The sequence below is a fragment of the Aricia agestis genome, chromosome 10 (assembly GCF_905147365.1).
Source record: "Aricia agestis chromosome 10, ilAriAges1.1, whole genome shotgun sequence".
NCBI classification, from domain to species: Eukaryota; Metazoa; Arthropoda; class Insecta; order Lepidoptera; family Lycaenidae; genus Aricia; species Aricia agestis.
The window spans coordinates 6,741,407-6,845,318 of NC_056415.1; the positions used below are offsets into that span (position 1 = coordinate 6,741,407).

Here is a 103,912-nt window from a genome sequence, read left to right on the forward strand (position 1 = left end):
TTTCATGAAAATCGTTGGAGCCGATGCCGAGATCCCAATTATATATATACAAGAATTGCTCGTTTAAAGATATAAGATAAGATATATAAGATAATACAATTCTAATACAATATGTTTTCTAAAGTTGTTCCAATTTTGGAGTCCCAAATGACTAGACTGCAATTTGCAAATAATCTCAGTGATTCAATGAAGTCGTAAAATTGGACACCAAGTCCATTTATCAGAGGACTCAATAGCTTTTCAGCGCTCTCTCTGTGTTCAAGTCCTTACTCTGAGGTTCATACTTTATGGCAGGGTTTCCCAACCTATTCCGTGAAGTGCCCTCCGGTTGACAAGTACTGCTTTTTATGGTCTGAATTACGATTCGCATAACAAGAAGCGGTGTAGACTTGTACTTCACTTACCGCTTTAGCTGTCTGTAGTTTTATGCGCCTAAGCGTGACTCTGGTTAACACGATAATTACAGCTGTAGCCTGTACCTCAATTCTACTAAATTATGCAATATTAATGGAACGTCTTGGCTTGTTTGGGCCAGTGAAATTCAGACAAGTATTAAGTATATATTTTTAATTTTTGTTAGTCTCGTTAAAACTCGAGAATGGCTGACTTTAATTAGCTAAATCGGTTCACGATTTGGCTTACTACAGTCTTGAAATATTCGTGGAAGTCACAGGAAGGTTTATATTAGGAGTAGGGTGACCAGCTAATGTCAGGAATTTTCCTGACATATCAGGTATTTTAGACCTATGTCAGGAATGCGGCCGGAAAAGAGAAATGTCAGGAATTTTCGACAAATAATTGAAACAATAAATTTTTATACACTAAACTTTTATTTTTAATCACAATAACAAAACAGGTTAAGCTACAATTACTTTGAAGTTTCATAAATGTAACTTATAAATAATTGTAATTATCTTTTTACGATATAAACATAAATCAATCAACATTGACAAATTAAAATTTTTAAAAATCAAGAAATAAATAGCTCGTGTCAGGAATTTTGGCCGAAAATCAGGAATTCTGTCAGGACTTTTGAAATTTGTATCTGGTAACCCTAATTAGGAGGGAAGTGATACGAAGTTTACTGGGTCATCTAGTCACTAATATTTTTGTCCACTCCATAAACATGACCTTTAAAACATATTTTGTCTGCTGTTTAATTTCATTTCAGCTTGAATCAAACTATCGATACGTTGTTGTTATTGTAATATAATTTATGGATAAACAACAATCGCTTTGTTATTTTATTGCGTAAACAATATCTATTTGAATATTTACTTTAAACAGCATACGAAAATGGCACCTGTGTATCATCTGCCTGTTTATTACTTGGCTAGTTTCAAAGAAATATGAATCATGTATGGAAAATGTTACACGCATCGATTGTGATTCTTAATAATATTATTTGACTCGTAATCCAGGATCACGATATTTTTTGTGTGTGACTTGTGTAGTATATTGAGTCGCGTATCGTGTAGTTTACATATCGAGTGTATAGCATTCACCTATGTCGATATTGATGACAGATGTTATTAAAATCCTTTTGAAAATCCAACGTAAAAGCTGATGATAATTAAGGTACCAATAGTAAGTCATTAGTCAGCTTATCGGACTCATAAGCCTTTTGGCCTATGGTAAAAATCAGAATTAGCCATGTTGTAAAATATTCCCATAAGTCCATGAGTGTTGGGAGACATCTTTTTCACAATCTGGCTGACTTTTGTAGTTTTAACTATTATAATTTATAAGGACTTGACGCAGATCTGGCATAATATATCTGTACCCTTTTGTAGTTCCATAGTAAACTGAATTAAACAAGATCAAACTGCATTAAAAAGGACTGTTATCCGGTACTTCAAGGATATGTTCCGAAATATTACCGAGTGTAGTAGGTCAGTGCTCATGACGTCTCGAATCAACGCCGCGCCGCGCCGTACTGTTGATTTGTTCCGAATATACGGTAGTGCGTTGACGTATATGACTTTGTAAGTATGTCATTATAATGACTTTGTTTGCATGTTATTATAATACGTCACACTTGTCTCACCAGTGGCCCACTTGCAATGTAGCGTCGGATACATGACATCACTCTCTGGTCAGTACACTGGGCTTTATTTCGGAACCTACACCAAGTAACGTCCACAAGCTCTCCCATTAAACAAAGCGGTTACATAACGTGACGTCGTTAGGATCGAATAGAAAAGGAAGTATCCCCTTACCGCTTTGTGCGGTGGCTGGATGCAACATGTGATTGTCCGGGAGCCCCGGGCCGGAACACCCACACTTATATAACTCAGCCCCTAGGGCTCCACTTAGTAGTAAGTGGTCACGTCGTGCTTGGACTTAGTGCTAATTAAGCGTCGAATTTTCTTCATTGAAACTCAAGTCTCATAAGGTCTGTTTTTTGATTATTTACTTTCGCATTTTCTTAATTAAAACTCGAGGTGTTTATAATATTAGCTGATTCAGCAAACGTTGTCTTGCCATAAACCTTATACTATAACATTTTCTATGCGCCAAAATGCGTTATAAGCGTAAATTTTAACCTATTTAGAATTACCGATTACATATTTTCATTACAAGTAATTCTTTCAGCGCTTTCATTGTGAACTTTATAAACTAGAGATCGCCCAATGGTCGAAATTCGACCTTGACATTAGGATTACTACCTATATTTTGTAAAAAAAATTGTCTTTATCATATTTTTTTCAAATCTTGTCTCTGGGACTCATCTGATCTCAGACTGGCCGTGTAAGCATTGTCTTATAGCACCTTATAGTATCTAAGATTCAATAAAAAAAACTATATCCATTTTCAATTTGTCACCTTATTGTCAACAGACTTCAACCATAAATAAAAGAGTATAATTCGTTCGTATAGGCTTGTCACTCAAAAATCTGTCATTTTTCCTTGTGTGTGTGTCGTAGTGTGTGTAATGTTTTATTTGTTAAAAAAAATGTAATTTCAAAATAATATTAGCTCGATGCACTCCTTCACCATATAAACTATAACTGTGCAAAATTTCATTCACCTACGTTTCCACATTTCTGGTCAAAAAAGATACAAAGTTTTTGGCTCACGTATTAATATATAGATTAGCGACATACAAATCCTAAATTATCATCACTTTGTTTTGTTCAACTATGTAATGAAGTTTTGGTTAGTTCTAGTGACTGTTGTTCTTAAGATACCTAAAGGCCGTCTTCGGCATAATTAACCGCGGTATATGGTTTTGGCCTCGGGGCTTGTTTTACTTCAGGCCTTTGGAAACAATATTGTTGGATCCATCCACTCATGCCGATAATTCTCGCTTTACATAATTTGGACACTAATCACTATGTTGCCTTCTCTTTCACGCTCGGTTCTTTTTTAGCCAGTAAAAATATATCGCAATATGATTTGCTGTAGAGCTGGATATGGATACAAGCACAACAGCGGGGCTAAAATGGTCGCTTTGAAGAATCACGATATGAATCATAATATGAATCATTTTTCTAAAATCGCAAAATGCAACTCTGCTTGCAATTCATTTCTGTATTTTTGTACTGATTTGACATTTGTCAGTTTGACAGTTTTGACAATTCATTTGCTGAATTGATTGAGAGGAATTGCTCAATGTGACCATTTTAGCCCCGCAGATCTTTGACCAAACTGAATGAATCGACTTAACAATTATTACTAGTTAATAAGTAACTCGAATTATTCAAGAATCGCATATTTTCCGTGATTAAGATGTTTTATCCTCATCCAGGTCGAACCAAATTACATCTTAATCGATTTAGCAGACGTTAACCCATCAATCCCCAAGCGGCACCCAGCTGTCGCATAACAATTGAAAATCTGTTGTGTCTGCGATTCCCACGATGGAGGTATTAAACACACTTACGCAAAATATAATATCAGTTAAATATTTTTCAGTAGTAACTCTGAAATGAGTTTCTTTATTATGCCTGCAAAGTTTTCTTGATTTTTGCACTGTTCAGTTCAGTACAGAACAGCTGTATTTACTGAGCTCAATTATTGTTACAGTCAAACTTTCCCAAACGTGACTTTTGGCGTTTCAAAAGAAGTTATCAAAGGTCATTTTATAAGCCCGGGCACGTGGCAAAACTAATAGGGTGGACTTGGAGAGGTTTCTTTGATTCGAGAAAATTGTACAAAGTTTAATAAAACAAAGCAATTTAATTCTTTTTTGTTATACTTTGTATATTAGGGCGTGTATTACCCCTTATAAAGAGTTCACTTTGAAAGTAGCAGCGTAGAAAGAGTATTCTTTTGTGATTTCTATGGGCTAGCGCCCCAGTCATATATTTTCCCATACAAAAGTAAAAAAAGTTACTTTTTCAGCGCTGTTACTTTCACATCGAACTCTATAGGGAACTGTACACACCCTAAAGCACCACTCAGTTTTGTTACACTTTGTATAATTTTCTCGAAAACTCCGTGTTCTTCAAAGGTCTGCGCGAGTTTCTTATGCCGATTCTTCTAGCTGGTTCCAGAATGGGCAGGAAGGGCTTTATGTAAGACATTTTCCAATAAGGCAAGTGTCTCAAATTTTTGAAAAACATTTCTTATTTAATTCCCAAATTGCAATTTCCCGAGATGAATCTATGAGTTTATATTAGGAGGTAAGCTTTGTTCGCACGTTTGCGTTGCATGCGCTTCAAAACGCAGTAGTAATTAATAACTAGACGTTTGTCATCCAGATATTCTTGAACATTACAGGTAGGGCGTCAAACGACATCTGAGGTCTTGTTTTTGCGACAAGAAGTACTATTCCCACGAGATCTCTGAATGAAAAACAACTAGCCAAGTCCAGCATAAAAAATATGTACAGCCAAACACAGAACCTTCTTGTTAAAAGTCGGTTAACAAAGGACTACTGAAAGTTATACGTCGCATGATGACGCCGTTGGAATACAAAATAACCAAAACAAACTTGCCATAAATACAACTAAAAAACTACCACTTAAAACGTCCCATTTATCTTCGGAACACACCACGTAATTTCCCCAGCAATAATAAAAAACAAATTTACATATTCCAGTAAGTGGAATATAACATGAAGCGGTACAGTCGCAGCAATGTGCTTTTGATAGCGTTTAGCAGAACTATATCGCACATGCAAACTAAATACTGCTTAAAATATTCTGCATATTCTGACATAATCAAAATGGTTCTTCCGTTTTATTTACCCACGCTGTGGTAATACAATAGATAGGCAAACTCAATAAGGGATGTGAATAGCGAGCTTAAGATACACCAGGGGCTAGAGAAATGAAAAAAAAGTACGTGTAATATCTATAGCTGTCTCCTTTACCTCAAGCCTATACCGCAGAACGCGATAGAGACAACTGCAGAAAATCAACGATTCGTTGTCGCCTGATTCCTTCTCCAAAACTTAACCGATTTAAGTACTTTTTTCATTAAATAATAAAAAAAGGCTTGATCTGTGTTCCTATGTTTTTTTTTTTGTATAATCTAGCCAAATCTGTTTTCTGGATGTTTGAACACAGCGGAAAATCTGGCCATTTTTTGGGTTTTTGAACGTTCATATCTTATTTAATAATTAAATTATGAAAAAAAAGAAAACATAGGGACATCGTATTAATGGCCGTAGATATTCAGAAAAAAATTATAACTACCGGCAATATCCAGGGAGGAAACAGGGGACAACGTTTGTATGGAAAAAAGGGCGGTGTGGACTCTTAAGTAAAGCGTCTTAGATACTAAATATTATCAAAATCTGTACAGTTTTTCACTTGACAGTTGGAGGGATGAATGTTATACAATATTATTATATTGTGTTAATATACTGAGTTTACCCACGCTCTATTAATACAATAGATAGGCAAACTCAGTAAGGATGTGAATAACAGGCTTAAAGCAAAGCGTCTATAAGTACTAAATATTATCGAATTATGTAAGTACTTATAGTTTTTTCACTTGACAATTGGAGGAATGAATGTAAATATACAATATAATAATATTATTGTATTAATATTCATCCCTCCAACCATCCATCCATTCTCATAATTCTGAAACTTATACACTGAAACAACACACACGCACTGAAGTAACAAGCTAGCTTTCCCACGAAAAGTGTGTGGGAGGGATTAAACAGACAACAATGTCCTGTATATCTTAACTTTGTATCTTCTTTTTTTCTGTGATTACAGTACGTTTTGTTTTTTTATCTGCTAGATAAGAGTAGTAGGTATAACGATAAAAATTGTTTATAAGTTATTACTTATTAGTGTTATTACAAATACACTATGACCATGATATTTAATATTTTTTTATATGAAATAAGGGGGCAAACGAACAAACTGGTCACCTGATGGAAAGCAACTTCCGTCGCCCATGGACACTGCAGCATCAGAAGAGCTGCAGGTGCGTTGCCGGCCTTTTAAGAGGGAATAGGGTAATAGGGGAGGGTAGGGAAGGGAATAGGGGAGGATAGGGAAGGAAATAGGAGAGGGTAGGGAAGGAAAAAGGGTAGGGGATTGGGCCTCCGGTAAACTCACTCACTCGGCGAAACACAGCGCAACCGCTGTTTCACGCCGGTTTTTTGTGAGCCCGTGGTATTCCTCCGGTCGAGCCGGCCCATTCGTGCTCTCCCACTTCAAGAGATGTATTTTAAATCAATGCAAATTGATATAATTAAAAAAATGCGAAAGTGTGTCTGTCTGACACTTCCGTTCTTCTTCTCTACTATTTATTCAAGCCTAAACTATGGAATGACTTTGATAAAAAAAACTTTGAGTATCGGGGAAAGGCGTAAGCATACTTTTTATCTGGAAATGGTACATTTTCTTGAAAAAAAAAATTCGGTGTAATAAAGTTGCTAGCTCCAAGTTTGGCATTAAAAATGTAACGAGCTACATTTATTAGATAAATAGACGATGCCCGCAACTCCGTTGCGTCGAAATTCGTTTATCGCGCGGAAACCGTACATTTTTCCGGGATATAAACTATCCTATGTCCTTTCCCGGGACTCAAAGTATCTCCATGCCAAATTTCAGCAAAATCGGTTCAGTGGTTCGAGCGTGAAGAGGTAACAGAAAGACAGACACACTTTCGCATTTATAATATTAGTATGGATGACTTAAAAATGTGGTTTTGTACACCACGTATCGCGAAGTAAGGGTAACAGCTTACACAAACTTTGTGTAATTAAAATTAAGTACCTTCGTGTATTTTGTAAAGTTACACGTGAATGTTTTCAACGGCTTCGTATAATGAGCTATACTTTGAGAGTTCTCGAATCGAAATTGCCGTTCATCATTCTAGGTTACTTTGAATCTTGTTGATTTTGAATTATACAGAATTCAGGGCTTCATACTTGAAGCTTATTCCGTTGTAGGTAATTTACGTTAAGTTTATTTTGAATATTGTTATTTATATAAAGTTTAAAATATTTAATTTTGCGTACATAATTTATTGAATTATTTTATTTAATCTTTTTGTTTTTGATAGAGATCTTTACTAAATACTTACGAAAGTCTTTAATGGGCGTTCTTATCAGGGGCGGATCTACTATATGGCTTTTCGGGCTGCAGCCCAGGGCCCCGCGAATACAGAGGGCCCCCAACCGAACCGAAATCAATAGACGATATTGTCAATAATAAAAATTATCTAGAATAAAAAAAAAATCCGATCATAAGGTTGGCGCATTATCCAAATGCCGTAGACGAACATTTAGTGAATGAGTGCATTCAGTTAAAATTTTATTTACTGCAGTCAAAAATAGAGTCTTACACCTGTTGCAGTGAAATTTTTTGGCTAATTTATGAAAAGAAACTTGTTGATGTTTTCCCAAACTGCTATACCATCTTAAAGATTTTTTAACGATGCCGATCACTAGCTGTGAAGCAGAGCCATAGAGAAATATAATACACGGGGAGCAGAGCGTTCTTTCTCCAGGATGTCGTTTAAAGAAAACAAATACAGGACAACAATGTCATCATCAATTATCAGTTATTTCGATTTTCTATTTAACAAAGGACCTACAGTGCGATGACCAAATAAAAGAATTTGCAGTTTGTTTGTTAGTTTGAACGCGCTAATCTCAGGAACTACTGGTCAGATTTGAAAAATTCTTTCAGTCTTAGATAGCCCATTTATCGAGAAAGGCTATATTTTATCACGCTAAGACTAATAAAAGCGAAGAAATAGAGGAAAATGTAGAAAAAACGGGGAGAAATTATTTGACAGGGCTTATTTGAACGCTCTTATCTCAGGAACTACTGGTCCGATTTGAAAAATCCTTCCAGTGTTGGATATGCCATTTATTGAGGAAGGCTATAAGCTATATTTTATTAATCTAAGACTAATAGGAGCTAAGAAATAGAGAAAATTATGGAAAAACGGGGGAAATTATTTGAATGGCCTTATCTCACGAACTATTGGAGCAGCAATTTTTCTGTTATTTGGCACAGATAAGAAGTAGACCACGTGAAGGATCATAGGCTATTTTTTGTGGACTAATTTGTCTGTGAAATATCAAATTTACGTGGGCCGAATAACAAAAAAAATCCTTCAGTAGTTTGTGAGATGAGCCCTTTCAAATAATTTCCCCCGTTTTTTCCACATTTCCCTCTATTTCTTCGCTCCTCCTTCGTAGCGGGACAAAATATAGCTTATAGGCTTTTGCAATAAATGGACTATCTAACACTGAAAGAATATTTCAAATCGGACCAGTACTTCCTGAGATTAGCGCGTTCAAATAAGCCCTTTCAAATAATTTCCTCCCGTTTTTTCAACATTTTCCTATCTTTCTTCGCTTTTATTAGTCGTAGCGTGATAAAATATAGCCTGTAGCCTTTCTCGATAAATGGACTATCTAACACTGAAATAATTTTTCAAATCGGATCAGTAGTTCCTGAGATTAGCACGTTCAAATAAGCCCGTTCAAATATATCTCCTCCCATTTTTTCCACAACTTCCTCTATTTCTTAGCTCCTATTAGTCTCAGCGTAATAAAATATAGCCTTTCTCGATAAATGAGCTATCAAACACTAAAATAATTTTTTAAATCGGACCAGTAGTTCCGGAGATTAGCGCGTTCAAATAAGCCCTGTCAAATAATTTATTCCCATTTTTTCTACATTTTCCTCAATTTCTTCGCTCCTATTAGTCTTAGCGTGATAAAATATAGCCTATAGCCTTCCTCGATAAATGGGCTATCTAAGACTGAAAGAATTTTTCAAATCGGACCAGTAGTTCCTCAGTTTAGCGCGTTCAAACAAACTAACACACTCTTTCGCTTTATAATATTAAGTATAGAATATAGATATACCTACATCACTACAGAAAACAGTTTCTTATCAAAATGGCAATTAGTTGAGTAATTAGGTAAGCAGTACTAGCCCAAGGCCCCACAAATTCAAGATCCGCCCCTGGTTCTTATGTAAATCATATAATATAACGACATAGTTTATTTTAGCTAGGTTTGCAGCGCGGCAATCGTACATTTTGCTATACTAATTTAAGCGTGAAGAGATAACAGACATACAGTCATATTATGTTGTATGTGTTTGTTACAGTTTTATCGTATATCACCAAATAATTTAAGAGGATTCCACACCGCCCTTTTTTCCATACAAACGTTGTCCCCTGTTTCCTCCCTGGATAATGCTAGTAGAGTTATAATTTTTTTCCTGAATATCTACGGCCACTAATACAATGTCCCTATGTTTTCTTTTTTTTCATAATTTAATTATTAAATAAGATATGAACGTTCAAAAACCCAAAAAAATGGCCAGATTTTCCGCTGTGTTCAAACGTCCAGAAAACAGATTTGGCTAGATTATACAAAAAAAGCAAAACATAGGAACACAGCTCAAGCCATTTTTTAATCTTTAATGAAAAAAGTACTTAAATCGGTTAAGTTTTGGAGAAGGAATCAGGGGACAACGAATCGTTGATTTTCTGGATTTTCTGCAGTTGTCTCTATCGCGTTCTGCGGTATCGGCTTGAGGTAAAGGAGACAGCTATAGATATTACACGTACTTTTTTTTCATTTCTCTAGCCCCTGTTGTATCCTCTTAAGAAACGTGTAGACAGGCTTTGATTTATGTTTTGGCAAAATACTACAGAACGTTGCCACATAGTAGTATGTACGGAATGTGCTACGTTTTGGCAATTGGCGTAGTATGGGTGTGAACTGTGTTGTACTATCAAAGAAGTTGATTTCTAGGCAAAGGGGGGGGGGGAGGGATCTATGTAGTTTGGTTGCGATACGTCAAACCCAGCTGACAGATCACAATTAACTAGAGATGTGCCGACTAGTGGCCGACTAGTCGGTAAAGCCGACTATCCGGCCACTTTTGTAGTCGGCGAATAGTCGGCAAAAAGCGCCGACTAATCGGCTTTTTACTTTTTTGCTATTATTGAAATCACATAAAAAAAAATTATTTATAATGTGTTCATATCACACTCAATCAGCGTTATATAATTAAAAAAATATATGAAGAGTTTCTGAAATAACTTGCTAGTAAGGAAATTATTTTTGTAAATATTATAATTTTAACAACAAATTAAGTAAGTATGTATTATTAAATCGAGATTTCATGTGCATGAAATATTTAATAAAAACCATCAACTAGACCTATCATAGAAACAAAATAAAGTAACGTACGCGTAGTAAACATAACACGATTCGACACGTTTGCAGGCGGCGCGGCGTGTGCGACTTATTCGCGAAACAGCAGTAAAAAAGCGTTACGGAAACTTCTGAAACCATGATCGGTTGGCCGACTAGTCGGCCGATTAGTCGGCTTCTTTGCAGCCGACTAATCGGCTAGTCGGTTAGTCGGCCAAAGTCATGATCGGCACATCTCTACAATTAACATTGAATTGACATATTCGACCAAATAACGTTGGTCTGTCAACTGCCTAGGAAACAATTTTCTCGATGGCACAAATTATGCAACCGATATCTAGTATCTAAAACTAGATGACCCGGTGAACTTTGTATCACTTCCTAAACCTTCTTTGGACTACCACGAATATTTGGCTAACGGCTGAACCGATTTGGCTAATTTTAGTATAATTTACTAAAATTAGCAAAGCCAGTTCAGCCGTTTTCGAGACTTAGCGAGACTATTTTCCTTAGTCTATGGCGAGACAAACAAAATTTAAATTCATTTTTATTTATAATGATTGAGGTTTATTAAGTTTTTTAACATGTACCCTATGCAATGTAATGGTTAGGTCACTACGATATTTCCAATCATTTCTTATACCTTCGATATAGTATAACAGAGCACCTGTGTAATATTATATCATGTACGTCAGCCTTGTAATCTTCTTTGTAAATTAACCCTCTTATTAATAAACGCCCTATAAGCTTTGAATAGTTATATAGTGTTTTGTTCCTGTCACACAAGTGAAATTTTTAATTGGATTGAAGAAGACAAAACACTGTATAACTATTCAAAGCTTATAGGGCGTTTATTAATAAGAGGGTAAGTCTTTAATATGTTTTTATGGTTTCATCAACTAATTGACATAAATCCAACTAAATAATTCTGCTTCCCTTACTTCTGCGCTTCCGTTTTTTGGTGGGGTGTTCGAAAACGGCACCGGCCAAGGCTTGAACCATTGATTCCAATCACCAATGCACGTACGTGGAAGAGCCATGCTTCGGCACGAATCGACCGGAGAAATACCACGTTCTCACAGAAAACCGTCCTGAAACAACGCTTGCGCTGTGTTTCGCCGAGTGAGTGAGTTTACCGGAGGCCCAATCCCCTACCCTATTCCCTTCCCTTCCCATCCCTACCCTCCCCCTTTACGCTATTCCCTCTTAAAAGGCCGGCAACGCACCTGCAGCTCTTCTGATGCTGCGAGTGTCCATGGGCGACGGAAGTTGCTTTCCATCAGGTGACCCGTTTGCTCGTTTGCATTTTTTTTTTTCATTAAAAAAAATCTTTGCCAGATTTGAAATAGGCTAGATGACGCCTGCAACTCCGTTGCGCCAAAATTCGTTTATCGCGCGGTGACCGTACATTTTTCCAGGATATAAAGTTAAAAGTATCCTATGTCCTTTCCTAGGACTCAAAGTATCTCCATACCAAGACAGACAGACGGACGGACAGACAAAGTCTTTCGAATTTATAATATTAATATGGATTCAAGCTCATTGAAATCACTTCAAAACTGCGCCAACTCATATTCAAAACTCAGTATGCTAGACTCTACCCTATAAATTATAACGCAATTGAGCGATTTTGGCAGACCTATATTCGCAGACATCCGGGTTTTTGGTCATCAACCCTAGTGTGAAATCTGTTCTGGTTTATTCCACCTGCAAAATAAACCCTATCTCATTGCAGTAAAGGTCATAAAAGAGGTAAAATAAGTGTGAACGTTATGTACGAGCGTGCCAACTCCTATCGATTACTCTACATCAATAAGTCCTTGACCGCGGCGTGCGGTTACCGAATTTTACTATTACTTGTATGTTAATTGGGCCAATTAAAAGTTATTTGCTTATGAAAATTAATTACGAGCTGCCGGAAAATACCTCGTAAAGATTTATAGCCGGAAAAACGTACGAAAATGTAGAGAAAATGTTTTGGTGTAGTGAATTACAAATCATCGTTTGGATGCTGAATGGTTACCAAACGAATTCAAATTAAAAATTAGCTCGAATTTTTTAAGCCAAAAGTGAAGTCAGTTCTAAAGGATGTTGTGTCGTTGAGGCATTCATGGGAGCCAAATAATAAACGCGACTCAAGCAGGCTAGTATACTGGGCTAAATATCGGAACGCACGCTTGGACAAGTGCGGCTGTAGGTGTAGATTGTATGCAAGTTGCACATTTTCCAGTCGAGTGGCCTCACAAAGGAAATCTGTGAGCTAGAGATCATGTAGAGCGTCTCCTTGCCTAGCCACCCGACACTCACAATATATCTGTCGCGGTCGGATAGTATAATCCGCCGTATTACATTACACCTAGCTGTTAAAACAGGGCCGTTTTGAAATGCGGCAGTTCAACGATTAGCCAGATTGTCATTGCGACACATTCTACAATATGGCGGCCAGGGTCCACGTTTAAGGTACAAATTGGAAGCCGGCTACATGAAGTTGCAGCAGACGACGCGACGTGTCGTCGCGACACTACTAGTTTCTATGTATTTCTATGAATAAGTGTCGCTAGCTTCATGTCGCTAGCTGCGGAGGGTATTTCATAGAAATACATACAAACCAGTAGTGTCGCGACGACACGTCGTCTTCGGTTGCTTCATCTCGCCCGCTGCCAACCGGCATCTTTAGCCACCGCCGGATTTCAAAACACCCCTGTTTTTGATAACAGCTAGCCGTAATGTAATACGGCAGATTATACAATCTAACTGCGACATATCCAAATCCGACTCCGGGAAAGAAAACACTTAAATTGACGTTTAATTTGATTTGGATAAGGATAACTAGCTATTTGACCGAGCTTTGCTCGGTATTTTATAAAACACGAATAAAATGACATTTTCTAATAATGGTTTATCGCCCCAGAAACCCCCTATATACTAAATTTCATGAAAATCGTTGGAGCCGATTCCGAGATTCCAATTATATATTTATATATACAAGAATTGCTCGTTTAAAGATATAAGATATAAAATTTGAAATACAGCTTTTATGATTGTTACTTGTGAATTCTCGCGTTATTTAAAATTATACTGATCTTATATCATATTATGTATCGGTCCAGTATTAAAGAATTACAATAATTATACTAAAGTATAGGAGTTTAATTACTGAGCTCTATATAAATTCGTGTCCCCTTTTAATAATTTTATAATAATTAAAATTTTCAATTAATAGCCTACCTAGAACGGCCGCAGTGGTCAATGACCGCTTGAATAACATTTTAAAAGAAAATACGTTTTCCTTGTTATTACTTTGTCAAATATTCTATTATTTATTGTGTTTTGTTTGTTCATTTTATTTCAAAATTTATAAAAAACGTAATTACTTAGATAGACTTTTTTTATGAAATAAGGGGGCAAACGAGCAAACGGGTCACCTGATGAAAAGCAACTTCCGTCGCCCATGGACACACGCAACATCAGAAGAGCTGCAGGTGCGTTGCCGGCCTTTTAAGTTGGAATAGGATTACAGGGTAGGGGAGGTAAGGAAGGGAATAGGGAAGGGAAGGGTAGGGAATTGGGCCTCCGGTAAACTCACTCACTCGGCGAAACACAGCGTAAGCGCTGTTTCACGTCGGTTTTCTGTGAGCCCGTGGTATTTCTCCGGTCGAGCCAGCCCATTCTTGCCGAAGCACTTCAAGAAGAACACACACATGAAGTCTTTTACGTGGTAGAGCACCACGTAAAAGACTTGCAAATAAGGTATTTCAAGACTCCGGTCTTTCTATTATTAAAGTTATTGTTGTTTCGCAATTAATCTAGTTCCCGATGTAATACATTTACGAGCTACGGGAAACATATTAAAGTATATTTTTCTCGGCGAAAGTAAATATAATAAAAAAGCTTTGTTCCCCCAGGAGGAGGTATAACCCCTGTTGGAGCGATAAGGGGAAATAACGGGAGTTGGGACTTCGGCCGTTAAACCTTAGTGCTCTGTGATTCACTGTAAATACCTGCGTGCTGTTATAATATGAGAAGTTTCTTTAATAAAGGTATAACAGCTATTCATATTTAAGAAGGCGACTAATCCAAAATTGTCGATTTTATAAATCATTTTTGTACTAGATAATAAGCCCCGAATTGTTTAATTTTCTAAACATAGATACTACATTATATTTCCGACAATTCGATCTGAGCGAAAACACGATATCGTAAAATTTTCTCGTTAGAAAAAAAATCACAATAATGCATCTAACTTTGACGATTTTTTTCATATATTGCCAAAACCATGCATTAAACTGAGTTAATATTTTTACACATCTAATAAAAGTCTATCGCCGAGGGTTCGACTTAGCGGATTTTTAATATTCTTTATATTTTTAAAGATATTGAAAAAGCACATTGGAGCTTCACCGCTAAATTTGTCTCACCTCTCAGTCGCCAACAGTCGCGTTCGCGCGCGCCTGAGGAGAGGATGTACTTCTTTTTCCTTTACTCCGGATTGAGAAATATTTAATCGAAACCATGGGAAACAAACAAAAATTAAATAAACACACTAAAAGCAACCATTACAGGAGAAAACGGGAACCGATGAACAATTGTAGAAGGCTTTTTAATTTAATATAAAATATGTTTATTTGTTTACGAATATGATAATATTATCATGACAAATAATTTGTCAAACCCATATGTAGCGGCCGCGCATGCGTGGTGCTTCGTGCTTGAGATGATACCATTGGACGATCTGCGTGTATCGTCCAATGGTATCGTCTCATAGCACGAAGCTTTGTGACGATAGGCGAATCAGCAGCCGCGGCAATAGAGATTGAAAAAATAAATCAGCTTTAAATCGAATATCGATATTGCTTTGACAAAAACTAGTGTATGACAGCGATTTGAAAATCGATTTGGTTTCAATGAATGTCGTACTCGATACTATGGAAATATCGAATAAATTTCTTCGGAACAACGCTACGGTCTTGAAATGATAAGATTAAATTGTCAAACAGTGATAATATTACTTATAATATTATATGCAAAATTCACTACTTCAACCATTCGCTTGATAATAAATAATAATAAGAGTATGAACAAAGTTGACGGTACATTTATGTAAGGATTTAGAAGAGTACATAATATACTTACTACATGATATATTATAAGGTCTTTTATACCTATGATATTGCCGTTTTGTTTGAAAAATGTTCTTTTGAGGGTTCCGTACCCAAAGGGTAAAAACGGGACCCTATTACTAAGACTTCAATGTCTGTCTGTCCGTCTGTCTGTCTCCAGGCTGTATCTCAAGAAGGGCTATAGCTAGACTTCTGAAATTTTCACAGAATGTATACATCTGTTGCCGCTATAACAAAAAATACTAAAAACAAAATAAAATAAATATTTAACGTACAACAAATCTGATTTTTTGCTTGATATCAATAATTGCTATAGCTATAGGCACTAGAATTTTTTACAAAATCCTTAATTTTATTTGTACTTTAATAATGGATAGTAAAATTAATATTTAGGGGGGCTCGGCTCCCATACAAAAATTAAAATTTTTGGGCTATTTTTAGCTCTATAACGGTACGGAACCCTTCGTATGCGAGTCTGACTCACACTTGGCTGATTATTTCGAACTTACTTATTTCTATTATTCAAAGTAATCACTCGTGCAATCAATGCACCTTTGCCAACGCAGTGGCAGTGTATGGACGCCCTTCTTCTAAAATATCAGCTGGACGGCAGACTACACAAAATCTTTGACATTCCCGAACACGTGATTTTACTAGTATATTGACGGATTTGCAAAATTCTTCTGTTATTGTATAAGATGTAGTCCGAATTTCGTAACATGTTAACAAAAGTGGTGATCTGATGGTGCAATTCATGAGAAATCGAGGGGAGCTAAAAGGAGGAAACTAGCTGACCCGGAAAACATTGTTTTGCCAATTATTATTTTTTATTGTATCAATATAAAAAGTAAATAAAAACCTATTGTCAGGCCTAACGAATTATAATCGGTTGAATCGTTTTGGATGAGTTCGCGCACAAACACTGTGACCCGAGAATTTTCTATACATATTTGACTAGATGATCCGGCAAACGTCAGTTTGCCACATAAATTATTTCTATAGTTTGTGCGTTTTAAGATGATATGGGTGACACATTATAATTGAAAATAGTAGGGAAGTTACCTAAGAAAATTAATCGATAATTTAAAAATATCGAATCACTTCGTAAAGGAATTGCAATCGAAATTATCGATTTCGTACTGACGTTTCAGAGTGGCGCCGGCGATTTAAAATGGCCGCCCTTTTTATCGATTTGATTTCGATTCAACAGTGTCAATCTCTATTGGCATAAGTTTCATTTCATGCATCTGGCATTTTTCAAATATTTTCGTAACAATCATTTTCACAGTTAAAATTTATAATTTTATATTAATAAGTTAGCATTTAGCAACTTTTCATTTTTATTTATTTACAATTATAGATATAAACATTTGTTTTTGTAGATGGAATGTAATTTATTACATTATGTTTTTTTTTGTTTTCTTGTAAAAAAACCCGTAGCAAGGAATATGAGAAGTGTCACCACAGTGTATGCAAAATTTCATTGAATCGGTTGAGCAGTTCGCTTACAAACATTGTGACAGAGAATTTTGTATATTCTAATCTGACAAATGTTAATATATTTTACGCAAATACACACAAAAACTAACCAAATTCGGACGTGGACGAAGACGTGGCTAGTAGATTGTATTAAATAAATTTATAATATTTTTGTAACAACTACAGCAGAATCGATCTAGTAGTGTCAGAGCCTCTTCGATTTCGATAAATATACGTATCATAAAGTATTACTAGTGTTTATGGCAAAAAGTATTAATTTGATTCTCAAAGTACAAATAGCAAATGTGACTCGAACTTCTCAAAATTTTATCTGATATATTTAGTTATACTACGTTCGTACAAAAAGTGATTACGAGAATAATTACACAAAATAGCCGCGGTGACATTTTGAATGCGTTGGGCGAGTGCGGGGGTATGAAGTGCGCGGGTGAAAACCGATTTTTTTCTGTCATAGGTCGCCCCCTTAATATTATAAATGCTGAAAGTGTTACTGTCTGTTGTCTTCACGCCCCGCTGAACTGATTTGGAATGGAGATACTTTGAGGCCCGGGAAAGGACATAGTACCTATACTATTCATCCCGGAAAAATGCACGGTTCCCGCGCGATAATCAAATTTTTTTTTTATGAAATAAGGGGGCAAACGAGCAAACGGGTCACCTGATGGAAAGCAACTTCTGTCGCCCATGGACACTCGCAGCATCAGAAGAGCTGCAAGTGCGTTGCCGGCCTTTTTAAAGAGGGAACAGGGTAATAGGGGAGGGTAAGGATGGGAAGGGAAGGGAATAGGGGAGGGTAGGGAAGGGAACAAGGTAGGGGATTGGGCCTCCGGTAAACTCACTCACTCGGCGAAACACAGCGCAAGCGCTGTTTCACACCGGTTTTCTGTGAGAACGTGGTATTTCTCCGGTCGAGCCGGCCCATTCGTGCCGAAGCATGGCTCTCCCACGTAAATTTTGCCGCAATGGAGTTGCGGGCGTCATTATACAGGTTTTGTACAAAAAAAAGGTATTCGTAATAATGTTACTATTCAAAAATCAAATCATCACAAAAGCCTTACGTACATTTTGTAACATTTAGGGAGATCGCAGACGGCACACTTTTTGTGTGATCGAGTCTTCGGCGCACATACAGTCGTCCACTCCCCTAAAATAACAGTACGTATATGAATATTCAGAAAACATTCTGACAATAATTTCGTGTTTAAGTTATGCGTACACAAAGAAGCCAATTTTATTGTATCCGAATTCCAATGTTGGTATTTTTTCGACTGCGAAAAAATAACGTTTTTGGAGCGAGTGTATGTTGGTCACAGTTTTGAAATTTATAAGTAAGCTTCTTTAAAGTTCAATGGATTTTAGCGTTGTTGTTTTTTAGCGTTCCGTACCCAAAGGGTAAAATCGGAACCCTATTAGTAAGACTTTGTAGGTCAGACAATATAGTAGGGGGTCTGTCTGTCTCCAAGCTGTATCTCAAGATCTGCTATAGATAGAGCCTAGGCCCTAAAGGGACATGTTGTGTATTTTTGTTGCCGCTTTAACAAGAAATAGTAAAAACAAAATAAAAATAATATTTAAGGGGGACTCTCATACAACACACTTGATTTTTTTGGCCTATTTTTATAGTAGTTTTTTTGGGTTCCGTATTTCTCTAGTAGTATGCTTTATATCAATTCTCATTCCCCCATATCCATTCGATAAAATTTAAAAACATTCGAGGTTGCGTGCAAGTTGCGTGCCACACAACTATTAGATAATTTTATGTCATGTCGGCTTCATTTTATTTTCGACAAATTACCAACTGAATAGACTTACATCTAAAGAAGTTATTTTCCTTTTCGAAGAAGTTTCCGGAACTTAAAGGTTACTACAGCTCCTACGCTCTATCCTCATACTTAGTTTCAACTTTCAAGGGAATAAAATGTTCGAAATGTACGAATATTGTTATTAAGATTCGTTCTTAGTAGAATATAATGTAAATATATTATACAATGTGAAACCAGTGTCGGAGCTTATGATGTTATAACACATGGCATAATATTTTATCGACAAATTGGCTCTTAATTTTCTAACGGTTGTAAAAGCCATTTTATTTTTTCTCTGGCTCCTATACTCTATATAGAATACTAGCTACTTGACCGAGCTTGCTCGGTATTCGATAAAACACGAATAAAATGACATTTTATAAAAATGATTCCTAGCTAGATCGATTTATCGCCCCCGAAACCCCCTATATACTAAATTTCATGAAAATCGTTGGAGCCGATTCCGAGATTCCAATTATATATATACAAGAATTGCTCGTTTAAAGATATAAGATAAGATATTACGTATGCTATTGTTATCGGGACACATTCTATACTCAAATAATTATAATTAATGAAGAAAATTATTGGTTTCCTCAATAATATTATTATTTATTATGATTTGTATTCACAATAACATATTATTTATTTACTATAGCAACCTGCAGGTAAATTTATACTAACAGGTACCTCGTGCTGAGGCATTTCAATTGAAGCTTCATAAATGTAAATTCAAGAGGCTGTTCTCTTGAATTTCAAGTAATGAATTGTTATGAGCGTTTCAATTTTCCTGTTGATTTTCAGTGAAAAGACGTTAGCGAAAGAGCATCACAATATTTTGAAATATTTTCTTTTATCGAGTTGTTACTCAATGTAAGTTAATTATTGCTTTCCAGCGCTCGCGAATTAAAATGCAGAAAATGATTTACGTTCATCCAGTAACAGTTTATTTTTTATTTTTAAACAAATTTATTCCAGAAAACAGCCAATTTTCCATTCATATAACAGTTATGAATATTTATTACATGTTAATTGAAGACTTTTTTATAATTTATGTTAGGTTCTATTTTAGTTCAATGTCAATTGTCATGGTGTTGTTTTATCTCTAATCTCTAAATAGTATAAAACAAAGTCGCTTTCCGCTGTCTGTATGTATGTGTGTATGTATGCTTAGATCTTTAAAACTACTCAACGGATTTTGATGCGGTTTTTTTTAATAGATTGAATGTTTCAAGAGGAAGGTTTATATGTATAATATATGCATAATATGGTAGAGAAACACTGATAATTTTAGAGGTTTCTAATGTTATGTCGTAAATAAATTCATTTTTTTGCGTTTATATTGCAAACGCTGGCTAAACCCTACGAGATAGATCAAAATAATGTACTACAGTATTGTACACCTTAATAAGGTAAACAAAAAAGTCCGCGATGGTATATGTCTATTTCTTAGGGATAACTCACAATAGCCATTTTTGTTCTTTACTTTTTACGAAAAATAATGGCTTATTTACGAAGCGATTTTAACAATTTACAACATTAACCCTTATCCAAATAAACATGTTTGGAAGCTAAGACATTAAATGTAGATTATAATTGTCTTTTACACTATACAATTTCGATCAATACTTTAGAAGTTTTCAAACGTATAAACTTACGCGGAATCAAAAAATATGTCGCGCGGCGGCGGCCGAGGGACATAGCGGTAACGGCGGAACCGGCCGGGGGCTCTCATAAGCTTCGGGCTTATGTTATTGTAGTAGATAGTGTATTTCGTCATTGTGTGGTTGTGCAGACGGTAACGCAGAGGAGCAACCACAGCGCTTTCTTTCAGATATTCATTGTTTCTGGTTCTTTGGTTTCTGAATTGTCGATAAAAATATATTTGACTTGGTTAGAAAAACGGACTTTTGTTTTTGCTTTGCGATTGGGTTATTTGTTGCTTTGTGGGTATTACTATACGATCATGCCTGGAAGACGTCGTCGTTCGAACATAGGTCGTAGTACAGTGAATGCCAAAAGAGCACGTTCAGCAAGAGATGAAGAATCGTCAACGGAACGTGAGACTCGCCTCAGCCAGAATAGTGATAGAAATCGGATACAGAGAGAAAGAGAATCGTCTGTAGAGCGTGAGGCTCGCCTCAGTCGGAAAAATGATAGAATTCGGATACAGAGAGAAAGAGAATCGTCTGTAGAGCGTGAGGCTCGCCTCAGTCGGAAAAATTATAGAATTCGGATATAGAGAGAAAGAGAATCGTCTGTAGTACGTGAGGCTCGCCTCAGCCAGAATAGTGATAGAAATCGAATACAGAGAGAAAGAGAATCGTCTGTAGAGCGTGAGGCTCGCCTCAGCCAGAATAGTGATAGAAATCGAATACAGAGAGAAAGAGAATCATCTGTAGAGCGTGAGGCTCGCCTCAGCCAGGATAGGGATAGGCATCGAATACAGAGAGCAAGAAAATCATCCGCACAGACACATACGAGTAGCAACACCGAACAAAACGAACAACCAAACAGCCACAGACCCGAGAGAGTAACTAATTCATGGGTAAATAAAGAAAATTCTGCCAATTTTTGCGAAACTTTTATCGTTTACGCAGCACAATAGGAAAAATCACCCGATTTTGAAACATTCTTCATTGGTGCTCCGCTTCTATTGGTCTTAGCGTGATAATATATTATAGGCTACATCCTACTAATATTATAAAGGCGAAAGTTTGTTTGGATGTATGGATGTGTGGATGTATGGATGTTTGTTACTCTTTCACGCAAAAACTACTGAACGGATTTTAATGAAACTTTACAATAATATAGCTTATACATCAGAATAACACATAGGCTACAATTTTAACCGACTTTCAAAATGGGGGAGGTGTTATGTTCGTTTTCTTATATTCAACGATTACTCCGCCGTATGTTACCCGATTTTTATATTCACAAAAGTGGTGATCTGATGAAGGATCCATAAGTAATCGAGGGAACTCCTCAAAACTTATAGGGAAACGTGTGGTGACTTCGGTTTCGTGAGAAGTATTCTAAGCATATGCTACCAACAAGTAAGATTTTGCACCGAGATATACCTGGTATACCGTGGTTCGGAAGGTGCTGAGAGAACTCCTGATTCTTTATAGATACAAGTTTGGGAGTTTCGGCGTTGTTTTAAGAACAGGAACCATATGCTACTATGCAAATTACATTCATCATCATCATCATCATCATCACTACCATATTATACCATTTCATAGTCTTTTAGATCGAGACTCGAGTTTGTCAAGCGATAATTAAAAAAAAATCTTTATTTTATTTCTAAAAATAGTTTGACTAAGTAAAGGCTATATTATATAATATATTATCACGCTAAGACTAATACGACCGAAGAAACTCAGGAAAATGCGGGAAAAACGGGGAAAATATTTTTTATGGGAAAATGTACGGTTTCTGTAAAATTCCTAATTTACGCGGGCGAAGCCGCGCGGGACATCTAGTATTTTATAAAATGAGCGTAAAGGAGTGAGCACACTGAGACGGGCCGCCTCCATACAAATTGTATGGAGGCGGATTTTTGCGATGAGCCCCGGCACGGTCCGTCTCAGTGTGCTCACTCCTTAAATATCTACTAGATACGTGTATTCGCAAGAGAAAAAAAATGTAGGTGTTATTATAAGTACTTAACTATAATTTTTTTAGCTTACGCTTAGGAATCCTGGATGTCTTTTTTTGAATAAAAGTTATCCTTAAGGGTAATCATCAGCGTACCACTGTGCTAAATGAAAAGCGTAATTTTGCGTAAAAAGACACAACTATCACAATTCGCATGGTTTATCACGAGTTCGTTTATTATAAATGTAAAAAAAATGTTTACATAACTTAAGTCCTTCTTGTGGCCTAAGTAGTCTAGTTTTGAAGGTGTTCCTTCCCCTGTGTTTCATGAGAGCGCCATAACATGAGATACTACTTAAACATTTTTTTATCGTTTTTGACTAAAGTCAGATAAAAATCTCCACAGTAGGTACAGAAACTCCAATTAATAGCAGGTACGTTTAAAATTATTTTGTTCCTAAAGTTATTTATGTATTACTAGCTGTTGCCCGCGACTTCGTCCGCGTTAGTATAGTAGATCATGTCCCAAGTATTATTTATTGTACAAAAATATTCAATGTACAGCATTGACTTTCCTACGATTTTATTATATATAGATGTTCCGCGCGGCTTCGCTTGCGTAATTTAGGAATTTCTCGTGATCGTACATTTTTCCGCAAAAAAATAGCCTATGTCCCTTAACGTGGTGTATTCTTCATGTTTGCCAAATAACATAAAAATTGCTCCAGTAGTTCTTAAGAATCTTAATCATATAATTTCCCCAGTTTTTTCCACACTTTCCTCTATTTCTTCGCTCCTATTAGTCGTAGAATAATAAAATATAGCATATGGCCTTCTCAATAAATAGGCTATCTAACACTGAAAGAATTTTTCAAATCAGATCAGTATTTCCTGAGATTAGCGCGTTCAAATAAGCCCTTTCAAATAATTTCCCCCCGTTTTTTCCACTCTTTCCTCTATTTCTTCGCTCTTATTAGTCTTAGCGTGATAAAATATAGCCTATAACCTTCCTCGATAAATGGGCTATCTAACACTGAAAAAAATTTTCAAATCGGACCAGTAGTTCCTGAGATTAGCGCGTTCAAACAAACAAACAAACCAACAAACTCTGCAGAATTATAATATTAGTATAGATTTATGTAGAGACACAAAGATCTGACTGCATCTTTGTGTCTCTACATAAATAATACTCACGAAAGTTACATAAACTACAAACGGACTTCCAACATTTAGAGCGAAGTCACACTTCCCCGCTGCTTTGCGGTGCGTTAAGTCGTCGGGATAACTATATATATATATATCTTATATACAAACTTTCATCTCCTATTTTAACCCCTTGAGGGTAGAATTGAGCAAAATCCTTTCTTAGCGGATGCCTACGTCATAACAGCTACCTGCATGCCAAATTTCAGCCCGATCCGTCCAGTGGTTTGGACTGTGCGTTGATAGATCACCATGTTAGTCAGTCACCTTTGAGTTTTATGTATTTAAGATACGATATAATGGTGCAAGTTGCAAGATCGCTGAGCGACGTATCATTTACTCTTCATTTCATTCATTCATTCAGAGGAGTGAAGGAAAATTTGTGAAAGTATTTGTATAGTGTAAAACTGTAGAGAGTCATGGGTATACAATTATACATGCCTCAGCACCTACAATTTTAGTTTTTGAAAAAAATATCTGTAATGACTAATGACAGACAATGCTTGATCCTCACATCTAAAACGAAACTACAGGATGGAATCAAATATAATTTCACAAGTTTAGGGTTCAGACCCTTTTACTTAGATGTTCTACATTTAGCGAATTTGCCATCATATACCTATTTGAAGTCATCTGTAATCTAGCTAGTCATCGAATATTATGTTAAATATCAACGCGTTGCGTCGTCGCGGTTTCGCGTATCGCAACGGAGCAATATGGCTTGGCCCTTAGGTAACAGTGTTTCGCTGAAACAAGAGTTCTCATAAATTGAATGTTGTTTGAGTGTAAATTAATTTTCAGTAAAGGTTATCGGGCAGTCCCTGGCGTTCGAATTTCGAACGTTCATTAAAAACTTGGTGTTGAGCCACCGCGACTAACCAACTTTACATTTTGACGTTTTATATTGTTCTGATATTTTCTTTTGTTTTGATTGCATTAAATATTATCTTATCATAATATTATGATGCTATTGTATTAAAAAAATACAAAAAAAGAAGCGCTACTGTTAAGTTTAGGAAAAAAATATGAGAGATACCTAACTTTTAAGTAAATACCGCGACCTTGTCTAGGTAGATAATAACTGACATTACAAGACAAAGATACATAGTCTATAAGCAGATCAAAAAGTCTATAGACTATTTTTCCATCTAAGTATTATTATTTTTTGCTTGTAAAAAATAGAATTGCTTATAATATTTAAATTGTTATTCTAAAAGCTCGAAATAAGGTAAATCTTAAGATTTTTTTTTGCTTGTAATCAATAGTGACAACAGGTAGGCGCTTGAAATTTTTACAAAGCATTTAGTTATAATAATGTGTCTACGGTCTACTATGACAATTAAAAATAACATTATAATGAAATAAAGATTTAAGGGGGACTTCCATACTAAAAACACAAATTTTGGCCTGTTTTTACTCTATAACTGTCCGGAACCCTTCGTGCACGAGTCCGACTCACACTTGGCCGATTTTTATTCAACATATTATACCGTGCCATTAACATAAATCCTAACATTTACTTACCAACTATATGGTGGTAAAAGTTCGTATCGCAAACCTTTTGGGACATCTATTTACCATTAGGAATTGGTACATCTTTGGTTTTAATTGAAAATCTTAGGATTTACTGCAGTTCGAGCTTTGATAGTAACATATCTAACTAATAATTAATTAAAATTCTCGTGTCATAACTCACCTAATGTTTGTGTCCGAACTCCTCCAAAACGGCTCAACCGATTTTATATGTACTTACATACATTCGTCAGGAGTCAGGACTAAGACTAGGTTTTTATCTACTTTTTATATTGATACTAGAAATAATTTATATGGCAAAAGAACCATTAGGTAATGTTTTAACTAGATTAGAACTATGTGTTTCTATTATGGTTTTTAGATAAATAACTGCACTGATTTAGTTGTCCAATACTTCCTAGTACCTAATTGTTGCTAGAGGCCAGAACGTAAATAAAATAAAGATTTTATTAAACTTCGGTACTTTGAAAGAAATATTCTATGTAACATAGTAGGTATTACAGATTAAATTAAAATTAATTTCTTATCTCTCATCTCGAAATTCCAACAACTACAAAAGATTTTCCCATCTTTCAATGGATTCTAATTATGTAATGTGTTTTACTTTTATAACGATGTATTAAGGCCCCTCTGCACGTAACACAATGGACGATCATGGGCCGTGATTGGCGGTACGATCGCGCAGCTGTCATAGAGTAAAAATTTCGACAGTCAGAAATAAAAATGTGTCGATATGAGGAATCGCAAGCGCCACCATGTCACCAAGCTATGCGTTATATCAAATCCCATAAGACCACTTACAGACGAACGGCACTTGTCGACGGCAGTCAATGGCAGCCGTCGACTGCCGTCGACAAGTGTAAAAAAATCAATGAACAAATCCAACTGTGTGCCGCCGACTGTCGTCCACAAGTGCCGTTTGTATGAAGTCTGTATGAAGCCTAAACTGTTTTCTAACTTGTCGATTAATTGTATAGTCTCATTTCACTCAAAAGCGTAATAACTATATGTATTTTAGTAATCTGTGACAAAAGGTCAAGGTAACAAATCGAGGCTAATCATCAGCAATCATATTATTATGGCCCAAAACACGTTCGTATTTGTCTGTCAATCATAATCCAAACGCGTAGAGGCACTATCAGGCATTGTGAGCGCCGGTCGATACCCTTATCTCATAGCCTTACGCCGATGTAATAAGGCTTAATTTCCTAAAAATTCAGAGGCAATATAACTCTAAATGTTCTGTAAATAATAAAAACGTTCCCGGCCAGAGACGGGCTCGTATCGATCATTGCCTGTCATTGTCATGCCCGCGCCACCTGAAATGTCTCTATGGGCCGATTATAATACTTATTATAAACTTATAAGTCTTATAACCTTCCAATGCCACTTGGTAACTGGTAACTGCCTAGCGTGTAGACCCTAGAGTCTATAGAGTATATATAAAAACACTATCACGACACTTGTAAATGGATATAATATTATACTATCTTGCTAAAAAAACATAGGTAGGTACTATATATCACACATTATATTTTTTATTATAATTATTCTTGTTTGTCAAGCTACTGCTTATTAGCTGTTAACATGTCAGACAAGAAATATAAAACTGTAACGTCTGTATACTGAATTGTATCCTTTTTGGAAGTCGGCTAAAAATATGATGACTTTCGTAGACCCGTAGTTCGACGCGTCGTAGGCCGTAGCCGCTAGTCTACGAGCGACCAACAAAGTCTAAATTCTAAGAACTAGCCTAGTGCACAATCATGACCCCGTATTGTTTGGTGAGAGAAACTGGAATACTCATGCTGCGGATCGCAAAACAACTTAGTATGTCCCTCAACCACCTGTAACCTGTAAGACCATACCAGAGTTTTCGTGGTTGCTTACTGTATAGTACGGGAGCCCTAAAACATTTTTTTTTATTACTATCAAGCTAACTTTTTGTGAGTAGCTTCATTTTGATAAGACGAACAACATTTTTATTTGCGAAAAATCTCGAAAGTGGTAGCTAACAGAGATAGAAAGGATTTCATACTTTGAATTGATGGTCCTAAAATATGGAATGTTCTATTTGTAGGAGAATGTTACTCTTAAATTATATTATGACTATTAATCTATCAATATAGACAAAAATCTGCTCGTTGGGGTTCCGTTATACGGTTCTGTAATCAACAACTCTTGGTTGACTACTGACCCTAAAACGGAACCCTAACAAGCTGATTTTTTGTAAGGTTTGTTAGGAATGTGCGGCGTAAAATACCCGTTAAAAATACTGTCATGAAAAATATTCTGAGAGCGGATTCTGTGAAATAACTTTACGTTTTTTTTTCAAAAACAAAACGGTAGATTTCCAAATTTATATAACGGTTTTATATGAAGCTGTACAAACTTTTCAGCTCGATGAGTTTTAATTGGCTGGAGGCTCTTAAGCGTGTCCAATCACGGGGTGTCGTCCGTGACGGACATAATCAACATGCCGTGATGGGACGCCATTTTCAATCATCGTAAAGTTAATGCAGTGAAATCCTGGAAAATACAAGGGATAAACTATTTATCGCACTATAAGCAAAATATAATATTAAGTATCAAAATCGGTTTGGCAGCTTAACTGTAAACACACACAAAATGAACATAACTTTCCACTTTTCAGTTCCCATTGTAAACACCAAAATTACAACCGCCAACGTCTTTTAGAAGATTAATTCCTAGATAATATTATATAATAATAATTAACATTATCTCGAAGAAAACAGAATGTTAACAAATCAAACCAAAAGTGAAGGAAGTAGGTACACCATCGAAATAGTCAATACCTCGTGCAATCCATATTCAAATGAAAACATCAAATTGAATCCCGGGGACGTCCCGAGCTTAACTTTTTTTCAAATCGCATTATAAAGACGTAGAGTTTTCTATCTCTAGCTGCTCTACACAAGTTCTTGGATGTTTAAGTGGTAAGATCGTGGCCGTTACAACTTCAAAAGACAATGTTCTCAAGTTTTTTTTTTATTTTATTTACAGACTTCGTGGGGGTGAGAGTTTGATCTAGAAGACTAGAACTTAGGTGCTATCCATCCAGCTTCACGCGCTGCCAAAATTTGAGTCTGAGTTTTCGACAATCATTCTAACCGTATCCATACTATAATCCATTCTTTAATATTATAAACGCGAAAGTGTGTTTGTCTGTCTGTCTGTCTGTTACCTCTTCACGCCCCAACCGCTGAACCGATTTTGATTAAATTTGGTATGGAGACCCTTTGAATCCCGGGAAAGGACATACGAGTAGGAAAAGTATTTCATGCTGGAAAAATGTGAGATTCCGGCGCGCGAATAACGAATTTTGGCGCAACGGAGTTGCGGGCGTCATTTAGTTACACTATAAAAGATATTGTTCTAAAACTCTTTGTATTTACTGATCTAGATATGAACTCGAGTCTAGACTCTAGAGTCTAGAGTCAGGAGAACTTGGCGATACAAGGCGAGATACCTTGTCTACAGTCTACATCATGTCTACCAGAGTAAATACTAAAATATAGCTATGTCTGCATTGTGCACTTTCATCTCCAATTTTCGTCACCAACTTTCATATTGGCGCATTCAATAATTAAAATATGCGTCAAGGAACGCAACGCCAATATTGTCCTTTTTGAAGTTTTGGATACGGTCAGAGGGCATGCGTCGCGGGCATGCCTCACGTTCGCTGTTGACTGCGCTATAACGCGGCATGCTTGATGAACAGAAAAAGACATAGTGTGGACAAAGCTAATAGTTATCTTTTGCTACGACAGAAAAATCTGCTGTTTCATACTGAAGAGCCTCAGGCCTCAGCACCTAGCACCTAGATGTAATAAATATTTTTTTACAAGTAACCGTACCTACTACACAGGAGTAAATATTGCTTACAAAAGTAGCTGGCTCATAGTGATGATGATAAGGGCAGGGAGATTGTAATTGTGTTTTGTTTTTGATGTTGTTTGTCCTTTGGAAATTGTATTACGTTTACAAAAGCTGTTTATCCTGGGGCATGCGAACTTTTTCGTATAATACACATCACATAAACACCGTGTTATGTCAAAGGTGTGTGGAATGATTCAATTATGCTGACCGTTTTAGCAGTGGCGTAACTATAGGGCGGCAGGCTGGCAAAATGCCACGGGCCCCCGACTCAAAAGGGGGGCCCAAGAGCCCGTGAGGTCAGAAAATTTTAATACATTAATTAACGTGACGATTTTTACTGATGAGGGAACCATCAATTTGCCACGGGCCCCAGATGTTATAGTTACGCCACTGCGTTTTAGGTAATTTTACCTGTAACGTGATCCTTATGCACAAAGAAATAAGGTTCATGCTTTTAACTATGAATGTAGGTAACTCTCACGTAGAAATCGAACGTCGATTTCTGGCAAAAGCCGAAGCCCATTAATCGGTTTTTGGTTATCACCGTAAGCTTCGGCCTAAACAGCTAAACCTTGAAATAAATTATATTAAAAAAAATTATAAGTATGAATACTAAAATATAATATTCATTAAGAAGTCTCCTAGGTATTATTGATCTACCAGCAGCTCGAGAACCAAACCGGTGAGAAGGACCGGTGTAAGAAACTAGCACCACTTTTTAGTAAAAAAAGTTTAAATTTGTTAATTAAAAATGAAAATTAATCAGTATTTATTCCAGAATGGCTCCAAGTTTAGTTAATCCATTTTGATAATAGTGATATTATGGCTACTATTTGTTCAACTTCACTGTTTTTTTTACAGGAAAAAAATCCCAGTGATGCCTCGGCAGAGGTTTGGCCGATTGATATTGTGGCTGGAGCCGAAGCCTAGCCGAAGCCGCATCGGTCAAACACTATCTCACGTAGTTCGGACCCGCAAATTCCTGAAGAAATTGGATCGCGGATGGCTCATGAAAATTGATGGCCAAGTCCATTGTTTGTTTACTGCATTCGAGTGTGTGGGTAGATTATTAGCTCTAGCACCATTCGAATTCAGTGCTCGAACGTGGCTGTTCGTCGAAGAAAGTTCGCCTGAAGAATTACGAAGATTAGAATTAAGACCAAACTTAGATGAATTTTATTCGAGCAATTCTAAGAATTCGAATACCTGAAAAATTTAAAATAGTTGTTATAAGTATTGTCGTATTGTATATTCCCTGAACGTTTTTATTATGAAATATAAAAACCGTCCAAGTGTATGTCGGGCCAGAGTGTTCCGTAGTATAGCTAGTTTTTGATAATAATTTTTGTATAGTCAATGAATAGGTACGAGTATAACAATTATAACGTGTTTTAACACTACTAACAACATCATCTCAGTTACGTTCAAAGGAATTATTGAACGAAAAGTTCCTTTATACTTCGCCGAATACATTTTTTTAGTTGACCGACTATTACTCAATAATTTATAAAGTCTTTAGCCCTGATAATTTTCCTTTTAAATTCAGCATATTTCCTCCTCCCGTTTTTTCACATTTCCAGAAGCAACCGTTTAACGGGTAGAAGGGACTGGACTCTAACGATTTTTTTCACCTTAAAACTGCATATTTCATAAATGGATCCCTAAATCGGTAAATTATCTAAGAATACTCGTATTATTTTTTTTAAAAACCTATCCAACGATACCCGACACAATGGGGTGGACGCAAAACAACACAACCGCTTCATGTGTAGGGTAGGTACCATAAAAAATATTTTTTTAAGATTTTATGTAAGTACCATTTTGTTGGCATTATTAAAGCAACATAATCGTGAAGAATCAACACTTCAAACAATCAGAAAATAACTAGACTCATGACTATTCATGACTTCCTCTAAAATTCAGTAATCAGAAAACAACCAGACTCATGACTTCCTCCGACATATTGATTTATATCTACTTCATGTTTTAGTAAAGTAGTTTTATGTTTAATTAAATAGTTTATTAAGTAAATTAAAAGATTAAATTATTGTTACTAAGTTTTTCCTAGCAAATAAAGATTATGATGAGGATTAGCTGTAGTGCTTGCAATGTTCTTTAAGAAATAAAGATGGCTGTTTAAGTCTAGACGTAGATAAAACAGGGGTTAAAAAATATATCCAATATCTGCTAACTGTGACACTGAAGTAAACTTAACCCTGGGTTTTAAATATCATGTCACTATTTGTTCTTCGTGTCAATGAAAGAGAAAAAACATGACCTAACCCAGGGTTAACTTTAACCTAGATCTTTGACAGGTCCATTTATTATGAAAATATATACGGTCTAGTATTCAAATGACATGTAAGAAACGATTATTACTTATGTGCCAGTTCAGAAACGTAATACGACATTAGTTTTTGATTTTTAAGTTTATTTCATTATGATATTATGTATAGATACAGTATGGGTCTGCCAGGATCTGATAGCGGATGGCAGATTTTCAAAAAATTTCCTTGATCATTGGATACATTTTTACATTTGCATGTTTCACACACAGAATAAGGCGCTTTATAGAAAAAAAAGGATCAAAATGGTTTATTTCAATTACCCCGGTGTTGCTAGATCTATTATTTATTTTCTCACTTTTTGCCATCAGATCAAATAAAATTGTGTTTCGTGGTCACGGTTTTTTTTGTTTAATATTCCTGCAGAGCAGAGTGAAGCAAACACAAAAGAATTTACCGTTTCCGTGCAATTTAAACATGTTATGTTAGCTCAACGTCCAACGAAGATGAAAATATAGTCAAAACAAAATGAAAATATAAGGTGTCCGCAGCGGTCATTGACCTTTTTAGCCTAGGAGCTTTACGTAAAATGCTCGCACTATAATATTCAGTTGATTTAACAAAAAAGTTGAACTCTCAATTAAAGAGTAAAGACACAGATTTTTATAGATTATTGAAAAAAATATTTTTTATTGCAAGAAAAATATGCAATTCCCACCTTGGCCCACTTATGATCATATTGCTATCGATTCGATCAGACAGCGCATGACGTCACAACTCACAGCCTGCTGAGTGCTGAATGCATGAATGCAAAATAATGAATCTTCTTCTTCTATCTTCCGAAAAAGTGATTATTTTTAGGGTTCTGTAGCCAAATGAAAAAAAAACGGAAACCTTAGGTATAGATTCGTCATGTCTGTCTGTCTGTCCGTCCGTATGTCACAGCCACTTTTCTCCGAAACTATAAGAGCTATTTAAACTTGGTAGTTTGCGAGAGAGACTCTTCTAAAGTGGTAAAATGTGTCCGCCCCCGCCCTGCCTCTAACTTCTAAAGTAAGAGTAACTTCTTCATGATAAGTCTAATAAAATATATGATGTACAGTACCTACCATAAAAACTAGCATTACGAAAATTGGTTTGAACGAGATCTAGCATGTAGTTTTTATATTATATGTCGTAGGATATTTGATAAATCGAATTATCAAGAAAATTCCAGGGACTTCGCGAAAACACGGATAATTAGACAATGGTGATTACATTTTTCAACCTTACTGACAAGAGGTCGTGTTTTCGCGAAAACGCGAGTCGCCTTAGTAAGATTGCGAAATAAATCGTTAGTAATAATCGAATAAAATCACAGATTGGTCGGTTTAAGCGCCACAACAACATCTTCTCTGATTGGTTGAAGACTTGACGTTTTAAATGTCAATTCATTGTCAACGCGTTTTTTTTGTGATCGTTTTTGCTAGCTGTTTTTGATATTTTTTATGTATTTAAAATTGCAGTTGGACTTGAAAAATAGTGCGAAAAGGTATCTAAAAGTGTGTCTGTAAATACAAAATGACTGATACAAGACGTGAAATTAGTGCTGAAAGTTCAACAGATCCAATAACTAATACTGAGGTTATGGTTGAGATAAAAAGGTGAAATAAAAAGTAAAGTTCCTATGAAGAGGCATTGTCATTTCTTACCCTTTATAATTCTATGGTGTAATACCTCAAAGATATATATAGAAAAAGATAGTAACCAATCAGAATAAGAGTTAGCCAGTAAGCAAAAATCAAGCCAATCAGCGTTAAGAATGTGCAATGAATGCAACTAAGGCAACTCGCGTTTTCGCAAAAAACCCAACTTTTTTTAGAAAAATTGAAAAATATAAACAGCATTATCTTATTATCCGTGTTTTCGCGAAGTCCCTAGAATTTTCGCGATAATCCGATTTATCAAATCATCCTACGACATATATACGTCATATTGTCATAAAATGGTAAACCTTAATTTACCTAACTTTAAAATTTAAAAAATAAATAAAAAACTACCTTTGAATTTCATAAAAATAAACCTTATTGCTGCTGCGGAATCCTTCATGGGCAAGTCCAACTCGCACTTGGCCGATTTTTTTATTAATTTATTCCTGCCTCTAATATTCGCAGGGCTCCTTATTTACAAATTGCAATTATATTTTCCCTTATTCGTTTTTTTAATTCCTATATTTTGTTTTTGACACAGGTCACAGGGTGCGACAAAACAAAGTATACTTTAGGCCTCAGGCAACCCCGGATCTAGGAGGGGGCAAGCCGGGGCCTAAATTCAGGGGGCGGCCAAATTCACACTTCACGGACCAATGGACAACTCATCATTTATTTAACTTTGACCACGGAATAAATAATAGCACAAGTACAGCAATTTCATGGCCATATCAACTTGACCAATACCCTGAGCGCGGAGTGAGACGTGCTGCACGTGACAGAAATAGGACGACTCTATGTAATAATTACTTACTCAAAGGTTAGAAATATCAAAATTAACTGATAATTATTAACATTAAAGATTATGGTCATCAGAAGTGAGGGTAGTTAAATAAAAAAATATATAGACGATAGAATATGTTTATTGTCGGTCCAAGGCCCTACCACTGGTTCAGTGACCTTCCCACCGAGAAGAACCAGCAAGAAACTCGGTGGGTCTAAATATTCTTTTCAACAGTATAAATTACAATACAAAACACAGTACACACAACAATCAAGTCACTAACAATAATAGCAAAGGCATAACCAATAATCAAATAACATTTAAGTAATATTATCCACCTAATAAACACAGAGCAACACAAATACAATAAAATATGGCGGATAATAATTACAATAGAAAAGTACTTATCTCACTGTTCAGTCGTCTCCAGGTCACCAGGGAAAGTGACCCAATTACGACTTTCTATGGCTTAAATATCCCGGGTTTGGCTTTGACCAGGGGATATTTCCATCTATTGGCTAAACCCATTGACCAATCAATAATAAGTCAATATTATATCTTGTATGATATTTTAATTATTAAATATTATTTTAATTTGACCGGAAATATTCCCTTTATCCAATCAGCCAACCATAACATTTCTATTGGATAATACAATGTGTGAGCCCTCTAAACGTTTTATTTCTCATTTAAGTATTTATGTTCGAAATATCCTAGATATTTCGAACAATACATTTATAACATATCTTTAATTGCAACAATATTATAAATAACAACTTCTAACTGAAATAAACATTAAGTGTCGATAATTAGATAAATAAGTATCTAAATGAACCAAAACTTCCTTATCATGTTTCACAGATAATAATCATTTTTATCTACTTCGAGGTGCATATTTCACAGATAACAAATACTTTCATCTTCTTCGAGGTACAGCTAAATAACCTAGTTATTTGCCACATTTTTGATAACCTTACTTTTCAAACTATTGTAATTTCTTTATTCCTTTGTTTAATTGTTACTATTATAATCTCAATTCTATATTCTTATTTCATTTTCTAACACGGCCATACTGATAATGCTTCGCCTAGAAGCTACAAAAAAAATTTTTGCCAAAACAATCTCCAGTCATAGATAACATAAAATCGCTTTGTTTTCCATTCTATTTATTTATCCGGCCATTCTGATAAAGCTTCGACTCGAAGCGTTTACTTTTTACTTTAATTATTACTTCAAACCTTTATTTAAGCAATCCCATATCGTGGCCGCGCCACACTGTCCAACTCCCAAACAACCGATAGCCTCGCTATCAACCGGTAACACGTCACTTAAGATAAACTGGGAAAGCTTAAGTACTTATAACAAAGGGATGGGTTGTTCGCCATTATGTATTCCCAATGCCAACTAAATAAGTTTAAGCATTAAACAATCCCATACCGTGGCCGCGCCACGTCACCATCTCAAACAACAGATAGCCTCGCTATCAACCGGTAACATGTAACCTAGGACAAACCGGGAAAGCTTAAATACATACTTATAACAAAGGGATGGGTTGTTCGCCATTATGTATTCCCAATGTCAATTCCATTTTCATCAGGCCTTATCTATGTTATCTATGAAATTGCCATCTATATCATCAATTCAACAGTGAACTTCATGTTCAATCGAACTAAAATCATATGCAACTTAAAAACAAACTGAGATTATAACAATATCACAGAATATATTATAATAGTACTCCACAATATCCAAAATCATTTCAGAATTCGCTAGTACATATTACGATAAACATAATTATTAATTATTCATAATAATTCCATTTCCAATAATTATTACAGTACAAAAATAGTTTCATCCTTAACAGCAAGGTATTAAATCATTTATAGATTATTAATTACTATCTATTTTATAGCATCTTTAACAGCAATGTTTTTCACTGACCCACTCTCCTGGCGAAAACTGACCTTTCTTTTCGTTACCATTATATATCCCGTAAAGTAACTATATCTCTTAGAGAGAAGCGACTATTTGGAAGAATAACAAACTTCATACAAACTTTAAACTTTTGTCCTAATTAATAATTTCGTCTATGATCTTGGTTCACATTTACCAGATCACCTACCTTCGTCTTTTTGATTTCTTCTCGACCGATCAAACGCTGTTTAAACTTATATTTTGCTACTTGTACTAAACGTTTTGCTAACTCGCGATCAGACATATTTTGATATATAGTTATCATCATTAAGACCTTCATTTTACCCTAATACTTAAACACTGACTTCTACCCCCATTAATATAAGTATTATTGATAGATTGTTGTACTTTTCATGGCCCGTTCGGCCAATCTGACCATGACTCGAAAATTGTACATAATATAACATAATATTTAGTCGAAACATAATATTATTAGACTGTTGTACTTTTCATGGCCCGTTCGTTCGGCCAATCTGACGATGACTCGAAAATTGTTCATAATTTAACATATGTATTAAGTAATTACTGTCGAAACATATCTTTCGACTTGGCGATTGCCAAGAGAAGTACTAGTACCTATCGTAATAATTATTATGATGATCTGTATTTATTATTTAGTTCTCTAAAGAGACTTCTTAATTGATGTGAAATAAATTTAGTACCAAGGTATGTAATAACTAAAAAAACTGTGCCAAAAGCGTTATAGTTTCTCTTATTATTGGAATTAATTCTTGAGAATTTAAAGGCATGGTTTATGGAAACGGTAAAACTATTACCCAACAACTTAAAATTGTTATACATTAAATGGACCTGCACAATCTAAATGAATTTTATAAAATTCAATTAATGTTCTAAAGAAATCTACGATATTATATTTTTATTTGATAATTAATAATAATTGTAAGTTAATTTTTAACATAATTAATCATCCCTATCTTGAATTATAAAATAATACTATTTCTCTATGAAATAATCATTAAATAATGAGTATAATTAACATCCGCAATAGATTTATGTCTAATTATTTATTATTGACAATTATTGGTTATATTATAAGTGAACCACGTAGGTACAAATTATTTGCTTCTATATAACACATCTGGAAAATTTAATAATACTTGCTAAATTTGTAAGAATAATTGTACTTAATATTTTTATTTCAAATTATAGTATAGTTTATAAGCTAACTATTGTTCTGCCCAATTGGGCAAATGTGAAGGTACCATGTTCTACTCCAGTAACGTCTTTACTAACACACGTTTTGCAAATAAAGAAATTGAATTGAATTGAAAACGAAACTGCTTGATTGTCGATTGGATGCCAAAAACCTTTCCTTGGTCCTGATGGACTTTTCCAATTTCATACAGATTAAGCAATAGGAAATGTATTTTTTTTAATAAATTTAATCATACCTGGAAACCAAAAGTACTGTCCTACTTTATGTGCTACCTTGTCGAGACAATGTGAGTAACGCCCCAACATGACAGTTTTCATCGTAAACGAGCTTTAATAAACTTAATCTATAACCTTTTAGTACGTACCTACAGCTTTAAATATTGTGCGTTAACAATGGAAATATTTGTTTAAAGCATAAAAAATATCATGTATTAGATAACGATTTCTATCCAAATTCCAAATCCCTGCAGCTAATTTTGTCAATAAGATTTGGATTTCTAAATATTTAATTTCAGCATTTTTTTTAACTATGAATGTGAAATATCATCTTCAATTTATATAAGGTTTATTTCCCCTTTTTTTTATTTCTATTTCCTCCGAATCTACTTTGAATTTTGACTAAGGAGATCGACATTGACTATTAAGTATTATTTAAATTTTTTTTTGACTTAATAGCGTTACAGTCCGTAACTATTTTGAACTTTATACCGATAGGATAAATCCTAAATAAATGCTTGAGAGCATTGTAAATATCTAATATTTCTAAATAGTAATAACAATAATTATCTAGATTCTTTTGGTTAATGGTTATTTTGCTAAAATAAGTAACCACTTTGTTTTCTTTACCCAGTTTTTGAAACTAAATCGGACCATAGCGATATGGAACTAGCTTCTGTGTGTAATTCTATTGGAAGTCTAGAGTCAAAAATGGTAAGTAGTGTACGAGAAATAAGGCAGTTTATTACATAACTTCAAGCAACGTCTTGGGCAGACCCCATTCCTATTTATCTGAATTTTTTTTTTTAAGGTTCTAATAATATAAGTATATACATGATGTTTGTGACGCAACATCAGGAACAAATTTTACAAAACAAGTGGCAAGACCCATAAACTGTCTAACCTGTTTAATACCTACCAGTACCTAATACTGGGAATTGGGAACCTAGCTAGGGCTTTAAATTTACTTTCACTTGGCATGACACCATCCAACCTAAATACTTTTCAATATTGTCAATGTAATAGGTAGGTTACCATTTTTTTGTATATTTATCGTGAAACCAGACGAGCTTACAGCTGAAATAGTTTTTCTTGTAAATATTCTAAGCCTTGTTCAATATTTTAAAATGGTATTAGAATGCCAACAAAAATTTAAGATTCTGTAAAAATAATCTGAATGTCTTTAAATTGAATGATGTCTCATAACGACGACTGTGATCCTCAGCCACATAAATATCAAGTTCGAGAGATAAATCATATTTTGTCCTTATCGGAATTTTCATTTTAGTAAAAACTTTCCAACTAAAGTATTTGTAGAATGGCGTTAAGAAATAAGAATCGGTATCGAAAAAGGCATCGACATCTAAATTTAAAAATACGTAGGTACTTTGGTTAACTTAAATTCGCTTGATCTAAAAAAATAATCTTATTTAAATAGGAAAGTATAACCTACCCGCTTTTTTTTTCTTGTCATTCTGAAAATTATTATTTGAAAACGATTCGCATTGATTATTTATATGGCCTAGTTGATTACAATTAAAATAACTAATATTTTTTACCGACTTGCTCATATTTTGATGATTTAATTTGAAACGTTTTTGATTATAACCGTTATTACGGCAAGGGCCGTATCCTCAATCAGAATAACTCGAGCAGAGAGTATAGTTTTAACATTACTGTTAAGTGATGCGATTCGAACCTTTACTTCCATTATTCTACCACAAAATATGTCTATTATTTGAGATTAAATACAGCAATTTTAGTGTTCTTAATAAAAAGTTCAATTAGGGAAATTGTAAAGTTTAAAACTGAATTTTAAAACAACCATAATAATAATCATCTTACACATTACTATTAATCATATTTTTACAACTACGTTTCTCCTTACATATCATGATATTATACTAAATTTTTGCTCATTACAATATAATACATTAGCAGTTCTGAATAAAGCTTTGACTTTAACTTTTAAACTGCAAATTGTGGGTACCTTCAGAATTTCTCGTTTTTCTAAATCGATGGCAAACAGCAGCCCTGGCGTGGGCCGACACGACGACACGTCATGACGACGTGATGACAAACGACGACGCGACGACACGCGGCGACGCGACTACACGCGGCGACGCGACGACACACGACGTCGCGACGACACATGACGCGACGGTGCGGGTCTTCTTTACCGCCGTAGGCCTCCTGCCTACGGCGGCCGTTACAGCTTCACATCAACCCTCGAGAACAGAAAAAAAACAGGGATTAGTAAAAACGCAGTGGACGTAGATTAAGTATCCCACTTCTGATGACAGAAATAGGACGACTCTATGTAATAATTACTTACTCAAAGGTTAGAAATATCAAAATTAACTGATAATTATTAACATTAAAGATTATGGTCATCAGAAGTGAGGGTAGTTAAATAAAAAAATATATAGACGATAGAATATGTTTATTGTCGGTCCAAGGCCCTACCACTGGTTCAGTGACCTTCCCACCGAGAAGAACCAGCAAGAAACTCGGTGGGTCTAAATATTCTTTTCAACAGTATAAATTACAATACAAAACACAGTACACACAACAATCAAGTCACTAACAATAATAGCAAAGGCATAACCAATAATCAAATAACATTTAAGTAATATTATCCACCTAATAAACACAGAGCAACACAAATACAATAAAATATGGCGGATAATAATTACAATAGAAAAGTACTTATCTCACTGTTCAGTCGTCTCCAGGTCACCAGGGAAAGTGACCCAATTACGACTTTCTATGGCTTAAATATCCCGGGTTTGGCTTTGACCAGGGGATATTTCCATCTATTGGCTAAACCCATTGACCAATCAATAATAAGTCAATATTATATCTTGTATGATATTTTAATTATTAAATATTATTTTAATTTGACCGGAAATATTCCCTTTATCCAATCAGCCAACCATAACATTTCTATTGGATAATACAATGTGTGAGCCCTCTAAACGTTTTATTTCTCATTTAAGTATTTATGTTCGAAATATCCTAGATATTTCGAACAATACATTTATAACATATCTTTAATTGCAACAATATTATAAATAACAACTTCTAACTGAAATAAACATTAAGTGTCGATAATTAGATAAATAAGTATCTAAATGAACCAAAACTTCCTTATCATGTTTCACAGATAATAATCATTTTTATCTACTTCGAGGTGCATATTTCACAGATAACAAATACTTTCATCTTCTTCGAGGTACAGCTAAATAACCTAGTTATTTGCCACATTTTTGATAACCTTACTTTTCAAACTATTGTAATTTCTTTATTCCTTTGTTTAATTGTTACTATTATAATCTCAATTCTATATTCTTATTTCATTTTCTAACACACGCACCTTTATTATTCGCGAGGCGCGTAGGCGTAGTTCAAAATACGCGCCCGACTCTCGCTCGCTTTAAAACCCTATCCTCAGTGGCGGATTTACAGATTTGCCGCATGTAGGCTATTCAATTTTTGCCGCCCCTTTGAAATTCTACTGACCTTTGAAATTCAATACGTTAGTTTAGTTCACAATCATATCCCACAAGCCACCAAAAACATTTTTTGAAAATGTTTGCTGAGACGACCACACAAGGTTTCACCCTGTGCGGTAGCGAAACGGCGAAACCTTACATATTTACTGGTATGTAGAATTTGTTTAAGTTAGTGTCAGTAGAGTTAGGCCGTGTAGATTCAGAAGCTAATAGGCTCTACATCAGATCTCATATCTTTTTCACAGGGTAAACCTTATGTGGTCGTCTCGGCAATATTTTACAAGAAATGTTTTTGGTGGGATTTTTTATTTCTGTAAGATAAAAAAATGGGGCTAAATTTGCCGCCCCTCTAAATCTGCCGCCCTATTATAGGCTCCAGCCTACTTAGCCTATTGGTAAATCCGCCACTGCCTACCCTGTTAAATATACATATTATTGATAGCTGAAATTATATGGATGATAAAGGTGAAAATAAACATAAGTAAGTAGGTGGGGCGGCATTTTTCAGTTTTTGCCCCGCATAAAAAAAATTGAAGATCCGGGGCTGGCCTTAGGGTGTGTATGAGTCCTATGCAGGGCTCGGAAACCTAGTTAAGTCGCGATCCTGTTGGCCTGGGCGACTCCGCATCGGCATCGCAAGAAAGCCCGATAGGCTTTCTTACTCCACCGACCGGTCAGCAAGCAGAGCACATCTCTCCTGGTCAGCACGTGGCTGGGCCCCGCACGGCAGCTATCCGACTCACTGGATCCCATGCAGCAGCTTCACATTTATTATTAGGACAGCTGAAATGTATCACGTGGGCTTCGGCCTGACCGAGCATAACACCTCGCTTGGTCGGAACATCTTCCTTTGCGGCTTCCACGCATACCCCACAAAATTATTCCTGGGGGCCTATTATGAGCTCTTAAATCTATTCACTTTACGTCCTTATACTGACTGTATAAGGACGTAAAGTGAATGGATTTAAGAGCTCATAATAGGCCCCCAGGTTTTGTTCAAAGAGCAAAATGAAACTGCTCCTGCTCAAAATACCGGTTAGAACCGTTCGCGATTATGTTCGCCCCGCCCACTCGCACACCGTCAACCATTGTCCACACATTCAAAACAAAATATGGCCTATTGGCTGTTAGATGGTGCACTAGAAAGGGATCACTGCTCTTGTTATTTTCCGCGAGGAATTAACCAGGTTAATTTCAGAAGCAATACCGCTCGCATCTCGGTTTCGCTCCGAGCGAACACTTACCCAAAAAACCTGGTAAAAGAGCGTTTAACCTGGTTAATAAAATACCGGTTCCAAGCCCTGGTCTTGTGTGAAAAGTTAACGGTGAAAGTAGCAGCGGTGGAAGAGTAACTTATTTAAATTTTGCGTGGCCAATTTCATGACTTAGAAGCGTTTCTCATAGTAACATAGTCGAAAGATTTCAGCACTGTTACTTTCACAGTGAACTCTATAATCTCTATGCAGAGGACACATACAACCTGAATATTATCACTGTTTCTTTACAGTTTACCGGAGGCCCAATCCCCTACCCTATTTCCTTCCCTACCCTCCCCTAATTTCTTCCCATCCCTATCCTCCCCTATTACCCTATTCCCTCTTAAAAGGCCGGCAACCTGCAGCTCTTCTGATGCTGCGAGTGTCCATGGGAAGAGTAGACAGGTAGTTATGTCTATTGTGCCATGGACGACGGAAGTTGCTTTCCATAAGGTGACCCGTTTGCTCGTTTGCCCCCTTATTTCATAAAAAAAGCACGCTGTATAGGTAGATTAATATTTTTTTGCAGCAAACTTTCTGTCTTGAAAAATTTTGCTATTTTATATGAAGCACCTGTCAGCACCTTAGCACTTGGACTCATGGGCGTACCCAGGTTCTGGGCCAGGGGGGGTTTATTATTTTTAATTTTTATAGATGAAAGTACTAGATAATATACTGTACGCCCATGCTTGGACTAAATGAAAAGTCCAAGTGCTAAGGAAAATATGTATGACTCAGACTGGAGTCTGGAGTCTGGACGTTAATTGACATAGCTGTACTTACCATAACCTTTCTCGAAATAGACAATAGAGAGAATCTCTTTGTATTCCCGTAAACAAAAACTTAAACGAGATTTTCTGTTTAAAATAATATTGTTTTTAGGTATATTTTTCGAATCTATGCCTCTACAACGTGACTGGTGAGTGGTGAGAAGTGTTCAATATTTGAGGAGAGTACTCTGTACTCGATTCTCATTATAAATGTAGGTACTTAATAAAATTAGGTACTTTATTTTTTTTTTCGAATTTCCCTTTAAATAAATGAATCATGGACACTAAAGTAAATTACGCGGTTAGGGAAGTAGGCATACTATGCGGCCACCAAAAAAACACCACGCCGCCGCTACCCCTTCCCACGCGCGGTGTCCATGTGTTGGGTAAATAATTATTTAACTTTAAGCTACATTATTTAATCAGTGATCAATTATTGATATTTTTTTTCATCTAATATAATAGCCAAACAACACGTCCTCGAGTATTGAACATGTCTCACCAGTCACGCAGTATACTACCGCGAGTTAGGTACTTGCTAGCTACCGACTACAAAATAGCATGCTAATTTAGGCTTTCATCTTTTGAGAGTACATTAAAATAAAGCTATAAGTATACGGTTAAAAGGCAATTGGTTTTCAAATAAATTATAGCTGAAATTTAGTTATCTTCTACCTATATATATAATACTCAAAGGTGACTGACTGATTGACATAGTGATCTATCAACACACACCCCAAACCACTGGACGGATCGGGCTGAAATTTGGCATGCAGGTAGATGTTATAACGTAGGCATACGCTAAAGAAGGATTTTGATAAATTCCAACCCCAAGGGGTTCAAATAGGGGATGAAAGTTTGTATATAATAATACTTCTTAACGCGAGCGAAGCCGCGGGCAAAAGCTCGTAAACTTATAAACATGGTAACTATGTATTTAATAATCTGTGGTTAGAATATTTTAAGCGCTTCAACAACTGAAAACTGCACTTTAGGTAAGTATCAAAGATTAAACCACACTGTATCAAACTGGTTGTAAAAGAAAAATAAGTCTGAATATTATATAAAATGAATAATAATGTAATGTAATATGTAGTTTTAAAAGCTACTTATTGAAAATAAGGCTATAATATCTAAATTGAAAGTTCTACAGCTTGTTAAAATAAACCTATATTTGCTTGCAAAATATAAAATATAGGCATTTGATTAATTATGTTATTAAAATATTTAAAGTCTATTCCAGAGAAAATAGGAGATAAATAATACAAAAATATATTTAATTTATGCGTATTTATTCTTTGATGACAAAACTTAACTAGAGTGCATAAATAGGAAAAACGTTATTTACAATCTTACAACTGGCTATTGATACATTATAATAAAAGAACAACCATCGTTTGTACATTCTCTTTTAAAAGAAATGTAAACTAAAATTAAAGTTAAAGTAAAGTAGGTTTAAATATCACGAACATTTACGCCACATAGAAATACCAGGCACGCAATATTTACAATAATTGACGGAAAGTTAAAACTATTATTATGGTCTAAGAGCCGGTGGGAGGTCGACCTTCACCGATCTGATAACCAGATGAGACATTTTTTTTATCAAATATAATTTATAAACAAATATGTCTTATAATTACTTGCCTATCTAAAAGTGCTCATGGCTATTTTTTAGCTAGGCAACAGTACTTTAAGTTTGATTTTTGCAGGCAAATCTATATGACTGATTTTGTAATAAAATAATCTAAAATTTGATATAACTTTGGATAAGTTAGCAGAACGATGGAGTCACCTATATTGACTTACCTGTTCAAGTGTTCACATCGGCTTGCCAGGTAGCTATACACATAAAAGAGTAGGCAAGCCTACTGAGGCATATTCTGTGTGTTAAAAACTAATCAGTTAAATAAATTTCATTTGGTTATCAAAAGAATGAAAGTGATAAAAAAATCAATTAAAGTTAATTTAAAATTTCAAGTAATTATAGGCATATTTGTTTATAAATTATACTTGATAAAAAATACGTCTCATCTGATTATCAGATCGGTGAAGGTCGATCTCCCTCGGTCTCCTCTACTATTAGTTACTACACATTTCAATATTTTAGATATTTTTATGTCCCTTTAAACGAAAATATGTTACTGAAGGGACACAGAAACCTATAGAATGTAGCGATTCTACTAGTAACTAGTCTAATGCAAAATTAATGCAGTATGTTCCTTGTTCGATCCAGCCCGTTTTTCATGAAACTTTAAAAATGTTAAAAAGTAATAAAAAATATTAAACTAACCTCTTTAAAATTTCAAAATGGTAAGAATACCTTCTAAAAGTGTTTTTGGAAACTGATTAGATGAAACAAATAACCAGAATGGGTTTTTGATGCATTAAGTTTTAGGCCCTTTAAGATTAGTACACCAATTTCATATTTAACTTAGACTATCAATTTATCATGTCAATATAAGACGATTTTTTTGGATTTTAGGCCAATCTAGACGCGGCTGACGCTGGCTAGAAATTATTGGGAATACCATTTTGCTGTCATCGTTTTCTAGACTTATCAAATCTGTGTTGTAACTTACAATCGACATACTTATACATTTTGACCTTTTTAAGACTGAAATATTACATCTACTCTCTATAACCATCTTCAATAAGTACTTAAAACTAATCTAAACATTTTGCTTCTGCAAAAACCACATAATAAGTTAAGCATACTTATATACAACCATATAACCTTAAGGAATCACACATGTATATAATACATCTGTACATAACTTAAACTAGACTTAACGTACATATAAAGGAACATAGAGGAAACTCTAATATATTCGAAGTATTATAAACTATTTACAACTAATGAATCATGCAAAGCGCTTATATTGAGGTATGACTTGTGTATGGTGACTAAATGACTATAGTGTGAATAGAGTCTTAGGTAACACTGTCATGGAGTTGGCCCATTACAGACGCAGACGGCAACAGATACAAAATAATGTGTGTGTGCACAAATAAATTAAAATTCACTTCTTAAATTATGGTTCTAACATGACAAAATATTGGTATTGAAATTCACAATGTAGTAGAATATGTAATAACAATGTCACGTAAATTATGTTACCCTTCTTACTAATAAATATTTAGTCTGTTGTCTTTGACCGTCATTGTGATTTTGCCAATGTGCCAGACATAGACAAGCAACCTTGTACAGTTTAACGCCGCCTAATATCTGTATTAATAAGTTAGTAATGAATGTTTATTTTCATTCCCTAATTCTCTACAAATATCTTCCATCGTTATTGTTCCATACAATTAAGGACGGCCCCGCCTTCCATCGCAATTTCGCGCTAAATATTTGTGCCAATTTATGAACATCATAAAAAGACGAAGCCGTCGAAGCGGTCGAACCGCGTTTACGATATCAAGAGAATTTACGATGCCATAAATCTATATCACTACACCGCTCCTGGTGATTATTTTTTGATCTTTCTTTTCCTCTAATTTAGCCGATTGTATCTTCTTCCAAGTATCTCCTAGAGCCTTGCTGAAGTGGTCATCTACTCCTTTGCTAGACGTGGGTTTCTCCGTCTCCTTTCTAGATGTCTGAATTTGTTTCCAGGTGTCACCCAAGGCTTTAGCGAAATGGTCATCCACGGAAATGCTGGCATCGTCTACCTCCATGGCGATTATTTTGACGGGTTTGGTGGGCTCCTCGTTGGTGAATTGTATGGGGCTGCTGGCCCGGTCTTTAGTGTTGGGTTTGGGTCCGGGCTGGGCGTTGTCTTTCTTGAATAGATTCATGTAGTCGTCGCCGAGTGAGCGCCTGAAGTGTTCGTCAATGACCGGGTCGCACATTGACACTGATCCTGAAATTAAAAGAATGGATTATTATAAAATCAAACGTCTAAGGGTCAATTCAAATTTAGGAATGCATCTACGCGTCGCATTGCGGTCTGAATTGACCCTGAGGATACTTGCATAATATATTAAGTTTAAGATCCATTTAGAGATAAGTTTTTAGTATTTTAACATTATATTATGACAATGTGATTTATGTGACAAGCATTGTGTGTATTTCATATTTCTCGTATTTAACATAATAATATAATTATTGTTTGTTCTAATGAGACTTCACCATTTCAACAGAACGATTGTTATAACTTATGACTTATGAGTCAGTAGTTCTGACTGTGAGTTACAGAATTTGATGATAGACAGACAGGAGACTGAGCAAGCTAGTGTCGCGACCGTTCTAATAACTTTGAACCCTTTATCACTCTTTATGCAACATTTGCCAGACGAGTAGACGTATATGCCTCTACAACAATGCGAAATTCCCCAGGATAGGTGCTGATTTTCATAGCGGCAGTCCTGGTTTATTTTGACTAAGTATAGCTATTAAACCTTTTACTATTAATAGCTCCAGCGTGGGTATCACAGACACAATAGATTTTCAATTATTATGCGGCAGCCGGTTGCCGTTTGGGGATCGATGGGGATAAATAAATGATTATGAAAACTCACCAGGTGGCGCATCATTCGTCTTAATCACTGAAGGTCTGTTGTACGGCGGCGGCGCGGGCCTCGACAGTCGCATGTCGATCGGCGCCTCGTACTTCGGACCCGGGTATTCTGGAGGCGCTGAAATTGGGATGATAGAACGTTAAAAACTGTGGGTTGTGGTTGTATTATAGCCTGTGTTTGGGAGGATATATGCTGGACATAGGCCTCTCTCAATGAACGCCAAGATGACCGATATCCTGCTACTCGCATCCAACATGGACCCGCAACTAAACGAAGATCGTCGTCCTACCTAGTCCGAGGTCGACCTACACCCCAAATGAGGTCATTGAGAGAAGCCTATGTCCAGCAGTGGACGACTATAGGCTGATATGATGATGATGAATTAAAATGTGGTATGTAGTTAAGACCAGTTAGTGTGATGGGACAAATATCCACCTATGCTGGCTGAGAAGCCTTCAGTCCTAAGTATCTTGGAGGTCACGGAGTATACAACTCTATACATTGGATAATAATTTCGTTTGGCTTAAAATACGTGAGTTTTATTTAAAGCAATTGGCAGAAAAGTATTAAATAATTATTGTAATCTATGATAGTTTTTATACTTATATTATTATTATTTTATAAAATATATATAATATACTTATATATTATTATTTCAGTATATAAGTAGGTATATAAATAAATAATATATAATATGTACTAGTATTTTTAAATTATATAAAGTACTTTTGATATTTTATGTAAAAATAATAAATAATATTTTGTATTAATAGATTAGGTATTATATATATTTTTTTATAGTATTAAGTAGGATAGTATCACTCTATTAGGTATAATGTTTGCTTATGACTTAAGTTATATTTAGATTACTCTTCATTTATTTTATTTATTTTCTTCATCCTTTCGCACTATTGGGCATTGGCACCTACACAATTTTGTTTCTGGACACCTAAAGGTTGACTGGTAGAGAATGCCATCTGGCATTAAGTCCGCCTATGTACCAACATTGTGCAAAAAGCATAAATAAATAAATAAATAAATACGGATAACTCAGGATTATGTTTAGTGTCTCTACCTTCTGAATATTATACTTGCATATTTAGCTCATAAACGTGTCACGTATATAAACCAATACAGTTAGTAAGTATATAAGTTTTATGCACTTAGCGCATCTCCCGTTTGCTCATCGTAATATGATTTAACTCGCGCTTTATAGGGTTAACCTATTTACTATTTAGTGTCAGGTTGCCTCAACTAAATGCCAGTTAAATAAGTCAATTTACAGCATTTAACATAAATTTTGGTTAAAATGCTGTAAATGTCGAGAACTTTTTATTGAATGACATTTTTAGAACTGCAAAGAGGGAAGGATTGGGATTTTAATCAAGAGTGAAATTTCTAAAAAAAATGTACCTAGCTGGCCTACTTCTAAAGGAATATGGTCTAACAGCTCCCAATAATGGCTTTATAGAATCAACGGGGATGATCACGTCTGAGAGTCTCTACTCTTTACACTGTAGAGTGTAGACTCTAGTGACTCTACATGTGTCTTTACTCTTAAGGCATAGCAGCCCAGAAAGCAGATCATATTATTTTTTTTTTTTTTTTTATTTTATTTTATTAAGATAACTACAACCTTAAAACTAACTGTTTAAATACACAATGTATAGTTAACTAAAAGGTCAATTAAAGTTACCTACTTAAATACAGCTTAAATACTAAACTAAAGCTTAAACCGACTTAATTAGAATATCTAAGTATAAACACACATCATTTTAAAACATCTAATTACTATTACATAAATTTAAGTAATACAATGTACTTAAACGAAGAAATAATATAAGAGAGGGTAGATAAGAAAAAAAAAAAAACTTAAGATTGCCTCACTACCATTTCATGGAATGTTGCGTTGAGGTAAGATATGGTTTAGTCACACTACAATACATACTTATTATGATAAAGATAATAATATAGAAACTATTACAGCCAAAAATAACTTTGACTCCATTTACACTAATTATCATTACTTATATAACTTTCTAGCAGAATAGGTATATCACATGCAAAGTCATAAAATAATACTCAAAATAAATTAAGATGAAATTAATGAGCGCTCTCACCAGATAAAATGCTTTTTATTTTGTTCATAAAAGATTTTTTATTTCCAACAAAAATGTCAACTTCAGAAAAGTATTTATTGTAACTTTTTGCAACTCTTGTAAGTACAGCATTTTGGCCATAAGATGTACGATGCGAAGGCACACTAAGCATAGGGGTGTTTCTCGTGCGATAAATTGGCGTGTTAAATGTTATTTGTGCAAGCAATTCTGGGCAGTTTATACGCCCTCGCAGTATATCAAAGAGTAGGCTCATATTCATTAGAGAACGTCTATCCTCAAGAGATAGTAGGTTATAAGTCCGGCAGATGTCTGTGTAGTTGGTAACTTTATTTTTAATTCTGAAATTTATATATTTTACAAATTTCTTTTGGATTCTTTCGATTTTGCTGATGTGGACAGCATAATAGGGTTGCCACACTTGACAAGCATACTCTAATATACTCCTGACATATGCGTAATAAAGTACTTTTAAACTAAGAATATGATTGAATGGTTTGCAAGTTCTTATAATAAAACCTAAGTTTTTGTAGGATTTACATACTATCGAGTCAATATGTTCAACCATATTCATTTTAGAATCAAATAAAACACCTAGATCCTTTACTATGTTAACTCGTTTTATAGGAACACCATTAAACATGTAATTGTAAATTATAGGTGATTTCTTACGACTAAAAGATATGCATTGGCATTTACTTACGTTCACGGAGATTTTATTTTGTTGATAGTAATTGTATATTCTGTTTAAATCGTTTTGTAGTTTCTCACAGTCATTAATTGATGATATACTTAAATATATTTTTTTATCGTCAGCGTACGATAAATGACGGGTATAAAGTAAATATAAATGAATGTCATAAATGTACGCGTTGTAGAAGAGTGGTCCTAAATGTGATCCTTGAGGCACGCCTGAAGGAACCTGTATGTAATCAGACTTGTATCCGCCCATTACAACCGCCTGAGAACGATTAGACAAGTAAGAGGCAACCCATCGCAAAAGGTCTCCGTGTATACCCAACTGAAACAATTTCTGTAAAAGTATAGTATGGTCCACTCGGTCAAAGGCTTTTTCGAAATCCGTATAGACTACATCCACTTGACCATCACTTTCCATTTGTTCTAAGACATAGTTTGTATGGATTGCCAAGTTAGATATAGTAGAACGGCCACGAAGAAAACCGTGTTGGGTATCAGGTATACCTTTGATAATAGTAGGATATATGTTTTCAAAAACTACTTTTTCCATCATTTTAGCCAATGTATTTAAAATGGAAATTGGCCGGTAGTTAGTAATCTCAGTTTTTGATCCTTTTTTAAATACAGGTATAATGTGGGCTTTTTTCCAGATTAACGGAAACACACAATCCTTCAAAGAACGTTGAAAAAGCAAAGCAATAGGTGATGCTAAGCTATCTGCGCATGAACGTAAGAATATAGGCGGGATGGCGTCGCAGCCTGGTCCCTTATTGATGTCAAGAGATCGAAGCATTTTAAGGACGTAATTTTCGGTGATGTGTATAGAGGATAGGCTCTCATTGTTAAGTGAAAGGCTATTTGACGAAGGTATATCATTTTGTTCATCACTATTGGTGGGCCTTACAAAGACACTTTCAAAAAAATTGTTAAAAGCAGAACAAATTGAAGTCCCATCATCAATTACCTCGCCATTAAATGAAAATTTATGAGGGTACATAGATCCGCCTTTTTTTGATTTAACATAGGTCCAAAAATACTTAGGCGCAAATTTTATTTTATGTTCTACATTGCTAGTAAAGCTAGCAAAACATTCTTTTTGAATCCTGTGTTGCCGGGTCCTAAGAAGCTTAAATTCATCATAATCACACGTATTTTTATATTTTTTCCAACGCCTATGAGCAACAGATTTTTCCTTAATAATTTTAATTAAAGCTCGACTGTACCAGATTGGATAATTAGTATTTTTTTTATTATATATAGGTAGGAACTTCTCAAAACACTCGTATAATTTTGAGTTGAAGTTGTGAACAGCGGCATCTATATCATCGGCTTTCAGCACCGTCGGCCAGTCAATATTTTTTAAATGTTCATTTATCAATGAATAATCGCCCTTAAGAAAGTTATACCGTGGCTGAAATTTCTCCTTAAAGGGCTTAATACAAAGGTCCATTATATTTATATTAAGTGGGGGATGAAAATTATCTACCTTAGTTAATGGATAAGTCTCGTGAACAGTTAGGGGAAGAGTACTGAAACACAAATCTATGACATTACCACTGACGTTTACAATATTGTTATATTGGCTTAGCCCTAGAAATAAAAGATCACTTACAAAATGATGAGCTACTTCTTGAGTTTCGACTCTGCCAATGTGTCTAACTGAACCCACATTATTGGACCAGTCTAAGCAAGATAAGTTAAAGTCCCCTGTCAGCAGATAATTATCTAATGGCTTACGTTCGTGAAGAAGTTTTAGTGCGCTTATAATTCTAGGGACGCACTGAGTTATAATAGAATCATTAGGCGGAATATATACTAGTATAATGTGCAAATCAACATTGGAACGCAATTTGCTTGAGGACACGGTCAGGCACAATGATTCGATTGATTCACATACCCAGTCGATATCAAGCCGAGCATCCAGTTCACGACGTATACATACCATAACGCCACCGCCGCTGCGCTTGCCAGTCGAGTGTAGATCGCGGTCGCATCGATACACGTCGTACCGATCGTCGCACAACTCAGTGTTTAGTATGTCGCTTTGGAGCCATGTTTCGGTTAAAAGTATCACATCATAATCTTCGGACAAAATGCTGTTAAAAAGTTCTAGACATTTTGTGCGAAGACCACGCACATTTTGGTAAAAAATATTAAGATTTAGATCACAAGCCATCTTTTAAAATGATTAGTAGTAAACTTAAATTATCACTTAGGTAAGTATAAGAGTATTCTTGTGCAAAGATGCATACTATAAAGTGCATTGTTATTCGTGTAAAGATCTTTAGTTTAAGTAATTTGTATATAGAATAATGATAACAATATTTTATAAATAAATCAAAAGTGTAAAATAGACAAAATGTTGTAAAATAACCTATATAATTATTAAAACTCTGTAAGAAAAATATAATAACTTTAAAAAAATGTTGTGTATAAAAAGTTTTAAATACTAACATAATTCGTATCATGATTAAATAGTTCTTAGTTAAATACAATAGAAATGTAATTATCGAATGCATTGTTAATTTTACGACCACCGATAAGCTTTCATTGCCGCCATAAAAATTATAAGATATTAATAAACAATAGGAGCCGTATTTAAAATTGAGTTGCATAAAATGACAATAAATAATCTTAAGAAGATAATAATTTAAATATAAATCAGTTAAATTTTGAATAAAATTAAAAAGTTGCACCTTAGTAAATTTTAATGCTGCGGGTTGTAAACAGAATATTAGTGATAAAATCTCAGAAGAAATAATATACAGTCTACTATAATTGTGTATATTATTTTCATAGGACGTCTTGTTTAATTCGATTTTTAAATATATGTTAATGTTATAATATACTGTACATGGCGTTTGACAAAAAATATCACTAAAAGATATGTGTGGGTAGGTGGTTGATAATACAAGCAAATTAGACCTGTGTGAGAAGCGCAATTGAACAAATTTTAACCTTACTATTGCTGCGTCGCATATACACACAAGTGTCAATTTCATGCGGAGCAAATACGATAAGGGTGGCAATAGGATATACTTGAATAATACTAAGTTTCGTTTTCGAACTGGTTTCAAAACTGTGGTTCTCAAACTTTTGTTTAAAATTTCCAAATTTACGTTGTAATTTATATTTGATTCCGATACAATTAAGATATTATAATACATAAAATTAGTACAGTAAATAGAGTTAAAACTTGTATTACAGTTAAATATATTATTTATGTTAACTTTAGGAGATCTTCCTCTGTTTTTATAAAAAATTTTGGAGAAGTATCAGATCTTCTAGCTAATATTTTACCATGCTTAACCCAGACATATTTAAAACCAGTTTCTTTAGCACGTTTCTTAGCTTTGGCAAGCAGTGTTTTATTATATTGAGTAAGGTGATCATTGATGTAAAATTTGGAAGATGTCGAGTAACCAATCATTGAAGTATTTAAATCACACTTACGTGCTGAAGCCAAGAACTCCTCCTTAATAAAACGATTGTTAAAAGATATTACAATAGGTTTAGCTGCGTTAGGGTTCCTGGTCGGTATGCGTGCGATATAGTTAATGTCTTCCTTCTTGATGTCCATGTCTGCCAGAGAACTGATCTTAAGTGCCAATGTAAATAGGTTTTCATTGTTGGTTTGAGGTACTCCCATGATCTCCACATTATTTGCTCGCTGCCACTGATCTCTTTTTTCGAGTTCCTGGTTTAGTCGCGAAATTTCTTTTTGAAGAACAGGTACGTTTGACGATATTTTCTCAACATCTGTAACTCTTTTTTCGACGCATTTTACTTCTTTGGAGATTTTTTCTACGCGCTCATGAGCAATTTCCAGAGAATCTTTTAAGTGCGTGATATCGGACTTAATAGACTTTATATCCTCTAGCATTGATGAGAGGGGTGCCAATTTTGTCATAATTATATTTAGCTGCTCTTGGATCTTGTCGAGCTGGCTTTGACCTAGAGACGGTGGAGTCGGGGATGCACAGGGACTTACTTTACACTTAGGACACTTCCAAGTACTTTTTCTTTCACCCAAGCGTCGATAACCCGCCTCCGTGATGCCCGCACATGGAAAGTCCAGATGTACTTTACAAATGCTACAGGTTGCACCATCCGTGAAGTATCCACCGCAAGCGTCACACGTAAACATTTTGAGATTCACTGACTTTAGCAGCTACGACAAGCGCACGTCCACTCTCGAGCGCTGTCGGAAGCGGAATGACATTGGTGAAAAATTATCAACATATCAGTATGGTTCCGCTGCGCCGCGAGTGTCGCTCCATTACTCATCCTTGTGTTTCTATTTACCCGTACACACGGCGCCGCCGCGGCGGCGGCGATTCTTTAGCGCGGCGGCGCAGCAGCACAGCGGCGGTGAAAAGCGATGCCGCTGCGGCGCCGTGTGTAAACACGCTAAGGCCAGGCAAATACAGTCAGGGCGACGCAGAATAGAACGGTAGTCTTTGCCTATCATACCCAGCACAGAATTATATTTGGAGCTTTATAATCAAATAATGTACCTTTGCCATTAGTAGTCAAGTTAGCTGGCGTCTCGTCCACCCCGTCTGACAGTTCGCCGTCGGAGTGCGGCGCGCGCGTCACCGCCGGCGCGACGCGCCGCTCGTTGAACGACGCTGACCGCAGCGCCATCTTGCCGCTCTCGCTGGAATTGAGAAGTTTATTGGTTAGAATTTAGACACTTTATTGCTCACCACAGATATAGATCATGATAGATACCGCATGTGTATGTACTTCGCGTGCCATATTGCGCTCCCAAACGACGAGCAATCATGCTCGTCTTTCGAAAGTCTCTTCTTTAGTCTGCTATCGGAATCGGAATTTTAAAAATGCCTAAATGCCTACAAGTGCCGTATTGAGCAGTAGAAATTCAAGTAGAAACGTTGGCCTATATAATGGGGACTTTTCTTATCATCGGTACGTCACAGTAGCTATAAAAAAGTGGCCCGCTCGTTTTCATAGAAATGGAGCGACATGCGGTATCTATCTTGATCTATGTCTTTGTTGCTCACATTAAATTAAATACATACAATCATGTTACTAAAACTAAAGTTAAGAAAAACATTTAATAAATGTGGGCAAACGCGGCCTTATCGCTATAAATTATATCCTTAGTTATTAGAGCAGTTAAGACTTAAGAGTCATGCTAAAAGAGCTTGATGTATGTAACTACGCGAACTACGACCAGAGTGGCTGCGTTTGAGCACACGATCATGGAATGTTGGAATGGTCACATACTTAGTACGTTTGAAGTGCCTCGTTTGTACAATCACTTATTACACTTGACACTCAGATACTAATTAATGATTACTTAACAGGAATTAATAATGGAAGAGTTTAACAGACAATTAATAGAGCTTAAATCTAAAATTTAATCAAATCATAGTTAATTAAGTAATTTTATTAAACATCTCGCACCTAATACTAGACTTATTCGTGCTAGGCGCAGGCTTTCCAGCCAACACTCAACAGTTTGCTTTTGCATCCATCCATCCTTTCTTATAGCGCACTGTTATACGGGGCCTTGTATTAAGAGTTTTAAAAAAAGGTTTTTTACTAACACACTTTATTAAAATTCACAAAGACTTAGAAATTATAGAATATTAGAATACAAACGAGGAGACTTCACAAAAGATATAGTAATAGATGAGGAGAGGAGAGGTTCCTCTAGTGAGACGGCGAATTGAAGACTGGAGGTCTAACCGCTGGGGACCTAATATACTAGAATGATAGTGCTGACAAGACTTAAGGTCTAGTCAGCTAAACACCTAACAACTTAAGGGTGTAACAACCCCCCGGTTGAGTGTAAAGTTGGGGATAAAAACAACTTTACTAACTAATTCTTAACCTAGGTGGGGATATTGCCAAACCCTCATTCAACTCCAACGCAACGGGTTGTTCCGGACCTTCAGCCTTTTTGTTACACTTAAAGAATTTGTAAAAATTAAAATATGTAAAGATCTTATAAAATATAAAACTACAAACTAAAATACACAATAATAAGGTTGTGCCAGAATAATGTGTCCCATATTTTATGATGTGCGGTTGTTCTAATATTTTATCGGCTTGATTTAGTATAGAATTTGAAATTTGTTCATTTAAATTTAAGTTATCCAAGTCGGTATTAATTAAGGATATAGGGGGCACATTATTTGACGATAGTAATTGTGTAACTTTGTTTAAGTTACAGCAAGAGTCGTTGATTAAATTAAAATCGGATGACATCGGATTTACAGTAATATTAATTACATTATTTTTATTAGGTATTAACCTAATACTAGAACTAAATGCAACACAGTTGCCGGGAAGCGATATGAGTCCAGTTCCCAATAGGGTAACAACACTTTCGGGTTGGTTCAGACAGTCTATTGATAATTGTGTCGGAACAGAATGAATAAAAATCCATTGATTGTTACTTAGTGTTTTCCATATTTGTAAATGTCCATGTATAAATTTAGTTTCGCATTGAGCGGGAGGTTTTCTCGTAACCTTCAATAAGAGTTCACTCTCGCAGGTCGGGAATTCGTTAACGGTATATAAGTTCGTTGCGTCACATATAATAGTCCGAGAGTCGACGGTGGCACACTCGCCTAAATCATTTATGTTACAAAATTTTTGTTTATCTTTAGTCACTGCGATATACTTAGTGCTAGGTATAATAGTTATATAAGTGTCCGGATTTTCCGGGTGATAGGGTATCGGAAAAGCTATACTATGATACAGGTTAAACTCGCTGGGAGCGACTAAAGGAATTCTTAACACAAATATAATTTTCCTATTTATATAATAACAGGATACTTTCGAAATTTTCATAAGGCGATACATAGAATCTAACTCTAAATTAACAGGGAATTCGACATCATTGTTCAAGTGAATATGGCTCTCGGCGAGCTCTCGGTATAGCTGACTCGGTGTTATGACTGACGGATGTAAGATGTTTTGACTACTGAATGCAATAGCATTAGATAAGTCTTCTAAACGAAACGACAATGTTAAGAGAGTGGCTTCCAAACTGTTGAGAATAGAATTAATATTTGTCATGAAAACTAAATTATTCGAAACACTACTTAAATTATGAATATTTACCGAGAGATTGTCGACTGCGTCATTCAAACGAGCTTCATTTATTTTCATTTCATGAAAAGTTTTATTATATGAATTTAATGTAAATTTAGTTACTAAAAGGTTTTGTTTTATTAATGAAGCTAGTTTAGCTTGATTGTCTTTTACAATTTCAATCGCCTGATCATATCTAATTCCGTCGTCCTCGTCTAAGGATCCGAAAATATGTTTGAAGGCGGTACCAATGCCGCCAAACCAAGCCGAACGTTTGCTGGTCTTAGACATAAGATGTGATATTGAATCAAATTCTTTGACAACATCGTAATACCGTGCAGTTATGGGTTCTAGCATGCTATGACATTCAATGTTATTTAACGCTTCTGATTGTTTACATAGGTATCTAGCAGTTCCTAAAACAGAGTTTATATTTTCGATGTGCGGCCCGATATAGGATGTATCTACTGGTATCATGGTATCGAGGTAAGTTCTTCTCATTTTGAGTTGTCCTAAATAATCAAAATAAATTCCAGGGCTCGAAGTAATAGCTTGGACATATTCCTGTTGCGCTATTGCGGTAACGCTGGAAAATAAATATTTATTTACTTAATCTTATGTACATTACTTAGTATAGAACTAATTAGTTAATTTAGAATTTAATTTATTTTAAGATTGCTATATTTGATTAATATTTATGTTGCAGGAATAGTTGCGGGTTTAACTTCGTCGAAATGATGTTTCACGTGTCTACGATTTATTAGCAGAGATAATGTGTTATATCCATGTATTTTAACAATTTTATATGGTCCCTTCCACTGGGGTGACAAGGCTTTTCTGAGTCGAAGATGGTTTTTTAGATAAACATAGTCGCCTATTTTGTACTGAATTGGTCGAGTGCGATTATCATAGTACGTTTTGGAATTATGTTTAGATGCGACTATATTTTGAATCGCTTTATCGCGGGAGAGTTTGAATCTATGTTGGAGCATTTTCAGGTATTCGGGATAGGTGACGTCCTGTGGGGTATTATAAATGGAGTCAGGAAGGTAAGGTTTATGTCCAAATAGGAGTTCGTAGGGTGAGAATTTGGTAGTGCAATGTATATTAGTATTGTAAGTGAGCATGGCAGTGTAAACATAGCGAGGCCAGTTATCCTGGTTTTCATTCGTGAATGATTTTAAGTATTCTTTTAATGTAGAATGGCTGCGCTCTAGTGCGCCCTGAGTCTGAGGATGATATGGGGTTGACCAAATCTGTTTGATTTTTAGGAAGTTACAGGTTTTCTTAAACTGTTCTGCAGTAAAATTGGTACCCTGATCGGAAAGAATGGTTTTGGGGATGCCAAACAAGGAAATGAAATGGACTAAGCAATCACTTGTTTCTTCTGCTGTAATTGATCTAATAGGGTAAGCTGTTGAGAACTTCGTTAGGTCGTCCTGGAAGGTCATAATATACTTAAGTTTGGCTGTGCCTGCTTCTGGCAGGGGTCCTACGATATCAATAGCTATACGCTGAAATGGAGCAGTGGATGTAGTAGTGATTTGCATAGGAGCTCGATTAACTTGTCTTAATGCTTTATTTTCTTGGCATTGTTTGCAATTTTTAACGTATGTTTCGATGTCTGAGCGCATGCCCTTCCAATAATATTTTTCTTTGATTCTACTCAGCATTCTGACGGAGCCAAGGTGTCCGGCGACGGGTAAGTCGTGATTTTCTCGTAAAATGGTTTTAATTTCGCTGAGTGACGGGTACATTATATTATTATGATAAATATGGACAGCTATACTGGAATCGTGAAACAGGTATGTGATCATATTATATATTTTGTTAAACGTATGTTTATCAAAGGGATTTTTGAAATCTGATATGGCAATTTCTGTAATAATAGATGAATTTACTAATATGTTTTTTATTTTTTCCAGGGATTGAAAAATATCGCGGTAGGAGCTTTCTTCGAAGTGGTGTACTTTGGTAAAGAGTAAGTAGTAAGTTTTATTATTAATTTCTAAATTTTTAAATGAGTGTAATTCTTTTTCGCTTTGTAATATTTCTTCTTTATTTGTAGAATATGATAGGATATCATTTATATAGGGGTTAGATTCATCTAGATCAATAGAAGTTGGTATAATAATGTGTGAACAGGAAGTTTTAAGTAGAGATTCATTGTGTTCAATAATATTAGTATTAAAAGATTTATTTTTATCTGCAATAGTTTTAAGAAACTGTGAATATTTTTCGTTAGAATTTATACTGGTGGGTGGAGACTGTTGTTCTTCTGAAACTATGGGTGAGGGATTTCTGTTAGGTGGACGTAATAATTCATCTAAATCTAATTCAGATGCTAGGTCAGGGGCTTGTTGATTAGAACCACAGGAACCAACGTCTGAAAGGTTATCATTGGGCAATGGAATATTATTTTCAGGATCGATGCCGGCATACGGAAGGTAAGGGGATAGGACGTCGTCAAATGATGGATTAGGTATTAGTGAAGTTTCATTTTCAGGTAATGGATTAGAATTTTCAGGGACTATGTTGTTTTCATTATTGTTATGTTCAGGAATTTTATGTTCAGGATTCGGTGGAGCGCCTATTTCTTCTAATATGTTATTTGGAGATGGGACAGAGTCTAGAGGATCTTGAACGGGATTCAGAGGTATTAATTCGGGAAATAATTGTGCATCATCATCATCTGGGAAGATAGGGTTGACAGGATAGCGCGATAAGGCGTCAGCTGCTGAATTTAGTCTGCCTTTACGATAAACTATTTCATATTCGTATTCCTCAAGCTGTAAGCGCCACCTTTGAAGTTTACTGTTATGATTTGAATGATTGAAGAGCCATTTTAGGGGTTGGTGATCTGTGACTATAGTGAATTTTCGGCCATAAATGTATGGGCGGAATATTTTACAACCGAATATTATTGCCAGTAATTCCTTTTCAGTTACAGTGTAATGGCTTTCGCTTTTATTTAATGTGCGTGAGGCAAATGCTATAGGACGGTCTTTACCTACTTGACCCTGAGATAGTACGGCACCGATGGCGTGCTCAGAGGCATCACAGGTGAGGATAAAAGGAAGATTAAAGTCGGGGTAGGAGAGAACAGGAGCAGAGGTAAGTTTATGTTTTAAGGTATCAAATGCAAGTTGTTGTTGATTTTCCCATTTGAATATTACATCTTTTTTTAGTAAAGAAGTCAGTGGTTTTGCCGTCATCGAAAAGTCAGGTATAAATCTGCGGTAGTAGGAGACGAGGCCAAGAAAGGATTTTACATCTTTAGGAGTTTTAGGTGTCGGAAATTGTGTCACCGCTTCGATTTTGTCTGGGTTAGGTTTGACGCCGTTTTCAGTAATTATGTGTCCGAGATATGCGACCTCTCGTCGGAGAAACTCGCATTTGTCCGGCTGCAATTTTAGGTTATATTTTCGAAGTCTATCAAATATTGCGGTTAAATTCTGAATTTGTGAAATAAGGTCAAATGAATACGTTACGATATCGTCTAAATATACGAAACAGCGTAGGCCTTGGAGTCCTGAGAGTGTGGTGTTCATGAGACGTTGAAACGTTGAGGGTGCATTTTTAAGCCCAAATGGCATGCGTTTAAATTGATAATGTCCCTGAGGAACGGAGAAGGCAGTTTTGGGTGAATCTTCAGGGGAGACTTCGATTTGGTGGAACCCGGAAGCAAGATCTAGGGTGCTAAAATACTGGCTTTTGCCTAATTGGTCTAGTATTTCTGTTATATTTGGTATGGGGTAGGAGTCACCAATAGTGACGTCATTTAATTTCCTATAGTCGATGACAACTCGCCATTTACGATTACCGGATGCGTCTAATTTTTTCGGGACAACCCAAATGGGTGCCGACCATGGAGATGATGATGGTTCTATAATTCCTTGTTGCAGCATTTCATTTATTTGTTTATTTACTTCTTCTTTATGTATTTCTGGAAAACGGTAAGTTTTAGTGTGAATTGGAGCATCAGAAACGGTTTTAATTTCGTGTCGAACTGCGTTTGTAAATGTGAGTTGTTCCCCGGGAAGGTGAAAGATGTCAGAATAATCGGAACAGAGTTTGTATAGGGCATTTGTTTCTTCTTTATTGAGATGGGAGACTCGTAATTGTTTCAACACTTCTCGAGTGCGTTGAAAACTATTTGTATATGATGCAGTGTGAATGGAATTAACAGATATAGGAGAGTCAGCATTGTTTACGTCATCGGAAATGTAAGGTAAAAGAACTAAGTTTAAATTTGATCTAATGTGTACTGGAGATTCGGAAGTATTCACGACGGATAAGTTAATCCTTTTGTTAGGTTTTACAGTGACTAGACAATTAGCAATTAATAAATCTTTAGATATTTTTTGATCTAGTATAAGACCCTCTTTTAATTCGGGGTTGACGACGGAACATTCAATAACTGTCTCAGTACGAGCTGGGATGAGGTAAGTTGGTTCATAAAAATTTAATTTAATTTCATGATTTTTTATTTTTAGTATATCGCGGTTATAATCAATATTACAGCGGAATAAATTCATAAGGTCACTGCCAATAATGCCGTCATAAGGTAAGTCAATATTTTCTACAACATGAAATTTACTAGAGATACATTGATTGAAATTATCAGATACGTATAGTTTTAGATTAAAATGACCGAGTGTATGTGTGACTTCTTTTCCTGGATCAATACCTTTTATTTTTATTTGTTCTGGTATAAGTTTTTGCGGTTTCATTATAGAGTTTTTCTTTAGTAAGCTAATGGCAGAACCAGAGTCCACAAGGAGGGCTAGAGGAATGTCAGAGGTTTGAGTATAAAGTAATACGTGCGGCAGTGTTTTGTTTGTGATATTAGTATTTATCTCATAAATTTCTAAAGGATTTTCAGTATTATTAATTACGGATTTAGTACTTTCAGGTTTAGTAGGTAGTAGAATTTCTTTCAATTTAGTATGTGAGGATTGTACGAGCATGGAATTAGTAGAGTTAGCAGTTTTAGTAGGCACAGTGGATTTTGGAGAATTGGATTCAGAGGATTCAGTGTTTTTTAGTGATACAGAGGATTTAGTAGTGATATTATTTAAAGATTTAGTAATATTTGATTCAGTGGATTTGGTAGCGTTAAAAGATTCAGTGGACTTAGGAATTGAATAAGATTCAGTGAATTTTCCTTTATTCTTTAAAGAGTTTGTAAATGATACGGTGGACTTAGCTTACTTTAGTGGTGTCGGTTTCAGTATTACCGTGTCTCATACGACACCTAGATGAGACCCTCTTTAGTTTTTTACATTGTCTACTTCGTCATAAGAGTTATCATTATTATAAGTGGTATTGTTATCAAACGTGTGAGAATTGGCAAGGTCTTGTGTGAAGTGAACTGGGTTAGGTCTGGATGGCCCCGGATTATTATAGTGATTATTTCTGCTGTTATTGAATTGCCGTTTGCGACAATTTTCGATAGTGTGCCCTGGATGTTTACAATACCTACACACAAGATTGGGAGAATTATTTGAGTCTTGACGGGGCACATATTGATCTTTTCTAAAATTATTATTATTAAATGAATTTCTTGGCTGAAAGTTTCTATTGTTATTAGGGACATGATTGCGATAATTGCTAGTAAAATTTGGACTCGGGTTTGATTTCTTTGTGGCATAATAAATTTTTTCCTCGGATATTGCTATGTTTATGGCTTCGTTAAGGTTCTCTGGCTCGCGGCATCTAACTACTGTTGATATGTTTGGATTTAGTCCCGTTATAAAAGTATGTAGCGCTAAGTCTTCCATTGCAGCGACTCGGCCGGCTAGCTCGGCTTTCTTTTTGGTCGGTATCGAAATATTTATTTCTGTCAATAGTTTACTCAGACAACTCTCAACTCTGAGGGAAAACTGGTTGACCGATTCGTTACTACCTTGCTTGCAATTTTGCAGTTCGGTGAGGAGGTGTGTGTAATGTTTTTTCTCCCCAAACTGCGTTTTCAAAAATTCCTCTAACTGACTCCATTCACTGAATTCTTTAATATTTGCAGCGGCCTCTGCGCGACCTTCTAATCTACTAAGTATGTATTTGAATATTATTTTCTTTTGCTCTTCATTAGCTAATCCTAATGCGTTGTTGCAGTTACTTAAGAACGGGTTTAATTTATCTCTACTCCCGTCGAATTTGCCAATGAATTTAATTAGGATATTTAACTCTACAGCCGGCATTATAAGTTTTGGAGCTTTAGCAGGCTCAGTTGATTTACTTGTTTCGGGTGCCATAGACGAGAAGGACTAGTTTAATTTAACTTATATGTCTTAAAATAAAATAAAATGTAACAGAATTTGAATAACAGATTGAGAAACAGTGACTAAAGACTTACAATCTCATAGAGCAGGCGATTATGTGCACGGCGATAAGAAGCATGACTGGCCAGACGTAGACTCAGCGAAACGGCTCACAGCTGCAGCGGCGTGGTGTGATTTCTCACACAGATTTTTTTTTTTTTAACTACACTTATATGCTTTTAATTTTTCATAGAATATTCACTCACTTTTCCACTGATTTTACAGGAATTCACTAGGTTTATCACGAAGTGGTCGTGTGTTTTCGCTTATTTTCCGGATTTTCACGGATTTTTGCGGATTTTCACGTATTTTCACGAATTTTCGGAGACGGTACCGGGGATGCACTTAATCATCCCACCGCTGCCACCAATGTTATACGGGGCCTTGTATTAAGAGTTTTAAAAAAAGGTTTTTTACTAACACACTTTATTAAAATTCACAAAGACTTAGAAATTATAGAATATTAGAATACAAACGAGGAGACTTCACAAAAGATATAGTAATAGATGAGGAGAGGAGAGGTTCCTCTAGTGAGACGGCGAATTGAAGACTGGAGGTCTAACCGCTGGGGACCTAATATACTAGAATGATAGTGCTGACAAGACTTAAGGTCTAGTCAGCTAAACACCTAACAACTTAAGGGTGTAACAGCACGCAGTGATAACTGATAATAATTTCTATCAATTTACTATTTGATAATTTTAACTACTTATCCATACTAAAATTTATACGTGGGAGAGCCATGCTTCGGCACGAATGGGCCGGCTCGACCGGATAAATACCACGTTCTCACAGAAAACCGGCGTGAAACAGCGCTTGCGCTGTGTTTCGCCGAGTGAGTGAGTTTACCGGAGGTCCAATCCCCTACCCTATTCCCTTCCCTTCCCTACCCTCCCCTACTACCCTATTCCCTCTTAAAAGGCCGGCAACGCACATGCAGCTCTTCTGATGCTGCGAGTGTCCATGGGCGACGGAAGTTGCTTTCCATCAGGTGACCCGTTTGTTCGTTTGCCCCCCTTATTTCATAAAAAAAAATGTGAATGTGTGTCTGTCTGCATTTCTGATACCTCTTCACGCCCAAATTTTATATAGCGATAATTATCCCGAGAAAGGACATAGAAAACTTTTTAACCCGAAAAAATGCACGGTTCCCGCGCGGTAAACGAACTTGGGCACAACGCAGTTGCAGCCTGCAGGCGTCGTGTCCTCCGTAAATCATAAATAAACCATCCTCCGGTAAACTCACTCACTCGGCGACACACAGCGCTAGCGCTGTTTCACGCCGGTTTTCTGTGTCAACGTGGTATTTCTCCGGTCGAGCCGGCCCATTCGTGCTGAAGCATGGCGCTCCCACGTATCAAATATTGCTATTGAAGAACACATAGAAAATTACCGTGGCCTGTACTCCGGCAGCCTGGTCCGTCTCTCCCGCCTCCATTTCCCCGTCAGCTCCTTGGGCTGCGTCAGCGGCGCCTCCGGAGACAAGGTTCTGTCACCCTCAGACTCCCCGCTTGATGCTGTGCTTGGAGTTTCTGGAAGAGAAGGAAGTTCTGGTTAGATTTAACGAATAGAAGGTTGAGCTTTCTATGTCTATAGAACAATAATCCATTGTTTCTCTTAAGTAATATTTGTGATTGATTACTAAGAATGACGACTTTAGAAGGTTGTATTCAGGGCCGGATTTATATTTTTATGAGTATAGGCCACTTTAATTTTGCCGCCCCTAAGTACGAACCCCGCCTCCATCCTTATTCCTAGGACGCTGCCGCCCCCTCTACGACGCCATAGGACGCTGCCGTCCATAGGCCATGAGCCTATGGACCTACACTGTCTCTACATAAATCTAGAGCTGGTTGTAGTTAGACATGAAGGTTTAATTATTGTAGACTAGATTTTGACGCTTGACTTAGATTTTTGGCTAGAATTAAAATAGTGACTAGTGACTGACAACGAAGATAAGTGTAAATAGTTTTGAGGGTTAGTATAATAGCTGGTGCCTGGTGGCATAAAAGTCTGGCAAATGGTTTTTGCTTGTTTGGTCAAAGGTTTTTTAAGAACTACTTAGGTACTTACAAGGTAAAGGTAAAAATATATTCCACAAGGTCAAGATAAAAAGATAGCATACGATTACTATTAACAATTTGATTACTATACCAACTATAATAATATTTTATTGATTATTTACCAAATTAGAAACAAAATGAACCAACTCCATGTAGTTTGTAACCTATCTAATCAGTCTAGAGAAGATAACCTTAGATGGTACTAGTATCTAATTTAAGAAAATATATAATTTTATATTAAGTACTTACTTATATAAGAATAATTGATTATTTATTGAATAACCAAGTAATAAATACATATTATGCAACCAATAACATATCGAAAATAAATAAAAGTACTTGGGCACCAACCTATTAATCAAAAATTGAAAACAAAAAAATCCTAATACCTTTTTGTGGGGAGGCAATCCAGGGTTGCCAGAGCGGCACGTTAAATTTGGGGGACTGGGGAGGTTCCATGTGGTACTGGAGATTACTGTACGAGGTCCGAGCCAGGAGGAGCAGGTAATTCGGTAATTCCATCATCACAACACCATAAAAATGTTATACACATTCGTAGGCGACCACAAAAATCACAATCTTGTAAACTTGTTTTTTACACAAACTAATATTAAACAATTGTCACAAAACACTGATCATCTACAGTAGTCTAAAATACACGGTAACTATCAAACAGTAGTCGAACGAAACTTTTGGCGAATTTGAATATCGGCTACCAGCTACAGGTAGAGCTGAAGGTCGACTGAATAAAAAATGAGTTGGAAGAGATTACATTGGAATAAATAAATGAGATGAACGAGAAAAAAAAACAAAAAAGAAAAAAGCTACACGGCCGGACGTTGCGGCGCTTCCTTCGAGCATACAGGGTGTTGTAGTTCGACCATTGTTTCGTTACCTGGAAACTCGCGACCTCAACACAAAGAAAATGATGAGTCCGCCAAATGTTATCTTGAATGATTTGAGTGCATATTCAAGTCTTTGTTTGAAAAAATCATAATAATTCCTGAGTGGGTAAAGTTTTACTTTAATTAGGTTAGTAGCTACATAAGTGTTTGCAAATGAAATGTTAGCTGTCTTAACTGTTAATAGCTGTTTAGTAATAAGTTTGTATATTGTATCAGTTTACCAATAAGTACTTTAATTTTTAATCTCTAATGTAAATGGTAATAATTTCACAAAACAATCCTGAAACCTAGATCTTTTACCTAGATCAATAATTTTACAAAACAATCCTGAAACCTAGATCTTTTCTTTTTACCTAGGATCTTAAAATATAATTTACGTTCATTGTGGTTGTCTAAATTTTGTGCTTTTTAAATCTTACTTAGTACTTAAAATAGCACCCTGTATATTATTTCACATCAACCTGTTTGGTCCATTCATGAAAGTGCGTGAGCGCAGGGCGCGGGGATTAATGAAGCCTCCTCACTCTTTACCCTTCCGTCGCCCATACAACCTTATAGCCTTACCAAATAATACACCTTATGCCTCTCGTCATAAAGTCCAATATCATGTTACAGATCAGTTTCCAAAATCATTACATAGAACAATGCAAATTGAATCTTGCTACACGACAACAGAGTTTAAAGTTGAACGTGGGGCGCTATTCCAAGATTACGGTGGTAGTATCCTTGGAAGGTTTTATTTTAATGGTCTCGGAGAAGAAAGAGAGGGGTATAGATGAGAGAAGCCGCGTTTTTTTACTATCTAATAGATCTGAGACCAAGCCGACGTACCTTGGCGCCGTTACTTTAATTAAGTCTGGTGGAACAACAATAGTATTTTTATGATATTTCAAATATCTACCCTTGATTGACGTCCACAGTGTTTAATCGTTGTCTTGGAATCCCCCTGGTTTTTTGCTGATAAAACTTTCTCGAATTGTAATTCGTAGGCCTATGGGAAGGTAAATTTACAAATCTTTGCCGACACCATAACCAGCTTTGGTCTAAACTGTAAAGTTTAGAAGAAACTAGAGTCTTAACTCCAAATTACAACTTTAGTTTCTTAGATAAATTAAAAATACATTGATTCCTATTTCCTTATCCTTTGTGCTCTTTACATTATAGTATTAAGATTAACCCTTAATAAACTTAAATTTTAAGCCCAAAAAAGTAACATTTTAACCATTTCCTCTGCCTTTTTGTATGTAATTAAAACCTTTACAATGTAGGCTTGCGGCCGGCGCGGTTGTTGTTTTATTTCCCCCATCTGTTGCCTGCTCAAGCGAAACATCGGAGCATGATTCCTGTACCTGCCGAGGTTATAATCTGCAATCGAGGCAGCATCAGCAGTTTGCATAGCCTGTTAAAATATTTGGGCAAATCTACAATATTCGTTATTCGTATGAGCGATAATGGCTTGGGTTGGATTTTAGAAGAGGGTCTTAGCCCTAATTTTGAACTCTTAACAGGGGCGGATCTACTACATGGCTTTTTGGGCTGCAGCCCAGGGCCCCGCGAATATAGAGGGCCCCCAACCGAACTGAAACCAATAGACGATATTGTCAATAATAAAAATTATCTAGAATTAAAAAAATCCGATCATAAGGTTGGCGCATTATCCAAATGCCGTAGACGAACATTTAGTGAATGAGTGCATTCAGTTAAAATCTTACTTACTGCAGTCAAAGACAGAGTCTTACACCTCTTGCAGTGAAATTTTTTGGCTAATTTATGATAAAAAACTTGTTGATGTTTTCCCAAACTGTTATACCATCTAAAAGATTTTTTAACGATGCCGATCACTAGCTGTAAAGCAGAGCCATAGAGAAATATAATACACGGGGAGCAGAGCGTTCTTTCTCCAGGATGTCGTATATAGAAAACAAATACAGGACAACAATGTCATCATCAATTATCAGTTCTTTCGATAAATTTCTATTTAACAAAGGACCTACAGTGCGATGACCAAATAAAAGTATTTGCAGTGTGTTTGTTAGTTTGAACGCGCTAATCTCAGGAACTACTGGTCCGATTTGAAAAATTCTTTCAGTCTTAGATAGCCCATTTATCGAGGAAGGCTATAGGCTATATTTTATCACGCTTAAACTAAAAGGAGCGAAGAAATAGAGGAAAATGTAGAAGAAACGGGGAGAAATTATTTGACAGGGCTTATTTGAACGCGCTAATCTCAGGAACTACTGGTCCGATTTGAAAAATTATTTCAGTCTTAGATAGCCCATTTATCGAGGAAGGCTATAGGCTATATTTTATCACACTTAAACTAATAGGAGCTAAGAAATAGAGGAAAATGTGGTTTGTGGATGCGTTTAGAGTTCGTTGCCGAAACATCGAAATATTGTTTTTTTTTCTAGAAGAATTTTCAGCTCTTGAATTCAGGTTCGTTTTTTATCTACCCCTTTCGTTATTGAACCCAAATAAAAAGGGATATTTTTCTAATCGTGTCTTCGTCTCGTTTTAAAGGGTCTTAGAAAGTTAGAACGGAGTTTAAAATGTTTTCTGTTGCCAGGATATCCAGACAGTGTTAACCGACGTAGACCCTTCAGAATTATACCAAATAAACATTTCCGTGCCTGGGGCACTAGGGGCAGTGGGGGCAGTAATAATCGATGTGCGTGCCAACAGAGGCCCCCCGGCGCATGCCCAGCCACTGAGTTACACATCCTTTCGCTTCTGTATACTATGCGCATTCATTAAAATTCCTACATGTTAGCGCAAATTATGAAACATGCATTTTTATGAGTATGTATGTTGTACTGTAGCAGTAGCCTCTACATCCATATTACTACCAGAGACTAGAGAGTAAGATTCAAAGATTCAAATATTATATACACTCTGTCAAGAAAGAGAAGAAATTATAAAGTGGCAACATCGTAGTATCATCCCTTTTTTCTTAGATTGATTTGAAAGGGATGACAGTACAATGTTGCCACTTTTTAATTTCTTCACTTTCTTGACAGACTTTACATACGGTACTTACTTACGTTATTTGCAAACTAAGTAATATACAAACAATTGTAAGTAAAGACTTAGTACGTTGTGCAGTCTTGCTTAAAAATTATAAACAACTAGCTGTCCCGGCAAACGTTGTTTTGCCATAAAATGATTTTCTCTGTTTTCCTGCTTTTCTCTTGACGTTTTTTCTGATTTTTTTTACTATAGACCTCACGGATCCCGAGACCTTTCCAACGAATGCAAAACTGTGGAAATCGGTACGTGCGTTCTGGAGTTATAGCGTCAGGAAGGAAAACCCGACCTATTTATATATTACATATATGTTGTAACTTATACGGTAGGCTGCAGGAGCCTCTACATGTCCATATTTTGTACTATCAGAGAAGTTGATTCATGATGGCGGACCTTTTTAACATGGGAAAATGCTTTGCGCATCCCCGGCGGTTTGGGGAACGGCCGGGCATGTGGGTGGTATCGACTAAAACCCCATGGTGCTCCACTCCAACTCTACCATCAACCCACCGCAACTCTACCAGCGCGGCGGTTGTCCGCATCTCGCAGGCACAAGGTCTACGTAACTTGGCCAGGTTATGTCATGCCCAAACGACGGATATCACGTCTAACATTGACTTGACGTAACCCGATCACACAAAATGGGTCTCTCATCTGCCAATGATCATTTTCTCTGATGGTACATACATATTGTGCTGTGAGCATGTAGGGTCTAATACTGCAGTTTACCACACATAATATGTCTCATAATAACTAAGGTTTTATGAAATTGTAAGTTACATAATATAATTTTGCTATTGAAACTAAAGTCACGGAAAAGCAAAACGATTCTTTTGATAATTCTACCTCAATTGTTACCAGTAAATCTTTTACTTGAAACTTGAGTTATACAATTTGCTACAGTTTTTAATACTTTTTCCTGTTCAACAGGATAATATTTTGCGTTACCTAAGAACCTTTCTTGAAAAGACTTGCTTTGTGAGAAAAGCTAAATTCTACCATTGTTACAAGAGAATATATACGATTGTTTTTTTTATTTCCATGTATCCTCGATGTTTTTTTTTTCTTTTTTTATAGTTAGGAGCATAATTTCATTTAAATTTGGGCTTGCGTGTACGGTAGCCGCATCCGTGGCCTCGGGCCGTTACTTATAGGGGAGGCCAGTGTGCTATTCGTGTAGCTATTCGAGCGCCGCGCTGTGGACAACTAGTAGGTTTTGTAGATTAGGTAAAGTTCCTACAGGATTACCAATTACCATACGTTTAAATCATCAGCGCTTTATGTATAAGCTTCTTTGTGGTAAACTTAATATTCCTTATCTTAATCTGACATATCCTCTCTACTTCAAGATTTGAAAATAACTTTTTTAACGCACTAAGAAATCTGATTTTTATACCATGATAACTAGAAACATGTGGGAAGCCTATACAAGCTTAATCTGACACGCTCACATCACAAAATCCCCTCTTGGCCTCCCCTACTATTAATATATTCCTTACCAGATAACTCTTTAATACTACCATTTATGTATCAAGATGGGCACGCACAAGACTTCTAGAAAACGGATAAATGCTTTAATCTGAAGTAATAGAGCCTTTTAATTATTGGTCTGATAAAATGCCTAGACTTATTTTTAGTTAAAAGATAAGAGAAAATCACGCTAATTTCCAGAATCTAGATTGAGTTGAGTTAAACTAGACGACTGGCTATGTTAGTAATTCTCGTGATTTGTGATTCGTAAGACTAATTCAATTTACATTACTTAAATAGGGTTAAATGTAGTATCCGAGCTTTCTTAGTAGGTAATAAATCTGTATTTTTTTTAACTAAGCCATTTTTAAAGTCGTCACTCGTCACTCGTCATTAACTTAGCTAGCAACGAACCAGTTTGAAGCTATAGTATTTCTCGATACTCTCTCTCGATACCGACAATGTAAATTTTTGGTATGGAATATTTTACAACGCCTCTAGCGGTTACTTGCGGAACTAAAATCTCCATACTAAATATTTACGTAGTCGGTATCGAGTATCAATAAATACTAAGTATATCTTTTAACTCATGGTAGAGCTACAGTAGGCCTACTACAAAACTGTTTTGAGACTCAAACAATCGGACGAGAATGCCGCGTCCTGCTCTAACAACATCATTTCACGTTTGTTAGAGTAGGATGCGACATTCTCGTTCGATTGTTTGAGTCTCAAACTCTCAAAACAGTTTCATGGTACAAGGCTTGATTTGGCCAAGAATCAAGATATCATCGATGACAAAGATCGAGAATAGTGTTTTCACGTGTATTTTAATCTTTTTCGTCGTGACTAAGACCCAATTTCACCAACCTCTGTTTGTTAAATCCTAACAAGGCATTACTTAACGGACCTTGGAAAATTAAACAGACTGTTAAAATACTTATGTCCCACAGTAAAAATGTAACAGCGGAGTTAAGTGAACAACGAGTGAACAACTATCAATTCGTTCATTCTTGTTATAAGGCGACGAAATTGCAATGTACAAGATTAATACGACATGTTTGCTGCAATGTGTCACTTTCTTCCATAGTAGTATAATAGTAGATAATGCGACCAAATTAAAATATCACTGATCGCATACATTTGTTACGCTATAATAGTTCTTCTTAATTTACCAGGTTAATAATTATTATCTGTCAAAGCTGAAAACATGAATCATAATAAAAACTTTTATTTACATATTTCGGTTTAGTAATGTACAAGTTAGTATATTTGCAATGTCAAGGAAAATCCGAAGGCTGAATTTTTGGCAAAGTGAAAATAAATAATTACTTATTCATAACTATGAAAATAATTAATAATAAGGACGTAGCGTATTTTATTTTATTTTTTATAACAGCCTGTTAAATATTTAACGGACCTCCATAGCAGGAATTAAATTTAACGCCGTGTTAGGTGATTTAACATGACATTAGGGCATGGTGGAACGCTCGATAGCTCTAACAGGCCATTAACTGATTTAACAAGCCATTATTTATTTAACATTGCTTGATGAAACTGGGTCTAAGCCTTTTTACCTCTACTTGATCAGACTTAATCTTACGTCCTTTATTAGGAACTCCAACCCTTCAAGGAGATAATATAATATTATGTACAAAATATAGACAACAGTAATGTATGATGATAAGCAACCTAGAGTCGTGAGGCGGATGTTAGAAGCGAAAGTAAGGGAAGCGAGCATTCCGCATTCTTCGACAAACACGGTCCTGCTCGCTGTCTGCTGTGAAATTTATACACCTGGCGCTAAGTCCGAATACCGTGTGAGATTTTAACTGTAACTAGAATTATCTAGTTACAGTTAAAATCTCACATGGTATTCTAACTTAGCGCCAGGTTAATATTAACTACAACCTATAACTGGCGCTTAGTACCTAGTTACTCAACGGCCTGATACACAGTTTAAAAAGGCGGTTTAAGACTGAAGTTTGAAACCGTGTAGATTGTTGTTTTATGCCAAAAAAATAAAAGTCGATCCGGCATAAAACAACTAAGTATCTACACGGTTTCAAACTTCAGTTTAAAACTGCCGTTTTAAACCTGTGACATCCTCACTCAGCGAGCAATTGATGATTAAACTTCAATTAATGAAGAGTTTGACAGATAATGGATGGTACTTGTACTTAATAGTGTATTATATAATATTTAGTAATGATTAATGTTTCGTCTCTGAGTGTAGCAAGCAGTAAGACGTGCAGTGCCAGTTTGCACCCTGGGCGAGATTTCTTAGGCGCCCAGGATTCTGGTGCCTTGTAGCTGGTAGTGTTAAAAAAGGCAAAGGCCTGCGGCGGCGTCCCTTTTTGTTTGCCTTCGCCGCCCTGAGCGCCGGTCGCCGGATAGAAAGGGACACCTTTTTATCCGGCGACCGGCGCCCTGGGCGGTTGCCTAGCATCGCCCCTCCCCTAACGCTGCGGCTTAGTAAATGTAATATGGGTTTTTATTCTGACAGGTCAATACTTGTCAGAATAAAAACCCATATTACATTAGGACTCAATAGTCCAAGAGCCAAAAATTATAATAAGTACTCATATTACTCTGAATAATAACGTAGAGGTAATCAGATAATCAAATAAGTACATTAAGTATACATATTACATACCATATTAACCCCAAATACCAATATTATATCAACAGGGCCTCAGGGGCAACAGCAAACCATCCTAATATAAATTTAGAATTTAGGTATTATAATAATGATTAATAATAATTATTAGATTATGATATAACGAGTGCCAGTTTATTTTCCAATCGTCTTAAAAATACATCTAGCGACATCTAGAAGGGAATAAAATCAACTTTGTCAAAAGCGACATCTGTTGTTTAAAACTACAACTAAACGTGGTTTTCGGTTATAAAATACAGATGGCGCTATGAAAAATATGACTGCTCTAATAATTCTAAAAACAGTCGATCTTCCGGAAGAGGGGTTAATGAAGATTAAATGGTATACCTACAAAGAATGTAAAATTGAAATAACCATAAAATCTGAGTTATGGTTTTAAACAGGATTCAGGTACCCTTGCATTGTATATAATTGTTACTTGTACCTTGTAACTTGTAACCTATGTACCCGGAATAAAACATTAAAAACAACTGAACTTTGATTGACACTTATTAAATAAAATAAGTTTATTACTGTATTATATCTGCATAACAATCATTAAATAATTTTATCCTACAAGTAACAATGTTGCTTGCTTTATATCACAGCAAGAACTCAAAACAACTTAATCAGGTAATTAAGATACAATAATAAAAAGGAAAGAAAGAGTTTATGTAAATAAGTTTAAATGAGAATAACATTGAGGCAATCATAATTAAAGTACCTATTAAGAATAACAACAAAAATAATAAACGTTTATTAGCAATTTATTATTATTTATCAGAAGGCGTCCGCAACTTCGCCCAAAATTTGTTTGTTGCGCGGGTATCGGACATTTTTCCGGGATAAAAGTATCCTAGATATCCTTTACCGGGACTCAAAGTATCGCCCTACCCACTACCCAGCAAAATCGATTTAGCGGTTTGGGGACTTTGGGCGCATCTATAATATTAGTATGGCTATGGATGGTAGTCAGTAGATGTAATAAGATGGTACTATGTTAAATAGCAATAACACCAAGAGAGAAATTCCAAAAAATCCAACGAAACCTATACACTACAAATTAGCTAACTCTTCAACTATTCAATGATGTAGGTCCGAAACAATTAATCACACAAACATTAACCATCCAAATGAATTTCCTATATTACATCACTGTGATTCAACGGACAGCTATTTTCTCCACGCCCTGCGGCCTTCTCGCGTAGACCATACGCGGTAACCCTGACATAGTAAGGATCTGGACAAAAATGGCGTAGTTACACACTTGATCACGTGACGACTGACGGGCGACCATCCAAAACTGAACGTGATAAGACAATGCGTGATGCAACCTAAGGACAATCGAGATGATGCAAGTGATGTGACAATTTTGGATCGGTATTTCATTCTAAGGGAGATCGCAGACGACACACTTTTTGTGTGATCGAGTCTGCGGCGCCCATACAGTTGGCATGGCCGCGTCATGCCGACTGTATGGGCGCCGCAGTCGTCTGCGATCTCCCTAAAGTTGTTGGAATCTGAGCCACGGCTCACGATGGATAATAATTGCCACCACGATTGTGAAGCAGTCTATGATACTTGGAACGCATAATATTCGGCGCTAATCATAGCCGAAAAATAATATGCTCCTTTTACGTATCTGTCGTGTTTTATTTTCAATTTGTTTTTCGAAAATTCCTTCCTTCCTTCCTAGTCGTATCCTCATGGCTGAGGGACGTGACCACCAAAATTTGCTTTCCGGGATAGGGCTCTCCACTTGTCTCTGTTTTGGCTTGATGCAGTGCCTCCTGGAATGTGCAGTCAGCAGCCTTGACAATCGCGTCTGTCCATCGTGTAGCTACTCTGCCTCTGCCTCTTTTCCCCTCTAATTGCCCAGCTAGTATGAGACTCTCCAGATTACTAGGCTCCCGGCGGGCTATGTGGCCAAAAACGGCGAGTGATCTTTGTAGACAAAGAGTGGACAGGCGGGTTGTAATTTTGAGTTGCTCGAGTATAGACGTGATGTTTTTGAAAATACTTTACAGAAAATAAGGTAAATTTTAAATAATCTTTGCAGACATTCAACCATGAAGTTACAACAGAATAACAAGAAATATGCGAGAATAACAAAGCAGTAACATAACTCACATATAAGACGAAACAATTTATCTCTCCACGCCAGCAATTACTGCAGGAATTTCCTGAAAACGTCTACAAGATGTCTCTCCGGTATCTGCGTTATAAACATCACATAGAGATGACTCAACGACATAATCACATTTGTCACAGCTTTTACGAACGCTTAAGAGGTTACAACAGGGGCTAGAGAAATGAAAAAAAAGTACGTGTAATATCTATAGCTGTCTCCCTTACCTCAAGCCTATACCGCAGAACGCGATAGAGACAACTGCAGAAAATCCAGAAAATCAACGATTCGTTGTCCCCTGATTCCTTCTCCAAAACTTAACCGATTTAAGTACTTTTTTCATTAAAGATTAAAAAAAGGCTTGAGCTGTGTTCCTATGTTTTGCTTTTTTTGTATAATCTAGCCAAATCTGTTTTCTGGACGTTTGAACACAGCGGAAAATCTGGCCATTTTTTTGGGTTTTTGAACGTTCACATCTTATTTAATAATTAAATTATGAAAAAAAAAGAAAACATAGGGACATTGTATTAGTGGCCGTAGATATTCAGGAAAAAAATTATAACTCTACTAGCATTATCCAGGGAGGAAACAGGGGACAACGTTTGTATGGAAAAAAGGGCGGTGTGGAATCCTCTTAAGCTTTTATGATGTATTGTCCAGTAATCCATAATTTTAAAAGCCCTTAAATGCAAAGGAATTTGAAGCTTTCTTTGGGCAATCACACAAAATTGTCCATAAAGTTTTAACAAACTTTAGATTTAGAACGTTCAAAGTTTAAGTAGAAGTACGTAAATTCATCATTAACAGAAAGGAACTTTTTCTTTTCAATCATCATAACTCGCTACCATACTCATTTGACTTTAGTAGTTGCACACAGGCTGGACTTTGATAACTGCCGCACTCAGAGTGGAACATAAATTGATTAAGCCCGGCCGCACATTGTTTGAAATTTCTGATCAGAAACAGTTGAACGTCAGCGCTGTCTCTTACATTTTATACTGAGCCGAGTGAGCTCGAACTCGCCGGAAGGATATTTCGGATAGTGTGCGGGGTGGCGGTCCGGCGAAATCCGGCGATTCAACTGTTTCTGATCAGAATTCGGACAATGTGCGGCCGGGCTAAATGTAATTATGTAATTCAAAATTTTGACATAAGCCCCATACATTATCTGTCAAACTCTTCATTAAATTGAAGGTTAATCATAATTAAATGTCTCTGAGTACGGCGGTAAGACTAATAATTGTAAACGTACTTATTGCTAGTAACAACTAACAACTGGTAAGAAGAATCAAGGAACATGACGTTAAGCGTCCAGCAAGTCCTCGTTGATATCCAGCAGCGGTTGAAATTATTGCAACTTGCCCAATGCCCAAAGTCCCAGGCCAGTAATAACTTATAACAGCCACTACCTTGACATATACAGTACTGATAACAGACGAGATTGCACTACTAATTGACCTTAGCTACGTGTTAGAAAACATAGAAATTGTTCAAGGAATATTGCTGTAGGCGGCATACAATGTAGAGATCATGGTCTTCTTGTTTTGCTAGGAAATTCCTAAAAGTTAAATTTAATTTTGAAGCGATTATTTACAACACAATAAGTAGGCGACACGAGAAGACTAAGGAATAATTCTGAATACATAATATATTCGCAATGTAAGCTTATGAGCTTGCAGGGCAAATTAGCTATTCAATGCAACCGTACGCGGACTGCGCACATGATATAAAATAATAACTCATTGACAACTTATAACAGAATACAGACTCATTGCTCAATTCCATTCCATTCCACGTCACACTCAGGTGACATGAGGCGACGAAATAGCTGGAATAGCGACCAACGAAATGGAATCCAATTTAGAAATTCAATGATGACTTCATTGCTTTCAGGATGCCTCAGTCGCGTGCGACACCACACGCACGCATTCCTTATGTTGTAATTAAATAAATTATTGAGGAAAAATTATTGTATTATTGTAAAAATTGTGCTCGCTGTATTATTAAACATAATAATAATACAGCTAGAAAATGTCTATATTATTATTTATGATTTCTTCGAGGGATATCTGCTTTTACACGGTCGCAAGAGCTGGCATAATATTAAATTATTATTATTATTATTATTATCAGCCTACAGTGTCCCACTGCTGGGCAAAGGCCTCCCCTCTCTCTTTCCAAAGTTCACGATCCTGTGAAGTTGTTGGCCACTCTTTATCAAACGCATCTAGTTCGTTCGTTCATTAAATTATTATTTAAAAAATTTCGTGTCTCGCTTTTCTCTGCCAAATTCCTTTGAAAGGGATGGACCGATTGTGTTTAAAAGCGTACTTATTATGTACTATCAGAGAAGTTGATTCCTATGCAAATCGGGGACCTAAGTAGTTTGGTCGCGTTACGTCAAACCCAGCTGACAGATCACAATTAACATTGAATTGACATATTCGACCAAATAACGTTGGTCTGTCAATTGCATAGGAATTAACTTCCTCGATGGTACTTAAAATTGCATAGGAATTAACTTTCTCGTTTGAAAATCAGCCGACGACTAATTTCCCTATCGTGGCATCTTCGTCTGTACGTGTATAATAATAACATTTGGCTCAAGCTTAATCTCACAAGTCACACCGTAAAATTTACGGTGTGACTACGGCGTAAATGTCAAAACAACGTTCGCCGGATCAACTACTAAATTACAAAATAAAACCTTCTGTCAGTACAAGTAATAAAAGGTTATCATTGTTATTCATTATCTTTAAGACAATACTCGCGCTACATCCATTGTTAAGTTTTCCTTGAACTAATGGGTCAGAATGAAAAAAGATACTTTTAGATCGCTCGTTAATTATAATGAATTGTACTTGGAGCTACTCTACTAGTTATAGCCTTCAAATCTAGCAGAAAGAGCAGAATGCCTCATTATTTTGTGATACATTTTGTACAGTAAGTAAATTCTTCATGAAGTGTATTCTTTACCAGTTTTGGTAGAGCCAGGGCCTGTTAATAAGTGCCGAGATAGGCAATTCACAACTTCTGACAGATAGAGTATGGAGTATCAGAATTTACTGTGTCAGAATTTTGTTAAGTAGATTGCGTACGAACGTTTTGCATTTTGTCTTTCTGCTCATATTAGCATGGCACTATAGAAAGGGTCAGTATTTCTATTCTTTCGCATTTCTACTGTCGCTGTTCTAAGCCTGCAGCTTGCTGGCATCATTCTAAAAATGTTTTTCTGTGTTTACCTTAAACGATCATCGACGCACCTAATTGTTTTTAGCAATATAGCGAAAGCTAAACGTGGGAGAGCCATGCTTCGGCACGAATGGGCCGGCTCGACCGGAGAAATACCACGTTCTCACAGAAAACCGGCGTGAAACAGCGCTTTCGCTGTGTTTCGGCGAGTGAGTGAGTTTACCGTCGGCCCAATCCCCTACCCTCCCTTATCACCCTATTCCCTCTTAAAAGGCCGGCAACGCACCTGCAGCTCTTCTGATGCTGCGAGTGTCCATGGGCGACGGAAGTTGCTTTCCATCAGGTGACCCGTTAGCTCGTTTGCCCCCTTATTTCATAAAAAAAGCATTATTATTTATTAAACTGATTGCTATTCTGATTTTCCTTGTTATGACTACAATGATCATTGGATGGAATGTTACAACCGTACTGAGCGACTCAACCTACATTCTGCATTCTTTTTGAAACCGTAACACGTCTCAGCGTTCCGGATATAAAGTGCACGCGATACTCACCCCTATTAGATACACATTAAGGCCTAATTGCGTTTGAGAATGCGTCCAATTTGTAGAGAGCTGTGAAATGCTAGGTTCTATAGGTTATGCGTTTCCCGCTGCATGGAAACAATCTTTCATTTACCTAACCAGTTAGAAACTCATTCATTTTCAGGGCAGATTTTCCATAAACGAAAATTATTTATTATGCATAGCCATATTATTATGATTACGGTATTATGGACTTAAATAACAGGCTGCTTGTGGTGGTTTTCTAGGAAGAATTAATAATATTAATAATTAATTCTTCTTAGAAAACCACTAATTAATAACCAATTAATTAATAATAAATAAAGTGTGTGACTGAAAGCGTACCAGCCGAACCTTTGCGCCTGCTATTTCATAGTTTTTTGATCGTCGTTTTTTTATACATCAAATAAATCGAGTCAAAAAAACGAAACGCCCTAGATATATTCTTTGTCTGTAATTCAGTACAAAAATTATCTGAAAATTCCAAATAATTTGGGTTTTTTTTCTATCGAGTGAAGTTCATGATATCGTGTGATGGAATATAAATTCGCCTGTGTTAGATCCTTATCTAACACATATATTTTTTTCAGAATTTAAATTACAAAATTTTATGTCTGTCACTTTTAAATCTTGAAAATCGTCCGTTTCTGGGAATACAGGGCCTAAAGTGCCTTTTAAATTAAGTAGCGTATTTGGACGTCATCGGCTTTTACGAGAGTAGTACCTACTTAAACATTTTAGATCATTTACAAAAAAGCGTAGATTATTTTAGATCATTTAATATAATTAGTAACCGTACAAACTCTCTACATGGCAAAATTCTGAGTCAAGGCATATTTCATACTCAGATTTGTTTCTTTCCTTGTGGTTGTCAGGCTCCGAAGTCCGATTTTGATGGTACTTATTAATAATTTCCAGTGGAATTCTGTTTTGGGCGGACTAAGTCGCGGGCATTGTCTTGTATCTAACAACAATAATCGTTTCTGTCTTTTAAGTACCGCCTATTATTTATAAGTCCAAACCATCTTACAATTTATGGCTGAGGTCAGCATTAGGTCATGTAGCGTTTAGATCTAATTTATATTAAAAGCTTTGATAATCGAACGATCGATTATAGTACGATTAATTACGATAAAGCATGTAAGTACTATTAGAGAAGTTGATTCATAGGCAGATAGCGGATCATTCATCACCTTCATTATTTAGTTGGGTTATGTGATAATATGTCAAACTCAAGTCAATAACAGTCGCGATATCTGTTAAATGAACTTGGCATTAGCCGACCAAATAATGTAGGTCTGCCAATCATGTACTCACAGACAATTTTACTCATAGCCAATAAAAAAAAATCAGATAGTAAGTACATGATTTTAATGCCGCACTGGTTGAAAATTAAAAAGAAAAAAGAGATTGACGTCAATTCAGTCGACCGTGCAGCGCCTAGAATGTACGTTAATCGTCTGAAATAGTTTGATAAAGTAAGAAATAAATTTTTACAAAGTCCAAAAGATGTCGTGGAGGAAGTATCAGCGTTGAGTTAAGTCAGCTCCCATTAGGGTGTGTTCCAAAACTCGAACTGTATACTGGCCAGTACAACTTCACAAGATTTGATTGGCTACGGAGACGTCAGATGACGTTTTAACTGGTATATAAAGGAACGCACCCTATGTTTTTAAAAATGACGGGCACAATTCGAAAATGGAACGAATACCGTCTTCAAATTGATCGGTATGTGTGTGGGTTCAGGGCAGTACGCGCGCTGGCCAAATTCCTAAGCGCTTTCTCTACGCGCACGCCAACGAAAGTAAGCGCCGTAGTTGCATAATTTGCGATTAACTATTGTTTGTAAACACTCATCTGTGCGTGATCAATAATAATCATTCATTAGATTTATTTACATAATTCGAACAATGAGACAACTATGAAAATTGCTACTGTTTTTTGACAGAAGTGCATATTTCACCAAAACCTTCAACTGCATTCTTATTCGCATGAAGAGCGAGAGACAAGATGATAAATAATAATCGGGTGTAAACAACCCCTAAGCGGTATTTTTCGGGTTCCGTACCCAAAGGGTATAAACGGGACCCTATTACTGAGACTTCGTTGTCTATCCGTGTGTCTGTCTGTCTGTCCTGTTAAATGTAAAATAACTTAGAACGACCAGTCCTATTTTACTTGTTGATTGAATCCACGCTGCAAGTTACAAATGTATTGGATGAGCGAGTTTAAATTTCTATCAGTGACTCTACATGGTCAATTGCCAGGTAGACATTGAAATGCGCACACAATAAACAATTCTAACCATCCACAAATAGAGTTCAAATTCGGTCGGGAGAAACATAATAGAGTGTATGATCTATTATGTGATAAAATGATTCCACATGATCCCAGGCCTAAAGCATCGCAAAACCTTCGGTAAACCAGTTTACCTAACAATAGTGCCATTGTTATCTTAGCGAAGTGTTTACTGCTTATTTTATATAGGTTGAAGTTATAAAACAACTGGTTAAAAGTAGCAAACGGCCAACGACAGAAATAAAAAAAAAAAATACATAGAGAATATTGCATTGTACCACTGAAGAAATAATTGATTCATAGGCAGATGATGGACCTACGTCATTTAATAGTCTAGCTATGGCAATTTAATATTAACTAGTCGTTATAATATTTTGTCGGTTGGGTTTAACATAAAGCCACCAAATTATGTAGGTCCGCCATCTTCTCAGCAGGCTAGCATAGCCACATTAGAAACGGGAAAGAAAGAATAGAATAATTCCTCCGTAGAAAGAAACCGCTTTTATGGCGATTGGTGATCACTGACCATGCTGTCTCTAATATAATATATTATATAGCTGGTATTCAAATATTTAAATTTCGTATTTATTTCTCCTATGTAAATTATAAATAATAATATTACTTATGTGAAAAGAAAAAAAATAAAAGGATTCATACATATTGATATATATTTACCGAATCCATTTATAGTACTAAATCCATGCCTGTGTTTAGTGTTTACTAGAAGTGAGCTGAAATTATGTCCATTTATATTTCTAGCACACACTCCTAATCAAATTTCAAGGATGTGGTATTGCCTTGCAAAGTTAGCACTACCATTATGCCAGGCACTACTATGCACTGCGTTTTGTGCGGTATCGACAATTCGACATAAAGTGTTAAGTATGTATTATTATTTAGCACTGCAATTCTTTAAAGAAGTCGGTTAGTAAAAATTAACTACGTCTGAAATTGCTGATAATAAAACTACGAGCTAAAGCACACTAGCATGGGCGTACCCAGGTTCTGGGCCAGGGGGGGGGGGGCAAATTACCCAGGTTCTGGGCCAGGGGGGGGGGGGGGCAAATTACCCAGGGTCTGGGCCAGGGGGGGGAGGGCAAATTACGCAGATTCTGGGCTGGCCCAGGGGCCAAATCAGATTTTTTATAAGCTAGGTGTTTATAAAGAATAAAAAATTTATAATTCATATTTGTATTGCAAAAAAATGGCAAAAAATCATCATTTTTATAGATGAAAGTACTAGATAATATACTTAGTAGGGACTTAAACATGATCCAGGGGGGGCAGGTGCCCCCCCTGCCCCTCCCTCGGTACGTCCATTTGTAGATATTTTTATCAATCTGAATATATGATAGATCAGAATTTAAACAAGGCAAGTAAAATTTTCAGTTTTTTTTTAAATATCAACCCTGTGCCGACATTAGCAATTTTCTTATGAGAATTTTTTAAATGTTATTTACATAATTTGATTTTTGTTGTGCTCTAATTGTGTACCATGGCCCATGGGTGAGAAAAATCTACCGCTGTAAATGTTTGAAAAAAAATCAAACCTCCACTTCCCAAGTCCCAAAGGGGATAAATAATAATGCAATTACATAACAACAGTGCGTGTTAAGTCATAAACATAATATCAATAGTTGGATCGGGGAATTCCTTTCCGTGGAATTTTTATCCCCGCAGCTGACGAGTGAACAATGTCAGCTGGAATCTGGAATGTGACCCGTCCACAAGGCCGCGCATATTGATAGCTCCTAGTGTTGCCAATTAACCGATATTAGTAGAAATTGACAACTTTATAGGTCTTTGACACTTGAGAATAAAAAAGCAACTGACAAAGAATTAGTATTTTATTGGATTTAAAAGAACTTTTTTTAAATGCTTACACAACACCAAAACTGGGTAATAATTTGTCGAGAAAATTATCAAAATATCGTCGTTGGTCCAATTTATTACTTTTATAATACCGCTGACGAAACTGTTAATTTATAAAATTTCGATCCATTACTACTTTGCACTGTACAGGATTTTTTTAATCAAGATTCAAGGCTATTGAGCCATCGGTCGGCTCAATAGCCTTGAATCTTGAAACAGCCTAAAGGAGTGAGCACACTGAGACGGGCCGTGCCGGGGCTCAGCGTGCCGGGGCTCATCGCAAAAATCCGCTGCGCCCCGACACAGTGTGCGATACGCGCATCCGCTTCCATACAAATTGTATGGAGGCGGATTTTCCATCACTCCTTAAGCCAGCATAACCTAACGGATATTCCTTCATAAGCAGGATTAACAAATCCATCCGATGAAAGCGCTTATTTGGAGTGGCAACACCAGCACCGGTAACGAATTCCTGACGACTCATTACCTCATTGATTAATTTACGTCACCTCACTAGTCACTACGTATAATAACCGCATTCCATGGATCACTATATTCTGTGGATATAAACATGTTACGAGATCGTAAATCTACTGATTACTGATTAGGTACTAGTTTCTAGCGCTTCTTTTAATACGTTTAAAACCATATTATTAACAATCACTGAGTTATAAGTACTACGTATACTTTATGAAATTATCAAAAGACTAGATAACGCAAGCAACACTGCTGCGCCAAAATTCGTTTACCGCGCGGGAATACATCTACACTTTTTCGGGATAAAAAGAATCCTATGTTCTTTAGCGTGCGGGACTCAAAGTATGTATGATGTATCCTCAATCCCCATACCAAAATTCAGCAAAATCGGGTCAGCGGTTTGGGTGTTAAGAGGTAACAGACAGACAGACAATTTTGCATTTATATGATATTAGTAATACTTACATATTATAATAATATAATTATATATAAGGTGCATTGGGGCAATTTCGTAAAGTTTTTGGAAGAGTGAGTATATTGTGTCATTGTTTCAAGTTTAGAAGACGAATTTGTATATATTGTTACCTATAACTGTAACATTTTAGTTATAATAAACATATTTCCATGTGAATTGTATATTTTTTCGTTCAAAAGTATTTACGGATTCTGATATAACTACCCCTTTAAAATATAACCCTATTTCTTCTTTTCATGGGTAATTTCGAATACTCAAGGGGTAATTTCGAATATCAGCCGAAACACGACCTAATGTAATAATACATTTAAGGCACATATTTATTTTTATTCTATTTTACCCCATACAAAAACATTGTGCATACAAGCCATAGAAGACACCAAACTAAGTTTTGTACCGAAAAATTTTCGAAATTACCCCATCGGGGATGCAGATGTCCTCAACATTTGGAGCAAAGAAATAAATAGAATAAGAACAATAAAAAAGCCAACGAAAGTGGTAGCTAACAGAGAAAGAACTATTAACCTATCAATATACAGAAAATCAGCTGGTTAGGGGTGCGTTTTAGGGTTCCGTAGTCAACTAAGTTTTGTTGATTAGTGAACTAAAACGACTAAAACGGTACCCTAATAAGCTGTTTTTTTGTATAATGATAGGTTATTATAGTTATATAATTCAAGAGTAACCTTGTCCTACAAATAGAACAATCCATATTTTAGGACCATCAAATCGGAATATTATATTATGTTGCGCACCCCTGCAAAAGACTATGAAAAAATTTTTGGGGAAATTTCGTTAACAAATTTACCCCACTGGGGTTATTTCGAATGTTTATTAAAAATCATAGCTAGAGCAACATAACCTATTCTTAGGAAAGCAAAAAACGTCAAAGCTTCTTTAAAACAAACAAAATATTACGTAACTTACCTAATTTCTGTGTAAAACAATACGGGGTAATTTCGATAATTTCGATAATCCCAAAAAAATCATAAAATTGCACTTGGCGCGAAAAAATGAACTTAGCGCACATACACTGCCGGCTGACGGCTCGAGGGAAAGGAAGTGGGGGAGGTGATTAAATTGGCGTCTCGGTTAATGTAGCCAGAGCTCAAAATTACTTTCTGTTTGGTAATTATTTGCCATTTTCGGAATATCCCCCTTTTTTTTTTCTTCCGAAGTTACCCCAATGCACCTTAGTTGATGTATTACTAATATTAGTACTTCGGTTAAATTGCACTATCTTTACACGTGCGGGCGTGCCGGAAAGTTAAGCTTTAAACAATGATATTCTACTTATACAGATCTGTTACGTTATACTATTTTCCGGCTTAAATCTCTTCCGAACAATTTTCAAATTCAAAATTGCAAACATTGACAATTTGACAGATAAGTGAAACAAAAGATGCGAAAAACCATTTACATAAACGAGACAGTTCTATTTTTAAACGTCGAATCGTATCGCTGTCTCTTTCTTCGCCTGAGCTATGACGAAAATTCGATTTTTTCCAGATTGTTCGAAAAAATTATTGAAAATGTAAATAATCGAGGTATTTATTGCAATCAAGACATGTGGTAAGAGATTCCATGTGTTTTGTTCTTTTTTGAGTCATGATTGGTACATTTTCGAAACGCCCACGACGTCATTTTCAATTTATTTAGGTAAGACAAGACGCGGCACTTTCGTGACTGCGCTCGATGCAGACTAAACAACAGACGGCCTAATTGGGCCGTATTTGAATCTTCACAACGCGCGCGGTAGTAACATATCTGCTTTGAGTATTTCATTATTGGCTTTAAACGGGATTTAAAAATAAAGAAATTTTTGACAGGTAAAAAATTAAGGACTCGTTTCAAAACGTGAAATTTGAAACAATTTCAAATTTTGAATGGCAACTTAAATTTCAAATGAATAACAACTTATCACGTCTATGGAATAAGCTGACGGATTACACACGTCATCTTTGACAATTGAATTTTAAAAAGGAATTTATTTTTGAAAAGTCAAGGACGTGGTCAAAGTCAAACACGTGGAATTTTGAATAATATGGAGTGTCACTGGAATTCGGTTACATCACCATGACGACACGTGCCAGAAAATGGAGAAAGTCACTTAACAAACGTTTAGGAGGTTAATCTGAAGATATTAAAGTGAGTTGGGGTTATTAGTTTATTGCTGTTAGTTGACTAATGACCAACATAAGTCAGCTCGGAAAAGCGCTTGGCGCGTGCTATGTCAGCTATATGTAGTCATTATGCTTTATCTATGAAGTACTTACAGCTATTTCAACCATTTACAACAATCTGTTGTTTACATTGTTTTTAGAACTTTTTTTAGTATGTATTGTTAATTGTATTTAACGATTTTAGTGTCAACTGATTGACAGCACAAATGGTTAAGATAAGTTTTTAAAGGTATGCTCTACCAAATCTACGATAACTCTTATAGTCTCTGCAACTTTAACTTTTAAAAAACATTTCGTGTTATGTTAATTAATTATTTCACATTTTGCCATTGATCGTGAAGTTTTATTAAAGGCCTGTTTCACAGGCCGTCAACAAGTGTTGTTCGTTTGTATGAAGCCTTATTGATAAGTGCCAGATAGGCTATTCACAACTTATCTGGCAGAGTATAGCCTATCTGGTACTTATCAGTACATAAGTATTGAAACAGCCCCTAAGTAATTTAAAAAGAAACTTACCAAAACCATCAGAGTCACTGGCAGGGTAGGCTGGACACGGCTGCACCATGGTCGCCGCTCTGGATAACACGTCTAGCGCTGATTCCATTTTCTCCATTTTGTTTCTGGAAACCAAAAACGTAACGTCACAAGTCTGAAGAAAATTTGAAGTAAAACATTTACGTGCCACTCGATTGTTTTCCAAATTTTCTTTTAAGTACACTAATTTGCCTAAAAATTGTTTTTTATTTTTAACCGACTTCCTTATTTCCTTTAGTTCTTCATGTGGCTATGAATTGTCTGAAATTGGAATAAATATTTTATTTATTTAAAATCAAAATAAAAAATTAAACAGTGGAAGTGAACGCAACAACTGCAGATATGGTTCAACGCGGTATTTACATTATTAATATAATACGTAGGAAAACTTTGTAAAGTATGGAATTTGTAGTATTCCATAGTTTCTTTGTTGTTGCAAGGTATTTGTGGTTCGCAATAATATTATATTGTTTGAGTAAGGCGTATGGAATGAGAGTGATTTGGCTCGACGTTTGGTTTTCGTTGCGCATACCGGAACGGAAATGCCGCATTTTCGACTAGACGTTGGACAGACGACATAAAGAAGTCTGTCCAATGTCTAGTCGAAAATGTACTGTCATCTGTGAGTCGCGAAGACTAGACTTTAGACTGATTTTTATGAAATTTGTCACAAATATAGAGTAGTATCTCGTTGGATATTTTTTCGCGGGCGGAGGAAAATCATGATCTGAACTGAAGTTCAGATCATGATTTTCCTTATAAGAGATTAGCTTTTTCCAACCGCTCCGCCCGCGAAAAAATAATCTGTCCAACGTCTAGTCGAAAATTGTTCACAATCTGAAGTTTGAGAGACATGATTCATGAAGTTCTGTTAATTGTTATTGTGGTGTTCATTACTTTTGTGCTTACTATGCACCGAGTAAAATAATGCAACGGTAAATAAATACCTGGTTAATAGAGCGATGAAAACATAGTTAATGTTGTTTGAATGATATAATTTAAAAACTATTAGAAACTTTTTAAATTGACTTGACATATTTAAAATCGTTTGTAATCTAAATTATGTACTTACTATAATAAACTAAATTTAACTTTATTATTATAATTTAAGTGTTCTACACCACAAATAAGTAACCTAAGTTTTTAAATACATAATAATAATTATTGTAGGTACATGGTCCATACCGACCAGTCACACAATGGATATCAATGGTTTGAACCATTGATATCCATTGTGTGACTGGTGACATGTTACTTATAGTCACAAAATTCCTTCCAAATTTTGTCATTTGTGAATCGTTTTGGAACATTCATGATGACTGAGCTGACACTATCAAACTAATGTCAATGGCATTCCCGGTTTGTGACATCGCAATGACGTCACGATGATGCTGATGATGCAGCATACCGCGGGAAGCCGGCCAATGCTGGCGGTTCATAAAAATGTGACATGATTTGATTACTGGCACGACAATGTGGGCCACGAAACACGCCAATATGTAGCTATTTCATATTCATCATCATCAATATGCTTCGGCACAAGCGGCCGATGTTATCTCATAAGAACAATGTGTCATTTACGAATAATCTTAATTCACAGGAAATTATCCGTTATGTAACATTTTTGACAGTCAACTGGAGATGTCGGTGTCCTAGGATAGCTCTATAATCGCTTGCCATCAGGTGATCTTTCTGATCGTTAGCTTGTATTATTACTTCAAAGTCCAATAGTCCGGGTTCCGTAGAACAATTTTTTTATTACTATCAAGCTAATTTTTTGTGAGTAGCTTCATTTCGATAAGACGACAACAATTTTATTTGCGAAAAATCTTGAAAGTGGTAGATAACAGAGATAGAAAGGATTTAATACTTTGATTTGATGGTCCTAAAAGTTTACAGTCAAAAATATCCAGAAGGGAAGAGTGTTAATAAAATATTTATACCATACAAATAACAAATATTTCTACCGTTTACATAAATATATTTGGTACTTATAACTGGACGCTGTTAAGCATTCGTGTACTAACCCACAAAAAAATTACGTATTGATTTATGAATGCAGTTATGTTGTTTAGATGATTTAGAACAAGACTGCATTCAAAATTGAACAACAAAAAAAATTGTGGGTTAGGAGTTAGGACACTAATGCTTAACAGCGCCTGACTAATATTATTACATCGAAATTCCTCAAAACTCGTTACGCGCTTCGAAAATGTCAATTTAAATACGAGCATATTATGATATTTGATAAGCCCGGAATTCTGTAAATATTGCCATTTCCTGATCAAATATTCATGTTTACATACGATTAGGTAAATAATATATATCTTGTTGAAATGGTGTGATAATACTGGCAAATAACAAGTACTGTAGGCAGAATAGTAACAGGCCCAGAGCCCTATTCAAGGTAAAAAAAATCATATAAACTTGACAGTTTGTACATTGAAAACATCTAAATCGGTTTAGTTATTACCACAGATTTTACTTATTTTCCTGTTCTGAGGTTGATTATTGAGCGTAGAGGTAACAGATGGAAACATATTTCGCTGTCATAATAATTTAGATGTGTAGAGTTTTTGACGTTAAACCCTTACGGCCGTTCCCAATATTTGATCTATCTCTGGTTTTGCCCTACTAGAGATAGGAATAGCTCACATTAGACATTAGAGACATATATTTTATGTCAATTCAATGTTAGCTGCGATCGGTTGTATGTCAAACCAGAGATAGATCAAATATTGGGAACGGCCGTTAATCGAATCAAATTCTATTTATATTATTTTTGACCAACTTCCAAAAAGGAGGAGGTAATACGTTCGGCTGTATGTATCTTTTTATTTTGACGCTAAGATTTGATAAGAAGTGCGGAGTTTTTTTTAAACACATGCAATTTCACACGTAATTTCATACAAATATAAGTTTATCTCCTGACTAGACTATATTTTACTACCTATGTAACTAACACTTAAATTAATAGCGCATTCACACTTCACAGTGTATGATAACGTTAATGACGTATTATCAACACAATTAAGGACATACCACACATACCGCGAGCGGCTATAAGTTATAACTACCAATTTTAATGACAGCACACAATGCCAGGTATTCATAGAATCTCTTCTATTCCGAACATGAGGCATTCTGCAGGAATTTTTATCTAATTATTTTAGAAGACTGAACTCTATCTAATGAAAGTTACATTTTTTAAGATTCGAGGTATCATGTAGAGCAGTTGTGGACACTTTCTAAGGGTTTTTGACTGTTATAGAGCAAAAATAGGCCAAAAATTGTGTTTTTTGTATAGAAGCCCCCCATAATTATTTATTTTATTTTTACTTTATTATCAATTATTAAATTATGCATACAAATAAGGATTTTACGTAAATTTCAAGTGCCTAGCTGTTACCATTATTACTTAGCTGTCACCTTAAATTTTTATTATATTTTAAAAATATTATTATTAATTATTAAAGTACACATATAATTAAGGCCTTTGTAAAAAATTAAGTGCCTAGCTGTTACCATTATTGATAACAAGCAAAAAGACTCACTAATTGATGATTGATTGATTCTCTTACTCCATAATATGTAGGAATGTGAATATTTTCCTAGACTTTTAGTCGTTTTACCATTTTCATCAATGTTTGTTCTGTAGTATACTTTACAAAGCAGTGATGAAGTATGAATGAAATGTGAGTCACAATCACAAATCATCTCGTAGAAAGTGACTAATCTACATTGACTAAGATGCTGATAAAGCTAAGAAAACTGTTGACTATACGGTGCAAGATAACATACGCTATTTAATACTAGCTGTCCCGGTGAACTTCGTGTCACTTTAAAACCTTCCCTGGACTTCTACGAATATTTTAAGACTAAAATCAGCCCAATCTGTTCAGCCGTTTTCGAGTTTTAGCGCGACAACACATTTGAAAATCCATTTTTATATATAAGACTAGCTGTTGCCCGCGACTTCGTCCGCGTGGACTTCAGTTTATAGCGCGCGGTGTCAACAAAATTGGTGTCAAAAGCTTTTTAAAACCCTGGTACCCCTTAAATCAAAATACCCAAAACAGCCGTTTAGTGTGCACATAATATGATTTTTTTTAAAATTAATTAAACTTTTTTATACCAAATTTTTAAGCTTATTTAGCGTTACACAACTTAGCTGCATAATGCATTACACAACCTTAGCTTTGCCCAATGCCCATAAACTATTTATTATTGGTAGACTTTCTGATATCTATGTTGGTAGGTGAGTTATTTAATAACATGTATAACAATCGAAAGAATCGCAAATATTAACTCAACATGGTACCACCTCTTATAGAAATACATATGAGCAAGCGATAGCGCGATCTAGGCGACTCTTGGCGCCATCTGTTCCAGTTTTTGGAACTAACTTAATTTGAACAAATTTACGCATAAACACCCCCTTACAACCCCTTTTTCCAGTAAGAAGTAGCCTATGTCCTTTCTCAGGCTTTAGACTATCTGTGTACAAAATTTCATTACAATCGGTTCAGTAGTTTTGGCGCTGTTGTTTTTGAATTTGATATCTAAGTTGGTAGGTGAGTTATTAGTTAATAACGTGTACTTATAGCAATCGAAAGAATCGAAAGACGCAATCAACATGGTACCACCTCTTATAGAAATACGCATGAGCAAGCGATAGCGCGATCTAGGGGACTCTTGGCGCCATCTATTTTGAGTTTTTGGAACTAACTTAATTTGACCAAATTTACGCATTTTCACCCCCTTACAACCCCTTTTTCCAGTTAAAAAGTAGCCTATGTCCTTTCTCAGGCTTTAGACTATCTGTGTACAAAATTTAATTACAATCGGTTCAGTAGTTTTGGCGTGAAAGCGAGACAGACAGATAGACAGACAGACAGACAGACTGAGATACTTTCGCATTTATAGTATTAGTATAGATTAATGTGTATGTAATACGGATCATTCATGTTGTTCCATGATGGACAAATCAGGCGATCACAAGTCAATTGTCTTGCATGAAAGCCGTCGACTTAGGGCCCTACTCTTTTTTTTCGTTGGGGGAATGCATTGACGCATCCCCGGGGCGGACGGAAGACGCACCCGGGACTACCCACTAAAACCCCAACGGTGTTCCTGCTCCTGAAGGAAGGAAGGAAGGACTACGGGAAACGCGTGCTACACGACCGCAGAACTTAGGGCCTTACTACACCTGCCGAGTAAAGTGGCGAGAGAGTACTCGCAGCCAAGCACTCGGTATGTTTTAGTTATGGATGTGCTCGGCGAAGGACACTGTCTCATGGTTGATGGTTACCAATTTACCATGGGCCAAAGTGAAAATGATTTTTAGGACCTTTCAATGAATTGTAAGATAAACTAAAGTTAAAGATAGATTTTAGATTAAAGAAGTTTTTAGCTTCTATCAATAAGAGTACAGCCATTTAGCCGAAACTTTTTCGTTTTCGCTTCGTTATAGTATCGCCGCTGAAAATGTATGGAACTGACATAAGACGAGTCGAACGTCAACGTCATATTCACAAACGCTTATGTCAATTCCATACATTTTCATCGGCGATTGTATAACGAAGCGAAAACGAGAAGATTTTGGCTCATCCCCCAGTTTCTTCATAAACAGAATTTATTGAAGAAACGATCTAATATGTGGGATACTTAGTGATCGAAGGGGATACTGTTTATTCGCGGTCCTGCGGACGAAGCCGATAAACTGTTATAGTCAGCTGACAGCTCTATGTAGAATAGAGCTGTCAGCTGACTATAGAACAATTTGCATAAAAAGTTGACTAACGCTTCAATCAAACTATAGCATAATTATACCCCTCGACGATATTCTAATTTCTAATAATTATTCTATTCTAGAATTTCCTTAAAAATGAAGCAGACGATGTTATTTATAAGTCAGGTGAATGCGCTGCTAGGTCGCGGTGAGCGTTGACTGAGAGGACTGGTGGAATTCGGTACAATAACCACAATAGAATTTTTCCCGAAGGCGGAGACGCGTAGGTATACACGAGTATGTACGTTGTACAGACAGCAAAAAGTTTTTAGCGTAAAAACTTTAACAAACTTATAAAATTTAAAACATTAATTTAAAATACTTAACTATAACATTAATTTAAAATACTTAACTATAAACTATAAATACTTAACTATTAAATACGTCGATTAAATTATTCTACTTAATTATTATTAATTACTTTACCGACTTAATTCAACTATCGGTTAGTATGTTTATATTATGTTACCACATCTATGCCATAAACTCCTGAACCAATTGATATACAATTTGGAAATACCTCTTCATGCGTGAAATAAAAACTGATTTATGAAATTTGGAATAAAAACCGGTGGTAGGCACCAGTGTTGACCCGACGTTCAGAGAACATTTGCAAAAATTTATTCTGAATAAAAAAATTGAGTTTGAGTTTGAATAAATAAATATACTTTGACGACCTTTGTAGCTCTAGTGTAGTACCTAGTGGGCTGTTGGTAGCTCAAGCCGGGGGTCGCGAGTTCGAATCCCGCTGAGGGAACAAAAAGTTTTCAAAGTTCCTTGGTCATGGATGTGTATTAAATACGTGTATCATATAATAAAAATCTTAAATATATGTTACATAGTATAAAAAGTATTAAATATATTTCCGTTGTCTGGTACCCGTAACACAAGTCCTTCAGGTACTTAGCACGGGGCCAGACTGACATGGTGTGAAGCGTCCATAGATATTATTATTATTAATACAGCGAAAGAAGAGCGAAGTTGTAAGCAGCATCTGGTATTGCGTAAATTAAGCGCTGATGATGTATATTTTGGTAAGGATTTTGTAGGTCGTAAAAGGGGCTTTATTATTTGCAGATGCTCAATTATTTTACCCTTCTGACTTCTAAATGAGGCCGCAAAGTATTATAAACTAAAGACAATCAGTGAGGTTTTTACGATGTTTTTGGTACGCTACATTTCCAATACTTGCGTTACAGCGCGGCTAAAATGGTCGTTTAGCAATTCCTCTCAATCAATTCACAAAATGAATTGTCAAAACTGTCAAAGTCACGAATGTCAAATTTAGAACAATTCTATTGGTCTAAGTTCGTACTAATTTGACATTCGTGAGTTTGACAAATTCAATTGGTTTATATTCGTACTAATTTTATTTTCGTGACTTTCACAGTTTTGACAATTCATTTTGTGAATTGATTGAGAGGAATTGCTATACGACCATTTTAGCCCCGCAGTACTCATTCTGCAAGCTCATCTTATTCCTGCGTTTACCAAGTAAGATGAACTAACTTATAAAATTAGGAAAATAAAAAGTTTTGCTTGTTCTACATATTATGCTGAGGCTTCTGGTAAGTACACTAGGAAAGCATAACTATTGTAATAAATTAATAAATATCCTAGCCATTAACTAAGTAATAAAGACTAACAAACATTTTCTTGCTGACAGTACGTAGCCGTTTGGCGGAAGAGGAACTAGTTATTATGTATCGACCAGTGAGTAACTGCTGAACAGTAATGTGACGGACTACTCAACATATTATTTCACAACCTATTATGTTTTTGTTACTTTTTTTACGAAAAAACTAATATGGTACACGGTCTACTACAGAATGCAGTTGCGCCAAAATTAGCTTATCGCACGGGAACCGCCAATTTTTCCGGGATAAAAAGTATCATACGTCCTTTCCCGGGACTCAAAGTATCTCCATACTTTTCAGCAAAATTGGTTCAGCGATTTTGGCGTAAAGTGGTAACATCTCATTAATATAGTATTAACTATTATTTGTATGAATATTGGATAAGTTTTTTTTTATATTTGATCTCTAGCTAGGCTAACACATAACCCGAATTTACAATATAACGAATGTTACATAAGTTTAAAGTGTAAATTGTGTACCTCTACATAGAGGGGACTTGCGAGACAAAGGTAATATAGAAAGGCTTCCCACTTCCCATCAAAAAAACATTATAATTATTGCTGGGTTAGAAGCAACGAAGTACAATAGGATGGTTACATATTATAGACAAGTGTGTGTGTTAAAGTGTCGATTTTCATAGGCACGACTAGTGAAACCTATCAAATGCGAACCCACAGAAAGTATAATTAGAGCAGTGGTGGCCAACCGGTAGCTCGTGGGCACCTGGTAGCTTGCGGCCTGTATCTAGGCGCACGCGAACAATATTGGTCAAATAAATTAAATAAACAATATAACTAAAATATTACCTAGTTTCCTTTGAGTAAAAAAAATAAATTTAAAAAAGTAGTCAAAGAGTGTTTGTGGGCCAAAGCTTATTATAAGGTCAATGATTTCATAGAAGATGGCACATCGGGTCTGTCGCTGGTTCACACCACAGTTTTTCGAACCGCGGTTCGAAACAGCGAAGGATTGTCTTTTAATTACCCGATTCATACCGCGGTTCGAAACAGAGAAGACATGTTTTTGAATTAGTGGATTCGAACCGTAGTGTAGATAGTTCTATTATTACATATTCCTTTAAATACAGTTAAGCTCAACATAATTAAGAAATCAAAAATATTAATTTTAAGTCTTAAGACGAAACTAAAGTAAAAATATGCGAGATGGGCGCAAAAAATTCCCGACTTAAAAGAATAGGTAACATAATAAAAGAGTTATTAGCGGGTGAAATAAATTAAGGGTTTAAAATTAACTTTATAATAATAACAATTTTACTCCTTTTGATTGTTTTACTACTTTGTTTTTTTTATTATTTTTGATTATTTTAATTTTTCGACTAAGATTTTATACAGTTATATGTATTTTTTTTTTATTTACATTAAATATTATTCTTGTTCATTTGTTTAATTTTTTACTGCGATTTTATACAATTTTATAGTTTTAATTATTTTTATAAAGATTATTTTCTTTTTGAATATTTAAAATTTACGATTTTATGCAATTAAAACCTTATTATTATTAAAGTTTCCCATTTTTTATGATTTTGAAAGAAATGTAATTTCTTTATTAAAAATGTTCTTATTCCTTTTTGAAACCACTTTTCTATACTTGTACTATACTTGTACTGTGTATTTATTTGTACAGACGTACAAATAAATAAATGAGACTAAAAGAAGTTTTTTACAATAATTATTAGCTTAAATTCGTGGTCCGAATCCACCCATAGCTAAAAAATATATATATATATATATATATATATATATATATATATATATATATATATATATATATATATATATATATATATATATATATATATATATATATATATATATATATATATATATATATATATATATATATATAATTGGAATCTCGGAATCGGCTTCAACGATTTTCATGAAATTTTGTATACAGGGGGTTTCGGGGGCGATAAATCGAACTAGCTAGGAATCACTTTTAGAAAATGTCATTTTATTCGTGTTTTATCGAATACCGAGCAAAGCTCGGTCAAATAGCTAGTATAATATTAAGTTACAAAATTGTAAACTTTATTTTAAAAGAACAATTTTTCTCTCAATTTTTTGGTTAAAAGTGGGACCCGTGCGAGTTTCTTACGCCGGTTCTTCTCGCCGGGGTAGTTCCCGAACCGGTGGTAGGCATCAGGTAGACATTCTGAAAAAAAATTATTCAAATTTACTCAGAAATAAAACATTTTTTATTTTTGTAATACCGCTTATTTTTTTTTAAACTTCGTGGTGCCCGCGTGGCTTATCGGGATTTTCAAAATAGCCCTTGGAGCAATACCAGTTGAGCACCACTGAATTAGAGAGTAGAGACGTTACTAGACCGAGTTCGAAGATATTCCATACTAATATTATAAAGAGGTAAAGTTTGCCTGTTTGTTTAAAACTGTACAATATGTCAATATGTAATAATAATATGGATTCATGTATGGGTTAACTTTTCAGAAAAACGGAGTTTTTTTTAGCTTTGATTAAAAAAATTAGACAATATTTTTTAATCAATATTGACGTTAACTCACAAGTTTTTGAGACCGCTTATGTCTATTGTCCCGCATATCTTTTAAATGCTAAAAAGTTATAGATTTTGATTTACAAAATATATTATAACTTTTCAGCTTACTATTACATATTATTACTTTCTTTCGTATATTTTGACCTAAGGCTCAAAGTGTTTAAAAATCAAATGTGAAAGCAGAACTCTTTAATATGATCTACATAATATTATACTTATTTAAAATTCTACCAGTCTTTTAAATTTTTGATGATTTCATAACTTATTTCGCCAATACTTTGAAACCTCGTGTCAGCAGTATGGTCGAATACCAGGCATGCAGCTGTCGTTTTAGCCTCAAACTTCCACATTAGAACCTTGACATTCCATGTTTAAAAATAATAATCTATTTTAAGACGGACACGCTTGCTTGATTGTTTTGCACTCTATTCCCTAGAGAGAGGGTAGGGAATCGATCGTGTGATTTCGGTTACCCGTATTTAGGGTGGGTCTTGCCCCTGCTGCGTACGCGCACGTGGCTATAAGCAAGGGGATGACAGATGTTATAGTACAATAGGGTTGGCACTACGAAGTTTTTGGACATTATTATTATTATTATTATTGAGAGAGATAGAGAGACCGTTGTATTCTTGGTGCCAACGTTTTTCTGCCAAGCTGGATTCTGGAACTGCTGTTTATACACTGTTCTTGTCACATGATTCATGAATCATGAACATAAACTTGGCAAAGTAATGCGTTTTTATAAACTTGCGCTAAGTATAAAATCGATGGGGCAGGCTAAATTATTATTCGTTTAATGTTTCTGCAATTGTTCGAGAAAATTTTCACTTGTGAGTTGTGGCGGCAGACTCGAGACTCTAAATATTGCCTAGACCTCTTTATTCTTATTTTTTATACATTATTTAATCAGAGCGAGCGAAGCGAGCCCTAGTATATCCCACAACCTGTACATTTTGTGGTACACTTTACGGAAAAACTATATCACGCTTATTGATTTGTGCTTGTCAGTCAGTCAGTAATCAGTATATTAGCTAATCTAATATCAGTCAGTCAAGGCGTGACGACACGAGCCCCTCACAAAGCTCGGCTTTTAGCTAGTTTATTTTATCGCAACAATGCAATTCAAGAGAGAGTTGAAGTTTAGAACAGACAAGTGACAACCCTGAGAAGGGAGATTGCTTTAGTTCGTCGTTAATGTCCTAGTGATTTTACCCAGCTGCACATATTACAAACCTCGATTTCTCTTGAAGTAATAAAACATTATGTATAATCCTTGGCAAGTACCATGGTACTGAATAACATTTCATACTATAATAATACACGTACAAAAACTGACAATATCAAGTCAATGACCGATCATGACGTCATGAAGACTGTTCAACTTTTGAGCTAATGAAGTTCATATTTGATATACGGTATCTTGGCTAGTAGATAGAAGGCGTAAGAAGAAGCGATCTGTTGTAGCGTTATCAGCCCTATTATATTTTTGAGGTACTTTATGGGTAAATCTATCACCGTTTCAGTGTGAACTTCACTTACCGTTTAAACATGTACAATGTACATGTCAAGAGCATTGTGCTCTTAAGAGGAGTCCACACCGCCCTTTTTTCCATACAAACGTTGTCCCCTGTTTCCTCCCTGGATAATACTAGTAGAGTTATAATTTTTTTCCTGAATATCTACGGCCACTAGTACAATGTCCCTATGTTTTCTTTTTTTTCACAATTCAATTATTAAATAAGATATGAACGTTCAAAAACCCAAAAATATGGCCAGATTTTCCGCTGTGTTCAAACATCCAGAAAACAAATTTGGCTAGATTTTTCAAGAAAAAGTAAAACATAGGGACACAGCTCAAGCCTTTCTTTAATGTTTAATGAAAAAAGTACTTAAATCGGTTAAGTTTTGGAGAAGAAATCAGGGGACAACGAATCGTTGATTTTCTGCAGTTGTCTCTATCGCGTTCTGCGGTATAGGCTTGAGGTAAGGGAGACAGCTATAGATATTACACGTACTTTTTTTTCATTTCTCTAGCCCCTGGTGTATCCTCTTAAGGTTTCTCTAAAAAATTAGCGCGAATTTGAGCTCGGAGACCGTCGCCACTTAGCCTTTGTAACTTTAATGTTGTTTTGGTTGGGTTGCACCAGAGGCATGGTTAAAGTTAAAGTTATGGTCAAAGTAATATGGTTATAGTTAAGGCTAATTTAACTTTAACCTTAACTTTGACCACAGAATTTAACAGAAGACGTTGCTGGTCCGACAAGGCTTTATAAGAACCTGGGCGGGGGCGCTGCTGGTAAAGGAGACTGGAGAACTGTCAAAAAATCGCGTTTTTGTGAAAAAATGACAGCGTTAGTTCCTTTTTTCGCCACGTGCATTTAAAGCCTTTTCGAGCTCTATTGCTTATGGTTAAATAATATGGCGTCTTGATGACGTCCATTTTTAACTTTAACCAAAGATTTGACATTTTGCATTGTAGTTAAAGTTATAGTTAAAGTTACAGTTATAGTTAAAGTTATTTGGTGCAACCCAATTACCCAACCTAAATGGTTCGGGCCACGACCACAAACTTGCGCTAATATTTAAGGACACGGGTAATGATATCTATATTTCGTTCAGACTTTAGAGTTGTTTTACTTGAAGGCGATCCTCCTTTACTTTCCTTATATCGTGGGCCCAGACATCCGCTGGCCACATTTCTCTGTCATTACATATCTGTCAGTTCTGGCAACATCATGATGCGGGCATAGTCATCATGTGGATATGTCAATCGGGTCATATTGGGTAATCGGACTGCGCATTATCGGCTCTTATCACCGGGGCCGCGTGTGGAAATGAACGTTTATATACCGTAACGCCTCAACTATGCGCGTACGATTTGAAGGATACATTTGGACTTGGGCCTTTACGAAACATTCAACTTGTGTGACTTGGTTGTTATCACAAGTTGAATAGCAAGAGATCAGTAAATTGGATTACGGGGTGTATGACAGAGTGAGATACAAAATCCTTTTATCAGTTCAAAGCACTACTAGATTAGAGGTTGCTACTTTCTAATAATATTCTTCGATCGCGGATTCTTGGAAATGCTAAATTGTATTCTATTGCTATCGCGATCACCGGTGCTCTAATGGGGCTTGCCGTTTGAAGGATTAAGATTCTCAAATTCCACGGGTTTGATAGATTGAAGCCAAAAACGCTAACTTCTCCCAGGGCTCTCATTGAGCACTGTAAATTTATAGGGGGTGTAATATCAAAAGTCCTCACATGACCCTTGACAATAAGCAGCCAGCGCCCAGCAGGACCATTGTTACTGACATAATATTATTATAATGCAATTTAAACTAGATCGAATAGATACTTTACGTTCTTACTTGGCACCTCAACCTGAGGACAACACAAGTTGATTGGTATTGAGTTGTCGTAGCACTAAAATCAGGGTAAGTATAACTGAGGTATAAGACACAAATTCCTCACTATTATGTTAGCGAGATTCCACGGCGCGCTGTGCCCTCGCCCGAGCTGCGCGGCGGCGAATTTTTTGCGTCCACAAATCAAACCGGTACGCATCGTACGCGACGTACTTATTTTGATAAATAAGTATAGGTAATACATTGTTCTTGAATATTTCATGAATATAATGTCTATATATTGCATGCTAAGCTAATTAAAAACCGCCGAAATTGCTTCGCTGGCTCTAATATTAGGTATATTACTACTTACCTACTTAAGAGCTCATTAAGTTTTTGGATTTTCATTACTTAAACTTAACTTACATAGATATAGGGAATGTTATTATTCGACAAATTAGCTATTCGAATAATTCGAATATTTTACCAAAGTTTTCGAATAATTCGAATATTATTCGAATAATCACAAATTTTTGAAAAATGCTGAAAACTCTGAACAAAAGTAACAAAAACTTCGTACAACAATGTACAACCTATTTTATTAAGGCATAAAATTAACTGATCACCAGAAATAGTAACATTTCACAAACAAAAATTGTAAACGATCACCAAAATACAGACCACCATTTTAATGTAAAATGATAACCAAAGATTTAACATCTCGCTATCCTATTTATGTAAAATGACTCCAAATAAATCATTGTAAAACCAAAAATAGTAAATGATCAGCAAAATTAGTAAATGATCTCCAACATTATACTAGCATTTTAATGTAAAATTATAACCAAAGTATTTTCATTTTGCTATCCTATTAAAGAAAAATGAACCAAAAAATATATTGCTAACCGGAAAATAATAAAAACCAACTACATTTTAATTTTAAAATGAGAAACAAAAGAATTACAATATCTCGTTATTTGACTATCGTAAATAAATAATAATAATATTATAATAATGATAACGAGACTCAGTATAAGTATCTCCATACCTAATTTTAGCAAAATTGGTTCAGTGGTTTGGGCGTGAAGAGGTTACAGAAAGACAGCCAGAAAATCTTTCGCATTTATTATTATGTAGTATGTAAAACTCTCATCATCTATGCTAATATTTTAAATTGGAAAGGGTAGGTGTCCGTCTGTTATCTCTTCAGGTCCAAACTGCTGAATATAACATAATATAATATAGAGTTATTAAACTTTTTTGTTAATATTATGCTCACATTTTTGTCAATCGTAGTAATTTATTTGGACAGAACATAAAGTTAATTTACCTATAGGTATATTAACTTTATGGGACAGAAATATCGCATTGATTTGCTCGCTTTGGTGATCATTTACTATATTTGGTCATCATATACTATACTTGATGATCATTTACTATATTTGGTGAACATTTACTATATTTGGCGTTCGATTACAATTTGAAGTGTAGCCGTGACTAAAATAGCTGGTAGTATTGCAATTTTAGACTTTCTTTTTTTGGTGGTAATTATCTTTTTTTGGTAAACAAGTTAAGGGTATTAGAGCATTTTTTGGTGGTCATTATATTTGTTTCTTTTTGTTAATACTACGAAGTAAGCAATTCAAATTTTTACTTTTATCAACATAAATCTTTGTAAATGACATAGTTAATTTTTATCGTTGAAAACTTTAAAAATGTATATTTTAAGGTTACAGCTGGGCAATAAAAAAAAGGCTGTAAAGTGTAAACCGTTTTCGATCGTAGCACCTTTTACTTTTCTCATGTGATTATGCTTGAAAGAAGTCAATGGATACAGATCGTGAGCGACCATTACTGACGAATACGATACTGAAATCCACGACTGAAAGGAGTTTATAATATCTTCATTTTTATGTCTTTAGGCAAAATCGTTATTTTGCCTAAAACATGCAAATGAATTTATTACACGTTACTAAAACTTGGTCAACGGCGACGATGAATGGTCGTATACTCATTAGTTAGACTTAAAACAGATTTATATATATTATAATATTATCATTAAAGATGTAGAATATTCATAAATAAGTAATATTATTTTCTGAAATAAACTTAATTATGTTCTTATTCCATGTTAATTTTATGTTTGATAGCATTTTAAACAAAAATAAAAAATAATTTTACTATTCGAATTATTCGAAAAATAATTTGGCGAATATTCGAATAATAAAATCGTCGAATATTCGAATAAAACGAGTATTCGAATATTCGAATAACATACCCTACATAGATAATAAAGAATAAGGGTAAAGACTGTAATAAGACGAAGGTAGGCTAATTATACAAACTAATCCATGATTTTATATAAAATGTAGGTATCAATTGAAATAAAAACAAACAATAACCAAATGATACTTACGTTCACACGACTCGGCCAAAACAATAAAATTTAAAACTTATCACAGTACTGAAAACTTATTAAGAACACTTTGCAGTCGACGTTACAGTTTTTTCAGGCTCGTAAGTAAACTTTGCAATTGTAATAAAACCGACAAGGACCGAAAATCAATAAGAAACGACTCACAAAAACTACGCTATGTTTTTGTGCTGCATTCGCGTAACTTACACGACATGTCACTAATTTACGACGCAAATAACCTCACAATAGTCACAGTTTTATATCCATTTATCTGGAATAAACAGTAATTGTTATTTGTTATTATTTTACAGCGTCCAACTATCGCGCCGCGGCTCTGTTGACGAAATAGTCCCATTTGACATTTGAGCCGAGCCCACGGCGATCGGAATTCGCGGAATGTTAAATATTTACAGTGCTGCCATCTATGTGAAGGAATCTCAGGTGACTGAGAGGCGGCACACTGGACTACCTGTACGAATCGTGCGATAACGAGTGCACGACTATTTATGAGTAGAAAGAGTCACGTTTTAATAAAATATTGTATTTTATAACAGACGTTTTTATGCGTTAACTTTTTGCCGCGGTCGAGTCACGGACGAGAAAGTGTTGAAACATAATTCGCGATGCATCGGAATGCGTCCAGTCTAATGCCGCCGTTGGAAGACTCGCGCAGGCGTG

At 35.7% G+C, this 103,912-nt stretch overlaps 1 protein-coding gene across 1 annotated transcript; it reads right to left on the reverse strand.

Moving 5' to 3' along the window:
• Positions 1 to 45,386: 45,386 nt before the first annotated feature.
• LOC121731059 (transcription cofactor vestigial-like protein 4) lies at positions 45,387 to 103,612 on the reverse strand. Its single transcript, XM_042120378.1, has 6 exons — positions 103,235 to 103,612; positions 87,485 to 87,588; positions 65,056 to 65,194; positions 54,786 to 54,928; positions 47,453 to 47,569; positions 45,387 to 46,794 (listed from the first exon to the last, which is right to left on the reverse strand). The coding sequence occupies exons 2-6, from the start codon at positions 87,579 to 87,581 to the stop codon at positions 46,376 to 46,378; spliced, it is 915 nt and encodes a 304-aa protein (XP_041976312.1). The 5' UTR covers positions 87,582 to 87,588; positions 103,235 to 103,612; the 3' UTR covers positions 45,387 to 46,375.
• Positions 103,613 to 103,912: the final 300 nt, after the last annotated feature.

Coding starts and splice junctions, on each gene's coding strand:
- LOC121731059 (XM_042120378.1), bottom strand. CDS start 87,581: ATGGAGAAAATGGAATCAGCGCTAGACGTGTTATCCAGAGCGGCGACC. Junction 54,929..65,055: donor CTGCCGGAGTACAGGCCACG/GTAATTTTCTAT, acceptor TCTCAATTCCAG/CGAGAGCGGCAAGATGGCGC. Junction 46,795..47,452: donor GACGAATGATGCGCCACCTG/GTGAGTTTTCAT, acceptor TTTTAATTTCAG/GATCAGTGTCAATGTGCGAC.